The sequence below is a fragment of the Plectropomus leopardus genome, chromosome 10, assembly GCF_008729295.1.
Source record: "Plectropomus leopardus isolate mb chromosome 10, YSFRI_Pleo_2.0, whole genome shotgun sequence".
Taxonomy (NCBI): domain Eukaryota; kingdom Metazoa; phylum Chordata; class Actinopteri; order Perciformes; family Serranidae; genus Plectropomus; species Plectropomus leopardus.
In genome coordinates this window covers 12,500,735-12,644,913 of record NC_056472.1, presented here as the reverse complement: position 1 = coordinate 12,644,913, position 144,179 = coordinate 12,500,735, and the positions used below count along the sequence as shown (strand labels likewise).

The 144,179-nt window shown below is 39.7% G+C and overlaps 1 protein-coding gene across 1 annotated transcript; it reads left to right on the top strand.

The window, feature by feature from the left end:
• The first annotated feature begins 26,984 nt into the window (after positions 1–26,984).
• epha3 (eph receptor A3) lies at positions 26,985–142,521 on the top strand. Its single transcript, XM_042495261.1, is given in 17 exon segments — positions 26,985–27,148; positions 35,909–35,973; positions 46,925–47,585; positions 89,238–89,393; positions 94,492–94,851; positions 100,458–100,582; positions 107,922–108,084; positions 108,395–108,567; positions 110,354–110,386; positions 110,389–110,467; positions 115,638–115,823; positions 119,792–119,853; positions 122,801–123,010; positions 125,940–126,089; positions 127,292–127,485; positions 134,189–134,344; positions 141,090–142,521. Coding segments are annotated over 17 exon segments (2,973 nt in total). The 5' UTR covers positions 26,985–27,054; the 3' UTR covers positions 141,196–142,521.
• The last annotated feature ends 1,658 nt before the right edge of the window (positions 142,522–144,179 follow it).

Genomic DNA, 144,179 nt, shown 5'->3' with positions numbered 1-144,179 from the left:
AAATCTAATGTTAATGTATTCAGTAAAAATAAAACACTTTTACTCATTTATAAAGTCTGATGTAAAAGGAAACACATTTACTCATTTATATATTATGTTTTTGAGATTTCTCTTTGGTTTGACCTACTCCAGATTCCTGATGTGATACATAATTTATGTACTGAAAAGTGAGATAAATGTATGTTATGTCCATAGTGGTGGACAGTGAGGGAAATGGGATAGTCATGTTTCTATTAGGAAGTCAAGTTTGATAAATACAGTGCATTTTTATTAATGAATGACTGTAAATACACAGTTTCATTTTGTCAGGTTGGAGAGCCTCACTCTGTTGTTCCCTATTAGTGTCGATGCATAGATAGCACACATTGCTGTATTATTTTTTAAGAAACATACATTCAGTACCTATTTTTTTTAAATGTCCCATTTAAAGAAAAAAACAAAAAGGCAATACAAAGGCAAGCTAATTTTTCAAGAATTATATTTTTATTTTTCCCCCATTAAACTAAGTTAAATGTGTTTTTTCGGTACAGTAAGATCGGTAGTACAAAGTAAATCAATTCACACCTAAAATGTATAATTATAATGATGTTTATTTATTTATTTTTTATTTCATGTGCATATGTTTTCCTCCGCTCTTCAGATGCTAGTGAGCCCAGGAAGATGTTTACTGCAACAGCTGCAGAAGTAGGCCAAATTCTAAGGATGTAATTGTCTCAGAAGTCTTCAGGTTGCTTATGAAACACAGAGGAAAGACCGGGCCTGGAGCTCAAGCTCCTCTCAGGTCTGCAGGGCTCACAGTTGGCCTCATGACCTAGAACGTCTTTTGTCTTTACTGCACTGTAGTTGGACAGAAGGGAAACCTAGAGTCATGACATTCCATGTCTCTAGTGTTCTGTCTCTAGTGTTCAAGTTTGCACTTTGACAAATTGTGCACACTTGTAATAATACTGTGTGTTAACCCACAACACAAAGTGCCTAATACAGCAATACCATTACACAGTGGAAAGCTCAAAAATGCTCTCCCTACCCAGTGGCTTATTAAGCGGTGCAATTAGAAATTTAGTCCCAGTTATATTCCAAACACATATAAAAAATATATATTGTAATTATGTATTTCTACTCTAAATGCACTCATAAATCATTAGCATTTTTTTTCATGATACCTTTTTGTGTGTGTTTTTTTTTTCTTCTGTCCATTCCAATTGTTGAAGAATCTTCATGCAGAAATTGCCCAAAAGTGAAAATGACAAAAGTCTTAACCGGGGTTGCAAATTGTAAGTGCTTTCCTTAATCAATTATTTGTGAAATTAATGATTGATTAATCAATTGATCTGTTGGAAAAACCCACAAAAAATTTGCCAATTTCAGAAATAATAAATGTATTTTTCTTCTTTTCTTCTTTTCTTCAATCAAAGCTCATAGCAACATATTACATATACTTTGACAGCATTGCATATCGTTCAATATCTGTCAATCGATCAATTAAATCTCATGTTTAATTAAATTCTTAAGGACCGATTAATCAATTGTAGATTAATTTTTATCACTGAGCAAAAAATGTGAGAATATTTATTATTCGTGAATAAGTAACTCATATCAATGAGTAAAGTGATGCTTTAACAAACATTACACACACACACACACACACACACACACACACATAAATATATAAATTTATCTTTGTCATTTTTATCATTGTGACTCAAAATATCCCTAACTATTGAAATATCTCCATAAAATAGTATATGTAAAACCTCCAGAGATTAAAATTCTGTGAGCATAATCAATAAAATGCATCATAAGATAATTGTACCAAAAGAAAATCAAATCAGGGAAGTATTTCCCTATTTAAACAGTATTTTCCCTATTCATTAATTTGTGATATTCAGATACACCATTCATTCCAAAGGGCAGATAGTAAAAAAAAAAAAATCAATCTTGAATAAAAGCTGTAAGTCTTTTATATTATTTTTGACCTGTATAAGTAAGATAGCATCCAAGGCTTAATCTAAAGCCTGTTTTAACACAAATCATGTACTTTGGCAATATGACTGAAACATGCCTCGCACCTCCTCCTTTCATAACAGTCGGCATTTTTTGTTGAAAAAGGAAGTGAAGCTCTGATGAAGTCCACTTCAGATGATGTGGGACATTGTGATTGGCTTATAGACGTCCTATCGCATAGGTTTGTGCACTTGGGTGGAGTCAGATGAGAGTTATCATAGATCTAGAAATCCCAGAAAAGTTGTGTATATTTGCTGCTTGTAATATTGGCATGAAATCACAGAATTATGTCTAATTTCAACAGTATTTATATATTGTAAAATATCTTAAATGAGAGCAGAAGCTGACAGAAATTTTTAAGTGGCAGAAGTTTGTCACAGGATTTTATTTTTGTCTGCTTACCACTTGCTTCTCAAAAACAGATACACATAGAGGCACAAATGCTGGACTAATGTTGTAATTGCAGCACTGGAGCCCTGAATCATCCCTTAGACTGTTTTTTTTTTTCTTCAAAAAACTTAATCGTGTGGACAGGCAGAGTGAACTAATTATCTGCACGCTGTTTTCCCAGCCAAAGCTGGTAATTTAGCAGCAATTGACCTCCTGCAGTTTGCCAGCAAATGAAAACATGTAGGCCAGTCTGCTAACAAGGGGCCTGAAGACCCCAGGGTTCGTCTGGGCCCTGCTCTGCACAGTGGACACAGAGCCCCTCACTTCAGCTCCAATTTACCTCTTGACCATCTCCAGGGGAGACATCATCGTCCTCACACTGTGTAATGACTTAAGCTAGCTGCAGTAGAGGAAAGGCCTGTTGGGAGAACAACTCAATACTGTGATTGTCTGGAAAACAGGATGTACTCCTTTCCAAGGTGGTTCACTGACGGTATGTGGCCTCAATGACTCCGGCTGCGCTGTGCCTTTAAAACCTAAGGGTATAGCTCTACCATTCATTATATTTCATGTAACATTTTTCTGGTTTGGATTTTTCAGTTATACAAATACGGATTTTTTAAAAATAATTTTCACTGTCTTTGAGAATTATACTCTTGGCAGGCTGAGAAAACCTCTGACAGCATTTATAACATCATGGGACACAACCTCTCATGTGAAACCCAGAGGGATAATTTTTCTTTGTTTTTTTTCTGTAGCTCAGGATGTAACTATGGAATTCTTTAGTCCTATATTTTGAAAGTTGACCTCCGACCTTCTATTTGCAGCTATCTGATTTTATGCTTACCAGCCAGTAATTTATATTGCACAGTAGTAGTAAAGTAAAGTAGTTAAGTAGTATGTATATCATTATTATTGCTTTTAAAATATCCCTGTGTTTGTAAAGTTTTGGACACAATAATGAAGACATGAACCTGAAACATCATTAGAATTTCATACATCAATTGTGTGTAGAGATAGACCACATGTCACTTTATTCCACTGTACAAAAATAAAGCCAAAATATCCCGGATATGGTCACTGCTACCTTGCTCTGGTGACGCTATTTGGAGACAGTCTGCGCAGCAGTGATTTCCGCTGTATGGTGTTCCTGCTGTCTGACCAATTGGGAGCAGCGCCACTTAACACGAGCACACCGATGTCAGCACACAGCTGTCAAAACCCCTTATAGCGTTAAATAACTGATTAAAACCAAACTTGTAAGAAAGGAACACTTTAAAAAAAACTACTAAAAATAACAGAAACAATCTTTGGGAAAAAGTGCATTTGATCTGTAGATTGAGTTTTTAGTTTGATCCAGATTCCACTCATTACCATGGAGGGTGCAGGGTTTATGATCTGCACTGCAGCCAGGGGGCGTTCAAGATGTTATGGCTTCACTTTTGGGGAGCTTTCATGTTGCCCATCTTTATACAGAGTCTATGATGTGACCACATAACACCTCATTGTCCAACTTGTTAAAAAGCATGCCCAATATTATTCTAGAAAATAGCCCTTTGGTGTTATGTCCCTGTCAGCCCAGATGACATTTGATTGTTTTTGGGAGCTTCCAGATCCTAGTGGGTGTCATTTTTGGCTTGCCTGCTCTTGCAATAACTTCACAAGTAATGTTGTAGAAAGCAATAATAATAATGCCAGGCAGTAAATATTTAACTGAATCAGTTTGCCCATGGTGGAGCTCTGGATTTGATCTTGTGCATTTTAAACTGTAGCATTATGCTAGTTCTGTTTTCTTTGCCAGAGCTGGGGTTTGTAGTTCGTGTTCTTCTGAGATGTGTATCAACATGGCCATACCAACACAGGTGTTGCATTTTATTGAGACAGTGCAATGTTAGTTGAAACATGTCCAAGATAGTTATCAGGTTAGACAAATTGTACCATTGCCACTGTAGCCTGTTGTTTCCACAATGTTTCCATGTTGTCGTCACATTGCAGCCACATATCACTTTGTTGTTAATCTGTTTTTGCCACATTGTCAGCACGTTGTTGCCATGACATCGCAATATTGTCATCACATTGTGGGCATGTTTTTGTCAAATTTGTTTTACCAAATTGTAACCATGTTGTTGTCACTTTATTGCCACGTTTTCTAATGATAAAATGCCAAAATACCTGGAGTGGAACACAAGCACAACACACTTCTGCTGTAAAGTCGTCACACCTTCACTCACATATTTGATCATGATGCAAAGTCTTAAATGAAAATAGCTACTTCATCATTCCACAATACTAACTTGTATTATAAAATCCACAGTAAAAAAATCCTGCACTAGCTAGTAATGTTGTAAAGGTGTACGTTTAATACTTGTTCTGTCTGGTTGTTAGAATCTAAAAAATTCTCGCTGTCCGAACTCCATAAGTGAACTGAACATTTGTGGTAATAAGTGTCTTTTAGCCTCATTTAAACCTGCTGACCATGAGATATCGTCTCCCTAAATCTTGTTTTTATTAGTTCTCTTTAGGATGCTTATTTAAATTTTAGAAAACAAAACAAGACGTCTCTCTCTGACAATATTCCCAGAATAATTCTTGTTTTTTTGCATTATGTGCATGTATGTGAATGTGTGTGAAACACACAAAGACTTACAGTCAATTTCCCTTGTGCGGTTGCTTAAGAAAACATTGCTGCTTTATGACGAGTGAGTAACTGGGACACCATGATGTGTTAATGTGTTGTATGCGTGTGTGTGTGTGTGTGTGTGTGTGTTGCGTGGGGTGAGTAAGTTCACCGCAGAGATATGGTTAATTGTACAGTTACTGTGACTTTATTTTATTACCGACAGTTTGTGATGCCAGTAACTGGCTGAGACATCTGTTGTCAACATGTTTGGAGCACACTAACAATGAAAAAGGCTTAATGAATGACCTTCAGATTGGAGAAAGTTATTCATACTGCTGCAATTAACTGTTTAACCAACGCCCCATGCTCAGCATGATACAGCAGGCCGCAGCGTATCTGGGATCATCAGAAGACAGTGTACACCAATACTGTAATTTAGCCAACACTTAATTACTATATTGTGCTAAATACTTTCAAACCATTTATACATTCCCACACTGTTTTATTTCTAACTTCCTAAACCTCTGAACTTTAAGGCCAATACTGTTTTAGAAGTGTTCGGACAGACTTTATCTGCTTTTAAATTTTCAGAAACAGACAGCCACATCTGCTTTATAAAAATGAAAAAAGAGAGAAAAAGAAGAAAAAAAAACTTACTTCTACAGTAAAGTCTGTTGTTGCTCTTTGCCAGGCGTATTTCGTCTGACCACATAAAGTCATTGCAACATTATTTTAATCAATTCACCTGCAAGTAATTAGGAAAAGTCACCTATAAATGTGATGACTGCCAGGCGAGTTTTCAAACTGAGAAATGCTGCTAAAGTAATTGACCTTTTGCTAAATTCTCTTTCCTGAAGTGTTGTTTTGTCAATCCCTGTACAATTATAACTCACAGCTCAACGCAACAAACTCACGCCTGTTTTCTGGGAAGCCTGCTTTTTTCCAACAAAAGTTTTATCGTTCTGTCGTGCAATCTTTGTGCGTGTGTGTGTTATTAGAAAGCTTTTTTTTTTTGTCCAAAAATTCCTTGGAGCCCGAGAAAAAAATGTCATCCCACAAATAACTGACCAATAAATCTTTGTTCGATACTGTTATTTTCTTCACTCATGCATAGAAGTTACAGTAGGCTAAATTACAGAAACACCTTTCGTTATCATACAAAACAGTTACAGCAAAACAAACGGCATCCTTCAAAATGTTTATAACATTGATCAAATCAGTACCTCTCTATAAGAGTTTTAACAAAAATGGAACATTAAAACTGTCATGAAGGGAAGACTTTATTGCAGATCTGTTATATTAGACTGCATATCACTGCGAAAACAAATTAATATCTAAAATTTAAGATTATCTAAATTTAACAGCTATGATACACTGAAAACTATAACCATGACTAATTAACCAGGTAAGCTAATTTAATTAGCTGAAATTAACTAAAAAAATTTCTTACACAGGAGACAAAACCTGACCTGACTTCATTAATTTTCTGTTGCCGCTTATCCTGATATAGGGTTGCGCAGGGTGCTGGAGTCTATTCCAGCTCACATTTTGTGAGAGGTGGGGTACACCCTGGCAACCACAGGGTAGACACATACTGTAGATACAAGCATGCTAACATGGGTTGGGCCCACCTGTGGGTTCGAACTCTGTACCCTCTTTGTGTGAGGCAAAAGTGCTACCCACTGCATCACCTTGCTACTCAGAGACAGTACTGATCATGCCATTTTGTTTTAATTGACCACAGCATGCTCAACTGATCAGATTGTGTGTTCTGACAAATAGCGATCCAAGAGAAGTATGCATTGTTTGAATGTAGCTCAACACTCTCCAGTTCCAGAAATTAAACTGACTTTAGCCCTACTCCATCAACACTGACACATGCACACGATGCAGTGCAAGGATTACCTAATATCTCAGAGTATATTTCATTATATTTTTATTGTCGCAGTTGATACTTTTAACAAATAGGTAGAATTGGTATATATAATCCATTATCATTGATTTATTTTGCTGACTAATAATAGGGATACTGGATATTTTATTTTTTTTGGCCGATGTCCAATATGCTGATATATAACAACTCATTTGACCAATGACTGATACTAACACCAGTATATCCCCTTTTTTTCCCCACCTAATTTTAATGATCATCAAGTCTTTTCTGTAGTGAAATTAACATCATATTATGAATTCTCTTATTGTGATCGCCAACCAGCAGATGGAGACCTAAAATACAATGCTTTTCAGTGGATGTAATATTCATTCAATGTACAAAATTAAAAGAAAAGTATGTCAACTTAGGGATGGTGCGTTTTGTCAATTAAATAAATAAATAGATAGATAGATAGATAGATAGATAGATAGATAGATAGATAGAAATAGTGGTTTGTGATATCAGCAGAAATCACCATGTTGGCCGATATCGATATTTCATTTTAAAGCCAATTTGTGCTGATATAATCATACATCCCTAATATACTTAATTGAAATAAAAAACGATATGCATTGGTTTTATTTACCCCTCAGGATCGTGTATACCTAATAAACTGGCAACTGAGTGAATGCTTTTGGCCAGTGACTGAAATGCATAAACATGTTGCTCTTACAATGAAATCATCTTCAGAGCTTCTAAACCGTTGATATCCACATTTTTCAGTTTGGGCATGCTTGATGTACTTTACACTGTGAGGGAAAAATGATGAGAAGCTGGATGCTTCTGCTGTATCTCCAGCCAAAACACTGTGTAAATGTTCCCGGTGAATGTTTTCAATGTCAGTAAACCATTGTTCATCTATTTCCCATGAAAGTCATTGTTCATCATCCTGCTGCTCAAGGTAAACATTTGTACACTGAACTGAGACTAACAGCGAAACAGATTGTATACAGTATGGCAGGCCGCTATTGTAATCAGAGGATGTAGCCGCATCCTTGTCAACCCGCGGACATATTCCTTATGTTTGCCCAGCCTCCGTTGTATTGAGCTGCCATCCCTGATTAGTTTTGATTGGTTTCATTTGTTCCTCTGTCTGTTTAGACATCAATCATAACATCTTTTAACTGGATCTGTTCTGGTTGCCAGCTGGTTGTATTTCATGTGTGTCTGCGCTTGGTTTGCAAGTCTCGCAGGTGGTCTGCAGTAAATCTTTAGGTGATCAGAGAGACAAGTAAACAGAACATAAATGGTCATGAGGTGTGAAGGTGGGAGTCTGGAGGTATCTTGCAGAAAGCTGTCTAACTTTTGGCTCACTGTTCTGGCAGTCTGCCTGCATTTTTGTTTGCCAAAGCATTTTAAGCAAACATATCATTTTTCCAATACATCAAGCATCAATACATATCTGGGAGTTTTTAACTGATAGATTTCACTGTGGCTTTCAGACAAGCCTGTCCTGAACTGATTTTAATCAGATTCAATGTGCATACGCCTGTTGTACCTTGACTTTCAAATTCAGATGTTTCTCTCCTGCAAAATAACAACAATGACATCAGTATCACCTTCGAAAAAGCCCCCCCTAAACTTCAGTATGTAAGCGTGTTTGTGCACAGAAATGCACGTGATTGTTTACTCAGGACTGATTGACCCTGTATTTGTTTGAGGCCAATTGAGGATAGCAAAGTAAATCAGTATCCTCTGAATCCTTGAGCAGCATCCCAGCTGTCAAACTGCCCTGATTGCTGTTACTTATAACACTCAAATGAACTGTGCTGTCGCACCCTGGATGGTCCAACGTATGATGTATTGCTTTAGTAAAGAGTAAAATAATCCATCTTGAATACCTCTGCTGCCTCTGTTTGGTATGATTGAGAGCAAGAGGGATGGAGGAGTGTTGAGATGCAGCTTCTGGCACAACAAAAGAGGGCAACTTTCCATGAAAGCCTATGGGAGGATGAGATTGGGGGGTGGGGTTGGCAGAGAAGGAAGAAAAGGAGGGATAGTGTGTCAGAGTGAGATGTCTGACATGCGGCTGAGTTCTCCGACCTGGCAGGGCCTGGGATGGCCTTGGCTCTGAAGTGTAGACAGCAGTGAGGGAGGGATGGAAAGGCAGACAGAATAGATCATGTGTGGAAAAAAAGAAGGCGGTATTGCCCTTTTTCATTTAACCAGACAGGTCAATTGAGCACATTTTTTTATTCAGTCAATGCAATTACAATTCTGTTCTCTCTGGAATGGCCCATGTGGTTCTGCTCCAGGCAAATACTCCTCTATGGTTGGATAGATGGATGAAGAAGAGTAGAGGAGAGATGAGAGGATGGTGGAAGTGTACGCCGGGTAGGTTGGCAAAGTGAGCAGAATCTAAGTGGTGCCGGAGTACCCTGGCAGACAGTATGGCACCTCTAATCACATTCAATCAATCCTGTGTAGAAGACCCAAGCCAACCTCACTGCTGAACTCCACCAGTCTCTCACCTTCCATCCGTTTCTCCAGTTCATTGGATCATTAGTTGTACCATACGATGGGCTGTACCAGTTCTTCTTAAATCCAAACTTAGCCTTGTTGTAACATAAAGGTTTGAGCATTGGGGTGCCTGGTGGCTCAGTGGAAAGACCAGTGCCCCTTATACAGAGATTGTGCCCTCGCCGCAGCAGTGGGTTCAATTCCGGCCTTGGCCCTTTGCTGCATGTTGCCCCCTCTCTCTCTCCCCCTTTCATGCTCAGACTGTCCTATCCATTAAAGGAAATAAAAAAGCCCCCAAAAATAATCTTTAAAAAAAAGGTTTGAGCATGATTAACGCCACCTTACGAGGAAGCTAGCATGACATGGTTGGTACCTCTGGATTTCTTAGGTCTTATTTCATCTGATAGCATCACTCAAGCTTAAAAACTCAGTTTGGTAGAGCCTCTTAAAGACAGGAATGTCAGCTAGATTAATGCAATAACATTTAAAAAAAAATGTATATACATTGTATAGATTACATGCATCGTGATTAATATGTTAATCCTGAAAGCTCTATTCTGAACCAATTGGCTGTTTGACTTCAATTTAGCTTTTTTGTCATTTTCTGATTTTTCTGCATTCATTTGCAGATACCAGTTTATGGAGATTCAGAATGGTTCGGCTGACCCATCTCAAGTTGCTAATCAAACTGTAAACAATGACTGGAGGAAGTCTTGGCAAGCAGATATATGCCTAACAAACCAAATCTCTTGAAATACTGGCCGTTGACCCCAGAGGCTATAGATAGATAGATAGATAGATAGATAGATAGATAGATAGATAGATAGATAGATATACTTTATTGATCTCAAAACTGAGAAATTGGGGTGTAGCAGCGCCATGCAGTAAGAACAAGAGAATAAAGAGCAAACAATATTAATAGAATATAAAGGAATATGCTTAAAAAAACTAAAAACTAAGAGACTGTACATATATACATGTGTAAAGTGCGGAACAGTATCTGAATAAATAAAAATAAAGTCAGCAGTGTAGAGTGACATGGAGCTAAGACCAGAGTTTAAAGGGCAGACAGAGGTGAGTTATTGTACAGGTGGATGGCTTGAGGCAGGCTATATTGTCTGTTATATCATATTGGGGTAGTCAATGGGTTCTGACATTGGCTTGCTTATATATAACTGAATTGGACTAAAAATTAAAACAGGAATTGTCTGACATATCTGACCTGATACTTAATCATAATGCTGTTTAATTATCATGCAAACGCAAAACCAAAAAACACAATATACCTCAAATTAGTATCAAATGAAAAAAAAGATGATCCAAGGGTAAAATTCTCAGCACCCACAAATGAAACGGGACGATATATCCACCACAACCTCCATCACTCACCCAGAACAGACAAGCAATATTTACTTTTTAAATGTTTCTTAAATGTTTTCAATTTTCGTAGAATATTTACAATTTCTTAAATGCAACTCTAGGAGCTCAGTTTGTCGGCTTGTAATTGCTTTTTCTCATTTAATTTTCTACATTTAAAACAAGTATCATTTCCTCCTGAAAAGCATGTGACTAGAAATACTTAACTAGGTCTGCTTTGGTGTTTTGCATTGGTGTCTGAAGCCTCTTCTCAAGATGGATCCTCAAAGAGAAGGCATTCACAACAAAATATTAGTTGCAGACAAACTTTTGTAAGCATGTCTCAGAAATGACAGGACCATGAAAGCAGGTATTCTACACTCTATTTGTCAGTCTAGGTCAGAGGAAAAATGGATGAGGAGACTTATCCCGTGCTAAAAAACTGCTGTGGCAACTTTGTAACACAGCATCTTTTTCTGCTGTGACAGATATGCTGAAACGAGCGAAACTGAGTGTCTTTATGTGTGAATGCCATCCCTGGTTAGACACTCCACTGACCTGAGATAATCACTAGAGAAAGGCAGTAGATATGTGCATTGTTATACAGACTGTGAAAAAGAATGAACATGCTCAAGGCCGGCCTCAATTGGTGAAAGCAGGACTTAAAATAAATGTGTTTTTTTTTCCCAAGTTGTGAATCACACTGTGCCTCTGAAAGCAAAGGCGACATGAGGTTTCTCTGCTGCACAGTATACTGCTGTCTGCAGTAACAGTAAGGTTTGAAGAAGAATGGTCATTTGAAGGTAAGAGATGGCGTGATGCTAAGTGTGTGTGTCAGTGAAATTGTGCCACCGGGCCTGTGTCACAACGCTTTAGACTGTCAAACAAGCATGCGTGTGTATGTTGGTAGGATTCCGCACGCAAGCCAAGTAACCCCAGGTCAAATTATCGTAGTGGGTGCTTACATATGCATAATAATTGCACAGCGTTATGTGTGCTTCTATGTTTGTACTTGCTTTTCTTTTCTATTACCCTCTTTGTCAACAATGATTTAATGTCGCTCTTTGAGATTGCAGTAGGATTCATAATGCATGTGGACTAATGTGAACAATATACGAAGGCAAGGTTTTTCTGCCATTGTGGTTTTCCTATCCTTGTTCTTCTCCAAACAATAATGAGAGAACTGGACAAAAGAAAGCATGCTACTAACTGTAAGCAGACAGTATTTTATAAAACTCTTACAAAGGGTTATCGTCAGCTTTCACTTAAAGGTATACCATGCAGGAATTTACAGTATTTAAACTTGGCCCCTCTTTCCTACAAAGCATGTACTGTACATACAATGCAAGCTGCTGTTCTAATGTAGGAATGTTATATTTGTTGTTATCAAAAAGCCCATTCTTTAGCAAGCTAATTATCCAGCACCTGTCCAACCGAAAACAGGCCACCCCTCATTGCTCTTCATCCTGTCCTTCAGTGTTCGGCAGTGTAAGTGAAAGCCAACCCCAGATTCACTCTCTGTTTGGAATGAGCTTTGTCTGCTTGGCATCTTGCCTTGCTACAATTGCATCTAGTGTCCTCGATTTTGTAGCCTCCTCTTGGATGGTGCTACTATGTGTTTGCTACTTTTTTAATTAAGTCCTGACCTCACCTGTTTTTGGCTGAATGTCTTGACAGTAGCAAAAAAGAAAAAATAAGATAATACAGGTGGCAGGCAGGGTCTCCACAGATAAATACACGCCACAAATTTCTAGTGGGTCATAAGTCATGATTGAGAGGGATTACTTTAGTATGATTCTCCCCAGGTAGCCTAAATCAGCCGAACTCGTAATGCAGGAAGATATCAGTCAGGCTGCGTTTTGTTGCCCGACTTGGTTGAGACTCAGCATAATTGATGCCCCAGAATCAGGCCAAATAAGCTAGCCCTATTCTGGCTGCAGACACTGCAATCACTGTCCCTTCATCAAAAAATGACCTGGCCCAGCATCGGCTCAAACTTGGCACACCAGAAAAAATAAGTCCGCCCAGTTCGGATTGCCCAACTTGGCTGAGACTCAGCTTGAATGATGATCAAGAATTAAGCCAAACAAGCAAGCCTGATCCTGGCAGCTGATTCTGTTATCACTGGCCATTTATCAAAAATGATCTGGCCCAGCCTTAGCCCAAACTTCGTGCACCAAAAGAATTAAGTTGGTCCATGTCTTGTTGCCTTACCTGTCTAAGACTATATGGATAAATGATCGCCCAGAATCTGGCTTAACTCCTGGTCTGACTCCGGCTGCAGACACTGCCATCACTTAGCCCTAAACCAATAAATAACCTGGCCCAGCATTGACCCGAACCTGGCACAGTGGAAGAAATAAGTTGGTTATGTCTGGTTGCACAGCTTGGCTGAGAGATAAATGATGCCCTAGAATCAGGCCAGATTTGCTGGCCCTATTCTGGCTACATACATTGTCAACATTTGATACAGTTTTTTTTTTTTTTTTTTTTTTTTAGAAAGTCCTGCGTAGTATACCTGAAGCTATCGAATTCATATAATCAACACACACAAGGCAACATGTGTATATTTATACAACTCTTAGACACAAATCCCATTTAGTTCACAGCACATTTTGGAACCACACTATTGATCTGAACTCTGCGAACTTTAGATGTACTCAATGATAACTGCTTACCTGAACAGGCAGCTAATCAACCATAGAACCAGAGAAAGCAATGCAAAAATATCCCCTAATTGGGCACAGTTGCTGTAATTTTCGTGTTTGTTTGTGCCTTGCAATTAGGAGCATTTCAGCTGCCAGTTGGACTGTATGGGGTGTTTTTTGAGGATGAGTGCACGCTTCATAATTTGAATCACAGTGTATTGCAATCATCCATATATTAGAATGGATCAAACAACCTCTCCTCCCTAGTAGTTCACATATGCAAGGGTAATTCATTTCTGCATTCATTCGAATGAATTGGAAACTCAAAAATACCCCTCATAAGCAGCTAGCTCTCATAAGTGAGGATGGGAAAGTCGTGTGATGATTCTTTTCATGGAAACGTTCGCATCGCCATAGGAGGCTGGTGCCAGAATTATGCTTGTTGATAAATTCCTATGATGAGATTCAGAAACAGCTGGCTGCTCGGAGTAATTTTCTGGGCTGTTGTTTTCCTTGCAGCTTTTCCGTGCTCGCTCACATACAGTGTGCACATGCAGAGATATTCGACAGAAGAGAGGAACATGAGAGTCAAGGTGAAGTTCATCTCTGAAATCCCTCCATTACTGGAGTGTGTGCACACACAGCTCTACAGATTCCTTCAGTGGTTTAGTCTACAGCTATCTTAGCAATTACAGCAATTTCCCACGGGCTCCGGCAAAGGGCCTGTTCGCTAATATGCTAATGAAGACAAATGGAGGTAATCTCTCTGTTCTCAGGATGAGTCTTGGTAGCAGAGAAAGAGACTTTGAGAGACAGAAAGAAAGATAGCGAGAATAAAAGACAGACGGATGATGATATAAGTTTACTCAAATGTCTCTACTTTTTTTAGACATGTCCCCACCTTCCCCATCTACCCGAATAGATAAAAGCTCAACACAAAAGCACCAAGGCTTGCAGTGTTCAGACCATGTGCCTACTTGTCGGTAAAAGCCTGTTAAGCCCCCTTCCAGAATGCTTTTAAAACATCTAAAACAAGACAGGAAGAGTATCAGACACTATTCATATGAAAGACAGCCGCTGTGACGGCTGATGAGGGTTTTGCCATTCAGTATTACAGTGTTTCAGGGTTGGATGCGGTACAAACACACACTCATCGCTGTGCCGATTTGAGGGCCGTGTGTGTCATAAAGCGAAGCAACATAATGACACGGGGGCCATTATACACGGTATTTAGAGATTAGACTAACACTGTGGTTTTGTGGTGAGAGTTGTGCTGATGGTAACCATGTGTGCTGAGGGATGTACATACTTAGACTGCACTGACAAATAATGGGATAATGAATGCCAACATACCTGATCCATGATGAAGTGCCGGTTAGTTTTTTTTTTTACGGGAACAAGGTTGGTTATGATGAGTAATGATAGAGTCATTGGCTTGTTTTGACCTTTACCGTTCATTAATTTATAAACAGTGAAGTAGAACACCATTTATCTACATGGATGGATCACTGAACAGGCCTACCAGTCACAAGCCCAGGGCCCCCTCTGGCCTTAACCTGCAAAATGTCACTTTAAGAGAAATATACCGAACAAGAGGAAACTCAAAATGACCACAAGGAGACATAAAACAACTTAAACGAGACACAAAAAGGCCAGAAAGAGGCACAAAATGACTACAGATAGATGACAATTATCTACAGACACAAAAAGAGTTTCACAATGACTACAAGAAGGGGATAAACAATCACAAAGACACACAAAATGACTAAAAAGAGACACAAAGGAACTCCAAAAGACACAAAGCAACTATAAAGACATGCAAAACAACCAGAAAGAGAAACAAAATAACTACAAAGACATGCAAAACAGCTGCAAAGACACAAAAAGAGACTCACAATGACTATGAGAGGGGGATAAAAAACCACAGAGGCACACAAAATGACTACAAATAGACACAAAATTACAACAAAAAAACACATATCATTACAAAGAGATGCGAAACAACCACAAAGACAAACAAAATGTCTACAACGAGAAGCAGAACAACCACAAAGAGAAACAAAACAACTACAAAGAGATGCAAAACAGCAGCAAAAAGACAAAAGGAGACTTATGAAGAGTACGAGAAGGGGATAAGCAATCACAAAGCCACACAAAATGACCACAAAGAAACACATAATGAGTCAAAAGAGACACAAAGCAACTACAAAGAGATGTAAAACACACAAATTAACTACAAAAATGGTCAAAACAACAACAGAGAGAGAGAGATACAAAAAAAAACAGGAGACACTAAACAATTACAAAGCAATACAAAACAATCACAAAGAGACATAAAATGACTACAAAGAACTGCAAAACAGCTGCAAAGAGATGCAAAGAGACTGACACAATTACCAAAGAATTTTAAAAACATGTTCTCACTCATCACAAGGTGCCGCTGTGTCAGGACCTTCTGCATTTACCTATGACATTTTAGGTATCCTTCTGTGTAAGCTGTTAACGCTCAGGGATGCGTTACGGTGGTGTCAACAAATGCACATGGTGGGATGACGCAGCCGTTACCGTGATGTCAAAGCATGCAGAAAGCAGCATGGTCCTAATGTTTACACGACAGCATGGACTGGTTAGGATAAGCAAAAAAGTCATGGATGGCTAGGTTTAGGCAAAAGAGGCACATGGCAAGGTTTAGAAGAACACACACACACACACACACATAGGAAGCAAACTTCAAACTCCGTTATTACCTGACAGTGTCCTCAGTGTTTCATGCGCACATGACTGGCTCTGTCTGGCCACGTTTTTTAGCGTTGCGTGGGGACGTGCCCGGTTCCATCCGGCTGTCCACCAGCATTCGGTAACATGCCACCGGTTCTGTCCGACCGCATTCTCATTTGATGACATCCAGCTACATTCAGGTTGGACCCAGAAGGTGGGTTTTGGCATCACACCCCTATGCCAGGTGCTTTTCGATGAATTTGGACTAAGAAGGGGCTGAAAATAACCACAAAGACACATAAAATGACTACAAAGACACACAAAGCACCTACAAAAAGATGAAAAAAAAACAAAAGATTCAACTATAAGGAGAGACAGTATGACTTTGAAAAGGGGAAAAACAATAACAGGCACAGAACAACTATAAAGATTCAGAACAACCATAAAGAGAACCAAATCAGGGAGAGATGTGTAGCAACTACAAAGAGACACAAAACAGCAACAACAAAGGCTAAACAACTATAAAGTCTGTCTGTCTTACTCTTTTGTTGGAGAGGTAGCTTTGGGCAAATTCTATCAGGTGTTACTGCATAGTGCAGCTGGAAAAAAAAGAAACACAGCCAACAGACTTACTTTAAGTGATAAAAAGTTGAAACACCGTCTTAGTTGTCATACATGGTGGTTTTTGTCTAAGTGTGGAAATTTGAAGAGCAAGCAATTTGAGCATCGTCAGCAATGTATAATCACTAATGTGACAACCTCTTATTATGAGTGGATGCGATTATTTTCAACTGAGCAAATATAATGATTCCCAGTCCAAGAAGCACATAATTGTTCGCTTGCTCACATCAGCAACTCAGCTTCACTTTCCTGTGACATTTTACTTGAGTTCTTTGACAGAGTGTAGTTTGCTTATCCAGTAACAGTCAGTTTCTATAAAGCTTTTTAATGATCTATAAGCTCCTTGTAAATGCGCGTTTATTCCTGCACTCAAAACAGCACCCAGCATATAAAAAGTATAGAGTTAATACTTTTTTGGCAGACTGTGAAGATGATAATAAATGAAAAGTGTAGTTCTTTGATGATTATAAAAATGCTTCTAATGGGATTCTTCTTTTGAACGCATTACACATGAAGGAAAGCATTTCTTGGCGCTGCTTTCATTTCACAGTAGTTAAAATGCCTTGCGGTCGAAAGGTTTGTCTCGTGATGTTTGACTAATGAATGGCAATATTGTAAGAAATGTTTAGCTATTTTTCCAGTGGGATTGTAATCTGCATATTATGCATCATAGCACGGCTGAGAGCATTGCCACAAACATATCTCAGTGAGGCTTCCAGGGAGGACTTAGCCAGGACACTCTGATGTTTCAACACGAGGTCGTACTAAGGCATTTGGGATTACATGTGTAGATGTGCACCACACCCATAACCTTGGTTTTCACCATGCTTGCCAACTGTTCATAGCTCCACAGGCGAGACTAGGAGCAGATGACAGAAACACAGAAATTCACATAAGGGTGGTAACAAAGACATTACTATTAAGACATTTGCATTACACCCAGTTCTGTTTTACATTTAGATTACGGTTAAACGTGACCACTCTCAAAGCTTGTTTTACATCTATGAAACACATTAATCCTTGTATTTCAGTGCCTACAGAACATGCTTCTGTGTCAAAGTCCTATACCTTCACAAATAAATAAAACATGCCCTTAATAAAAATGCTCTGTGGAGGCTGAGAGAGTGTAATTTAATGAGTAGGTGTTGAAATAATCACATTAATGTAATATAATTAGTGTGTATGAGGCTGTTCAGTGTCACTCAGTGCTCCTGCTGCCTTTTTTTCACCCTAACTGCTTGACTGTGTGTCGCTCAGGTAACCTGAACAACAGCCATGATTAATGAAAGAGGAACACCTCATTTAGTTGCCTAGCTTTGGCAGGAAGCAGGCAACAAGTGTGTGTGTGTGTGTGTGTGTGTGTGTGTGTGTGTGTGTGTGTGTGTGTGTGTGTGTGTGTGTGTGCTTCCTGACTCCACAGTGTCTTCCATTTTGTCTCGTCTTCCTCTCCCGCTGCACCAGAGGTAAACACTAAAGTCTGTCACAATAAACCACACTTCGTGTTTACGTGCATAGTTTGTGCACACTTGTTTGTGTGTGTTTGCGTGTGTACATGTTGCATATGTATAACACAGACATAAATATATATGTATATGTGCATCTGCACATATAAATATGTCTCTTCAAGAAAAAAAAAATAAGTAGAACAGTCTCGACAACACAGATGCACCCAATGAGAGTGAGAGATCTGCGGAGCCATAGGCCAATTAGACGCTATTATGGAAAATGTGTGATACTGACACACACACACACACACACACACACACACACACACATACACACAAACACACACGACTTCAGGGCCTGCACTCCATCATCTGTATAATTAAGGTGCTTTTCTCCTGAATATTTTAGTTAAATGTCTTTGCAACAACGTAGCAACAGACCTGACTGTCTTCCCGATGATGACTGCAGCTCCAAAGCCTTTAGAAAGCAGACAGGCAGGCACACACACATTATCAAAGCCACTGACATCAGCTTAATGACATTTGATTGATGTGAAGAACTTCTTGTTCTCACGTTTTGAACTATTATTATAGATGCTGTCTTTTAGGGTTTAATAGTACATAAAAAACGTTATGTTCTAATCCCAGCTCGTCAAAGACCGCCACATCGTCAGGGGATCTGCACATCTAAATAAGATGATCTATGTACCCTTTTGCATTTGTTTTGGATGTTTCAGGGTTTGGACATTGCTGTTTTTGATTTTTGCCCATTGCTGCTAAAACTGAAATGCCTCTTGCATAGCATTCTGCTGCAAAAGGTGCCTTGTGCATCCGTGTCTGAAACCGATGTCAACAGACAAAGAGGTGGTATGTGATGAGCTGATGTCCTTGGTGCCTATTATACCACTGCAAAGGGTGCTTCGTTGCTTCCATCTCTGCTGCCAGCTCTCATTCCGAAGTTGTCAAATAACAATGCTTTGACAATGCTTTCGGCGTACGGTCCCGACAGCAAAAGCCACCTTTAGTGTCACCTTCATGTTATGCCCCTGGACAGGATCATCTGAGAACATTGCTAGATAGTAGTGGTTGTGGTGTTATTATATGCTGCTAGATGGCTGTGCCTTGGCACGGTGGATGGACAGCATCACTTGTGAATGCGTGTGTCCAGATGGAACCTGTCATCTCCACATGATACACCACAAGAACAGCGTAATGTTGAAACACTGCCATGCCGGTAACAACGAAATATAAGGAGTGCAAAGGTGTCTATACTGCAGGCAGGAGGGGCAGCGGATGGGTCCAACAAACCCCAGACTTTAATGCAGAAGTCCGGTGTTCACTTTCCGTCTGAATCTGTATTTTTTTTTTTTTTTTAAACCTTGTCACGTGCCTTCTTCCCCTAATCCATACCATCTGTGCCAGCATGTCCATTTGTTGATGCCTCAGCATTGGTTGTCATGTGCTTTTGTTGCCTAAACATAACCACATGCAGCATAATCGTACCATGTGCTTGTGTGACATCACAGTAACAGCAGCCCGGAATATAAACAGAAGACGCAGAAGGATACCTGGAGCGTAATATGTAGACGCAGAAGTCCACTGACACCTTAAGATGAGAACGTGATAAGCTGGATGTTTAACCACAGCTGAATGAACTTCAAACAAAATCATCTATTAAATATGAACTTAAACTGTGAGCTTTTTAGCATTGATTACTTACATATATGTTGTGTTAACTGAATAGTTGAGATGTCGCATTCCCCCCTCTTTGTTTTTGAGCTGAATTTTGTGACTAAAAGTGCAAAACTGCATTTGTGTCACTTTGGAGTTCGTGTAGAAGTCAAGTGCATTGCTGCCAAGGTCTTATTTGGCAGACATTGTTCTAAAACCTGACTTACTGTATGTGTGTGTGTGTGTGTGTGTGTGTGTGTGAATCTAATCCTATGGCAGATGGAGGAGGAATAATATCCAAGACAATACTGGCAGAGGGAGCAGCAGAGGGAGTGAGATGGGGGTTAAGACACTGTCCTTCAAAGATTGATGAGAGCTGATTCTATGACGAATGTATTCTTGTATTAGAACACAACTACTTCCCAGAAAACACAATACTTCCATTCACTTTAGCTAATTATCTCAGGCAGTACTTGTCGGTGACTGTTATGTTGCAATACCATGAAATGAGTTTATTATCACAGTCAGATTAGTGATGAAGTATTCTCCTTCTAACAATTGTTCTTTTTACTCAATTAAAATGATTCATTTTTTCACATTTTATGATCAGAACTGCCATCGGTTTAGCTGATTTGGGGGACAACACACAGTTTTGTATATTAACAATAAGGAATCAAAGTTATATATTTAGAAAACTTAAGTTGATTTGATCATTAGGTGGGTCTTTATGATTTACAATTAACCAAATCTCCAAGTTTTACTCTACAGAGGACCAGTTGTATTATGTGTGTTGGACAGAGAGAGAAAGAGAGCTCCTGTCTGCTTGTTTGCATTTTTTTGTGTCTCCCTGCGACAAAACCTCAATGCCATCAAGGAGACCAAATGTTGTTTCCTCCCTCTCTAATTACCAGCTCTTATGGTTTAGCCTTGTTTAGCTGTCCTCTAGTAAATAAACCCTCATGTCAGACTGTTTTGTTTCAGGGCAGTTCTCATTCGCATCTAGTTAAACGTCTGTTAGGCTGCTCTCTATCTCTAGCATAAACAGTAGATATAAGTAAGAAGTGACAAACCTTATGGCTGGTTTGTGAAAGCTTTGCTTCTCTGGTCAGTCTTTCCCAGGGGAAAAAAAAATCCTCTGGAATGTGTGGAGTTAAACGTGTCCAACGTTTCACTGGTTAATCAGTTTGAAGTGGTTAGTTTGCATGAGCAACAATATCCACCCTGAGCATGCAAAGAAAACAGCACCATCAACAGAAATCCCAACAAAAAAGTCAGTGTTCTCCGCACTGTTTATTGTAGCACAAAAACAATACATCAATAGATGCACTGCACTGAGATGCAGGAGGTTTGCCACTTTCTGGCAAATATGTATAATCTAAGCAAAACAAGGAATCCTTTTTGTTGGACGTTTTTGTTGGCAGATATTTTGGTTGTGGAAATGTATTAAGAGAGATCAATAAAGTGAGACAGCACAAAAATGTTTTTGGATTTTATTAAGCAGGCTTTTGCGAGAGAACGTGTTGGATCATTGGAGGCAAAGAGGGAGCAAATACACAGAGTATTTATACAGTTTGTACAACGTGCGGTTGGAGAAAGGTTGAACAAAGGGTTAGGAAAGTTGAAACAAAGGGTGTGTCCTGCCTAACTTAGCAGACAGTTGCCAACTAGCCACCTTACACTTTAACATTTCCAAGTTATCATATCTATGTCTGACGCATCTCATAAAAGTGGATGTGTCTGGCATGCGAAGTCACATGCAAAGTTCAAAAGGTTAAGAGATTCAATTTTACATTTTTTTTGTCTCAGATCCTCTGCATTTTCTAGGATCTCTAGAGCTGTGATTATTGTCATCTGACTCCACCCAAATACACTGACTCATTTGATGGGGTGTCTATAAGCCAATCACAGCGTTCCACTTCATCTAAAGTTGACTGCAGTAGAGCCACACCCCCATCCTTTCCGACCATGAGGAAAGGAGGAAGTGCAAGGCACATTTTAGTCTATAATTTATATTGTTACAAGTGCATAATAAACTACATAATTTGTTTTTAAACGGTTGTTTGTGTAAAGTGAGATATTATATTACCCATACAGTGCAAATTATCCTCTGAAAGATTTATAGCTTTTACTCAGGATTTTTTTCAAAATCGTCAATCCATTGTAAAGGGCGGTGGATCTGAGTGTCACCGAAAAATGAATAGAAAAAAAAAACACGGTTTTAACAGGGAAATACTGCTGTGATTTGATTTTCTAATCATACAATCAGAACAGAATATTAATCTCTGGAGGTTTTCATCATGCTGCTTTTAGATTTTTAAATATAATTGAGTTCTGAATGGGTTCAAATGCTTTGGTACTTTGCCAGTTCATCAGAGCATAATGAAAGCAGCTGGAAAGTAACTGAACAATTGCTCAGTTAGTACGTATGACCCGTTTTGGGGTTTTGTACTTGAGAATTTCCTATTTTGAAGATTTTTTACCTTTTCAATCTTGTCTTGTGTTTTTTTTCCTTCATTACTTTTTTCTGGTAGCTGTAATTTAGTTTCACATTTAGTTTTTATTTCAGCTATCACATCTTTATTTCTATCCTTCATTCTTTCTTTCATCAGTTTCTAGCTGACCCTTTGTTTCTGTTTTTCTTTCTATGCTACTCCTGAGCTGATTTGAAACACAGACAAAAAAAAACATATTTGTCAGCAAAAACAAACTCTATTCTTCTTTTCATTAATACTTTTATACACTGATATCTGCAAGACAATTAAAGACATAATGTAGTTTAATATTTTACAGTGATATTACTACTTTTACTGAAGTTAAAAAAACAACAAAAAATCCAACTTTAGTAGGCTATGTTTACCATTCTGTAGTTTGTTTTAGGGAACAACGCAGCTGCTTATACTGCTGTCACTCACACACTCACTGTTCTTACCCTTAGAGGTGTGAGCCTGTGAAAAAAACATTTCAGACCATAAATCATGAAAAATTAGACTTCACAGAAGGGCCTGCTTAAACTTTTTCCCCCAGATTTTACAAAATGATGTTTCTTATTAAGAAAATGATTTTAAAAAAGGTCCAAATAGCATATCTTCTTTTATTTGAAAAACAAACACATAAATCTACCTCCATCATGCTTTATACTCTCCCCTCCCTGTCAGCCTCGGCTCACTGCACTGTAGCAGTCTGAGTGGACGTTATTGTGGCTGGATGTGGAGAGAGAGTTGTTGGTAGTGGGAAGGAGGCCCAGCTGTGTCTCACAGCAGCCTGTTATGGCAGGTCGGTCAGTCCTCTCAGAGCCGTCTCTCTGAGGGTGACGAGGAGAATTTGCCACATGAACCATGACCCAATTAATCATGGGTGCAAATGCAGGAAATAGGAGGGGGCACTTGATTGCTTTGTGTAAACATGCAGACACACTCAACTAGACACATTCATCATATGATAAGACTGCGATGCTGATAGTAACATGATTTCAGTCAAAATGCCTGAAAATGAAATCAGAGGCACCGATTTTCACTGTTTTTTAGCTACATCACTGAATTCCCGAAGGGAGAGAAATAGTATTGTCTCTACTAAATGCTATGAAGTACATGTTGCCTGGAAGTTTTTTTGTAATCTTTCGAATAACATGGTTCATTTTGTTGACATGCAAATCAAATGGTGTTGTCTGACAAAAATATTGTTGTTTATTGTTATTATAATTCCTGTTGAATGGGCACATGAATAATGTTATAGTTGTATTGTTAGAATGCACATGGGGATAATACACATAACAAAAGCTATAATTGTGTTTTATTTAGAACAATAACCAGGCTGTTGCAGTTTTCTTCACTTTGAGAATCCCCTGTAGGGCTGCAACAAAATAAAAGGATGAGGGAAAAGGGTGAGGAGTGGTGGTGCTGGCACTGGTAAGAAAGCGTCCCTGGTATGATGTTTGGTGTTGGGGGATAGTGTTACATGCCAGCAGCCCGCTGGCTTCTCCTCCTTCTCTACGCTGTAAGTATGGAGGAATGTGCCGCCTGAGAACTGCAGGGAGGAAGAGGGTACTGACAGCGAGCAGTAAACACAGTCAGCCTATCTGTTGTGTTTGTTTGTATGTTACTGTGCAAGGAGGCCAGGCCTTGGCAGCAAAAAAGCTACGCCTAAACAACATCTGTTCTGTGAGTTTGGAGCCCTATACAGCCATGTCAGGACACATCATGACTTACAATTGCGGCCTCTAAATCAATATTTTCCTCCATCTCATACCGGATTGTTCCACTGGCAAAGGTTCAAGAATGGACAAGCGCTCATTGAGAGGAGGGAAAAATACTGGAGTGGATAGACGGGAGGGACCCATCGCATTTTTCCAATTCACCACAATCAGAAACAGATTTTCAACAATTAGTCTGAACTAAGTTGCAGGTTTATTGACTAAAAACACAGTGACAGCGCCCTCCAGACAACCAAGTGAAAACGACTGATTAAGTTTGACTGTCACATGAAGTTTTTTGATATGCCGTTAATATCCATTTTTACTGCATCATCGAGAATTATCACTTTTTTTCATTTTCTTTTTTTTCTGCATCAGTGCAAATATTTCAATTTTCATCTGTTTTGTTATCAGCATTCATTTTATGCTAATTTGCTACTTTTTTGAGTACTTTGTTATAGGAAAATTCCATGTAAAATGTAGTATTATTTAAATTAGGAATTAATCCAGACCATAATTCCTGTTTGCTTTATTTTCCAACTTTGAGTATATTAATAATCCTGCCAGTTTTCCATGAATATGTAGTATTTGAAAAGAAGTTATCTCAGAAAGTTCCCCATTGAAACTACCTCCTCATACCTACAAACTACGAGCCTGGAACGACCAGCCTTTGAATTGATTGTGAGCTGTAAGGCCCCGCGTATTAATCTCTTTCAGTGTGTAATAAGTGAATTAGTGGGATGTAGAAGATGATGTATGACGAAGGCTGGCACGTCTAAAACCTGCTGTAAATCCACATGCCACTGCCTCTTGATAATGCGGCCAGAGACCTACTGGCATCATTCCTCACTGTATCCATCGACAACCTAAGACTATAAATCTTTCCCAGGAAAAAGGTGCTTTGAGTTTGCTGTTAAGTCATTTGTTCTAAAATATCTACATACATTGTAAAATGCCCCGGTTAATTTTACAGGGCTTTTGATCACATTGCCAGCCACCTAATACTGAGCAAGACAAACAATACAATACAAAAGGTTTTCCTGCTGAAAATGCAGCTGCGTGTGAATGCTACACATGTGCTTCCATTTTTCAAAATGCTGTGTGTCATTTGCATACGTTTTAACACATTTCCACAAATTTAGCAATGTGTGTGGCAATGATTTATACAATAATTCCTTCGAAATAAAAGTTCATTAAATTAATTCATAACATTAGCATTAGTTAAATTGTGACATTTGGCATTTTTTTCAGCTTTGGAAAAAAACCCAACCATTGAAATGTGCTCAATAAATTAGGTCTTCATCACGGAAAATATGTTGAGGAACTTCTTTAGACTTTTTTTTTTTTTTGAGTGAGACCTCCTGCTGCAGCCCACAGTGCTATAAATTACGCTCAGGAAATTATGAAGTAATCAGAATTTTGCAACAGCTTCTACAAATCCAAGTGGAGCAGTGTCGATGGTGTGTGCATGTGCTGCGTCCTTTAACTTTTCCCATACGTCAGATGCCTCCCCAACCTCCAGCCTCCAACCCCCCACCACAACAGCTGGCGTCTCAGCGAGGGCCCTGACGTTACACCACCACCCCAGCCTTTCAGTGCAGATCAAGTATTGTGGTGTCAGGGGCCCCTAATGGCCCTCACAGAAAAATGCACACAGCAGACCCAATTAAGCACATAATAAACAATGATAAATAAAACTCTGGAAACATAGGGACAGTAGATAAACATTATTTTTTGTTTCATATGTAGGTTATTAGCTATATGTTAAAATTATACATACACTGAAAAATAAATTATTTCTTTTAACTCAAAAAAGTTAGTGTCCACGCTGCCTTGGATTTTTAAGCATTTTGAATTTGAGAAGATAATTGGAATCATAACAAATTTACCTAAACTTGTCACTTCAAATTCAGTCAAACTACATTTTGAAGGCAGCCGAGACACAAGCTTTTTTTAAATTTAAAATATTTTTAAACAGATATCACAGATATCGGTTGTCATAAAAACTGTATTTAAACACAAAACAAGTTAATTATGGCGAGAATTTCTGATTTTTGTAAGGCATAACAGCCTCAATAATATGAACAAAAATCTTACATGCACACACTTTGCCTTTCAAAAAACTCGCTGTTCGTATAATCTGCAACACTTTCCTTGTGACAGAATAAAACAAACATCTGGGTTCTATTTGTCCCCAAATAAGGTTAAAGAACATGTCCCTCTTGGCCATGTCAGAGTCTGGAATGATTAAAAATGACAGGATTCTGTTGGCTGCTCCAAAATCTTGATATAAAACAAGTGTTCAATATTGGTTTGCTCTCCAGTTTAAATTAAAACCAATACATTCCTTGTGTAAAATTCAAAATCACGGGCCACCTTTGGCTGTTTTATTAAAAACATCAGGTTCCCATTGACTGTCCCACAGTCTTGTTTAAAAAAGAAATTCTTATTGGCTGTTAAGTGCATTTCATTCACACTCACTTGTTCTAATAAAGGCTTGTGGCTCCTGAATTGAGCAGATGTAATTGTAATTGGCCCAATAAAGTCTAAATGATACTCTGATGTGATAATAGGTGGCATATTTTCTCCTGGTCTAAGTGAAAATGTATTTGTATTTTCTTTGGAAAACAAACTCTGCTTGAATAAGGTAATACATGTGATTGAATTATATGTCTCAGCACCATATGGTGTTTCCCTTTTGTTCCCAGATAGATTTTTCTTATTTCTCGTCACAGTTTTAGTGTGTGAAATTACAGCTTTGCACCGACTCCGGCTGTAAAATATGCTGAATTTGTCATTCACGTCAAGTAACGGATCTAAAGTGACCTGTAGTGAACTTGGTGTTTTTCTGCTGTCTGTCAGACTCTGTAGGACCCAGCGGAAAACTGCTCCCAACCGGAGGGAGACGGAGCGAAGAGAGGAGAGAAAGCTGAGTGGAGAGAAGACGCTCTCAGATCAGTCAGTGGCTTCATGGAGTTATGTACCTCTGATCCGCCGCCATGGATTGCAATCCGCGATCACTCCTTTCCATTTTACCTCTTTTGTTGTCCTGCGTTGTTCCTGCGTTTTCCATCATCTACCCCCCTAATGAAGGTAAGTCAACTCTCAGTCTGCGGACGTGTGTGTGTGCGTGTGTTCATGCGTGTGTGTTTGTGTGCGCGCGCGTGAGAATGGTGCGCTATACGGCACAGTGCTGTGCGCACACCGCGGACTTGCCACTGTCCAAATTATGGTGATAACAATAACAAGATGATCTAAAGCGCGCGGAGGTGACACCGAGGATCACGAGGAGCCGGGATATGAACATTTACAGACAATAATCAGGCAGTCAACTTGAAAGTAAAGCCAAACAAGGGAGACTGTGTAGCCTAATTTCGGATAATCACGCGAACGGGGGGTTAATAGTTGATTAAATGGGGATGAATGGAGTGAGCGATCGCGAGACAGCTCCCAAAGCGCCCTGTGCGGAGTTAGCACGGGGCGAGGAGAAACTCCGGTGCCTGGGTTGCCATGAGAGGTTCGGGTTGATCTTTTTTTTTCAAGAATCCGTTTGGGGTGGACGCCCCAGTTAGGCAAACAGTCACGCTGATTTAAAGGCAATAAGTAGAAGATGAGCACAATCGCATTGTGCGTAAAGACGCGGATGTCTGGTTTTATGGCTCTGACCTGAATAAATCCGAAACAGTTGACTTGTATGCTACCATAGAGATCGTTTAGCTATATCTCTCCGAGATCTTACGGAGTCATGTAAGGTTAATAACTGTTTAAAATTTGTTTTTTTTCTCCCCCGACGTGTCGTTAAACCAGTGGAATATAATGAAGGTGCAGTAATTTCACTTATTTACATTGCGAGTTTGAGCCACTTCTTTTGCGACTGTGAGCATGTGGCATTATTTTGAAAGCCGGCAGAACGAGACAGCCCCGTTCACTTTCAGCAGTCGCTTCTTCAAACCAGTGGAACTGCGGTGGAAACACGCGAATCAGTCTGCTTTTTCATTTTCACATTTGCTCAACTTAAAAAATAAATAAATAAAAATATATATAAAGCATCGTCACTTTTACGCCCTGAGCTTGTCATGGTTAAAGTGTTTAGCGGCGGGGTTAAAGTTAAAAGGAAAGGCGCACGCGTACTGAAGGTGCTTTGACTTCTTTGAAGGTTAAAACTGCCCACAGGGAGGAAAACAACACATTTGGGTGAAGATTTGGGTCAATAGTCTAAAGGGACTGAGCTCAAATTAAGTTAATTGCCGTAAAATAAATATAACAAGTAAATGAAATATAGCCCCTTATTCTGAAACTGTGCTACTCGTGAATTAGTGAGGGACATATTTACATTGGAGTGATTTAAACCTGAAGACCAATAAAGTGATTAAATGCATCCGAAAGAGCCTCAATAGGTGTAATCTACTCTGCAGTAATTAAATGTTCAGACAGACAAGTGAAGTGATAAAGGCATCGAGACATGGTTCTGATCCCTCTGCCGCCCGTGTCAGAAATTAAACAAGAAAGAAACAAACTCTTCCTGATGTTGTGGGATGAGTTTGGGAAGTTTTGGTCTATGGGTCAAAAGAGCAGTCATTATCCAATAGAAACATCCTAAAGGAAAAGTTGTCCAGGATATGCACACAGCCCAAATAAACCATCGATTGTGTTGTTTCCGTTGAGTTTATGTAGCCCATAATTCACACTGATGAGAACTCCAGTTGAGACTAAAGTTTAAATTTTCATCTAGGTTGTGATTTACTCCTAAATTTATATATGTTTCTTTGTCAAACACTTCATTAAGAAATATACGCATGATTTTTGTCCACTGAACGATTTAAAAATGTTTTATTTATTTATTTTTCTGAGTGTGTGTATGTGTGTGTGTCCAATATCAAAATTGTTTACAATTAGTCGTTCTAAGCCCCTTTATGTCAGGCAAAGATCGCAGTCCAAGCTCTGCTTATAGTTGGTAAAGCAGGGGCCTTAATGAGTTTCATTTATGATTATTGACAGAGGAGCATGAGTGTAAAAAAAAAAAAAAAAAAAAAAAGTCAGGTCAGCTAGGCCTACAGCACATGTGCTCTGTGAATCTGAAACTTTAGGATAATTTTAACAGTTATTTTATAATAGACAAGATTTAAGTAGTTTAATGGGGTATAAAGCTGATGGATATTATAGGAGCAGCGACCTCAGCAGTAAAAAAAGAAACAAAACCACTTAAAATACACAGCACCCCTGAAAAAATATACAGCAGTCTGCTGGGAAGAGAGACTGTGTGAGTGTGTGTGTGTGTGTGTGTGTGTGTGTGTGAGAGAGAGAGAGAGAGAGAGAGAGAGAGAGTGAGTGAGTGAGAGAGAGAAAGAGAGAGAGAGAGAGAGAGAGAGACGTTATAAGTATCAGGAAGGAGGGAGATAAATACTCTAAAAAGTTAGAACAGAAAAAGTGCGATGTTTCAACATGAAAAATAAATCGGCCAATTAAACTCACCTTTCCAAGACATAAATCTGCCAGAGAGTGTCAGTATCGAGCCGCTGCGTTTACATATTGTAGCCTATAGAAATTCATATAGAAGCTATACCGCAAACATGACCCGACACTAACAGGACAAAACACACTTTCGATCAGGAGCTTCTCTCGGCCGTCTGACAGGCGTTGGTGCAAATGGACCGTCCTGCTTTATGAATCTGACGATGCTCCAGCTTACAGCTTTGATCACAGGTCATATCACCAGTAGATATCTTATACAGCGTCGCGAGCAGATGAAACCAACATGAACTAAAACTCACTGACCTGAGCCACTTTTTCCCTCATGGAATAAAGTAAAGAGGACACTAACTTTCACCAGACTATCGGACAGAACCAGATTTGACACTGGTTTACTGTCTGCTGCGTAAAAGTCACCTCAAAAGTCACCAAATGCGCTGTCTTCATTTTAATCATTTGCATTTTTTAATTAGACAAAATGACAAACCTAACAAGTCACAAAACTTAGGTCAGAGTGAAGAATAAAGTTACGTTGGCTTTTAATTTTTTATTTTTTTCCGTTGACAGGCTGCAGCTGATTAAAGGCTGTGAATGCGCAGCAGATTGTGAAAGAGCTCTCGGAGTAAACAAAGGATGCCTGTTTGTAAACTTGAAAATCGATAGTCATAGAAAAGCTCTGCTGTAAATTCGTTGACAGAGTTCTCACGCATATATGAAAGCTCTAATAGTAAATTAGTAAATTCATTATTAGTCCTTATTTTTCCAATTTGGATATCCAACTTTTATAGACATACTGTAATAAATAAATTATTTACATAATACTGAAAGAAATATATTTTCATTGAAAACAAATATCAACTTTGAACAGGATGATGGAAAACTTGCGTAATATTAATTTATTTTTCTAAGGAACCCAGAGTTAGCTTTTTCTTGTAATCTTTACCCCATCTCAGCACCGTGCTTCCATTTAAAAAAATATATATATTTTATTTATTTATTACATTAAAAAAATATAATTTACTGCGTGACTTTCATTTGGTTGGAAATATCTTGAAAAACAAACAAAACAAGTTGGGGAAACAGGACGAAATCCTTCAGAATATCATTTGGTGGCGCGAACACTTGAACTTTGGGCGGACGTGACATATAATACTTTGCTTGAAAATATATATTTCTCCCCATATTTAATTTAATAAATAAAATAAAGTCGTTGGTTATTTTTGCTGGGGTGCACAGTGTCCCCTTTGCGTGGCTGCGTGGTGTGATGTTGGCCCGCTGCGGGGCGTCGGGAGGCCTCTGGTATTTTTAGCCGGCGGTGGGGAGGCTTGGCCCGGAGAGCCAGGCGCAGCAGTCCCGCTGGGACGGATGGGCGTTTGTGAGCGATGGTACCTTTCAGAGGTGCTGGAAATGTGCTTACATATGCCCCTCCTTTAAAAATAAACCCTCTTTTTCGACATATACTATGGGCCTATATTTATATGTGTTGGCCAAGCGGTGAGCTGAAGATGGACAGAGCCATCTTCAATTTAACAACATGTGTTTTAGTCTTCAGAGTGAGATAAAATCACAAGGTTTGTGTGTGTGTGTTTCTCTGTGTGTAGGTTTATGTGTAGAGATATAAGATTATACAGTAAGTGTGCAAGAGTGCTGTATGCCTTTATGTGGGAGTCTTAATGTGTATGTAAGGCATATAAGTGTAAGGGAGAAGGTGTAAGAATAGAAGAAAGAAGAGAAAGAAAGAAAGAAAGAAAGAAAGAAAGAAGAAAAGAAAGAAAAAGAAAGAAAGAGGAATGGGGGCAGAGGGGTTGGGCAAGCAGCAGCAACATCAGACAGAGCGACTCTGCACTTGAATAATTCATAATGGGAGGTGAACACTTCACCCTTTAACACAGACACAAGTCGCCTCGCTTTGCCTGCACTGCGGCCTGCCAACCTTCACATGCACAGAGCCAGGCTGCACAGACAAAGCCCCTCTCCACCTTGTTCGCAACGAGATGGGAGATATTACACGAACACGCAACTTTTCTATCCTGTTCTCCTCTGAGTCCAGATGGAGGGGTCTCTGCTTTACTGATGGAGCCATGTGTTGATTCTGGAGCAGCGTCTTTGAATGACAGCTCCTTCGTCCAACATTTTAATTGTGCCTGTGCAGGCTGAGGATTACATTTCCATGTGCATCTGCTGTTTTCATATGATCATATTTTACTGGAAGTGAGAGGGCTATTGAATTCGAGTTTGTTCCAGGCATTAATGGTTAACTTAGCTGTTAAATTATGAGAACGTAGACATCAAAATAGGCCCCCTGTAGATCTTTGCTCCAATGTTTCATGTTAATATTTCAGCATATGCTATGCCAAGCGATAGTAGGTCACTAGCATGTAAAAAAAAAAAAAAAAAAGACATTGCTACATGAAGTGGTTTCAAGTTGTATTTGCAAGGAGCTCATTGGGTTCAGTGGTTGGATGATACAGTATATACCCCCCGGACACCCCCACACTCCAATCATGCATTCCCAACAGTTTCAGCAGGGTTCTGCTTGCCTGTGGCGTGTATAGAGTCTCCTCATACCTCCAATTTGTCAGAGTCAGTTTATGTGTGTTTGATGGTGGCCTATAGGTATGTGTTTATATATTGATTCACCTGTTCCTACCTCTGTGATGTTTTGCTCCCTCCCAGACAGGCTGGCTCAGTTTGCTATTAATACTCTGAGTTCCCGTTCAGAGGCACTCCCTGATGGGGCAGGGGCTATATGCTTGGCTGACGCTAGCTTGCTAACCGACTGTGTGTGTGTATGTGTATGTGTGTGTGTGTGCGAGGGAGCGAGGAAGACTGTCAGCAAATGTTTGCTCTTATTTTGTGCCCGCTTTGAGTACGCATGCGCGGGGGTATGTGGTGAGAAGGAGTGTATGCATACAGTACATGCAAGTGTGTGTGTTTGTAAATGCTTTTATTTTGAGAGTGTTTATGTATTTGTTGCCTTTTCGTACAAATACATGTGTTTTCCTGTGTGTTTTAGCTTCTTGGATGGGGCGCATCTTTTGGTGTGATCTTGTTTTTTTTTGGGGGGGGTAACACAGTGTGTTTATGCATGCATTTGTGTGTGTGTGTATGTGGGTGTGGGTGCTGATTTCCCCAGCCAAGTGCAGCTGGAGGGGGCTTTTTTCCTCCTGCGATATGAGAGCCGTCTAATTTTCTGCTCTCAAATTCCCCCGCTCGGCTCAATTTGAGTGGTGGGCTCGGCTCGTTGAGAAATGTAAATTGGAAGCAATGGCCCTGGATGCTGAGCTGCTATTATCTGACATGAACAGATAGCTTCATTAGACTCTAATAGGAATGTGTCTACTGCCACTCAACTGGCTGAGTGGCTAAGCACGGCTACAGCTCAGGTGAGCCTCAATTCAGTAGCTTTTTGAGCCTGGATTTTGATAATAAGTCTCCTTGTGTGTCTCTTTCCTTCTTCGCTTTTCCCTTTCAGGCTCTTTTTTTTGCCACACTGGCTGATAGTTATCAGACTTGCCTGAAGAAAATGATGATTTCCAAATCAACCTTTATTCCAGTGTGAAACAACAATTAATTCTTGGAGCGGCAAAATTACTTTTCTCTGCAAATTTACTTTTTGCTACTTGTGAGAGAACAGTCCGTCATGACCAACGAATACTCTTTTTTGGCTGTCTTTGGAGATGTGTACACTGTTGCTTACTGAAGCTTTGAATGGGAGAGTACAGGGAGATTGTATTGCTCATATTTTCACAGTGAATAGAGTTACAGCTGCAGGGCCTGACTGCACTGCTGCTTCACTTTGTTGTGTATGTGTGTGTAAGAGTACACTTGTTTGTGTGTGTTGAGCTGCGGACTGACTTGCTCTGTGGATGAGGAAGAGGCTGAGTCAGTTTCAGGTTCAAATTTAAAAGAGGAGACTGTTTTAACAATGCTCCTTTATTGTTTTACCATCTGTTTACATTAGCTGATTATTTATGCTTCATTTTTCAGGCTGTTCAGTTGCAACAGCATGTAAATTCATGTGTATTTTTTGGATGGTTATTAAGTCATAGTAAAGGCATAGTAAAATGTAAATAACTACTTAAGTATAGTTTTTAATGTTACAGGCTTGAAAAAAGACAATTTTAAAAAGTGAAGCCAGTTTGAACACCTTCCTCAAAATGTGCATAGATAAGAGTCTTGTTAACCATGGCTGTATCACCGTTTGTCACACTTCAGCCCACTATCGGTTTGTTTCTTCTTCACACTAAAATGAGGCACCATATTCATTTTCTCTGGTCTCTGTTTGTGAGAAAGAGTGAAAAGGAATAAAAACTCAAAATGCAATTAATCAAAATAAGTAGTGCCAACTTATTTACACTAGTTTTATTGTAGCTTCAGTAAACAGTGCTTCCTGTTATTTATTTTGAAGTGGAAGTACTCACAAGCTGTATTTAGCTGTTATTTCTTGACTTGACTGTAAACACAATCGGGTGCCAAAACACAGTGACAGTTCGCCTTCTGAAGTGGTGAATCCAAAGAGCATAAGGCTGACTTCACATTCCCCACTTCATATGTCACGGTCCATTCTGACAGTTGTATTCACTGACAATAATTCACACCATAGACGTGTACATACTAAGAATAGAAAATGTTGTAGCTTATTTGTCATGTGCTTGAGAAAGATACTGTATTTTAGAGTCAGTTTGGCCAAAATATAAAAGATTACTACGCAGAATTTGTTTATGTGTGCACAAAAGTCATCCCTCCATCCACCTTAATTGGAAAGTTCGAATCTTTTGAAATTCGGTTGTACGTGATACTTACCCATAGTCAGTGTATTACCAACAGTGGATGTCAGTCACCAAGTCCCTAGTTTGGAGAAGCAGACAGAAGTACTGACATGGACATTAAGCAATGCACTGCTGTGGACAGGGATCAGGGTCAAAACATACTCTAGCCACCTAAAAAATCTGTATCAGTTAAAGTGTATGCTATATTTAGAATATTTTTTGCACTTTACATTGCAGCCCGACAATGATTTTTGTTGGGTAGCTGAAGCCGTTATATTGCTCTCTTCAAAGTCGGACTGCTTTTAGCAAAACAGTAATTTAACACTGCGGAACACAGGAGTTGCTTGTCTACTGCTGCCTTGATCAGTGAGTTTGTGTCATTGAGTGATCTTGGCATAGAAAAGGATTAGTTTTGACTGACCAAAGTCACACAATAATACAAACTGCCCAATGAAGGCAGTGGTAGACCAGAAGCTCCCATGTTCCATGCAAGCTAAAATTAGAGTTTTTCTCAATGGAGTCTGGTGGCTTTGACGAGGGGCACTGATGGAAAACTGACGCCATTAACAGCTTTCCTGTTGAAAAAGGCAAAGGTAAAGCAGTGAAAATATTCAAAATATAGTGTGCATTTAAACTGTGATTATTATTCTATTTTGACACACACACACACACACACGTTTTTTTTGTTAGCTTTTTTGTAGCTAAAATATGTTTTGCTGCTGCCCCCTGTCAACAACAGTATATTGCTTAGCTTCCATGGTGGAACGTCTGTGTGCTTCTCCAAACTGGGGGCTAATCGACCGCCATCTACTGAATGTAAGATCCGAACTATTCCTTTAAGTACTGACATGGCAGCTAATTTGGCACATATCGACCAATGAAACCCACATGTAAACTCAAAGTCTGAACTTGCACCATCACGCTAACAGAGCTCCTTGTCTGATTTGTCCTCTGTCATATTCCATCCATTAGACACGGATTTCCCTCTCTGCATCTTTGTTTCTGTTTGATATGAATGAATATGTTGGCAGGACACATGCATAAAATTGTATTTCCATTCATTATAAATGGATTTATATTTTGTTTTCAGTGTGGCCAATCGGATTTCTGACCACCTTTGAAAATGGTGATTGCATCTGAATTTAGATTTGATGCAGTTTTGCCTCACCTGATGACAGTCCAATCACCGTAGGGGAGTGTGTGGCTAAGTAGAACCAGGGGTTACATGGGTCAAAAGCATGAGACTTGGAAAATAAATATGTCTTTTGAAATGTTGGCTCTACTTTAGTTCAATATCTCTTCAGGATATTTGTGTTGTAGCCAGTTTGTCCGGCCAACTTCTGCTTTGATGCTTTACACAGTGAGACAAAAAAGCCTGCTCTCACATAGGATACGTGTAAGCGTGTGTGTGTGTGTGTGTGTGTGTGTGTGTGTGTGTGTGTGTGTGTGTGTGTGTGTGTGGCAGCTGAGTAAATAAAGTCATGATCGGTGCATGAGGTTGGTGATCTCTCTTGCAGGATTAGATGAAGGCTAATTGGGGCTAACAAGGACTAGACACTCATATGTTCTCTTTGTTTTCTCTCTCTCTTCCTCTTCCTCTTCCTCGCTACAGTCAACCTGTTAGACTCTAAAGCAAGCCAAGGGGAGTTAGGATGGATTTCCTACCCATCGCATGGGGTGAGTATCCTTTATCTCTGCATTATCCACATCATGTTTGAATATGCTTACATTTTGGGGGAGGGGGGTGCACATCCACCAACATGAACTGGGTGTTGGATTCAACCCCACACCACACGAAATCAGGATTTTCCAAACTCCTGTGGTTCTCACTATGTCATGCTGACCCACGAGCCAAGTGCAGATTAACCCACTTTTTCTATAGACTTTTTTTTTTGTCTATTCTCCGTCTCGCAGGTTAGAGGTTAAGCGTTCGGAGCTTGCCATATGGTCAAGATACTTAAGGGAAAATAATGTACTGTGTGGGGTGTTTGGGTACTTGAGTGTGCATGTGTTTAAAGAAAGATTAAGGCATTAAAGGATTTTAGGTTGTAGACACTAAAGCATCCACGCAAGAATGTTGATAGGCTTACCCCTTTTTAGTAAACACACATCAACAACAGAGATAACAATTTCCTGCTGTTGCATGTAAACATTGTAATTCCATTGCTGAGACTTCCATTGTTGTTAATCCATTTGTTCTTAACTGAAAATACACATCACCTCATTCTGTCTGTCACGCGTGCTTTAATACCATATTTTAACACACATTTTCAGGTTTGTGCGCGATATGCATTAAAGGTCTAGTGAGTAGGATTTAGTGGCATCTAGCGGTGAGGTTTCAAAAGTTAAACTTCTTCAGTGTGCAAAGCATGCGAGAGAAATATGGTGGCCAATGCAAGAAATGCGTCATAAGGAATGGCTTTATATAGAACCGGTGTTAGATTTGTTTGTGCTTGGCTACTGACAACATGGCGGACTCTCTGTTTAGGACCCACTCCGTATGTAAATAAAAATGGCTCATTCCAAGGTAACACATCACAACAATCCTTATTTTCAGGTGATTATACACTAATGAAAATATTTAGGAATATTATATTCCAGATATGGAATATATCATCTTTACGTATATAGACATATGCCCCCAGATCCTAAACACTGCACCTTTAGAAAAAGAAAAAAAAAAGAAATAGAAAAAAGTCCTTTTTTATTTACTATAAAAAACAGTAAATTATGAAACTGGTGCTTCTGGATTTGGTTTCTGTTTTGTTACTTTTATCCAAGACCCACTGTGTAATAGGGCTGCAACTAAGATTATTTTATGTTGATCAGTCTGTCAATTATTTTCTCAATTAATCCATTATTTGTTTGGCTTATTAAATGCCAGAAAAAGGGTGGCATCAAAAGCCTAATATGATATCATGAAATGTCTTGTTATGTCGACAGTCAGCAGATACTCACTGAGTGTCATGAAAATATTCACATTTAAGAATCTGGAAGCAGGTGTTGTTTTCAACCTTTTTTTTAATTACTCAGACTGATTTATCAATTATCAAATTAATTTGCAAGTAATTTAACAACTGACAACCAACCAATCAATTAATTGATTGCTTTTTTCATCAAAATTCTATAACTCTTTAGTATAAAAATAGCAAAACAATACTATTACATGTGAGACATATACAGCGTTCATTAAAAAAAAAAAAAAAAAACAGGAATGTTGCAGCAACATAGTTTCATTCTTATGGAGAAAAAAGAAATCCCTGCAGCCTCATCTATCAGCTTCTCTCTGCTACCAAAGTCCCTCCAGTGCGGCTCTCGCTCAGTGTTTATTTGTCTAGCTAGTTAGACTACCGTGCCTCGGGGCAAGCCCACTGACACACACACACACACCCACACACACCGCTTCCTCGTTTTTCCTTTATTAAGTGTTAGAATTACTCCTTGGCAGTGGCTTAAGGTAATCCAGTCATTTGTTCCGTGGAGCTGCCAAACCTTGTTTCCTTCGGCCATATACAGCGCTGGCACCGTCAAAAACGCTCCGAGTTTCTTCATGAGGTTCAACCACAATGAAAAAATGATCCAAAGGAAAAACTGCACAAGTCTGGTTAAAATGCATTTAGTCCAAAGACAATTGCAGGCTACAGGACAATTGCGTGACCAATTCAAGGGAGAGATTGATTTTGTGCTGATAGAAGTTATTCACGTGTAGGAAAATGCATTCCGATATCGGGGGCTTGATCCAGCACTGGACATTGGAATGTGTGGCGGAGGTTATGCAGTGTGCAGCAGCGAGCTCTGCTTTATTTCAAGTTATTTGCTTTGAACGAGTTCTGAAGAAAAGCGCGTGGTTATACAGTTCATAAAAATGCTGCAGGAATGGAAGCCAATGTCATTCTTAAATGAGAATGACTCCAGAGAGAGAAAGAGAGGGGATAGGGGAGGATCAAAAAGAGGAAGAGAGGAGGGGAGAGAGGCAAAAAGAGATGAAGAGACAGGAAGAAAGGGGGAGAAGAGAGGAGAGGGAAGGACAGGAAAGGATGAGAGAGAGAGACAGAGAGAGAGAGAGAGATATTGCTGATGATCAGGTCCTCAAGGTGAATCATCTGTAATTACTCACGTCATCCACTGACTGCGCTCCGATAAGCAGCCTGCCCTGGGAGACTGCTGCTCACAAATGATTTCTCATAATGTGGCAGTGGCACTGAGCCCTCACACACACACACAAACACACACAAACACTCATTCACATTGATGGAGAGGCCGTGGCTATTGGCCTACCGAGACACACCGTGCTCCGGTCAGAACAAATTAAGAGCTTAGCCTCCCCAGGATGTTCACTCCGGAGCCACCGACTAGACTGACAACTGTGTGTGTGTGTGTGTGTGTGTGTGTGATCCAGATATACTGTTATCTGTCTGGGAGGCAGGCTGATTGCTGAGCAGTGTCCAGGGGGCTTAGCCCTTCACAAGACTAAAGAGTGTTAAAGATTACATTCTTGCGTGCTTTGAAAGCATTCTTCAGCAACAAACCAACACCCCAGACACTGGCTGTGCATACAAAATAGAATTAATGGGCACATACAAAGTGAAGTCCATTTTTCATAGGAACCAACAGGGGGATACAAATGTATCACTTTTTTTTCTTTCTTTCTTCCTTTTAAGCCAGGACTGTTGTATTGACTTGTTGCCAAGCCAGTTAATATATACAGTGTGCAATTTGATATGTTCATCTCAAATGGTGAAATATTAAAAATATTTTGAGTAATGGAAGTTTTTAAAAAAGTAACTGAACCCACATATGGGCTTCAGTTTGAGTCTCATCTTAGTTTATTTTGCAACATTTTTAACAATAATATATTTTTTTATGCTTGAAGTTATGTGAGGTTTACTAGATTCCTCACAGGAAAATCAGCATCCCTGTAAAATTACAGATGGGATTAGTATAGTATGTGCAGTGAAATATCCTGCTAATCAGTGTTTTTACATGTCTAAGCTCCACGACTGTGTAACTAACAATGGCATTGGCTGAGACTGTTGCAGTGAAAACGCTTGACATCTTTAGAAAAACGCCAGCAGTCACAGTGAGTGAACTCCGCATATACTGTCAAGAATAATGAGAAATATTTAACACACATGGACTCAGACTCATTCTCATCTCACATTCCAATTATCAGGTCTGGAAGAGGAGGGTGGGGGTGGTGGGGCAGGCACAGAATAATAGCACAGCTTTTTATATTTTGGACTTGGTCCACCTCTTCAGTCTGCCAGTTTTCTTTTTTTTCTTCTTTTTTGCTGTCAGAGACTGCTGTTTCAACTTCTTTAGTCACCCAAAGGCTCTTAAACCCCCCCATGCACTGCTGCCACCCCATCTGCGAAATCAGCCTGACCAGCATGAAACACTCCCCCTGCCCTCGAGAAAGAGAGAGAGTACAGAGAAAAGCCCGTCCATAAACAAGGATTAGCAGAGAGGGCAAGGAACCAGTGAGGAGGAGGAAGAGGAGGAAGTATAAAGTGTGGTAGTTACTTTCTTCCTGGTAAAACCAGCTGACACAAAACATCTCACTGACAGCAAGAATACAGCATCAAACATGTTCAAAAGTATATCGAATACACCCATCACCCAGTGCAAGACATGCATAGTATTCCCTTAAACCAAGGAAAAGAAATAGACCTCAGTTTAATTAAAAAATAAACAAAACATAACAAAAAATAAAACATGAATAACAAATTAATAAGCAAAACAAATTAGCAGGTGACCTTTGACCTTTCCTAAGTCTGGCGTCTTTTTGCTCCGTGCAGTAACAGTGAGCAAGCTTGAAACCCGACAGAACCTCGACCAGTTTTCTCTTTTCCTGTTATAGCCTACTCTGTTTATTATGATATGATATGATATGATTATGATTACGATACTATGCTATGAAAGATACGGTTGGGGGTCCTGTAAAAGCAACATTAGATTGGTAAAATGTACACACATAAAGTGTGTATAGTCACAGGTGAGTATCGTCACATCTAGAGTTAGCTAGTGTCACCACAACGCAACATATAGCTACATCAAGAGGATATAGCCTTATGTCAGAATAGCAACATCAGACAGATTTACTTTGTCCTTATTTCTGTGGCAACACGAAACAGATTTGTAAAAGGACAGATAGGTTGGCGGCTGACATATTTTTAGATGACAGGAATAAATGCTAGCCCGAAAAGATCATGCTCTTTTGTTTTTATTATCTTTGTAAGGCTATGTGCCACCCAAAAGTAACGTTTGGGGTTAATTATCTGGATATGCACAAAATCTAGCATGCCATGTGAATGTAGGCTATCCTTCCATCACATGTGTAGTAGTCCGTGTAGACAGCTTCTTGAATGACCAGCTAAATATCTAATTAGAGTCGTACACCCGGGGCGCCATGTTTGTTTTTGTCAACCTTGCCCAGCCAAAGAACAGTAACTAAGGGGGGCGGGGCTATATATGGGTCAATTGCATCCCAAAGTATTATGAATATGCTGCAGAGTGGCTCTTTGGAATCGACTGAAAATGTATAGTTTCCAGCCTGATTCGGGAATTGCTGCTGATGTGTCCTTAAGCAAGGCATAAACATGGATTAGCATGACTATTCAAAAACAGGAGGGGAGGAGGAAGACGAGAAGGTATGAAGGCTTTCCTCTGGAAAGTCCAACTGATGAAATGTCCCCTGACTGATATGTCGCAGTTGTCGTGTCTGTGACCCCTCTGACCTCCACGAAGCCCAAGAGCTCCGCACTTGTTGCGGACGCTCTGGTTTTTAGAATGAACCCTCTCCAGCTGTACCCGTATAATGGACAGTTGTAAATACACTATTTATAAACTCAACTTTTTACAAGATTTTTATTATAAAATCCCATTTAATAATTCCATGCCCAGAAAAATGCAACTATTTTATGTCATACAACACACTATGTAGTACAACTCAATTAAATTAAATTAAATTAAATTAAATTAAATTAAATTAAATTACCTCTAATAAATTATATCCTTTATTTTCATCTGCACTTAATTACTGTAATAATTGCTGTTTCATTGTTTATTTGGCCATGATTCCTATCTAAAAGTAATGACCAACAGAGCGACCTTGCTAAAAATCAAATCAAATCAATAGAATAAAAGAAAAGAAAATAATAAAGAAATAAAAAAGGATTATCAGATTGTTATGAAAAACTCATCAGTGACAATGTCTACTAGAATAAAATAAAATAAAATAAATAAAGGCATTATTGTTAAAGCTTGGCATAGATTATGCTCATTCTCAGTCTTATTTCCGTAAACACAAATAGTATAAACACATTGTTACCCTACACTGATCCATATGCTGCTCCATTAACTCCCACTGACCTGCGTATCTTTGATGTCGGTGAACTGGTGTGCTGACTCAGTGACTCTGAGACGTGCCTGTTGCCGTAGTTGTAATGTCAAGACCGGGTCAAGTTACCGGGTCAAGTTACCACACTTCATTTTACTGTCCCTTTAGCTGCTTTACCTACCTACAGCAAAGATCAGAGAAACCAGGGACGCGATCACACCAAACTGTGCCCCAACTGTGACCATCAGGGGTCGGAGTCAGAGGTCACAAGGACTGGTGTCAGGTCTCAGTGTTGTTATATATCAATTAGAGGGCAGGGAGAGAGAAGTCATGCCCCCCTGGAGAGAAACAAGGGGGTGGCTGCTCACTTTAGACCTTTATTTATCCTGGTTGACATACAAACAGTACACATTCACAGTGGGAGCTGCCTCTGGTGGTGCCAGAGCTTCCTGCTGGCGAGAAGTGGTAGTTGTATAATTATTGGATGAAAAACAAGGGATTTTTATTAAATATAATATTAATTTTTGTCAAATCATCCAACAAGTTTTGCTGAATTTCCCAACATTTTTTTCTGGCAATAGCTCATTAAATAACTTGTTCAGAACATAGTGCAACTCCGATCTTTTTGGTTATTTCGTCATACTGGGTGCAATGAACCAGGGATGCCTCCACTAGTCCATAGAGCCCTCTACTCTCTGAATTTTGGATAATAATGTTGAGACATTCCTTATTTATTTCCTCACTCCCTCTCCCTCCTTGTCAAGTGAAGGACAGGAAACAAGCCTCAGCTAACAAACCCCAATAGTGATTCAAGGTTCTTCAATCTTATGATGTAATGTTTGGGGATGGGGAAGGGGATAGCTCCATGTAATAGATGCTATCCTCCAGAGTGGGATCCTCACATCGTAGCGGAGGTCTCATTTACTTTGGCAGAGACTTGCTCACATCAAGTCATCTTCTCTGGAATAGGATATAGCACGCCTAACACACATACATATTCAGATGCATACCCACACCTGGGTTTGATTTTGAGCCCCTGTGAGTGTGTTTGTGTTCGGACCTTTCCCAAAGACGGCTTAAAAGCGGAGAGCAATCACTCACAGTCGCTTTAGATCTATCCCCGTTTGCATCATATTGGTGGACATGAAAGTACATAAAGGGATAAGACATAAATCCTGCAGCTCTCACAGACATCTGCTTACAAAGACTGAGTATTAGTCACATTCGTGCAGAAACACATATGCACAGACACACACAACATGCACAGGGCAGCAAGTGGAAAATTGTTCATGTTCATACAAACACGTTCATGTTTTTGCTCAGTTTATGTGGGGTTACGTGCAGCAATGCACACACACTGTGCCATCCACCCTCAGGCCAGTTGTTCTGTTAGAAGCCAATTTTGCCAGAGCAGCATACTTTTCAGGTTTATGGAAAATCAAACGTGGCACAGTGAAATGCAACAATAATTTTCCCAATAAGTGAGCTCTTGAAGAAATGAGAAAGGGTAGGTGCAATCCAGAGTATGTACTTGAGTCTGCTCAGTTTACATTTGCTTGAGTCTTAGATGGCAGATCAAGAAGTGGTAGGAAGAAAGGCACAGCTGTCCAATATATGTGCGCTTTATATTTGATTAAACAAATATATTTCCAGCTCCCAATTTTACGTTCTTACATGGCAACAAAGCTGTTTGTTACTATTGTGTTAGAGCTATAACTTGTAATCTTATTGTACAGTTTCTCAAAGAGGGAAGACAAACAACTCCGTCTTCTAGAAATTGCATTTCAATTTGTTTGGCCAAATGCATTTTGGAGGAAATTTAATTATTGCCTAGATTATGTTCACTTAAGATGTTTTTTTTCCTCTTTAAAGTACTATGGTCTGGTACAAAGTGCAGAACTTTGGCACCGGAGCCCAGGGTTTGCATCCTGACTTCCACATTTAGTTTAGAGTACTAAAACACTTTGGTTATGGTTAGGAAAAGATTGTGGCTTGGGGCAAACATAGACAGAAATAAACAAATCCACTGCTTCAAGTCAGTATTAAGTTTTTAAACCAAGACCAAAATCTTTCTCTAGTCATAGCCAAGTGCTTTGATTACCTAAATATAACCATAAGATGTCAATCATGCTTTATGCTACGATGCCACAAACAGATGAATAAGGAAAACAATTATTTTGTGACTTTACAGACACTTAAAATGTTACCAAACATTTCTCTTCAAACTTATTACACGTAAATCAAAAATACATATTTTTTCCTCTTGCCTGTAACGCCATTTACCAGTCTAGATTGTTTTGGTGTGAGTTGCAGAATGTTAGAGATGTTGGCTAAAATATATTAAAAGTAATGGTACTAGATGGCACTCAGCTTGTGGTGCACAGTGCACTAAAAAGTACATTCGAGAAAATCAGCATCAGTGTCTTTCTCCAGACATCATGACCTTGTTACTCAAGATAATCCACAGACCTTGCTGTGAGCAGTTAAATATAGGAACTGTTTTCTTTCCACCAAACTACACCCACCAACCATATCACCGCACAGACAAAGAAAGCATAAATTAAAAGTGATCTCCTCTGCTGAGCTGTAATGTTCGCTAGCTCAGTGGTGCTAGGTGAGCTAGCAGTAGATGCACTCTTCCTTCAGCACAGTGATATGGTTGGCGGGCATAGTTTGGTAGCACAAAATGGAGCTTCTGTAGATTATCCTTAGTGACTGGGCCATAATTTCTGGAAAGAAACATTGCTGTAAAGTTTTTCAATTTTTCAATTTATTTATTTATTTATTTGCGCTTTGAGCACCACAAATCAAGTGCCATCCTGTTCCAATTTATTCAAGAGAAGGCAGACATCTTTACGGCCGATGTATCCAAAACTCAGCAACTCAGGTCAAAAGCCATGATAAATAGCACAACAGAGAAAAGGAAAAGAAATGTGGTTTTAATTTTTGTAGGGAACTGCCCCTTTAATTATTACTGTATAAATGACATTTCTAGGAGGAAAAAGTTGTACCAACATATAGTGTATTCTGTTATATACTGACATCATGGTCCTGTATATACAGAACAAGGTTGGAGTATCAACAACTTTCATTGACACATGGCCTTTTTGCATGTATTTTCATACCAAATGCAAATCTGTATATTTTTGTACTGAGTATTTTTAACCAGCAGCAGAGCAATTTACATCTGCACAAACCTGGCAGAAACACACTGCTTAATATGACAGACAGAATATATAAAGCTCAAACAGCTTCCTTTTCATTACGCCCATGTAAGTACATTGTCTTATCAAACATGATGTCAACAGGATCACTAATCACAGTGGCAGCTTTTGTCTTCTCTCTGCTTTCTGTTGTGTCAAGGTCTATCATCAAATCCTCCTTGCATGTCATCACATCATTACTTCTGCATCACGTTTACGTCAAACTGTTAAACTCAAGAGTAAAGCGAGGTGAAATGTTAAGTTTAGCTTCACCTCTTTATATTTAGTCCCACTCAATTCTGACTACTTTCCCCTGTTATTGTTAGACCTATAGAGAGCTGGGACTACACTCTGATGAATGAGGTGACGCCAAGGAAAGCATGACGGGAGAGACTAAACACCAATGGAATCTCTCCTTTCAATTTCCCTCTTTGTCTCTCCCCCTTTCTTCCTGTTGCTTTTTATCAGCTCTATCTCTTTTACTTTCTCTACCTCCCCTCCTCTCTCCTCTCTCTCTCTCTCTCTCAGGGGTGTTTCATTAACTTTACTGTGAGATGAAAAGCAAGTGGCTATACTTCAGCCCTGAGAGCTCCTTGAACACTACACACTCATAGATATGCTTTACACTCCCACACGGGCACACACGGGCGCGCACACACACACACACACACACACACATACACACACGCACACACAAAAACATGTAATAGAGAACCTAGACTTTCTTAGCTCGTCATTAATTTCTGTGTTGAGCCTGAAAGCACCTGCTGTGTCCGCCTGCTTTGGGGCTTTAAACACTTCACATGAGCCTTATGTGAATGCATATGTGTGTGTGGGTTTATGTTTCCATTAATGCTTGTGTGAAAGGAGCGATAATTCAGTTTCCACTTACCCAGAAAAGCGTTTTCTCTTTTTCTGTCTCTCTCTCTCTGAAGAAAGCTCACTCAGGCATCCATTCTGAATTTTCACAGAATTAAAAAAAAAAAAAAAGGAAAGAAAGAAAAAGAAAAAGCATCCATTTACGCACTTAGGCCCATTCGTTCTAATGACTGTCATTTTAACCACAATGAGCCCAGTGTTTCAGGTGTTTGCCCATTCATCATCGCTCCGATTCAGTGTTGATTTGCCTGGACAGCGAAGCTAAAGCGCATGATCAATGAGTCTTCCCGCTGTTTTGAATTCAAAAGGAATGACGCCGCTTTCTTTTTTCTCCTCTCCTCTCATTGCTTTCTCCCAGTGGAGGGAAAATGTAAGATAGACACGAACGTTCCTGGTATACACTCACATCTGTCTATACTTCGTAGCTTTCTTTTGTTTCATAGTGGATTCAGCACGTTTCCTTTAGTAGCAGTAGTACTGTGATGCAAATAACCAAGACTTGCAGCTTGAAAGTCCTCACTTGTAGAGAAAAAATAAACATGTTAGTAAAAGGGTGGAAAAAAACACTATAAGATTTTTGCTAATATTTAACAGTAATTAAGCATCTTCACGCAATTTTAGTGGGATTGAGAACGGAAATCACACTTTGTGTTTTTTTTCTCTGAGATATTTTTACAGAGCTCTAATCGAGAAAATTTGGCTAAGGCAGCAAGTTTGCTTTTAATTAATTTGAGTAATTTACAAGAGATCTGGTAGTGTGATTTTTTTCACCCTTAAGTGTTTATTAGATGCTTAGTATTCAGCAAGAGTGTATCTGAATCTAAATAATTCATCTGTAAATGCTTACAGGGTGGAGATAACTTTATTTTTTTCTCTGCTATCTACCCCTCCTTTTCTCTTTCTTCCTCCTTCCCTGATTCCAAATTCCCTCGTTCCTACCCCTGCTTCAACTTTCCTCCTGTCTTTACTCCTTTTTTCTTCTCTTTTGACCCCTGTTTTCCCTCAATCCCCTTGCTCTCCCTTCTTTTTCCTCCTCACATCTTCTTACCCAAAAATCACTTCATTTTACCCCACTCTCTCCCTCTCTTTTTTACCTTAAATTTGCCCTATTTTTTCTCTTTGCATGTGGTTCTCTCTCTCGTTTGTTGCTCCTTCTTGTCTCCCTCTGTTTCTCTCCTCCACCTTTCCTTCTCTCCATCTCTTTCAGTGGGAGGAGATCAGCGGGGTGGATGAGCACTACACTCCCATTCGCACCTTCCAGGTCTGCAACGTGATGGAGTACAGCCAGAACAACTGGCTCCGCACCAACTGGATCCCACGCCAGTCGGCCCAGAAAATCTACGTGGAGCTGAAGTTCACCCTGAGGGACTGCAACTCCATCCCGCTGGTGTTGGGCACCTGCAAGGAAACCTTCAACCTCCTCTACCTGGAGACGGACGACGACCAGGGCAGCCACTTCAGAGAACACCAGTTCACAAAGATCGACACCATCGCCGCTGATGAGAGTTTCACCCAAATGGACCTTGGAGATCGCATCCTCAAGCTTAACACTGAGGTGCGTGAGGTGGGTCCCATGACCAAGAAGGGCTTCTACCTGGCGTTCCAGGACGTGGGCGCCTGCGTAGCTTTAGTTTCAGTGAGGGTTTACTTCAAGAAGTGCCCGCACATTGTGAGGAATCTGGCCTCCTTCCCTGATACGGTGCCCATGGACTCCCAGTCGCTGGTGGAGGTCAAAGGCTCGTGTGTCAATCACTCCAAAGAGGAGGAGCCGCCGCGAATGTACTGCAGCACAGAGGGGGAGTGGCTCGTGCCTATTGGGAAGTGTCTATGTAACCCGGGGTACGAGGAGAGAAGCAACACCTGCCAAAGTAAGACAGCTCTTTTTTTCCCAGTCTTTCATTTCATTTCTCCAATCCTTTCTTTGTCATGTTTGCAAAAGCTACAAAACGTGTTTGATCAGAAGACTGTCACACTTCATATCTGTCAGCCCGGAGCCTTTCATGCCTGATGCCCAACCTTTGTGTATACATGTGCATGTGTGAATTACCTTCAAAAGAACCCCAGGACTACCACAGTGTTGCTGGATAGTTGTGTGTTTTCATGCATGTGTGTGATGTGTTCTCCAGGTCTTTGAGCTCCATGCTGCAGTAGCTCAATAGTAATCTTCCGTGTGACACATCATTAGCTATGGGAAGATCTTATCCAGAGAAGCAGGGAAGGGACTGATAACCTAGAAGAAAGGAGTGGGCTGGAGTGGATGGTGAATAATGGAAGAGTTGCGGTGATGGTTGCGGGTGTTGGTGGAGTCATGAGTGGGTAGACACTGGAGTCTGGAGATACTCAATCTCACCCCAAAGTCTGTTGTCTCCTTGGAGGTGGTTGCAAAAAGCCAAAAAGTACATGTCTGGTTGCTTGGATTTGCCTTGCATTTTCATACTGTCTGCAACATCATCATAACACATGCTTTGCAAGGGGACTTATTTAAGTTGTTGCCAGCTGCTTATTGGAAAGAAATGCCAAAAGTGAAAAGCCGTTTTTACACAAACTCTGCACTGTTGGGGCACTAGGAGGTCCCCTCTTGATGTCTCCTTTGCACTTTTACACATAATTAAACAACATCATGTTGCCCTATTATAGACTGCATCGTGTTATTGCAGAATCAAAAGAGGCATGACGGGCGTGACATGTAACAGCTGGGGACTTTAGCGTGACATAAAACATATGTGTAGGCAGCACTTTATATATAACAGCAATGGCATGATGTGTAAATAATCATTTATCATCCCTGTTAAATGGCGACTGATCTCATCCTCTGCTCTGAAGGTAAGGAGCTTCTGAATCTCATTTTTTTCCTAATTCGTGGACAATTACAGCGTCTTTGTCTTTGAGTTAGCTGCTATCTGCTTACAGCTACTTTTTAAGTCTTCTGTGGTGGATCTCACGTATAACATGTCATCAAAACATCACACAGGACCATCCTGTCCTGCCAGATGTTTTGTTTAATGCCGTAAATCTGTAATCATACCTTTTATACAGAGCAGTGACGTGGCAACAGCACAATACTCTCATCCTGAACGGCAGTGTAAAAGGGTCTAAAATGTATCAATGCCAAAAGTTAGTTATTTTTTTCTTTTTAAAGGAACTGGACTGACACATTTCTATATGAAAAACCCATTACTCAAGGGTTTTACTTGCAGACACAGCTGTTTTCTAACTTGCTTATTGATTAATTGTCCTTTGACTGTCCTTTCCTCTCTTCATTTGACTTTACTCCACCTCATCTACTTAAACATTAAGTAAATGATCCCCCGTGGAACCTTTTACACTCCCTTTGGGATCAAGCAACCAGTAGGTTCAAAGGTTAAGTGTCTCAATGAGCCTTTCATCTCGGCACATAACAAAATTCAAAGTTTAATGAAGTCTGAACTTACCAAAAGCGCATTTAGTTTTGCATTTTCTTTATAAAGGGCTGCATGTATCCCCACAGACATAACATAGCTAGATAATTTTGCAAAATTTAATTTCCTGTATGTGGCTTCTGTGGCCAGTGTAACAGCTTTCATCAATTACAGATGCAGTACTTCATCAGTGTTTCTCTGCAGCAAGATGCTTTGCATCTGGACAGTAACTCATCCACTGCAGCAGCTCCAAAAAAAAAGTGTTTTGGTGAATGTAATGCTTCATATAATGCTTTTATATGCGAGAGGACATGATATATTTGAATACTATGTTATATAATTAGTCCCCTCTGGATTTTGCGGGCAGTTTTGTGATTGTTTCGGCCTGAAATGCTGGATTTTAAGGCAGCTTTAAAAACAGAAAAACGTGCATATTGTAATATTTTTAGGCATTTTTTGCAATAAAATTGAGGGGGTAAGTGAAAATTGCATAAAAAACAGTTGACATGCTGTTTCAGATACGGACCTCGTTATTATGAACATTCTGTGTTTCCCACAGAGTTAAAATCTGTTGTCATTCATCATTATGAAGCAGTGTTGAAGGAGCGCCTCCGTGAGCTTCTCTTTTCCTGCTCTCTCTGCCCGGCATGAGCTAACACAACAGCAATGGTGAGCATTGGACAGTGAGCTGTTAAACGTTCCCAAAAATCTCACACTGACAGCAAATACGTCTGTCATTAAACCCAAAGATAAATGTTGGGTAATGTTAGCAGTATGATGCTAACGGTTATTACTGTCTGTGTATTTGAAAATGTCCCAAGTGCAGCTGTAGTCTACTGATAAACAGAGAAAGAACGGAGCAAAGGGGGGCTGAGTGAATCAATACGCTGCATGCAGCTCTACAATGACATTAGGTTAAACCCATTTTAAACTGCTAAATTTGCCATGATTGAACTAACTTGCATAGTCGCACAGAATTCACAGAGATTGGCTGAATGTGCATTAATTGCAGGGAATGTTTAATGCGAAATAACAGTAGAACTGGTCTTTGCTTACTTCATGCTCCACTGGCTTATGTGTCTGTATATTATGGTTGACCATGCCAAAGAAAAAAAACACTGCTGAGACAGAGGCTCCAGCTGCATGTGCCATCCTAACACCCCGCCTTGCCTTTGTTGTGTCTGGTTTCTGTTGTCCATATCACACTAGACGTGCTCCTCTTTTCTCAGTTTCAGCGAGCTCCTCACTCTGCTTAAGAAGCCAGACACAGATCATCTATTTGAAAGCAGCCACCTCTGCACTGCGGCTGTTCCACAATGGCTTTAAAGTTTTACAAAAGAAAAAAAAGTGTTAGAAGTTGGAAGAAAACATAGTTTGTCTTTAGCTCTCTTAGTTCTATTGTTATTGTGGTTGGCCCTAAATGCTCCCATGTTCATCAGCTCACTCCTCCCCAGGGCCATGCCCAGTGTTAATTAAAGATCAAAGGCAGTCTCCCAGGTCAAGCCCCTGCTGTCAGGGCCAAGGGAAGCTCTTTTTCTGGGAGCTGTACTGCAGACGAGCATGTCTCACTGTCCAGATGCGAGGAGAAAGTTTGTTGCAGCTGTCAGATGAAAACCTTGTACAAGCCAAATGTAAACAGACAGGGGGAATTGTAAAATTGCAGGCAAAAGTATGACAACAAAAACAAGGGTTAACATGAGCCAGAGGGAATGAAAATTCAATCTATTTAACCTAGACATAACTGAGCTCAATTTAACATCAATATGAGGTTTTGACCATTTTCTCGTATTACTTGAATTCAGCTCCTGAGAAATAGCCTTTCCTTCGTCTCAGCCTGGTCTTAATTTAAGATCTTAAAGTGCTCTTTTTTCTCTCTTTCACTGCACTGATCTTTATTTGCCTGAAAAAACTCAGCTCTTAAGATAACTGTATGATCCAAAAGAAAACCAGATTGGCTTATAATAAGCTGCATACTTTTAAAGATTTGTCTCAGCAATCAAATTCAATTCTCAACTCTGTGTATTTTATCTGTTCTCAGAGCTGAGAAACATTTGACATCCCTATAAGCATAGAAAAAGAAGTGTTGATTATTTGGCTCCTTATTTCAATTTCTGGTCTTTAGAAAAAAGACGAAGAATAAGAATAAGCTTTAACGTGGAAGTTTCCCGTGTCTAAATACCATTAAATCTAACTGATATGAATAAATTAAAAAATAATCTTGTTATAATATTCTGAACAAAATATTTGCAGCTTCCATCCACAAAGTCTGGTCTTCCTTGTCAATTTGAATGGAAAAAAAAAGATACACGAATGGAACATTATGTCAACAAATGGCAGACCCCTGTCCCCCTCCGTACTACCTTCCTTCAACTTCCTGTCACTCTGTGAATTGTGTGAATGTTTGGATGTATTTGACAATCTCTTATTAGTTTCAGAGAGGTCTAATGGACTCTAATAAGGTCTTATGTTACTCTGGAGTGGGACAGCTGCACCAACAGGGCCCCACAGCCCCTGCGTGCAGCCGTCGGGGGCCTCCAGCGCAAAGCTCGCTCTTCAGGCCCTCTGTGTTAACAGATAGATGAGCGCGTGGTGTTAGGTCACAGTACAGACAGATAGCGAACAACATGAAAACATATTTACAGTGCTACAGATAAAACAGAATGAAACAGATGTCAAAAGCACTTGGTCATATTTTACCGCATGACTCTATGGAGGTGGTTGTTGATTTTTATGAAATTGGCCGTAAATGGGAAGAAAACACACTTTCTATAATTAGATACCCTTCCTTACGTGGTTGTTTGTCTAAAACAACAAACAAAATTCAGGACCACAGATGAATAATCTTGTAATTAAACACACAGGCTGTCCGACAGTAGCAGTGAGATCGATTCAAAGTGTTTGGATTGTTGACTTTGACTGTTAGCTCTGAGTCAGACGTGGATGGAGCACCTTCACTGAATATTTCATGCTTTGTTTTCTTTGACCGAACACCTTGAAGCAGCATCTTCCGTTTACCCAAGTCTCTGTTCCAGGAGTGTGTGTGTGTGTGTGTGTGTGTGTGTGTGTGTGTGTGTGTGTGTGCGCGTGTGTGTGTGTGTGAGAGAGAGAGAGAGAGAGAGAGAGGAAGCCAGAGAGAGTGTGAGAGCAGTTGCCTTTGTTTACACTGACTCCAAAGTGTGTTTAAGGGCTTTAATAGAATACACTCGAGTATTAGACTGTCATTATCTTGCTTGGCTGTGTGTGCGTGTTTGTGTTTGTGTGTAGAGCCAGAAATGTTTGTGAAAGCGAGGATGTTTTTTCAGTGGCGCCTTCAAAAGAACACATGGATTCTGTCTGGCCTTGGCATTGGGACGCCGTGTGCGAGCCGCTGTTATCAGAGTGCGTGTGTGTGGCTGCATTACACATTTCACAGGGTGCTGTGTATATTGCTGTGAGCATATTTTGATATTTCATCATCCCTATCAGAGCAGATGTCATCGGATCTTTTGTCAGAGAGTGACGCGGTGAGTGGATGTGGCGTTCTTCAGACTGTACGAGGTGGAATGGACGCGTCAGTCATCGTGTGGATTACTGTATGTTTTTGTGAGCCGGCTTCGGCCTTTCCGCGGAGAATGTGAGGCCAGATCTAATCTTGCTAAGTCGGTCTTTCATCTGTCATTAGAACAGACTGGAGCAGGTGAACTAACTCCTATCTACCATCAGTGCGAAATTCCTGCAACCCCTAATTTGATCCTAAAACAGCAAACGGATGTCTGTCTGTCGAGTTTCAGTCTGGTGTGTGTGTGTGTATGTGCAAGCTGCAAATGCAAGCAGCTGTTCTGCTGTACGTTGTGGGGAGACCCAGGTTTACATTCTTAGTGGATTTATCAAGACACACAATCCTCAAACTTGCCAGTACCGTAATGCTTATTATAAATACACATATACGGTAAATCCATATACACAGACACAACGACACATATACTCAAGCCTACTTGAGCCTGAGTTTCTGGTTTTGCCTGGATTGGTTACTATATCTTATTATAAGTGGAGGAAGTGAGAAAAGTTTTAGGGCACTATAATGCGAAGATTTCTAGCATTACTGATTTATAATTTTGCGGCGATTATTCGAATATGATTCGATTCTGATGACTGTAATGAATGATCTCAACATTCCCTGATGACGAGGCTTTTCACTCCTTGTTTACTTCCTCTCCTTCTTCCCTCCCTCTCTCTCTCCGCTCACCCTTTGTGGCTGATGGTCTTGGCTGCTGGTTCAAAGCCCGCCGTCCATCTGATGTCAAATGTTTTATATCACTCTCCACTCTCGCGCTTAAGTGATTTAGCTGCTGCCGTCATGCGTAGACATGCTTGGCTTTCAAACAGACACATTATACATCTTTTGTTGGCTTTGTCACGCAAACCTGCATCAACCTGACCAAAGAAATGCTCACACTCATGTCTCCGAAGTGATTCAGCGTCCATTCTATCATTTGATATGAAGAAAAAAAACTGTATTCCGCGTCAACGATGAATCAAATGACTTTGTGTAATGTTGTTGGGGTTGCTGGAACTGCCAATGAGTCTATCTCTATTTCATCTTATTATTTTGGTTTGTGGGTCGCGAGGGTTGATGTGAGATGATGGAGATTCAGTGCGGCTGGTGAAAAAACTAATTTTGCATTTAGCTTGCACAAAGGAACCCACAGACTTTCAGCAGTGGTTAGACCACACCAGAGCTACAATACCAGTAAATATTAAACCTAAAAGTCATCAAGACCCCAATGAGAAGCCAGTGTTTCTCTGTTTCGGCTGTAGGAGTGTTTTGGAGTCTCCCTGCCCCCTATTGATCAGAAATCCTTTAATGCAACCTACCATATGTCATGAAAGACACTGCTGCTATCCAAACAAACCTTTGATTCTGGAAATTCAGCAATGGTGTTTTTACCCAACTCTTCTTTCTTGAGAAGAAAAAAAAACTCCATGCAAAACATGTTACATTTTAGTTTCTGCTTCAAATAGTTATCGATCAAACGCCCATTCAGGCCAATTAATAAAAGACGAGGAGATCCAGCAGCATAGTAGAAGTCCCACGGTTATGCTTGCATTTCCTTTCTTATTTTTCTCATCACCCATACTGTGTTATTTTGTATATTTTTCTGCCAGACTGTTGAGGCTGAGTGCTGTGAATTCATGGAGCTATTGGCTCTACTCGGGTCCCTTGGAAGGGCTCTGTTTGTTTGTGTTGGCCATTATATAACTGCCCGGCTCTCCACAAGACCATGTTAGTTCTGCACACACACACACACACACACACACACACACACACACACACACACACAAACACACACACACACACACACACACACACCACCACCACCACCACCAACACATACCCTAAATAACAATTATCGTATTCCTACTTCAGCAACAGGCTAATATGTTTTTACATTATTACATTTTTTTCTCAGTGTTTTAGCCTTTATTTATCCACTTCACTGAGTCCTCTGGGCCATTGTTCCTGATCCCAGCAACCCCCGCTACACATCATATACCAAAGCTGCACACATTCACAATGGTAGCTGCACAGTCTAGCAGAGTATAACAATAGCCTGTTACTGTTGGGCGTTCAGTTCCTTGTTGTGGGGCACCTCCATTGTTATCGTTAAGAGCGGGTGTTACTCATATACTTCCGCCACACACATTTTCAAAGCCATTCCAGGCAATCACATCATGCAGTCCTGTGTGTGTGTTTGTCTTTGGGTGAATGAAGTGTTATACTGTACATGGCTGTGCTCTAACACTAGTGTTCCATTGCATCAGTCTCCTCCTCTCTTGTCAGTTTAGCTTAGTGTGGAGGCTTTCTCTGCTGCAGCCTTTTTGGCTGTGCGCTGCCTGGCACTTGGCCTTTTTGGAGCTGAAAAGGAGAGGAGAGGCTGGAAGAAAAGACAAGGCCTGGATTGAGTGCTCCAGTGAGAAAGGTCTTGAATCATGATGTTAACACTACACCATACAACATTTGCTGAATGTAAAAGTACAGCCATCTTTTTTTTTAATATTCCCAAAATCACAGTGTGCCCTCCCAAATAGTACTGATACTTTTGCAGTTGCATTTGAGTGCTCTCTACGGAGAGAGTTGATGGCTAAAACTTTTCGGAAATATATTTGGGATTTTGTGAAAGTCCAATCTTATGACATTGACGTTATAATCTCACATACATATGTATCAAGTTGATCAGATCTTGCTCTGTTTACTCTCTTTAATTCACTTGTAAGTAAGCGTGTGGTGTCTGAACACAGGGCAAAATGTGCTAATGTGTGACAGTTTAGAAGTGCATCCTCAGTTCAAGATGATCTATTTATGTTCATTTTTTATTTCCATCGCTGCCCAAATTTTCAGTCCCTCCAGTACTGTTTGACTTTTTGAGGATCTTCCATAACCTTGATGATGTGCAAAAAAAAAAAAAAAAAAAGACCTGAGCTAATTAAAGCATGCAGAGAAGCCTGCAGCAATCACACTGACTCCCACTCCACAACACAGCAGCCGGGAGGGGAATCTGACTGGAGGGAGGGAAAGAGAGGAAGAGAGGAAGAGAGGGAGAGAGAGAGAGAGAGAGAGAGAGAGACAGAGAGAGACAGAGAGAGAGATAATGAGCATAGCGTTAATTAGAGACGCCATTCAGCTGGCAAGAAAACGCAGGAATTACTCGCTAAGCAAGGAAACTCAGCAATAATGTTGTATATGCTCATATACTGTATGGTAGATACACATCTGTGTGTGAGAGAGAGTGCCCTCATGCACGAGAGAGATAGAGATAGATAGATAGAGAGAGAGAGAGAGAGAGCACACACATCCATATGCCCATTCATTGCTGTATACAGATTGAACAACTGCAGGAGCATCTCAGTCCTAAATCAGTGTCTTTATCTCTGTGTGCACATATATAAATAAAGTTGATATAAATTAAGTTATTATTACCATGTATAGCATGCTGATGCAATGTCAGTGTGTGTGTTTGTGTGTGCCTATGCAAGTGTGTCTCTAGCACACAGGGCCAAGGAGGAAGCTGTAGCCAAAGATGCAGGAAAGGTTTGTTCATTCAGGGTATTATTGCCTGTTTGCTTTTCTCTTTATGGGCCTTCCAGCGCAGGCTGGGGGTTGGCGGGTGAGCCCGTCACCCCGGGGCCCTGGTGCTGTTAGGACTTCAAAGCTGTTGGTAACCACAGGCTCAGGAATTCAACTTAACACACACGGACAAATACACTAGCATGCACACACACACAGATGCACAACCGGGCCTGAAACAAAAATGGAGGGGATGGATAGATGGGGTGTTTATTTGTCAGAGAGGCCCCTGCCAGTTGACAAGACCACTTCACAGTGGTCAGTCTTTGTGTGTGTGTGTGTGTGTATGCATGTGTGGGTTTGTGTATGTACTGTACACAAAGACATGGTGTACATGCAAAAAATAAGAAAAAGAAAACATATATCTGTATGTGGATATGTGCACATTGGTGCTTCTGTGCATTTCCACACATGCAGCAGCGGGGCGTGGCTTAACTCTGATGGATTACCACTATGGGACTCCCAACTTCACTAGTGTGTGCGTACATGTATCAGCTCGTTTATGTCAGTGGACAGGCAAGGACAGAGAGATGGACACCACAGGAAACATCCTGTCTGACGGACATGGTGGATGTTTAGATACACATGTAATGTAACAGGGGAGGGAAATGGGGGTAGGGGGGAAGGACAGGGGTGTCACTCCATCATTCCTGATAGATGAGAGGGAGCAAGCTGGAGAGGGAGGAGAGGGGAGGTGAAGGCAAGAAAGAAAGAAAGCGAGCTGTCTGTGGGATATAGACCCCCGCTGTGACTTTACTGCTATCAATTCAACTTCCACAGAGGCTGACATGTCTGTTTTTTTTATTTTATAATTTTTGGCATTGCTCTATTATTCCTTTTCCTGAGTGCATTGCTCTCAAATGTTTCAGTAAGTTGGCTGATGAAAAAAGTTCTTCCACCACAACTTCAACAGGTCTCAAGATAAAATAGCCACCGGTGACATTTACAAAAGTCAACAAATAGTTAGCTTTTCTTTGCCACTGTTAAATGCAATAGTGATTTAAGTCAGCACAAGGGACTATTTCCCCCAGTTTTTTTTTTTTTATTTTGCATAAAAAACATTAAACATTACAAATCTGCTTTTGAATAATTGATTATAAAAACATTATTTGTAGGGCGAACATCATTTATTTTTTCTAATTACTTGTATGGAGTCTGGGTGATTTGCAGCATAATCATGCAGCTCATTTGCATTTAACCTTTTTTTCTCCTTACTGTCTTTTACCACTTTCTGCTGCTATCAGTGTGTCACTTCACAACTCTCTATTATGTGCATGGCTTTGATGTCCACCTTCAGCAGGGGATGGAGTTTAAATGACTAATTAGAGGACCATACAAATCAGCCAGAACCTGGTAAAGAGCCTAATCATAGTACTACTACTCTCTTGTTGTAGTCAAGACCACCTAAATGGAGACCAATACATGACCAGTAACAGAGTGTACCGAGACTAAGATTAAAAGAAAAAAAAAAAAGACTTTGATGGCCTGAGACTCGGGAAGTCGATTTTGGTTAATGTTGCTTTTTATAGGTCGCCACCCAGTAGCCATTAATTAATTGATTACTTTTTTTTAGAAAAAAAAAAACAAACTTGAAACACATGAGGCCCTTTTCTTTTAGTGTGGTGCTCTGTTGCAGTGAGATCCACATTCCCATAAAAACACCCAAAGAAAACAAATAAATAGACCTCTTCAGTTAGAAACACTGAAGAGCATAAATTGACTTAACCATCTTCATTCAACTTTATAGGCAATTCATTGATATCCCAAGTCTTATTTGTCTGAAACTGAGATAAGTCTGAGAAAAAACGTAGCAGAGTCCCAAATGAGACCTTAAAAAGTGTTTTTGAGAGACCAAGACCGATCTCGAGTACTACAACACTGATTACTACCACTTTAAGCAATAGATATTTAATGTACGCTTATATGACATTCTGTGCCTAACTTGTAAATAAAATGGGCCTTTTACTGGAAACTGAGCGTATGTGATGCCTGCTGTCCTTGGTGCTGAAAATGCCCTCAGCCATAACCCCAGACACATCTTGGGGCTGCGGCTGTCAAGTGTCTCACTTATCTAAACACGTCCTTGTATAGTGACACTGCGAATACTTGTCAGAGGCGTCATCTCATTGTACAGCTGCGATGCGTTCAGTGAAGGGAGTGTACTCTCAGTGTCATTTCAGTTTGAAAAACCCAAGCGTCGCCACATAAATGTCTGTCTTCCAGCAGCTGTGTGATCTCGCTCGGCATCACAGATGTCAGTGTAACAACCTTTCCGTTTCAACAAACACTGCACTCTTTAATGACAAGCCAAGCAAAGGCAGCAATGTCTGCTGTAACACTTTAGAGAGGAAGGGCACAGCATGGAATTCTAGTGGTAATTCTGCAGTGAGGCCTCAGCCTGTTAGCACATAGACAGTAGCCATTGATGTAGTGACACGTTAGAACTGCTGCACTCATCTGTTCAAGAACTCAGAAATCTCACTCACTGTGTTTTTGGAGATTTTTGATCTATTCACTTTCTGCATTGACAGCACCAACATTTAACATGCTGGGGTATTGACTTGGTGCTGGGAGGAGCGTAGGGGGATTTCTCATGCACATATTATACTCTATTTGAGGTATTTTATTCTTTTAGTTTTAAAATGATCAATGTAATGTTTCTGATACCACAAAACACATGGTTTTGACCATCCTGCAGCTCATTAATGCAGCCCAGATTGAAAATTGAGTCATTAATACCATTGGTAAAGTTCCATAGACTGTATGAAAATAATGGACGTAGCCATCATGGAGTTACACATTGGTTTGTTGACTTGGAGACATAGATGTATAATAATAAATAAATAGCGGATGCCAAGATGGCGCCTATTCGTTGCAGTGGAGTTGCTTGCCTGGTGCATACACAAAAAACTGTTTCTAGCTTCCATGTTTAGTTCAGTGATATGCAGCCCTCTGAATGTGCCCAGCAGTGTTTCTCCTGCTGGCCCTGCCTGCAAGTTCCTAAGTGGCCATGGATATTTGTATGTTTAACTTTGGCTTTTATGTATTTTCAATTAATGTGCTAATACACAAAATATCAGTCTTTATAGTCATAGGTCTCAGCAAGCTTCCTCAAAAGAAAAAGGCTGAAAACTAATCTTACACAACTGATCCATGGTTTACCCTCAGCTGCTTTCTATTTTTCAAGTATGTTTATTCCCTCGTACCTTTGTCTGCTTATGTGTTGTTGACCTTGCTATGGTAACCTTGGTGTTTTTATTGTTTGTGTATTCCATCTTAATCAGGTCTGCAGGAAGTGAGGCTTCAGAGGTCCTCTGAGATCTGCGTGTGCTTGTGTGTGTGAGAGAGCGAGGAAAGAGAGAATAAGTGCACAACGTAAGCGTGAGAGACATGTCTGTCAATATATACAGGTCATTAGTAAAGCAGAAGTGAGCAGAGGTGAGGAAAGGAAGACAAAGTGCTTACTGCAGCAGGAACGGCTTCTCATTGATACACACACACACACACACACACAGATGTTTTGATGCTGAATAGTGCTTTAACTTGTTCTGTGCATTCATTTACGCTTGTCAAGCCAATCTTTCTTCAACCACTCATACATTCAAATGTCACCCTGTCCACATGTATCCATTAAGACATCAATTTCCAGAGTTTCCAAACTGTATGTACATTTTTCTCTGGCACAGCCTTGGGGTGTACTGGTTGAATGTCAATAGTGTTCCCCCATTTTGACCCAGAGCAGGCTGGAGTGGATCAAAGGAACCTGGTCAGAGGCAAGTTTTAAAAAATCCTGCATTTTTAAGGATGGGAATGAAAGGCTGTGAAAAAGCTGCACTTGAGTTTTCAGGTCCAGTTACATGTCCTAAGATTGTCAAATTTCTATTGCACTCTTTTCATGCACACTATGACTGAGCTTCTCAAGGCATCCTGTAGGGAGACACTCTGGCGGTGTGGGGCACAAGGGTTGTTCCAGTCTATATAGACTTTAAGCCATCCATTAAGGCATTAAGTCGGCTTTATTTATTGTGGGAGTCAGACTGTAGCCAAGATGCACCGTGTAACCTTCTGTTAGTAATATTCTTTTAACAGATTTAGGATTTCAGAAGGTAAACATCTATGAGACTGAAGGCCATGGCTCTCAACAGGAAAGTCGTCAGACTGCTCCACCTGCTACCCTAGACATTGTAGGTTAAGTGGACATGTGAGCACCCCTTTGTTGCTATATTGGGCAGTGATAAAGAGACAGTTTAGCCACAAAAAGGTCTTTGAGTAACAGGTCACTTTTTTGTTTTGACCATCAAATACGACCTCAGCTTGAGCTTCTGCCCGGAAAAATGACGCTGTGGAGACAAGTAGCTGGCGTGACCTTTCTTTTTATGGTTGCTGGCTTCACTCTAAGTGACGGAGCTCAATGAGGAGAACTCTGGAGTAAAGATGGCTAATGGGTACAAGGCACAACTTATTAGAGACACCTACATCCACTGCAGAGACAGGAAGCATACTTTCCATAAACTATGCAGAATTGTGCCTCATTTAACTGGACAGAAGTTTAAGCAGTGTTAGAAGACTCCATTCACTCATTGCAAACACACACACACACACACACACACACACACACACGTACGTGAGCAGGCACAAAATAAAGTAACCTATCTCAAGAGAACTTATATGTCTCAGCTTGTGCCCCTGTTGAAGAGTCACTGATGTCCCAGAAAGTCCTGTCTCTCTGAAATGATCCATAGACTCAGACTACATGCATCCTTGACTCTACCCACTACCGTACTTCATAGAGATAAAGGAAAAGGTCCCTGCACTCATTTATTGCATACTCTAGCCATCCCTATCCACCCCGCAAGAAGCAGAGTGGTGACATTTTACCTCCAGCCCTGGCAGTTGACTTAGAAATGGTGTCAGATGGAATGACATGCCCTCTGGTGTGTGTAAGTGTACTTGTGTGAATGCGTGCATCTGTGGGAAAGAAGGGAGTCATTTGTGTGTGAGATATGTACCACTTTTGTGTATGCATATGAGTGCGTGTCAGTTTGTGTGTGCTGATTAAAAGCGGTCAGGCCTCAGAGATCAGGCCTTTAGCTGTCCCTGCACTCTGAATGCCAAACACAACAGAGCATGCCCAGAGCAGCCAAGCATGGCGACTGCAACGCCAGCCCACACTGGACAACCTTAACGGTCTGCAGCTGTGTGTATGTGTGTGTGTGTGTGTGTCTTTTCCCACTTCTGTGTTTGCTTTTCTGTCCCTCTTTGACCATATTATCAAGATAAGAACCATTCATATTGAATAGACTCGTTTTTTCTCCCAAACCAATTTCAATGATCTATAGAAAACACGATATTCAAACTCTTCTCATTGATTGTTTGTACTTATGTCTGCAAAGTTAATGCTCTATGATTTGTATAAAACCCATGTAATCGTGAGCCAGGAGGCCGTGATCATATAATCATATGTGCTGCTAGCTGTCCCCTCCCAGATGACGGGAACAAAGGAGGAAGTCAGGCAACGCAGTATGAAGAGCAACAAAGTCCATGTAAGGGGAAAGACTGGGTTGTTGGATGAATCAAACAAACAGGACTTAGACCCATCAGATCAGGGTTTGTGTCCCATGTGAAACCAAACTATTATTTTAAGTTATGTAAATGCTTAACGTGACATTGTCACGTCATGTAATGCTGTCAAGCTATCATGTCGTCATGTCACAGGCCTAACCATGAATCTATTCCAAAATTTAGACTATCCACAAGGGAAGCTCTTTTGTAAAAGTTCATGCTATATTGACTGTTTGTATGGATTTTTATACACTGCTTCAAGTGCTTTCTCCATCATTTGTCAGCCAAACTTCTTGAAGTCATTCACATTGTTCAGCCACAGTTTCTACAACTCAAATAATGCTATTCCCTTGCATTTGAAAAAAAAATGCAATTTATATGGGATTTACAAGATTAGAAATCATGTGTCAGGAAATCAGAAAAAAATGGGCAAAAGTTTCTGATAACAAACATCAACATCAAGCTTCAACTGCACTACACTGTCCCCAAGATATCCGTTGTTGCTGCTCTATATATGTACATTCAAAAGCTTTTAGGAAAAATGCACAAATATGGACAAACTTATCATAGACTATAGCATGGACAGAAGACTCAGTCCTTGTCTGTATACCTATCTAACACTGAGCATAAATGAGCACTACTGAAAAGTAAATGTGCAAAGAGAGACTTTTCCTTCCTTTATTTGTTGCCACTTGCTTAACAGTTTTTCAAATTTGATATCTGTCCCAGAGCTGAATGCTCACGTAAATGCGGTTTGTTTTTCTTGGGGACTGTTGGGTCTCAATGGTTAAGTTAAAGCTTATGTCTATGGAATAAAGTTATCATGTTAGTAGGGTTGAGCTGTGTTTATGATATCAATGAGCTGTTGCTGGTACAGAGACAAGCCACACAGCTCATTATTCTAAGTTAGCCCCACAATCTTAATCCCTTTGCACTGGTTTTCCCAATGCCACCACTGTGTGTCAACAAGTGTTTGCAATGCCCAAAAAGTTTAATGCCACTGCCCTTAAACTAGAGGCGTCTCTCTCTCCGTCTTTGTCTAAGTCCCTCCTCTTGAAGAAGCTGGAATAAAGTGTCACTTATACCAGGACAAAGGGTCCAACCTTTAAAGGTTGAGGGATACTGTGGAGATGAGCACTGACCTTTCTCACAAATTACTCACACTCACTCACACATTCCCTCTCTCTCTCTTTCTCTCACACACACACACACAAATATGCATGGAAGGTTAGAAGTGGCTTGAAGACGAGCAGAGAAAAATGGCAGACAGCGGTGTCCAACAAGATTACTGTACTCATCATCCACAGATTTCCCACCTCCTTCGATTCATTTCCCTTCATCTCCCCCTGTTCAAATGGATGGCACCAGGCATTTGTCAAGGTGAAGGTAGCATGGCCCACGCCTAGCGATACAACCGACCAATTTTTCCATTTCTTCCGCTCTGCTAGTCTTTTGCTATTAAGTGTTCAATTTCAGCACCTGGAGGCGATGCCAAAGTGCAGAGCCTCAAGGAATGTTTAAGAAATCTCACTGATTAATGCAAAGGCCTCTGCACTGACTCCTGCGTGATTTGCTGATTTCCTGACAGGCTTTGTGATGCTGTTACTGCAAACAGCTCTATTGATGGTGGGGGCTGATTCTGGCCTTTTATAAAGTAAGGTTTTCCACCTCTGATATATAATCTTTTATCCAATCACTACATAAATGTACACAGAAAAAGCAGTACCATGTGTTTTGAATTGTGATAAATAAATACAAAATTGTATGATGAAATAATTGAAAAAATAAGCTAATGGGCTGTCATTCCTGATCAAGAGGCCTCCTAACTGGTTCTTGTGTGGGTCGGTGTTGGCGGGTGGGCTGGGGATGACAGCTCAGTGCCATGGGGTAATTGAGGTGTGTGGTATTGATGAGACCCCAACTCTAATGAGCTTTAGCCAATTAATCCATCGATTTACATGTAAATGGCTCCTGAAAGGTTACTGGCTGTGGCTGCCATCTGCATGTACTTACCATGCTAATGTCGTGCTGAGTGACACATACACTTTCAACACACATGCAGAAATTTAGGGTTTGAGAGACGTGTGGGAGAGAGAGAGCGACATGACTGCTTGATCGCTGATAAATTGCTCTGAATCCCATTAACAGCAAAATAAGGTGTTAATTACAGTGCCATACATCGACGACGGGAGGGCACACCTTTTAATTATGAAGCAAACATCTTTCATCTAGTGTGTCAATCTTCCCCCAAAACCCGCGTCTCTGCACTTCAGTGCTCCTGGATTGCTTATTTTTCTGTATATTTTATTTTTGAACTGTTTTATTTATTATTTTAGGAAAAGCCTATTTCAATGTCATTCAATTTTGATATTAAGAAATATGATACTCACCCTCTCTTGCTTGCATTTCCTCATTGACAATAGTATATTCGTTTGGTAAATAACAAATTGTAGGATGGCAAATGTGTGCAATTTTCATCCCTAATAATTATTTTGTATGTGTGCTTATTGGCCAGTATTAGGTCTAAGAAACTAAAACTTATGAAATTATGCATTTTCACAGGTGTTTTCCTGTGTTAATTTCTCATTTTAACTCTTATTACATGCAAGACATACTTAAAAAAAATCTGTATTTTTACATCAAAATCCCTGTCTTTACTCTTCGTGTAAAAGCAGGAAAACCATTTCAAATCTCTGATGACTAATTCTGTACTCAGAGGTGTGTACAAAAGTTCATCCAATCAAAGGAGACCTTGGGCGACTAGCTAGCCACACTGGTCATATGAAAAAACTGTGTCTGTGGGTTGTAGCAGCCAGCTAACAGAGCAATAGGTAGACAGGGATGTATGTTTGGATATTAGTGAGCAAGAGTGAATGCTTTCATTACCAAAAAGATGTTGCTGAGATATAATTCATTCATCTCACCCTCCTGGCGAGGGAGGTGCGTGTGTTGAACCAACACTCGGCTGTAGCTCTGTACCTCAGTAAACTTTAAGCCCGCTGTGAGTGTGACTGATTTGTTTTAAATCTCTCTTTTTACTGCACACAGCTCAAATATTTGATTTCAGTGGGAAATACACCATAGTGCAGAAGTTAAAGAAGCCCTTACCTCCATTTCACTGGGACAGTCAGTCAGTTTCCACATATCAAATCAACAATAAACTCCTTTTAAAGCAGCATTGGAGACTTGAGGAAGAGATTGACTGACAGGTGTGATGTCTTTGAGTTTAATGGCGAGCTGGAGGGTTACTCAGTGTAGTAATCTTGACGTGCATTTTACTTTTACAGTAATAAGTTATTCTATCCATATGAATTTTAAGTTCTTCTTCTGGTGCAAAGATGCCGCAGAGAAAAATGGCTCATTGTGGTTTGCAGAAAATGGGCTCTGTAAAGTATTTCACCTAAAACAATGCAGTAATGCAGAGTTCTGTTATCATCCAGCTAACTGACTGGGGTTCAGTGTTAATTACCAGTGTGCTCAGCTTAACTGAGATACTCAGTAAATTGTCCCCAGGTGGGGAAAGAATAGGCTATCTTCATTTCATATAGCTGCAGTTGTTGAGCTAATTATGGTGGTATGTGTGTGTGTGTGTGTGTGTGTGTCTGTGTCTGTGTCTGTGTGTGTGTGTGAATTGAAAGGTTTTCTTGCTGGACACACAGTATGTGGCTTGAGCTCATTGTTCCGGCTTCCATATAGCACAGTATGTTTGTGTGTGTATACATTCATGCATATCTGTGTGTGCGTGTGAATGTGGCACATCAAAGAGCTGTGTTTGCCTTCTCTACTTTGTGTGTATGTTTGTACACTCAAGCAAGGCGAAACAAAAACTGGCACATGCTAAAACATGCAACTTCCAAAGCCAACAGTTCTGTTAAGTGAGATGTGCTGCGTTATAATGATGCCATCTATCACTCCCTTCATCTCTCCATTCCTTCATCCCCACACTCCTCCATCACCGTCTCTGTGGCCTCATTAATTTAGCCTGGACTATTTATGGGCCTATAAAAACAATAAGGAAAGAGAAGAAGGGTTTCGCTGGCACGACAGACGCTTTCAGTGCATGGGAAAGATGAAGACGCCTGTTGAGTTAGATGGAGCATACCACATCACTTTCAGTTAATTGCACTGGATTTTTAACATCTGGTGAGATGTTTTCATATATGCAGCATGTTCTTTGACATATCACAGCCAGGCTGTCAGAACAGAAGTGAACAGAAATTAAGCATATCTATCTGGACCGGATTTTAGAAATTAGAGGGACCAAATTGTGTCTGTATACCCAAATACAATGCAATGATTTGACATTAAAATTTATTGACATACAAATTAAGTAATGCTGGGAACAATCATATAGTGATGTAAATAGGTAATAAATCTGAGTCTTTTCTTTTTTTGTTAATGTGGTCATTTTTTAAAGGACAGTCATTTAAAAAAATAATCCAGGTAAAATATAGCATAGTATACAGCTGAGATCTCAGGATGTTGTCTCTACCTTTACTGTTACTTCAGACCCAATTATCGCTACCCCTGGTTACTGTTTGTAAATACGCACACCAGTGAAGGCAAAATTGAAAGTAAAAGCCAATCCCAGATTTATTTTCTTTTTGTAACGAGTTTTGCATTGCTCTTCACTATGTTTGCATTTTTCGGGGCTGTGTCCACTTTTTCTGTTTTCTCTTGGAAGTCTGCTGCTTATAGTCTGTCACTTGGTCTCTAAGTTTTTATGAAGTATCGACCTCAACTGTGTGCATGTGCCCAGAAAGCAAATTTTGTGAAATGATAGCAAAGCTATTACCCACCTCTAATTGGCTAGTACTTCTTGCCTTGGCTGGATTGGTAAGATTAAGACAAGAGTTGGATTGATTATGGTTAAGGTTATCAGAGTTAAACAATCAAAGGCAGACAAAGTTAGGTCATTCCTTCGCTATCCTGTGAACCGCAAATTTGCACCCAGGAATGTCCAGAATATTGATCAGAATATCTATCAAAAGAGTCTCTCCATACCAATACATCCCCACACACTCCTAGTTGGTCCTAAGTGATGATTGAGAGAAATTGCTTTTGTACGAGGAAAGGAAAGGAAAACCATCTGTAATACACTTTAAAATAATTCAAAAATCAAATTCAAAACATGGTTCTAACAACAAAAATAGTTAAAGGGTTATGTTGTGTATATTCCTTTGTATAGTATCTAAAAGTAAGAAAACTTTTTTCTCAATGGTTGATATTGGGGAGTGCTAGGAGAGATGAATTGAGTGAATGTACCTTTCCATCTTCTCACCTAACAAGTTGAGATCCCAAATAGCGTCTGCTGTCTCATCAGACAGGGTACGTACATGAAGTGTGTTTTTCATTTCATCTATCAGCAACCAGCATGTATCACATTTTCAGAAAAGCACTTTGAGTGTCACAAGTTGGACAAAATTCAGCTCTGAGCAGACAAACAAAGGTTATACTCGGTTATCCAATTGGAAAAGCAAAGGCATTGGTCTGCCAAACAAAACTGTTAACAACAAAAGTAAACACAAGGGTGGTGCTGTAGTATTTGTCATTGACAACCCAGAAGTGTTCGATCTAATGGACAGAATTTACAACAGCATAAGCATGAAAATATTAGTAGGTAATTTTGAGCGTTGTGTGTTTTTTATTGTAGGGCTGTAGCTTCAGTGGATAGTTATGAATTGTTGCCTACACAAGTGATTAACTACCCGTGGCCTAAGAATAGCAAGACGCCTCTCGCTAGAAAAAACGTAGTGTGATCGGAACCAGAGCTGCAGGGAGAAAACAATGTTATGGTTCACCTCACTTTTACTTTATTATCTTAATATGAGTGATATTTTTTTTGTCCTTGTCAGCTAGCTATGTTTGATCAAATGTTTCTGCACGGCTACTCATCTATTGGTCTGCATAACCTGTTATGTTTTGGCCAGTCCTTCATTTCCTACACAGTGTTTGAGGCTCAAGGACTTCAGACGGCAGGATTCTTCTCAGCCGGTGAACTATGCTAACCTGTGGCTGCTGTCAGTTAAGAGTATGTAACAGACACTATAGACGAGTCTATATGGGGTTGTAACATGCTCCTATTGGCTCCTTTGAGGCTTAAAACATGGGGCCGCATCAGGCTGCATGGAGCTCAATGGGAGGCCATTCACACTTGCTGTTGTCATATGCAGTGACGGCTGGCCAGTCTGTGATCAAGCAAAGGGTGATAGCTGCCAGTGTGTGTTTGAGCAGTCAATCTTTTCTTTTTTTCAAAATTTTCAAGGTAGACAGCATCATCATGACAAAAAAAAAGTTTATGAAATGCACATATAACAAGTCAGCCATCTAGAAAGACAGCAAAGTCAAGTGTGCACATTCATGTTTGATGGGCTCCACAGAGTCTGTAAAGATCTTGAGTTCTGTGCAGCTTTCACGTAACCATGCTGCGTTCTGCATCTGCCTGCAATGAGAACCCTTCACCAGGTTTTTTTTTAATGATGGACTGCTCTGGGTGGCTGTTATTGGGGCGAGTGGGGGTTATCACCATGCAGAGTGAAATACCATGTGTGCGCCCAGCGGGAGAACATTCCTTCTGGCCCCATGATTTCCTTAGGTCATTCATGCAGTCCTCATCCCCACTGTAATGGCATTGTCCTGGGGCTCAGCCGCCATGCCAGGCCCCCCACGCTTCAGCCTTTGGCCTCCCTGACAGCATTGCCCTTCAGCTGCCTGTCAACCAGCCCCAAGTCTGGGGTGGTTGATGGGAGAGTGGGAGGGGTCAAGCGGCTGGGGCTGGGGCTAAATCTATATTCAGGTCATTTGGAAAAGATGGCAAGAATGAAAAAAAAGCTCTATTTATACAGTAAAATATTACTTTCATCAGCATCTGATGAGGCTGAATTCCTCATGTGTGCAGTGTAATTCATTAACCTGAGCCTTATTTTCAATAGATGCTAAAGATGAAAAATGTACCCACGACCTGGTGGCAGAAAAAAGACACACTCTTTTGCATTCGACCGTGAAATGGTTATTAACTGTTGTGTTTAACAGGAACTTCACTTTTGAGTGCCATCATGCTTTTCACACCTGGAGAGCTGAGAGCTCGCTCTCGCATTCACAGTGCCTGGCACTTAGAGTCGCAGTATATTTCCATCTCAGCTTTCTGCTGGATTTCTATAGTGAGTCGCATAACAAAACAACACCTCCTTTGAGCATTTGCTGAACTAAATGAGGACATCGTCTGTTTATTTTGTTATACATAGAGATGCATGCATGTGCCAAGCAGAGGAACACAGTAGCTAGTAGCCTTTTAGAGAGTGAATCTGCTGCATTGACTGAACGGATGTATGGAATGAAAGCAGAGGAGGAGGGACGGCATCTGCCACTACTTATGAATTCAACAAAGAGTATGCATCTTTTCTCAAAGCTTCTCTCGCTCCCTTTTTCCCTCTTTCTCTCTGCATTCTGTGCGCGTAAAAGGGGCTGTTCATCATTATTCAAGGACAGAGCTGATTAAAGGTGATTAAGCCCTGCCCATCCATCACTCTCGCCTTTCAGCCTGTCACTGGCCCCAGAATTAAGGGGGACACTGGTACATGTGTGTGTGTTAGTGTGTGCGTGTGTGTGTGTGTGTGTGTGTGTGTGTGTGTGTGTGTGTGTGTGTGTGTGTGTGTGTGTGTGTGTGAGAGAGAGAAAAGAGACTGTCCATCCAATTTTGTGTTTTTCCAAAAATTAGCCATTACACTAATTGCAAATAATTCCTCAGATGGAAAGAAATAATATACTTGGCTCCTTAATAATGCTCCTTAATGCTAAAATAATACACAAAAAGCATTCGCATTGTGGTCTGAGCTTAAATGGGCCGTGGCAGTCCATTCTTTACAGGACTCTTTAGCAACCCTATGATGAATGTCCACTCCCTCCCCTGATTAATGGCGGCAGTGAGAGCCTTTCTTGCTCTCACCATTCCTCATACCATTAACCTACAGTAACGCTAACCAATGATGCTAAACAGAAAGGATAATTTTCCTAAACAAGAGTTAATTGATTGGTTGTGTTTGTGTCCTATTCTTGTTGACAGTTAGCCAAATAGACTGTTAGCCTTTCAACGAACTGCATAGACTGCAGCATAATGGGTTTAACAAGGGATGGAAAGTGTTTCTGGACATTGTGAATCTTCTGGGAGCAGGTAGTTTTCAAAGTAGCCTCCAGACAGTCATGGGACACTATAACTCTCCTGCTTTTTAAGAGGGAGTGAGGCAGGTTTCACTGCAGGTTTTACAGAGTGTTGAGTTGAGTTTCACTAGCTGTGGTTGGTGAGGAAGCTCTGGATGATAGAGACTGGCCAGTATCTAATTTCTGTTAAAAGGCCAATATCATCTGGACAATTTTATTCAGCGTTGGCTTCTGCTGTCCCAAAAAAGTGCCTCTTTAAATGAAGGTTAGATGTGTATGTTTGTGCATGAATGTGTGTTTATTTGTGTATACTTTAAGGATGCTGGTGTGACAGACAGGCACTCTGAAAACTTTTTATTGAACTCAGTTTGAAACTCCTCAAGAAAGCTCTTTCAGTATGACTAACACATAGTCTGTTTTACAAGATCCAATAATGATAATAATAGAACAAAGCAAAGTATGCAGCGAACAGTTCTCAGTGCTTGAGCTTGAGCGTGTCATTTTAGGCACTGTATGTGTATGTGTGAACAAGAATATTTGAGCATACAGTATTTGCACGTAACAGCAACTCCGGTGGTAGGAGGAGGATGACGACTACAATCTGGTTATTTAACTTTTGTTTCCCACTGCGATGAGCTGGGGTTCCACAGACTCCCACTAACGTTAGCTCTGCAGGGTGCCACACAGGAAATACACTTCTGCTGAACCTGCACTTCTCAGAATGTCTCACCTCCATCTCCACCACAAGCTCCAAACACCCTCACCACCCCACCTGCTGGGCACGAAATCGCAAAAAATGAAAGTTTAGAAAGTCATGACTAAGTCACTCATGAGCAAAGGCAGTAAATCAGTGTCATTTTTATGCCTCCACACTGGTGATGGCCATAGCCAGAGGCATTATGTTTCAGGTTGTCCGCTGTCCATGCGTTCCAAAACTCGTCCGGAACGCGATATTGCAAGAACACCTGGAGGGATTTTTTTTTTTCAAATTTGGCATGTTCACTTTGACTTAAGGTTGCACTAATTAGAATTTGGTGGTCAAATGTCACTGTGACCCCACAAAACATGTTTTTGGTCTTAACTCAAGGATTCCTTTGTTAATTGTGACACAATTTCACACAAAGGTCTAATAGGATAAATTGATGATATTTTATATCTAACAGGTCAAAAGTGAACTAAATTGTGGCATCATAATGTTCTGCAAAAACACTTTTTCAGCCAGTTTCAGGAATAGAAGAGATGACATTGTATCAGATATTGAATTGGTGAAAATAGTCTTTAAACTGTGCTGATTGTATAGATCCCTTGTGCTGCCGGAGGGATGATGTGTGTGAAGCATCCATGCTTACACAGACATGACTGTAAACTTAAACTTGACAGGTTCATGGTGGCATACAACCTCAATGCAATGTTTCTCGCTACTTTTATAGTATTTTGATGTACTGATGCCAATTTATTTTTCATGTATTTGTATCATACATTTGTATTATTATCTCAGTTTGTTCAACTTTCATTTTACACACCCTCATATGCTGTTACATTTTTTTGTGTGTTTGTTTCTGATTATCCCAGTCTCTCCTCTCGGTAAGGTGATCAGGTCCTTATAATAATTGAATTCTTAATCCTGCATTTTAAGTATACTTGTAAAGATGAAACACAACACATGGCCACTCTATGACACTACACTGGTGAATTGATGCACAGCTCCCATGGAGCTTTGATCCTGCCAATTGCTGCAACTATATTTACATTGTAGCTTTTCAGTATCTATAAGAATCCCGCAAGAGACTCTCTTATGAGAAATGGTCTTCATATATTTAATATCCCTTGTTGTAGTTATTTTTGTTATTCCTAATTGGCCTCTAGTGTGTTGTTTCACAGAGCCCTAATGGATCTCCACAGCATCTTTGGTGGTGTCTGTGTGTGTGCGTGCGCGCGTGTGTGTATGTGTGTTCTAAGATTAGTACAGAAAGTTTGCTTTGAATGGACCCATGTGAATACTATCCATACTTGTGTCATCAGTGATGACTCATCTCTGCACACACACTATGCACACAACGTGTTGTTTACACGCTCAGCGGGATTCTGTGTCCGTGGTTATGCACACTGTTTGTGTTTTTGATGTGATTGGGGCAGGTGAGCATTTCTGAGAACGTGTGGATGGTATGTAACATACAGCAACACATGCTTAGTTTGAAACAGAAAAGACTAAATATATTTTAAACTAAGTGACAACAATACCAAATATTATTTGGTTGTTTGCACCCTTCCATGTGTGTGTTCGGCATACGCTGCAGCAGCTGAGGATGATGGGAGAGGGAGAGGAGGAGCCAGAGGAGAGTTGGGGAGGGGGTAAGGCGAGAGTCTTGATGTGTACTTGGATCGTGCCAGGATGTCTGGCCCTGTCTGTGGTTCACCTGCGCTGGTCTGTCACTCACACACATTTACACAGGCAGAAACGGGTACACACATGCATGCAGAAACACACACACCTCCAAGGTCATAGCATAAATTCGTTCTCAGTTTTTCTTTGTCTTTTGTTCTGTCACACACAGACATGCAGAACTTCTACTTAAATCAAAAGATGCTGATTTATAGAGAGGCTGATCTCTCTCTCTGTGACCCAGTAACCGCTACCCCTGGGTCTCTCCCTCTCTCCCTCTCTCCCTCTCAGCAGTAACACATGGCGGGACACCCCGTGGAGAGGTGTGTCAGTTGAGGAGTGATTTAGCGCTGCTCTCCCCCAACCACTGCTGAGACACCTGCCCCAGGAATCCTGCTGCAGACACACACACATATTTCTGTGGATACACACAGATGCATGCATGTGTACATGTGCACAAAGTGGACGCACATTCACATAGCAGTTCAGCTTACGAATACATAGATAGCCCCTATTGCCTGAGGAGACCCCATTTTTGCTATTTCCGCAAAGCATTGCATGCCAGCTCTCGGTGGATCATGAACTAAGGAGTTCAGTTATGAATTCCTGAATTTTCTCTAGCCACTTAATCCTTTCCAGAGGGACCCAATGCATGCTGGGGCTGGACACTATCCCAACATGCACTGGGTTCAGGGGAGGAAAACACCCCTGAGCGTTCACCACTGTCAGCACCACATGATCACATTCTCACTAGAGTCCAACCAAAACATAGAACTCATATTATTAGCTATTATAGACCCAATAGGTATCACATTGTAGCCAAAGCAAATCCCATAGACCCTCACAGCTATGTAAGACTTTGTAACAGGCCAGACCATGTTGTGGGTGTGTGATTTAATGCTTTTTGATATATAGAGTCATGGTATAATTGCTAAGTGAGCCACCATGACATCTTCTCAAAGTTGATTGAAGTAGAAATCTCTTACTACTGTAAGACAACAGCTCAATCCATCACCCTGAAAGATATACTTTGCCAATTTTCCACCAGCTTTTGACAATGTGGGTAGTATTTGTAAATGAACTGTAGTAAACTTCCTACCAGTGCCCAGATCTCCCTGCTCATCTCTCAGCGCAAATCAACCGGATGAGACGTTTTGCTGGCTCTAAGGCTATTGCTCAAACTACAGATTGTATGAATGTCTTTCCAGCAATGTAATACTTCTTTAGAAGTTATGTGACGGGGGCACAACTATATGATTTCAACATAATATTATAGAAAAGGCACTTTCTTATTCTATTTGATATGCAGTCAAATGAAGTCCCTTCCATGGTAACATGCTTAAATTATTTCTATCCACCAGATGTGCTTTTCCATGACAACAGTGTAAAACAATTAGTGGCCGCTGTTTCAAATCGGAGTCCAAAGAAAGTAACAAATAATTATTCACAAATGCTCATTTGGATGAATGTGTCATTCGAGCTCTTAGTCATGGATGATCTTTTTTTTTCCCAATCCTTTTTTTAGTTGTAGCTTCCAGGTTTACGGCCATTGGGTTGCTTGATTAAAAAAAGAAATATTCAGTTTTAAACAAAAAAAACAAGAAGAAATCCAAAGAAAAATTGCAAGATCATATTTGGACATACCCAGACTAAGTCTAACATCCACATCTCTGACTTTCTGTGTCTCGTTCTCGTTTCAAATTTTTCTCTTGTGTTTGCTCTCACAAAAGAATGTCACAGGTTGGGTGCGTCACCGGGGAACATAACAAGGCATCAAATAATTTGAATGCTCAACACTGCAAGTGGAGGGGGCTGCGACATTGGCATGAAGCTGTGAATGTGATTATTATTTTGTTATATGAAGCCTTTATCAAATTGCCTCTCATTTTATCCCCCACGGCATGCAGGAGAATCCTATTAGCCACCTTGGGCAGGGGCTACGCAGAGGAATTCTTAGTCCTTAACAAAATAGATTGTGACCTTCCTGCTTTTGTCAGAGATTCATAGGGTGATGCTCACTTTCAAGGTGAGAATTAATGAAATACATGTGAAATATTTGGTTTGGTGTGAGGTAATGAGATCAGGTGAGGTGTGCTATTTTTGAACACGGAATAATATGGTACTGAAATGAAGTGGTTTGAGATGAATATTTCCCTTTGTATTATATAATTCCACCTGTGCCCTTCTGATCACTGCTGCCCACAACACTATTTTCTATTGAAATTCAAATTCTGTGTGGAAATAAAATACACACACATGAGCTTTAACATGCTTTTTGGAATCGAAGAAAAGGGACCTTTAAAATGCATGGACTGAAAAGAAGTCTTTACTAAGAGTCTTTCAAAGGGAAAGTGTTTTAGCCTCAGTGGAACAGTGGAAACTAAAAATGGATAAAATTGTTATAGATCATATCCCTGTTTTTACGAAAGTTTATGTTGTCTCCCATAGCAACAGATGCAAACCACATGTTAGGATTTCAGACTGCTTAGTGCCTGTGTTTCCATTGTTTGTTTCAGTATGAAACCATCTATAGTTCACACAATATTTAGCACGAAAATCAATAATTAGGTGTGTTGATCAGAGTGAGAGTGAAAACATGAGACAAAACTGGCATTAATTATGAACGAAATTTCATCCTGAGATAATGATGATGCTCTGTAAGATCTATAAAACAACAGCCAGGTAGTTTCAGATTGAACTAAATGTGTCTATTTCCCTTTAGTTGTCAGTTTATCCCAGCATCCCTTCTCAAGTGCGGGTAGTGCAGATCCCAGTGAGAGTAACATGGTGGGCAATATAAAAACCTGAATGTCATGTTGTCTGAGGTGAGAGCAGCCTGGGGGCTCTTTAGCATATGGCAGCAGCCACGTACAGAGGCTCATGTGTAGGTGTATGCATATATACGTGTGTGTGTGTGTGTGTGTGTGTGTGCCTGGGCATGTTAATATGTATGTGTGCGTCCTTCAGCTGTCCTCAGGTGTTCCAGCAGTGAAAGTGGTCTTCCCAAGTGGGCTTTACAACAGTTCTCCACCTCAAACCTCAGCAGGCAGAGTATCTTCTCCCTGACGGGGGGCTCAGTGTCAGCAACCATATGGAGGCCATTTCATCTGAATTACAATCGAGAGGGCTGGAGTTAGAACACAGAAGTGATGTTTATGTGAGTTTATTCACAAAAGATGGAAAATAAAGATTTACTGTTTGTTAAACAGTACAATTTTTAAACGTTTTTATATTTGAAGTTAACACCCAAACAAATACACCCATCCAGTCATGTGCCAGTTTTACCGCCCCTCTCACTCCCTCTGCGTTTTCTTTTTGTACTTTCGTGGCCCTTCTTCTGTGCAGTGCACAAGCAGGAACACCCCCTTTTGCTGACTGGCTGCAATAGCGCTGTGTGGCCACTTTGTTTGTTTCCCATTTACTAAGCTAGGGATGTGTATGAACGCCAGAACTTTTTCTGCGTGCACATAGAACATAGACAGCTAGCGGGCTGTGAGGAGATTTTCACTGAAAATGACAAGAACTGTATTGTATTACAATCAGTGAATGCACCTTTAAGTGAAAATTTGTTTATGCATACAATATCTTTAAAAAACCTTTAAAAAAACAAGGTAATACATTAAAATATATAAATAAATAAAAATAAATAAATAATAATTATATATATATATATATATATATATATATATATATATATATATAGATAGATAGATAGTAGATAGATAGATAAACATCATAGTGCAAAGGCTTCTGAAACAGCATTTACATCATCACTAAAACTCACTAAAATAGTTCAAATCAATTTGCATCTCATCAAAATGTTGCTTCATACTCAGTTGCAGTGAATAGTCACCAATAGACTACCACTGTAATATTTGTCAGTTTTACAATAAAGTCTGTATGTGTTAAAACATATTTAATATTATCAGAGGTTTGCGTGTGTGCTGTCTTGCATTAGTGTGATTATAAAAGTGCCCAACATCAATTTCTTTGTTTAAGTCTTGCCGACTGAGCACATTGAGTGAAGTGGGTCACCATCATTGTGTGTGTGTGTGTGTGTGTGTGTGTGTGTCCAGCAGCATTGTTGATGGCCTATTTTCCCTTAAAGTGGAGAGCGTGTCCTCTCTGGCACAGGTCAATAAAACTGTCCTGGGGCACAAAAAAGGACCTGGCATTCACACGCACACAAGCACACACATAAATAGACACATATTTACTTGGCGTTGAAAGATGCATATGGAATTGGAATAACTATTTACGGTTCATCTACTTGTTTACTGTCTTCTCTCCATTTTTATATCCCTCTCTCTTTCCTCAACCTGGCTGTTTTTTCTTGTACTTTTTCACTCTAGCTTCACTATCTATTCATCTATACAAGCTATTCATATATTTATCTATGTATCTGTCCTTTCCTCAGCCAGATCTTCATAGATTTTGATTTAACTATAAAGAGATGATGTTATTGGGCTTGCAACAGAAATGCTGTAATTGCATTGCCGATTTACTACAAATATTGTACTTTAGAATTTCATTTCAGTAGCAGTGCTTGTGTACATAAATCCCCTGCTTGCCAATGGAAAACGGAGCAAAGGATGGAAATCTGTTTGAGTTCCACATCAGCTTTCCCATATCAGCATGGAAATGGTGACATGGTTGCCACCGGCTACTTTTGTCACACATGGGATTATGCTACAATGGTCCATCCAGCTTTAAATCACCAAGATGACGACAGCTAGTGTGTGTGTGTGCTTGGTGTACATGGCTGGTTATCAGTTGCATTCAAAGCAGCACAATAGTGCTGTAAAGGATGAGTGGAGGCAAATGGGTTTAAGGCCCGTTAGGTTGTGCGGGGTGTGTGTGTTTCCACGGTGTGTAACAGTGGAATGTGTTTGTGTGTGTCTGTGTATGTTTGGGTAAGTGAGAGGGCATTAAGAGGTCAGTGCCATCTCCAAACACAACACAGTGAATGCACATACACACACAGACACACATACATACCAGTGTGTTTGCTTTGTGTAAAAGTTGACAGTGGTAGTGGTAGTGTGTGTAATGGCTCCACACAAATAGGTTTATTGTTGTTGTGAGTGTGTGTGTGTGTGTGTGTGTGTGTGTGTGTGGTGAGTGTGGGAATGTACAAGTATGTTCTTGTTTTTTGAGTGGGATTTCCCCATTCTTTCTTACCTTCTCTGTCTTCCTGCATCTATAACGGTAGAATAACAATCACTGCAGTGTGTGTGTGCAGGTGTGTGTGCCTGGAGAGTGTGTTTGTCCTAGTGCGCTGGTTTGTCCTGGATTTTCTTACTGACCTTGCTGATCTCCGGAGTGTGGAGGGTGTAGCAAACAGTTATTACATCCTTGATGGATACAGCAGGGAGTTGATCCATGCCTCAGCGTGTGTGGGGTTTGTACAGTACTTGCCCTGTTTTGCCCCAGTTTATTGTCCTTGACACAACAGCAGCAAGGAACACACACACACACACACACATGTGCACACACATAAACATGCTATTTTAATAAAATAACATGCTCCATTTTCATGTTCCATTCATTTATTTTCATAGAGAGGTATCGTAAGTGACATCCTCCCATACTGTAATGATGAAAATTATGTATTAAAGGTCCAGTGTGTAGGGTTTAGGGGCAACCACTGGCAGAAATGCTATATTTAAGAATTGCTCACAACAGACTGTATATGTTGTGACTATATTACAGCTAAGAGGCGTTGTACAGCTTGATGCAAAGCAGACTTTTATGAGACTTTTACCCTGAATGGGAATTTCAAAGTTATAAACACATTCCAATTTAAACAGTTTTTAATAAAAGCATTCTTACCAAGTAACAGACCCTCCTGGCTACCTGCACATTGATTTCACCATTTACCTATTTATTTATATAGATTTCTATGTTGCCATTTATTGTGAAACCACTGAAAAAATGTCCAATCTGATTTAAATACTTTTGGATGACTTTTAAAACTGCTTATGAGCTTTCACTTGTTTGTTAGGTGTCGTTCTTCATTGCAAGGATGTTGGTCTGCCTCTGAGTTTTGGTCGTCTATAGCATTTTTGGGTTTTTTTGCCGTTATACACGGTTTATATATCATGGTTAACAGCCAATCAGATTGCTTAAATTGATCTGTCCATTTGATAAACTATTCCTAACTGTGTTTTCATGCGTTTATAATCAAATGAAAATAAGAATCATTGTGTTCCGTTACTTTAAAATGAGCCATTTGTATCGCATGTAGAGCGGGTCCTCTCCCATGGAGCCATGTTTTTGGCCGTAGTTCTCCTACATGCTTGCCACACATGACAAATTTTAGGTCTGCGACCTCAGTGCTAGATGACACTAAATTCTTCACACTGGACCTTTTGATAGAGACATAGTAGTCCTTTTTTTAAAAAAAATGAGTGTTGCAAGTTATTGTTTTTGTCATTTCTGAATGTTTATCTGAAATTTAAAGTATCTCGAGACATTAATAAAATGTATAGGGTGTCAGGCTAACACCACAGTGCAGCAGCTCAGAAAACAAGTTCATTCTAATAGACATCTGTTGTGTTGATTCTGCAAAGTTCTTCTTGAAGTGACCAGGGCCTTTGTGAATATAAAAGAGAGAGAGAGTGAGGAAAACAAAAGGAGTTCAGCCTTTTTAATTTTTTTTTTTAACATAAAGGTTAGACTGAAATACAATAGCCAATCTTTGTTACTATTAAAAGCTAAATAGGTTCAGGCAGCATACTGCTTGTTGGACGATTACATAATATTATATACTAGTATACTTCTAATCCACTGGAAATAATTGTGTTTGTAATGTCGAACAACAATTATGGTAAATCACTGTGTTTTTGGATAGTTAATTAGTAAAGACATATCATTTCACACACAAACACAATATCACAGGTTGCTTTAATTATAAAACTTTGATGAACACAAACTCACTTACTAACACGCACACACACACACACACACAGGCACACAGTGTTTAGTCTGTCAGTACTATAATGTGTTTATGTGGCTAGGAGTGTTTTAACTTACAAGCATGTGTTTCCTTAGTGTTTTCCTGTCTGCCACAATACATGTAATGTAGAGCCTTCCTCATGTTACTCTTCTTCCTCATCCTCCACCTCTATTTCACCTCCTCGCATCCTCTTCCTCTACTTCCCTTCATCTCCCTTTACTTCCTTTCGTCCTCCTCTTATCATCCTCATCAGGCTGCTTTATTATGCAAATCAGTGTTGGATCAGATCACTTAATTAAGCTTTACTGTGCCAGTTTGCGCGTGCGCTTGCACACGCACACTAACACACAATCACATACACATGGTAACTTTCTTTCACACAGACAGAAACTGCTGTTGGTTGTGTGCTATGATTAGTATTCTAGACTCTGAGTCTCACACACACACACACAATGCATCTAGGCAGCAGAAGCGTCTCTTTGAGTGTGTATAGATAAACAGACTTGAATAGAAGGGTCTCTCCAGGCCATTAGCCTGCAGTTAGCACCACAAACTCCAATCTGGCCCTCCACATCACTGCAGCTGATGAAGCCAACTGCTTCATTTCTATGGCTGCTGAAAACGCAGCTTATGAGGTCAATGAGGCGACGATAAACCTGAGCATCGGGTTCAGATTTTGATCTGGTGGCCCATTTTTAGATGCTCTAGGAAAGCTAGATGAGAAATGTTGCTATTTTTTTTCCTCACAGAGCTGGTTTGTTGCTAATTTTGGTGAGAAATTTGAACTGAGATTGAACTTAAAATGGGGAGCTTTAAACATCCCAGAATCGATCAGTAACAAAATATTTTGCCACATTTTGAGCCATGTCGTTATACAGATTTGGCTTTCTGGGATGGAAACAAACATTAAAAACCTCCACAGTATAAAAAGTAAACAATTTGTTTGACATTTAAAAAGTTGGTGTCTAGGCTCCCTCAAATGTTCAGACAAATTGAAAGATCACAAAATTACCTAACTTATCTTCCCAAATTTAGTCAACTTAAAATTTTAAAGCCTCCCCCGACACTAACATTAAGTCAAAACAGAGTTTCTTTCTGCAGTGCGTATACTATGTTTTATTCCCTAAAAGCATGCAAGACACTTTCTAGTCAGTTCCATTTTCAAATGTGTCTATAATGAGCTCATTCTGTGAAACACTGCAAGATTCTCTGATATTACACCTTTTTTAAATAGATTACCCCTGATCCATAGAGTGTGCCCATTTCATAATTTTCCAGCTAAGAATGATGAATTCAAGCAGTTACAGAACTGTCAACAAATCAACAATGACACCACTAAATACTGCACATTGCTGCTATTATCCCACCTGATCCTTCCTCTAACTCTGCTGTGCCAGCACAAAACTACAATGACCACAATATAAAATCATCAGCAATTACGACCTTAAGAGCTGAGAGGCCATTACAGGCCTTTGTTAAATTCTGATTAGCTTCGGTAGCTCTAATCAAAATTCCTTAAAAGGTTTAGTTTGCATAGTTGTTGTGTCCCTGGAAACTTACAGATGTACAGAATCACTTCTCTGCCCAGACAGGCAAGCAGCAGCACATCGGTTCACCATACTGACATATGAATAAACTACAATGTGTTCCCAATGTGATCATGATGGCAAATGAGACAGTAATTGAACATAAGGGAGACAGAATGCATAGCAATTTGCCTCAAGACAAAACGTATCATTTTTGATGACTGCTTTCATTTATATCTCTGACAAAAATGAGTTCATTTTTATCGGGTTAGGGACATATTAGCTTTAACAAATTGATTGTAATTCAGCGTAATGGATGTCACTTTGTCTGTTAGAGAGAACTGGAGCCTTCAGTTTATTAATGTGTCTTCTTTTTCCGTGACATATGCACGTGCTATGGCTATCTCAGGTTATTTATGTATTGCAGCTGCTTGTGTCTGATATTTTGTGCCAAAATTCAGTCTTTAAAATTCGAAAAAATAGGCCATAAATCCTTGAAACAGAATTTAACACGTAACACTTTCCACTGATATCCAGATGGATTGTAATAAGATCATTATCGCATTGTTGACAATGTAGCTTTGCTTGCAATTTTATGTACTTCCTCATTAGTCAACAATGCGTCTGTGTCATACCATGATGCACTATTTTGAAACAATGACATAATTATCTGGCAGTGAAAATTCCCCACCAAAATGCACCACAGTTTCATAAAAAGACTTTGACCTTTTCCAGATTTCTGTAGCTTGTTACTGGTTTGCCCAAAGGGGGATTTCATGGCAGGGGGTGAGATGTTTACTGTTGCCATGTTTCCAGTTACATTACAAGTGGCTCCGGATAAGACCGCCAGCCAAATGCCTAAACTGTCAAAGTAAATAACTTTTCCATTTCAAAGAGAGCTATTCCAATTAAGGGAAGAAGGATGGAGCGAAAGAAAGAGAGGGGAAAGCCACAGAAAAGAACTGGAGGAGGTTGGGCAGGATGAAGGGGGAGGTGGAGATGGAGGAAGATGGAAGAGGAGGAGAGAGGGAGTAAAAGTCATTGGAATCTTGTCAGATTAAGAAAGAAAAGAGGCGGAGGTGGTATGGAAACAGGAAATCAGTTGTTGGGTCAGCGTTCTGCTGTGAGTGAGAGAGAAAGACTGAGAGTAAGGCTTTGGGTTAGGCTGACATAAAGACACAGGTCAAGGGAAGAGGCGCTTTCCCACTTTCCCTGTGAAACACCAATCAATTTCCAAGGAATCAGTAAGGTCAAGTTCAAGAGGACAGGAGTCATGTGAGAATTAACATGTGGGGTATAATCTAGGGTCACATTTTTCTGATGATACGGTATATTCTATTAAAGAAGTATTTCTCTGCTGGAAAGACAGTCTTTTTATAAACTGATCTGTCCATGCAGTCGAAATACAAAAACTCTTCAGATAGTGGTGCAACATGGCTGTCTGGAAACAAATTATCTTGAATTACAGGCAAACAGTACACTCAAATATGTTTCTGAAAACATTTTAGGTGACAAAAAGGCAATGCAGTAATAGAAACTTGGTTCATATTTGATCAGCAGTTTACTTTTACTGTTTTGCTTTTTTTTTCTCTCTGGTTTTACAATACAGGAACAATATATAGCAACATCCTGTTCAGAAATTCTCATTTTACAGCCGGACAGTGCACTAAAGTATGTTTTAGGCAAGAAAAAGGCAACGCAGTAAAATGATTTTGGTTTATATTTTATCAGTTTGTCTTAGTTGTACTGTGAGATCCCAGTATTTTCAGCTTCTGTTTTTACGATACAGGGGAGCTGTCACTCTCTCAATCTGCTTCTATGCTCTCTGTGTCCTCAGTGGAGTGCATACAAAAATGTGAAAATCCAATATTTAGCTTGGGCAACAGACCCAGAGAAGGGAGCATCCGAGCATTGGTAAAGTATTATTTTTAAGGCTTATCTATGTTTCTAATGAGATTCGTAATTATTTGTGATTACAGAGTTGCTGTTATTTCTTCACAGAGTGACTGCAGATGAAAAACTGATTTTGTGAGACTGAGCTAAAAAGCTCTTAAAATTGTTAAATTGTATTTGCTTCATACTCAGCAGGGTAGACAATAAATTATTGTTAGTTGTCTCCAGAATGTGTCCCATTCAAAAGATGCAATGTAAAAGAAAATCGGGTCTCACCAAGGTCAGGTCAGGTTTTCAACTCACATGTAGTAAAAAAGAGAGATGTGCATGTGACCACTAGACCATCCAGCAGTCACGTTAATTATTGATGAGGGTGTCCCATGACCTAGACTATTGATTGAGCAAATTGCAGCCCCAGTTATTTCACAACCACCATATCATGTGGCTTCTGTAGCTGTATGTGTGCACATGTGTGTGTAAATGCAGTGTTCTGCTCTTTAAAAGTGAATGAAGATATTGTGTTTCAGCTGTCATTATGCAGAGAAGACATTGTGTTATACCCCTGTGAGTGTGTGAGTATTAGCAAGAATTTCAACTTGAATGCATGTTTGTGTGTGTGAGAGAGATGTCTGTGTATCACAAAGGACTACTTACAGGGATACAGTGATACAGGCCTTACATGTTGTTCCTGCTGCTGTTATTGATTTGAAAATAAATAAAAGATGATTCAGGGGGATAACCTTCATATTCCTCTCTTCGGCAAATATTTCATTTTCTCTTTATTTGTTAAGGCTGTGATGCTCCTGTGACGTGTGTCTCTGTATGTGTGCTACTTCCACATGTGCGCGCGCGCACACACACACACACACAATGTATCTAGGGATCTTTTAATTTATCACACATATTCTGTCATCTGAAGAGTTGCTGTGTTTCCTCTCCTGGCGCACATACACACACGTTACCACACATGGCATCGTACTATATCCACTCATGTCCCTGCATACACTGCTGGTGAATGTCAGTGTAACACAACTCGCTTCTCCTCTAGATGAGTAGTTAACCTCCTGCGAGCCGAATCTGATTTTACCATCAGCCTCTGTCAGAGCTGCTTTTTATCCTGGCAGACACACAGGGAAGAAACTGGGCCTTTATTATCCTTTTCCAACTGTTATAAAAATATTTTTAGGGTTTGCGGTCAAGAAAATACAACATATCACTATACTGTCATATGAAAACCTCATACCGTAAGTGCAGCCTCGGTTATTGATTTTTACATTGAAAGTTTATGGGATCCTCTCTGTGCCTAATAAGTTTCACGGCTGTGTTACGCACTGAAAAGTCCCCGTATATTTTTAACTTTCAAGTGGAAATGAGGCTGTTTTTCTTACGTTTGTGGAGTGTTGACTTGCCAGAGTCATTCGTTCAAGTCTAGTGAGATGTTAAGCTCCTCCAGCAGTTGCAGAGAGGCATGCTTAAAGGATGAATGTGGTCATATTCTATTTTTCCCTTAATATTAACAAATTGATCCTACTAGAAAGTATTTTTAGCATGGCTAAAGAATTATACAGCACATTCCTCTGTGCTATATGCCTCCATTTGTCCAGAAACTATTAAAATCAAATTTGTGAACCACATTATTGCGCAGGGTGACTTGTTCTTTCATTACAACGAGCCTGGGCTATTTAGTAGTGTTGTCACTATACTTCATTTTATACTAGAAATTTATAACTTCCATACAATACCTTGTGAAATATCAATATTCAATACAATGTTTGATACCACAAGTAAAAATTGGCATTGAGGGATGAAACTATACCTTTTTAGGGGAAAAACAAAAACAAAGGAAAACATGACAACAATGATTTTTCTTTTTTTGTTTTTCAGGAGAGAACGGCAGATGACTATAATAAACCAAGCGGCAACCTCCAATTAAAACTAAAATGATACTGAAAGTGCCAAAAACTCTAGTTCATCTCTCTACTGTTCAGGAGGCTGCCTCCAGAACAGTAGATCCTAGGGGTGTGAATCTTTCAGTATCTCACAATTCAATTCGATTTCAATTCTTGGGGTCGTGATTCGATTCAGAATTGATTCTCGATTCAAAATGATTTCCGATTCAAAATTGATTCCAGATTCAAAATATAGGAGGTGTAATTTCAGGATATGCTCAGGTCTGTTTTGCCAGTGGCATATTATGTTATGAAAGCAAAGTGTGTATGAAATTATGGAGGTTTTATTATGTACAAGCTTTTTTGTTGTAGAAAACCTTTCTGTTGGGAATCAGAAAGTGAAAAAATAAACATTGTAATTATTATAGGGGCAACCAGAGTTTATCCTAATGCACTAGGCGCTGCCAATAACACAGAGCGATAGATACAACAGGATTAGGCCAATCACAGTGCAGTTTGCTCCAGATGACATGCAGCATACGTAAGCGGGTACAAAGCGTCGGATCGTCATCCGATTGGTGGACAAGACCAAAACAAACCTCTGACCGCTCCAAAGGGACTATGGGAAATCAATATGGCATTTAGCATCCAAGCTAATGTACTTTTATCATCGAAATATGGATAAAATATGGATGGAAGACACCCAATATCAGATTTATCATTATGGATTTATTGAACAAGGTCCCGTAAAAACACCCAAATTCCCAGGCTGGATACTGAGGCTTTTAAAAGAGCTACGATGCATTGGAGTCATCCCTCTGCACAGGACAGCCAGCAGCTTTCACTGGCGAAAAAAGTAACATGATCCGACAAATGGTGTCAAAACTATTAAGACTTTTCAAAAATATAAACATTTTAGAGGGTTAAGAATATAATAATTGATGTTTAGGATTTTGGAATTGATTCTGAATCGTTAAAAACGAGAATTGAGATTCTTTTGTGAATTGATATTTTCCTCCACTCCTAATAGATCCCCAGAGACATCCATGTTAAAATACCTAACTTTAGAGCAGAAATAATATTTACAGCCTGGTGCGCATATTTAGGGGCAGCACCGATTTTCATTTGGATCCATCCCTCACTTAGCCACAACACCAGCCTCTCGCCCAAATATGGTCACTTCTGGCTAAAAAAAAAAAAATCAAGACCATGACATCCAAAATGCGGAGTTTGAGTCTTCAAAATAGCAGTCCACAAACCACTGGGTGACAACATGGTAGCTACATCCACTGTTTATTCAGTCTGTGAAATAAACATTAACAATAAAAGAGAGCGAGATTGCTGCTACTACTGATGTGCTCCTTCAGCAACAGACTGAGACATCCACCCTGCAAGAAGGAGCGCTACCGCAGGTCATTCATCCCATCTGCAATAAGACTCTATAACATCAGCATCACTGGCTGATGGGAACAAAACTGGCTTCATCCAAAATTCATCCCAGAGTAATTTGCACAACAAATTTTTTGTACTATTCTCTAATCCATCTTTTGTGTACATACTATTCTATTACTTAATTATTATTATGTGTACATACCCTATTTCCTCTATGTACATACTTATTTTATTACTTATTTATTGTTATTGTTATTGTTATTTTCTTTGTTACATTTCACTTTTCTTTTTTCATGCTGCTGTAACATTTGGAATTTCCCCCAATGGGGGATCAATAAAGGAATATTCTATTCTATTCTATTCTATTCTATACTGCAGAAAATGGTTGTTGACACAGTTTCAAATATGCAGAATCCCTAAATATCCCTATATACATATATATACAAGTATATATAAATTGATATTCATGACAACACTACTATGTCGTTTGAAATGTAACGAACTCCTATTTACATGAGTAGTCACTAAAGTCACTAATATATGTGGCCAAGAGACACAGACAGATTTGGAAAGTCTAGACACACCAAAAAAACACTCTCCACAATGATATCATGAATATGACTTGGGACATCTGAATATGAAAACTGAAAGTAATACCTTTCCCAGTGAATATGAATATTTCCAAAATTGATTAGTTAATCCGCAGTGAGGCCAGTGCCAGGATTTAGTGCGTACGGTGACTAAATGGAAACAGATCCACTTGGACTGGAGCCCAGTGGTTAAACTGTCCATGGAACACAGTGAAGGGATCTTTGTTTGGTGTTATCCAGGGGTGAACCGTTAGGGGCATGTGTGCTCTGTCAAAGGTTGTTTATGGATTGAGGGATCAAATCTCGGTCTGCCACTGTTCTGAGATGAATTCATTTCAACTTTTGTCTGTTTATCCACACTTCTGTTTTATGTTCCTCATGCATTTCTGCTGACCCAGCGGCTATCTTGCTGCTTCTGTTACCTGATTGGCTGGGGCCGCTGGCTGTCAGGTCTAATTTCCTGGTGTGTCCTCCAATCAGGGTGGTCTGTTTTGTGTGTGTCAGCAAGTGTTGTGGTTGTCATTCCATCAGTAGGATTATATTGGTCTGTTTAAACCCGCTTCACATTCTATTACTCTCTCTCCCACACACGCACACATGCACACTGTAAAGGGGAGGTAGAGGAGTGTTTGGTGCAGCATGGGACCTTGGCGTGCCAGTGTCAGTGATGGATATGGCAGTAGTATCAGCAGTGTTGGCTTTTGCAGAAGTGTGTTGTCCACCCCTGGGATCTGTCAGACCTGTTCTGCTGAGCCCACACATTCTGCTGGCTCGCTGCTATTGGTGCTAGCCATTTTTTTAATCTAGCGAGCGTGTGTATGTCTGTGTGTGTGTGTGTGTGTGTGTGTGTGTGTGTGTGTGTGTGTGTGTGAGAGAGAGAGAGAGAGAGAGAGCAGGCTTGTTTGTTTCCGTATGCTTGCAACAGTATCAGATTACTGTAAAAGTTTCATGTATGCATTTGAATAAAAATTAGATGATTGTTGAATTATTTATTGCATAATTAATCAATACAGGCTTGGTTGTCTGTGGGAAGCCTTTTGCTTTTTAAAGTACCATGCTGTTCACCAAACTAGATTTAAATGTTGTTTCAGATGATCTTTTGCAAAACACAGTCACATTTAAAGACATTGAATTCTGTCATTTTTCTAAAATAACAGATGGATGTTGTTTTAATCCTGTAACTGTTATTTAGATTTTCAGTTACTGTGTCCTAGCTGCAGAAATACCTGTAGTGTTTGGGAGTACAGCACTGTTGGCGTCAAGCCCTGCTGTCTATGGACAATATAATGGACTTTTCCTTCATGGATACAGACTTTTTTAGGGAAGGGGAGAGAATAGATTTACTCAAGTGTCGTAATTTTTCATTTGAAGTTTTTTCAAATAACTTTATATAACTTTATACTTTAATGCCTAAAATGACAAATGCAGATGCATACACATTTTTCTTGTATCCAGTTATCTTGTAGGAGATAGTTCTGTGGAAAGGAAGTCAGAGCACTTTAGGTAACACACTACTTTTAAAAAAGGTTGAACTAGTTCTGTACCGAATGCCACTTTTTAATGCTTAAAAGAGCAAGAAGGGCACTCAAAAAAGTAAGGATTAGGCAATTCCACTTTAAAATTAGGCAAGGACTTTGCAATCCTAGCTCCACATGGCTCTATGTGCAGTTTATTTAAAATCACTATTTTCACAGAACAAGATCAAAATGTGCTTCACTGAAATAAAACTGGTTTAAAAAAGATCATAAAAACATTAGTTTATTTATCATTTTTCTATGCAGCAGTGCTGCTGAAATAACAGTGGAAAGACTGACTGGGCTTAGACTGAAATGTGCATTGTTTTTGGAAATATGTCTCATGAAATCTCTAGAAGTGTATGATTTAACTTTTTCACCATGACCTCGTGTTAGAAAGTAAACAAAAATAAAAAAGAATATGATGTAGAATCACAATACTTGTAGAATTACACTTACTACTACTGTGAGCTTGAAAATAGTGTCAAATTGGGAGATAAGCATACTGTCCTAGCCCAAGCTTTTTGTAGGTTTCAGTACTTTGTATGTCATCATCAAGTTGAGAAAAGATGACAGTGGGATCAACCTGTGATAGAAGAGAAGAAAAGAGAAGAGAACACAAGAGTGTGATGGAGTTAAATTGGTAGAGAATGGAGATAAAAAACACGAGGGAAAGTTGCGTTTCATCTTTCTTCCTACACAGACTCACAAACACACTTACACATGCAGTATGCAGTACTTTGCACAGGTGGAGTGTCACCCTACTTGCACAGATTGCAACAGATTTGTGGTGAGTAGGAGTTAAAAGAGCTGCTGAGTGCACATTTAACACCACAGATATTTAAAGAGAATAGTCCTTTTATCTGAGGGGACAATTTGCATTATTCATGTTGTGCCTTCTGAGAGATGAAGAGAGCGAGAAATAGAGACAAAGACATTTCCGAGAATTATTGTTTTTTTTTCATACACAGCAGATTTACATGCAGTCCTCTTCTCACAGTTTGTTAATGTGTGTGTGTGTGTGAGTGCGTCCCTCATATTTCAGTTTTTGTTTGTTGTAGGTGCTCCGATGAAGAATGCAGCGATTAGACAGCGATTGATGTGCTGGTTCAGCTTGACACTCATGCGTCTGTCTGTGTTCTTTTGTCTCCAGTGTGCAGGGCCGGCTTCTACAAATCCACACTTGGGAATATGGAGTGTTCAAAGTGTCCCCCTCATAGTTTCTCTCACCATGAGGGGTCGCTGCACTGTGGCTGTGAGAAAAACTACTTCCGTGCTGAAGGGGACCCTGCCTCCATGGCCTGTACCCGTAAGTGTGCTTTCATACCACAGTTAGCTCAACATTTGGGGCTCTTTGATATGTTATATGAGGAGTCAGTGGCATCCTTCCTCCCTTTCCACAGCATCAGATAACTGACTGAAAACACCCTCCAATGTGGTGTGGGAGGATTTTTCTCATTAGCCCGTAAAACATGCAATGAAACCTGTCTTAACCTTGCCTTGAAGAAATGCTGAAAGCCATTAATTTGGCTGTCACCGAGTTATAACATGCTGTAAATGCTTTCAGATGCTTTACACATTAAATAATTTTTTGCAGAGTACCATGTTTGTCTATGCTTCATACTGTTGTACATGTACTTATGTGAAACACAAAAAGCTATTTGAAAAAAGAGCTTTTGTGTATACATAATGAGTATGTTTACATGCACAAAATACTCCAGTTTTTGCCTTTAATCCAAAAAAGACAATATTCCTACTAAGCTGTCATCTAATGAAAATAAATACTCCAATAATATTACTGTTTACATGCAGCCGTGCATACTCTGATTAACATGCCTTAACATGTCATTTATCGAGTCAAAATATGGAAAAGTAGAATATGGAGCCATTTGTTATTTGCTTCTTTGCAACCAAATAAGATTTTTTCACAGTTTTCACAGTTGCTTGTAACAGACTTGTTGGACTCACACCTTTATTTTTTCACCTTCATGTACATGTTGGTGTTGCAATATGTGCACATATCCAAAAACCTAACTCTCTTATAAAGTTTAGGTGTGTTTCTCCTTCTGACCAGAAATGCATCTCTACCTTACAGCCTTGCAAACTGTTGGCGAGTTGGTTTGTTTATAATGTATTCATGACAGTGTACAGAGCTGACTGTAAATGGACAACAGGAGATGTGTCACAAATGACAGTGAAAAATCAATTTGTGATGCATTTTCCAAATTGGCTATATAGATGCCCAAATAATTCTCCTAAAACTTGAATAATACCGGCATATCCCACGTCTTAATTGCAAAATATTAAATTTGGAAAACTGCGTTAATAGTAAACGGAATATGCTGTTTATATGTCCCATCTTAAATTCAATAATAGGGTAATATTGGTATGCATGTAACTGTAGCCATTGAGTAAATGCAAATTTAATCTAAAAACTTCTCATGTCAACAGTCTTAACAGTGTTTACAGTGTGTTTTTTCTGCTTAGCAGGATCTCATTTATAGGTGAATTTGTACGCATAATGCAGATGAAGATTGTTTCCCAATTCACCAGTAAAAATAGCTTGCTATAAGAGCATTAACATTCCTTATTTATTTAAAGGTCACCAAAGCCACAGTTGCCCAAGAACCCTTTATCACCTTTCCAAACATGATTCTCTTTTGTCTCCCTCTGATGCAAATGGATTGCAGATGCAGATGCAGATGCCTCCTGCGAGCTTTCCAAAATGCATCCCCCATAAAACTATAAATCACTGCATTCCCTGATGTCAGGTTATGGATACATCCGTTACTAAATGGACTAGGAAGGGGGAAAAAAAAATAATGAAAAATTCCTGCACCGTGAGGAGAACAGTAGAAAATTCATATCAACGCCCACAGCCATAGAAAGAATCCTAATTAGAAAGACAGTCACGGCAGGTCCCTGTCGTGATTATCTCAGCGCCATCTTGTCAACTAGGCAGATTTCACCTCATTGGGACAGATTGAGCGACGCAAGGGCTGCAAATGAATAGATAAGTTGTTGGATGATAATGATCATGATTATACTGTTAGCGGTGGGATAGAGGTTGTTAGAATTGGATCTGGAAATTTGAAAATGTTGGCAGGAAAATGAGAATATTAAACTCTAAAAAAAAGGAAGTACTTAAAAAAAAAGCTTTCAACAGTATGGTATTTCCTGCTGTATTCAGCATGGGACATTTATATAACAGCTGTCTTAACAGTCTATCAAGTATGTCTAGAATCAGCTCCACTAATGAAAAATGCATCAATACATACCCCTTCATCCCAAAGTGTTGCCTCCAAATTAGCACAAAAGTGCACAAAAAGTGCTGGTCTGCCCTGCTAATCACCACTATCGCTGTAACTTGCTGAAAGACACTTTGTTTCCCAAACTCTAGTAATCTCCAGTGATAAGCAGAAGGCTGAAAAGAGCCCAGAGAGAATTGCCTAAACATAAGTCTCTTTGTGAGGAATTGGAGATTACACACTCATCCTCTGTTCTTACGCACCATAATTCATGTCACATTTTAATCTTGATGTCAATGTATTATTTTGACATTTTGAATTAGTGCTTGATTGCCTGCACGTGTGCATGTGCATGTCTGTGCAGGTACTGTAATATCTTGTATGAATTACAGGTCCAAGATGTGGTCAGAGGAGTGCACTATATCAGTGAGGTAGAGGACTCAGATTTATATCAAAGAAAATACAGCCTCACTATAAAAAATTAAATAAATAAAAAAACAGAGTGGGGTGATATAAGTTCTAGAGAAGTGATAGAAGTTCTTAATAATGGATATAGTTGATGATAAGCTGTTTTCTCTGAGGGGGGTTTTGTCTCTGTTTCTGAAATGAGTTCTGAAACAGTTTTGACAGTAGATCCTGATAAATTATTTGGTGTTTATTACTAACTAGGATTGTCTGAGAGCTTCTTGAATGTTAGAGCTGATGTCAATGGTTGAGAAAGATATCAGTTTTGTTGTGAGGTATGCTGCCTGATCAAAGCAACCTAATCAAATTTAATTCTGATGATACTAGCACGATGTCTTCTCGTGGCATTATTTCTCTTAAGACTCTGACATAAAATCATACAAAACCATAAATTGAGCTTTTTTTTTTTTTTTTTTTCTTTTTTTTACCACAAGTTTGAATGGTATTGGTGATTGTAATAACCTAACGTAGTAGGCTATTGCAGGGGTCTTTAATGATTTTCAGACCAAGGACCCCTTGTGCAGGGACCCCCTATGACATACATTGTCTAAAATTGACTATCACATAAAATTGGTTCTATAATAATGTGTAGGGTGACTTACCATGTCCTGTACTAACACATCCTTGTATGTTTGGTATTTGTTATTTAAAAGGGAACATATACAGTTTAAAACATATATGTTACCATTTGATGCACCGTATCATATTACAGCTTAGAGCTAAATCGTATCTGCGTATCGTCCTTCGGCAGGTCAGAGCAAAGACACAGCACAATAACATGACAATATGAAGTTATACAAGAAGAAGACAAGAAGAAGAGACACAAACAATTAAAAAAACATACAATAGCACATGATATAAAGTGATACAAAGAAGAAGACACAAGACAGACAATACACCATAAAACTACCAAAAAAAGCTCATCGCATACAGTAACACAGTTAAAATCACAAGTCAATGCTTGTCAAGTTAAAACCAAGATATAAAGTCCAGAGTTCAAGGTCAGTGAGTACAGAGCTGAGTGGCTTTTAATGACTTTTGAAGGTGGTAAGTTTTATGGTGCATACAATAGTAATCTATTGAAATACTTATTGACAGGTTCATATATATTTATACATGTTTTTGGTTTTTTTTTCTGAGGCGGAAAGTCTCTATCTCAAAAAGTTACAAAATTATCTATTGTGGCTTACAACAGTGTTGGAAAACTTGGAACAATGATACAGCTTATTGGCCAATATATTTCAATAGTATGTGAGTGTTAGCTAACTAGTTTTCTTTGCTGTGGTGCCGCACAGTGATTTAGTGTCGGCTAGCTAACATTATTGCACAAGAATTCATTGGTAACATTCAGCCTTTAATATTATTTTTTATTTGATTTTTAATGATAGATTCATGTTTATGAGTATTTTCAAATATATTTCAGTTTTTGAAAAATCAAAAAAAAAAAAACAAATAAACTTTAATTACCAAACAATATTTTGGATGCCCCCCTGCAGTAGCTCTAAAGGGCCCCTGAGGGATCACTGACCCCCTGCTGAAATCCCAGGGTCTAATGTAATAGCCTTTTGAGTATTGCCCATTAATGTGTCCTTATAGCATATTAAATTAATTTCATTATATGCTTTCAATTAAAAATTGCTTGTGACAGATTATTCAGTCTTGGAGCTGCAAAACTCTCTAACTTCAGAGGCATGTTAGAAGCACCAAACACGTCTTGAGAAATCTTCAATCTAGCTTTGTGAGACTTGCAGATACCCTGATGTCATTTTCTGATTTTCCCTGCAGCAAAACATTTGGTGTATTTTGCTTCTCGCACAAACACAGTCAAAGATACTGATAACCAAGACGGGAGCTGTGCATAACTTGGAAGTGAAGTAAATTCTTGTCAAGTCAAACAAACCAAACAAAGCATTTTATCTTGAGACACAACCCACTAAGCCCATTTCTGTCCTCCTCCTGCAACTTCTCAACAGAGTTATTTGGCAGTTTTGTTTTGTTCTCCATGTAATTACAGTCATAGCTTTGATATAAAAATCTGGAAATATTCAGAGAAATCTGTTTGTAATAAGACGTTTTTGCTTTTACACGTCAGTCTGAGTTTGACAGTCTTTTTTTTTATTGTGAAAGAGGCTGTGTCATGCCCTTTTCTTTTTCTCCTGATCTAAAAAGAGAGGAAAACAGCTACATTTTGAAGTACATTCTCCGACCCATATTAACTCAACCCTGATTTTTACCATAATTCAAATACAATTAGGTTGTATATACATTGTGTAGCATTCATTGCAATTTTCTTGAGTGAAAATATCCATGTAGGTATTTGGCACTTCAAAGACCTCAATAAATGGCTAGTTTCTGTCTGGAAAACTCATGTCCTGGAAAATCAGCAAACTTTTAATGCACACAAACTCCAGCCAATAAACCTTGTCCTTTTTTTAATAATCGTGTTAAATTCTTTAAGTTCATCTTAGATGCTGTGTGTATAGCACTTGTTGGATGACTTTACTGCTAAATCTAATTCCTTCTAATGTCATTGTGCGGCTTGAAGTCTTTTTATCTCTTTCTCCCTTTTCCATCACTTTCTATTAATTACCTTTCTTCCCACCTTTTTTATTCCTAATACAAACATTCATTTCATCTTTTTTATCTAATGACCTCCTTTCTCCTCCTCTTCTCCTCCTTTTCCCTGTCTACCAGGACCCCCTTCAGCTCCTCGAAATGTGATCTCTTCCATCAATGAGACTTCCGTAATCCTAGATTGGAGCTGGCCAGAGGACACCGGGGGGCGCAGGGACATCACCTTCACTGTCCTCTGCAAACGGTGCCGCGGCAGTGCCGCTAATGGCAGTAATGGTGGCAACCTACGATGCGAGCCCTGCCGGAGCAATGTTCACTTTCTGCCTAGAGCCACGGGCCTCCACAACACCACGGTGACAGTGGGAGACTTGCTTGCCCACACTAACTACACCTTTGAGATTGAAGCGCTGAATGGTGTGTCATCGCTGGCACCCAAGATGAGGCAGTATGCCGCTGTCACCATCACCACCAACCAAGCTGGTGAGATATCACGGCAGATGGATAGATGACTAAGAGCATGTACTCAGATAATCACACTGATACTAAAGCCATCCCTTTTCAACCACATATTATTGTTATAAAAAGTCAAACGTTTTTTTTTTTCTTCAGACAAGCATGACACAGGGTGATTTTTATGAGTAGCTGCGCTTGTGCTGAAGGTATGGAAATGAGCTGACTCACTGAAGTATAATGCATTTTAGATGAAAGTCTCAAACTTGCAAACTTGAGACTGGCTTAAATTGTAACCGTTTCTAAGAATATGAGGGTACTACACACCCCAAGAGTCCTGACACTGTATGTCAGAGTTGGGACCAGGTCATTGTTTTCCAAGTCACAAACAAGTCTCAAGTCTTTACTCCCAACTCAAGACAGTCCATCACTTTAAGTTTTGAGTCCTAAACATATCATAATGGACTCTTCGCTAGATGTAATGACATTGTAAAGAAGGAGAAATAATATATCATATTTACAGAAATTATTAATGCTTTTAAAAATGTATATTAATTTGTTGGAACATGTTGATAAAACAACTACAGCTGAACTTCATCAAAATCATCATTTAATCTTTGGGCCTGGAGGAAGGCATCAAGTATTTTCAAGTCAAAAGGTTCAAGTCTATGTGAAGTCACAGGTCATTGATGTTAAAATCCAAGTGAAGTTGCAAGACTTTATTGATTTTGTCAATTCTGGTCTAAAAAATACAGCAGCCTCCTGAGCTGAAAAGTAAAAACAAACACAGAAGCAACAAAAATTGCAGTTCTTTAAATGACCACTTGAGGCTGGCTCCAGGTGCAAGTCAATCACCATAGATAATTATGCATAACTTAAAGTTATGCATAATTAAAGAAGGGCCAATTTCAGTGACTGGCTATCTGCTGATAGTGTCCTCGTCTTCTCAGTCAGACCCCGAATACAATCACTTCTGGCTCCAAAAAACTAATTGGCCATAATGCCAAAATGGGAGTCTACAAACTGATGTGTAAATTCACGCTGGCTATGACCATTATTTATACAGTCTATACTCTAAAGGCATTAAATTTGTTTCTCCAAGTCATGTGACTTGAGTTAGCAGTTTTGGCATATATAGATATATTTATCAGTATTTGGTAACAATGCATGAAGTGCAAAGTGTATTTAAAATTTTACTGTGGGAAGAACCGCAAGTTTATGAAGGAAAAAAAAAAGAATTGTGACTATATAACACATGGATAATATGCAAGTACCTCTCTCCAAACTGCACCCCCTTTCTCTTTCTCCCTCCAAATATCGTTATCATATAATACACTAGCCTAAAGTTTATGTGCTCCAAACATATGCACACCAACCATCAGCTCTGGACATTTACAAGGCGATCCCAGGCCACTATTCTCTTGTTTAACGACTGGTATCGAATGTCTTCCTCCTTCACAAAAAAAAAAAGAAAAATTTCATCTTTTTAACAGACACTCTTAACATGAGGATGGGCACCTAACACTTCCATCAATCTTTTATACAAATATCTCTCCACACATCAACTCCTGAGATGAATAACAAGGCAAATGGAAGTGGTGTTGTGAAATTCCAAGAGTAAAATAAATCTAGCTGCTGTAGAAAGCGCCAAACCTCAGAAATCCCTGACTTGAGTGAGGAATGCGCTAACGTCTGGCTGTAGTACATCAACTTATTCTTTTCCTTTTCTGCTCCCTTCCTCTGTTCTCTGGCACAGTTTGCCTTCCTGTTTGGTAATGTTTTGTGTCTGCAGTTTAATGTTTTTTTTAATGTTTTCTCTCTCTTCATCTAAACACAGGATCCTTTATTCCTACCTATCACTCTTAAACCCCAACTCATGCCCTGTGATTCTCTTCATTATGTGTTTTCTCATTTCTCTTTTGGGCTTTTTTTTGGTTCCAAACCTTGGGAGGTGAATAAGCACTTGGGAGGTGGTTTTTGAGCAGAGTGAACAGATGGGAGTTTCACTCATAAGTTGTCACACAGCGAGGTCAGACACTCCATCACATGGTTGATGATAGGCAGATGGCAAAAGCTGTGAATTTAAACAAGAGTGGTACATTGAGAAGCATTGTGCTTGGAGCCCTAGTTTGTTTGGATTTGAATTCAGCCATGGCACCTCCTTGTACCTGCTTTATTTCAGCAATATAAAAATTAAAACATAAAAGTTTCTTTGCAGATGCTATGACTATATGCATTTAGAATGAATCAGTGAGGCAGGACAGCACAGTCATTATCTTTGGGAGAAAGACTCAAACATACACATGCATGCACACACACTGTAAGGGTAGATAAACTCCATCATACATATAACTTTGAGAAAAAACATGTTGGTGTGATTAATATGCAGATGTGAAAGGTTGTGTGCACTCACAATACACATTCAGACAGATGTCATCTGTGTTTTCTCTGCGTTGTCACTGCTTGGCTGTATTAAAAGTGACAAGGTCCAGACATGACCTCTTTAAAGTGACAGGGCAGGGATGAGAGGTAAATATAGATTTTGTGTTTATGTGTGTTTGGTCACATACAGTACGTGCACACGTGTCTAGCCTGGAGATAAGGCAAGACTCATGTCATTCCTGTCATGTTGTTATGAGGGGAAAGGGCAATGGGGATTATAAGCTACACATATGAAGTAAAGAAATGAAAAAAAATGGTTTAGCAAAGTTTGGCTAGATTTTTTTATCGTAATCATTTTAATCTGTTAGTCACAAGAGTTTTCTCTTCGATCGGAATATGTATTGGATTTGAAGAAGACTTATTAACACTAAGAGGGGCTGTGTGTGCTCTGAATATTGAAAACCATCTTTAATGTATGCGTGATCATCAGAAGAGATGGATCTCCGTCCCTCCATACGATAAATCAAGCAGACACATAGAAGCACGAAAACACTCACCACCATACCCACCGTCCGTATACCGCACAGTCCTCTCCCTCTCTAAGAAATATCTCTGCCTGCAGCTGCACACTCTCCATCAGCTCTAAGAGTTTACAAGGATTAGGTATGTCAGTGCACTAGCCCCACCCGTCCATACACTTTCTCTCACGTAAACACACACACGCACGTACAGATGCCAAAGCTGTTAAAAGCTGGATTAAGTGTTTCCCTGGGAAGGAGGCTGAGTGTCCTGGCTGTGCTGTCAAGGTGCTGTCAGATAGCTCTCCTCCTTCCAACCTCCTTCGCCCCGACACTCATTGTCATAACTATGCAAACAACAGGGTAACTGTGAGCCACATTTAAAGTAGTCTAATATCAACAGTCTGAACTGCAGCTGAACTCAGTAGAATGTGACAAGAAGGAAACACAAGCACATACAGTATTATATATATATATATATGTGTGTGTGTGTGTGTGTGTGTATGTGTGTGTGTGTGTGTGTGTTATTTATATATATATATATATATATATATATATATATATATATATATATATACCTGGATGAATCAATTCTTCACTTCCTTTTTGTTAACATGATGTGGTTGTTGGTGACCCAATTAAGTCCATATTTCACCCTAGTGTGTGTTAACATATCGATAATGTGAAGGTGGTATGGATCAATTGCTGTGCAGTCCAGGAGACTTTAAACAAAATGGTGTGATAAGAAGCCTAGGATGCAGACAAAAAGAGATGACAAGTAAACAAATGTTTGGATCATGTTCCCGCTAGAACATGTCTGGTTGTTGTTGTTAAGATTTTGGTTAAAAAGCTTTTATTGATGATTTCTCTGGTAGAAAGTGTCCCTCTCCTCTATATTAGTCATCCCCAGGATGCAAGTACACTGCTACATGTAGCTACATGCTAACATCAGGGAAATATGTAATCTTGGCAGCCAGTCTTATTGGGCATAATTTCTTCCTGATTTTTGATTATATTTCTGCTGGAATATTTTTTGGTTTGTTAAGAACCACAGTACAGAAGTCCCAGAAAAGCTGACCAGTCAGGGCAGACTGGGCCTTTTTTGGGAGGGTGCCTTAAAGGTATAGCTTTGTGTCAGACAGATGATAAACACAGCTTTTACAGCACAAACTTTATGAGGAAAAGAAAATGCTTTTTGACCATTACATAAACACTGAAAACCTAAATACAAGTATGAACCTGGAAATGGCCACAATAGGTCCTCTTTAAGACATATGGACAGCATCTCTTTTTGTTAAATTCCCTAGCACTACTTCCAATAACCTACCATCACCTCCAATAGTCCACCAGTGTTGTACTGAATAAATAGATGTGTTTCAACAGCTGCATCATGTCTCCTGCATCCCAGGTGAATGACACTGAAGGCCAGTTTTTAAGGCCATCATGGGCCTGGCATGCTGTATCAGTTTTACAGTTACACCACAGACAGAAACAGAGAGTGACAGCAAATTAAGTGCTTGGCAATAGACATGCAGGGAGAGAGCGAGGGAAGCGAGGAGAAGGAAAAGAAGGAGGAGAGGAACTTGAAGCTGCCTCCAAGCGGCCCAGACACAGTAAATCATTACCACCATAAACCACAGAGCCAATAAAAAGCACAGCCTCACCCCGCTATCAGAACCAGAGGGAGAGGAGGAGAGGAGGAGCAGGGGGTATAGAAACAGATTCTCCCCATCTGGATTCATTACAGGAGAAAAAATAACTTCCCGCGGAAATACACGCGAGTATATGCACAGAAAGATACACACAGCCAGACGCACACTAGGCAGCTATATAATCACAATCAAGAAAGGCTCGAACATTTCAAAGACAAACATGTTTTTTCCTGTGGTCTAATAAAATTAAAAGTCGATGCCTCAGATGCCGGGCTGGCCCCGGAGCTGCCTGGCAATTAGAGAGCAGTAAAAAAGGGAAATGAGAAAGGGAGTGAAGAGAGAGAAAGAGAGCGAAGGAGGGGAGCAGGGCTCCATAGAAGGAGGGATGTGCTGAATTACTAGATTGGGACCATGTGAACTCCCCGAGGCAAGGCGATGCATGGGTGAAGGACTGGCAAGGAAGATTGGTGAGGGAGAAAGTGCCACACCAAACAGGGAGGGGACAGCAGTGAGAGAAAGGGTGAGAGATGGTTTATCAAGGGTCCCAAAATTAAAACATGTTTCTGAGGAATGCAGAGAAACAATAGATGCTGCTATAAAGGACAAACCATTGAACTGCATTATGTATGCAATATAAATAGAAACTAATGTGAAGCTTAATAAATGATTGAATGGGAGTTTAATATTCACACCAACTTCAGAGACACTTAACTTCGGTAAGCACACATAGCCATGTTTTTCTTCATTTTGATGAAATTAGCCTGTGATTCCTCTAAGAATCTTACATTTCAAAGCATGTACTCTTTACGCGTTTAGTCAGTTGATACTTTTTTTGAGCTATAACACAAAAATCTACTTCTTTTTTGCACAAGCCAGTCTTTGCATTAGTGTACATTGTCTCGTTCCACCTGTCAATCCCGGGCTGCAGCCTTTAATGCGGCCCCACTGGGCAGCAAACTGAATTAGGCTAACAGGAACCATAGACAATTGCCAGGATGCGACACCGAGGGACTGAACTTCCACTGAACCTCGCTATGAAGAAGCTCACTCTCTCTCTTTCACTCTCTCTGTGTCTCCCACCCAGCTCCCTCCCCTGTAACGGTGATCAGAAAAGAGAAGACGTCTCGAAACAGCGTGTCCCTGTCCTGGCAGCAGCCAGAAAGACCCAACGGCATTATCCTGGACTATGAGATCAAATACTATGAAAAGGTTGGTGCAGAATAAACCACTGTTAATGCTTTAACTCATGTGCGTTTGAGCCAAGCAAAACTGAAAACTGAACTTCTAAATGGTATAGGCCAATATCTGGGGAAATATGCTTATTTACATTTTTGCTGAGAATTTGATGATTGATACCACTGTGATATCTGTCGAGAAACTTAAAAGCAAAATCTGGCATATGACATATAATGTGTTTATTAGTGAGCTTTAGAGTTGGTATGGGTACATATTGCAGGATTTTACTGACTATCTGGCTTATACAGACGTAATCTCTCTTAACCATCACTTATAGCCCACTAGAAGTATGTGGTGGTGTATATTTCTGAGACTGTGCTTTGTCTGTATTTGCCTCTCCTGGGCACAGTGTGCAGGTGAGGTCAGGACTTAATAAAAAGGCAGTGACCAGGTTGCAGACCACAAGCAGTGTGCATCACTTTCACTAATGATACTACACAAATTGCATAAACAATTCCTACATAAATTTGGACAGAGCACGCTGTTTCGCTCACGGATGTACTAAGAAGAACCTTTTCAAAGGTGGCAAACCTTTCATTCCCTTAAAATTTGCTCACAGGGTGCATGTGTTTAAAAAGTTTTCGCAGACTTCCTTATTTCTCCTTGTTTTTTGGCCCAAGGAGCATGCTCACTGGAGTCCTTTAGGCATGCCTGCCGAGGGCATGCACGTTTCAGACTTCCTCTGGCTTTGCAGGCTGACTTCATGTTGACCCCCTGCACACATAAATTGAATCAAATGATTTAATCATACAAATTGTCTAGACTTTCCAAATTCCATTGGATGAACTCCTTTTGTTTCATTTCGGTGTTTGAGACCCTCAGAAAAATGTATCTCACATTTTTCACACACTCTTTTTCCAATGATTGTGTATGGGAAAGGTGTTTTTTTTGGGCCAACATGGGTCCCATGATGCCTCAGAAGTTACAATATCAGGTGTGGTCACCAAGCCAAAATGGTTTAATATAGCCCAGCACTGTGTTTCCAGTCTTTGTGCTAAGCTAACGGACTACTAATGTACTGCATGAGGATAGCAGCACCCTCTACATCTAAGTCATAGAAAGAAAGCAAATAGGTGAATCTTCAAAATGACGACCTTTTCTTTTAAAGGTATGCTATGCAGGAATTGACGGTTGGCGTTTTTAAACCGTATCACCAGCGAAAATGAAAATAAAAGCCAACCCAGATTCACTATATTATATTTTTTGGTGCTATGTCTAGAATTTTTCATAGTTTCCTCTTGGGTGTGTTCTGCATGCTTTCTTCACCTGGCCACTACCTTTTAAAAGTCAATCTTCACCTTTGAACTATACCCAAGAACAACCTGACCATGAATTTGTGTTTCCTAGGAAAGCAAAGGAATGAACCACCTAATCTACTTCATTCTGCCTCTGATTGGCTTACCCTGACATTCTTACTCTAACCCTTACTAATCCCACTCCTCTTGCCTAAACCTAACCAGTTTAACCATTCCTTCACTATCCAAGGAAACACAAATCGGATTCCTGAACATAGCAAAAAATAGAAGAAAATAAGAAATTACAGGCAGAGGACAGGCTCTCTGTAGGAAAATACACTGCCAAATAATTTTAGTGGGTCATAGGTGATCATTTAAAGGGATTACTTTTGTATGAGTCTATACATTCTCTTTTTAGGAAAATCCTGCATTGTATACCATTAATTACAGCGTTTGTTGGATGTTTGGAGCCAAAAGTCACACTACAAAAATAAATTAAAAAATCACACTAAAAGATCATTTAATGCTTTAAAACCTGAGCAAATTGGCTTGATTTCTTTCAAAAACATGGGGTGGGGGGGTGCAATGAGCAACGTAAGAAGCAATGACCCAAAAGTTAGGAAAAACAAACCCAAAATGTAAAAAGAAAACAAAAAAATACCTAAAAATTAGGAGAAAAAAAAAGAACAGCGTAAAAAACAATTTAACCCAAGGAAATGACACCAATTGCTTTAAACATTAATATTTATGTCTAATATTTTTAAACACATAACTATGATGATAAAGATAGCTTTAGTTTTTAAAGACATTTTTCCCTAGCATATTTTTTTTTTAGAAAAAATCCAAATCTAATTTCCTGCACTTTTTGGAACACTTCTTGCCAACTTGCTCTTTGCCCTTTTTCACATGTTTTCAAAAGAAAGCAAACCACTTTACTCAGGGATTTAAAAGTTTAAATATTTGTCAAGGCAGCACAAGAAAGCAATGATGATCTAGGTTTCAAAGGGTTAAACCAGTTTTGACATTTAAATCCTGTTTCCCTTGTATTTGAGAAAAGTTAAATGTTGGGGTTAAAATCTTTGGCATGAAACCATTGTTGCCTCTTACTGTGACAAGCTAAATACATTCTCATCATTTACTCGTCCTGCATCCTTTTCTCCGCTCTTTCATCTCCACTCTTCCTTTCAACACTCCACCTTTCTCTTCTACTTCTTTACCTTTATCATCTCTTCTTCTTTGTCTTGCCTCTGCTTCAAATGCCTCCCGTCCTCCCCTTATGTTTACTTCTCATCCCCTTTTTTCATCTCTCTCTCTCTATTTCTCATCCTGTCCTCCTCTCCTCTCCTCTCCTTAATGGAGACAAGTTTTATGGCAGACAGTAAATGCGTCTGTGGGGTCGCTCATTCCTCTGTGAGGGAAATTAGTGCAGAACGAATTACACTGGCTTTCAGCACCAGTGCTGTGCTATGGCTGACATTTGATGGTGAAATTAGCCGTGGATGCAAGTTTAATCACTCTGGCAGATTCAGCGTGTATGTGTGTGTATGTGTGTGTCCCAGATCACAGTTTGCATGAATGCCAACGGTGGCCCCTAATCTCTTGATTAGTAGGCCGACAGAAGCTGTTTCCTCTCTAAACTCTGTTCCCTGCTCAGCCATCCTTACCTAAGATGTTAAAACAAGGCCTGAAAACAGTGAGAGGAAAAGTTAATGACTGATACTGGGTCAGAGCTCACTGCAGGACTAATTCTCAGCTGTTAATTGCACACACATGCTGTAACATTACAACTGTATATTCATTAAAAGCAGGTAGGGAAAAAACTGAATGGGCAGTGTCTAAGAAGAGTCTGTGTGACGACGTTTTGGAATGACAAATCTCTTGGCCTTCAGGCTGATCCCCGTTAATCACATCGTCTCTCAGGAATTGCTGGAGACATTCAGGGACAGACACACAAACACAGACACACACAAGTTCCCAGAGGATTCTCCACAGCAGCCATACATACCCAGGGATTTCAAACCACAGACAAAAGGCTCCTCCATGCAGAAGAGTGAACTGGGACAACCAGGGGAGACCCCCCATAACAACCCAGGATAGAGGCCTCTTCGTGTGGCAGGCAGAGGGACGCTGAGGGCCTCTAGCATGCCAAGGATCAAGGCCATAGGAGGACAGGAGTTGGAGTGCAAATTCCCCACACCAAGACCACACCATGACTCACTTATGAGACAGAAAGAGGCTTTTAGAGACTCATACTTAGACACAAGCAGATATAATTGCATGTACGCATAAACAGGATGGTGGAACAGAACACAAAAACAGACCAAGAAAGATTAAAAGAGAGCTTTTAGCAATAAGATGTTCTGATTTGCAGCATCAGCCAGACTTTTAGCTTCTCTGTTTGTGGTTTTTTCTGTCTTTATTTACACAAGTTTAAAACAGACCTACACAGTGTACATTATCATGTAATCCAATAGCAATTTACCGATGACTCCAGCATCTCTTAATGTAGAAAAGTCAACAGTTCGCCAACAACCACACAACAGCCTTCAAAGCAAAGTATGTCTGGAAAGTGGATGAATTACACAGCAGAGAACAGATTTTTGGCAAATAAATGATATTTATGCTTTCTTTGTGGGGTTTCAAAGTTTTTTGTAAGAAACATGACACCAAAAAGTGTTACAGGGGCATTGTGAAAGTTGAGGTTTTTCATTTGATAGTTTACGGCTTTTACTGAGTAAGGCAGAACACAAATATTAATCGTCCAAAGTAATTTAGTCTCATATACACTGTAAATCCCAAATGCTGATTGGACTTCTCATGCTTAAAATAATGTGCCAGTTTTGTGCAACATTTCCTGCAAACTACAAAAGACGGGTACTTTTTGGCTGTACCAAAACACAGAAATGGATTTCAGTTTAACACAACTACAAGGAGGGAGTTTTTAACCATTTATAAAACAGTCACAAATTAATAGTGAAGCCTCCATATGAGATGGCAGTGCAGCCTACAGTGGATTTGTTCACAGTAACGGCATCTCGGAGCGTAAACAGCTGACGCAGAGGGATACCTAAAATGTCCTAAATAGACACGGAAGGTCACTGAGAGAGTGACACCATGTGACGAGCTGGCATGAGAACGTGCTGGATAGACCCAGATCTGGCCTTTCACCTGCAGTCGGAGCTCAAACAAATATGTCTTGTAGATGATGACACACGTTTACTCGGGTACGGAACAGTGTTAAAGTTGGGGCAGCGGGGGAGTGGAGGGGGCATCCAATAGATCCTTTACTTTAGCACATAAATTATGTTGTGTCTTTAGAGGCTCCATGAGTTCAAGTGAAGCATTAGCAGGTCAACAGCTTGAATAACCTCCAAAGTGTATGTATCTTGTTTCTAAAAAAAAAAAAAAAAAAAGTGACACTACATAAATAACAAAAAGTACAGTGAGTGTTAAATTTTTGAAAACCCTTTAAAGTTTACGTAGAAAGTTTGGTGTTGGTTATTTTACCACAGAACTTTAGCCAAATGAAATAAATACTTATTTCAGAATATATTTATTTCAGAATAGCTGGAATGATGAAATTTCCACTGCTAGATCTTTAACCCAGAGAGAACCGAGGCTCTGACAGACCCTACAACAAACTGAATCCAAGTGAGAAGACTCACTATTAAGTAGTAAAATTTATGTTATTACTGGTATGATAAATTTTAGCTAAAGCAATGCGGATAAAGCCAAGATATCAATGCAGTACCGATGACAGATATGATGATATGAGTTACTGTAGAAATAATATTTAAGTAAAACAGTGAAGTTAGACATGATGTAAAAGAAAAAAAAAACAAGAATCTAGTACTACAGTGGTGATCTACTACTCTGAATCTTTGGTCAATTTTTTAAATGATTTAATATGTGATAGCCCTGCTTCCCCCCATACTATAATTTCCATGCAGTTCGGCTGAGTATTGCCTTTTTACTGATTTTATGACATATGAATAGTAATAAATAACACATTTACACTAAGTCTAGTTGATATTTATACCATTTAAGAAAGGTGAAGATGTGAAGAGTGTCATGATATTAGTAACTCATATGGCTTATACCAAAAAACCCCACTTGCAGCTCAATATTTTGCATTGGTCTCACCTCTCCACCGACACATACCACTGTGTCACACGGTCGTGAAACCAGAGGCCCAAGTTTCCAAAGTGAGAGGGCTGCTTTCCCAAACTATGTATCCTATATATGGGAATTCTCAGTGAATGTTTGGTGATATTCTTGGGAATTCCCAACGAGAAAACTCCCAGAAGAAGAGAGGTGTTTCATCTTTGGAAATCCCAGGCTAACTGCGTGATCTTCACGTCGCTTTGACCGGCTAAAGGGTGCTCTATAGTCGATAAGGCATTTCCAAGTGCACTTTGTGAAAATACAATTTGTGGGAATACACTTTGCTGATTGTTTTTGCATGTTTTATCACTGTAATCTAAAGAGCAGAGAGAGCTTCAGATCCACTTTAATTTGGGCTGTTTATTTAGTCTTAGATGGAAGGAATGCTGGCTGAAATGCAGTATTTACAAGACTTCTGCTGTACATCTCCTGTTTTGGGGTCTGAATGAGTTTGCATCTATGTGTGTGTGTGTGTGTGTGTGTGTGTGTGTGTGTGTGAGTGTTATACAAGCTATAATTTGCCACAGCTTTGTTTAGATTGTCAAAGCAGTGCGCAGCACAGAGGCCATATTAAATTCTAGCAGTGTTCTGGTGAGACACACACAAGTTCACAAGCACAAAGCTTGTCGAGCTGCAGTATGCATAAAAGGGAGGTGTCAGACCTGAGTTTCTCTCTGTCTTTTTGCATCTCTCTTTCTCGCACACACATATACATACTAACATACAAAGGTGCTTGTGCCACACCTGTGTGTGATTTTCAGGGGATCACATGCTGTCCTGAATGCGGAACAGTGACAAGCTGTGAGAAGATTTATAGTTGTGATGAAGAGTTGTCCCGGTGCAGGTCTGGTGTATCAGTTACCTCCTCACACATAGAGCAGTTTAAAAAGCTTTGTGCGCCATAAAACTCTGATCCACTCCATCAATGGACCTGAAGTTTCTTTTGGAAGCTGTTTTTTTTGTGTGCATGTGTGTGTGTGTGTGTGTGTGTGTGTGTGTGTGTGTGTGTGTGTGTGTGTGTGTGTTAATGCCATTGCCTGTACCAGCGAGTGCCTCTTTATAACTGGGTCTATAAAATGAGGATTTGACTATGCCTGAACTCGATTCAGCCTTGGATGATTTTTATGAGCTTGGCTATGTTGCAAAACATGTAGCTCATTTTTTAGGATTGTTGAAGTCATCCCTAATAGGTTGTTATTAAGATTTAAGGCCTTGTCCTATTTTCCAACTAGTTAGCAGTTTATTTCATAGCATGGAATTGGTTTTATAATCATGTCATTGTAAGCATTTCTATAACGTCAACCGTGGACAATTTATACCCGATATTAGATACAGACAGAGAAATTCAACAGTTGGTGTAAAATATATTGTTGTTCATGACATAATTTAGCATTTCCTTGGTTGTATATATATATACAACCAAAAATAATACTATTCAAATGGGCCTTCTTACTATCCTAACTGTTGGAATGACACCCCAAATAAAGAAAAAAAAAGTATTTTCTCGCCGTTTCTCTTCTTCATATACCTCCTGTTCTCGCATCTTCTCTGCACTGTTTTTCTTACTTCCACATCTGGAAACAATGTGCGGAGCGCAGCCCTGGTGTGTAAATCCTCCTGTTGTTTTATCAGTGGAGATCAGTAGGAGAGAAGTCATAAAATAAGAAGGACATAATTCTTCAGATTGGGAAGAAAGCTGCCAAACTGTCTGGGATGTTTGTGTGTGGATGTGTATGAAAATACACATGCGCATAATGCATTCTGTGTTGCATATGTGTAAATTGTGTTCATAAATAGTTCTAACCCAGACTAAATCATAGTTTTTTTCTTAACAAAAAACCCCCCAAATCAGTCTCACAAATGTTTAATTCCATTCTCCGTCCCTCTCTTTCTTTGTCCATCTTGTCCTACAGGAGGAGCAGGAGACCAGCTACACCATCCTTAGGGCTCGGGGTTGTAATGTGACTCTGAACGGTCTGAAGCCCAACACCGCCTACCTGCTGCAGATCAGAGCTCGCACTGCTGCCGGATATGGAGCCAGCAGCCCCAGTTTCCAGTTCGAGACCAGCCCCGACTGTAAGTTCATCTCAGAATAGGAGTTTTATAGTAATTCTTTTACTGCTCTTGTTGGTCAGACTGGTATGTAAGGGGGTATGAAGGTCAAGCACAGGGCCAATAATATCCTTTCATAAAGTAAGAACTGATCATGAAAAGTGAGATTTTGGAACTATTCCTGTTTGAAACCAAAATATTTGTTTTTTATTTTTTATGTTTTTTTAAAATCGTGAATTTACTTTTCTAATATCTGTTTCAGAAGCTGTAGCTTGAAGTTGCAGCTGGATGGTTAACACTGCAACATTACCTGTTGCTCTCTGTCTTTCAGCAGCCTTCTCCATCTCCAGTGAGAGCAGCCAGGTTGTTCTGATCGCCATTTCCTCCGCCGTGGCCATCATCCTGCTCACTGTGCTGCTCTACGTCCTGATTGGCAGGTCAGCTCACCAGTCACGAGTGTTTTTTTTCCTCCAATCACAGCAATCCTTTTGCTCTCTCCCTTCGTTGGTACCTAAAAGTTAATTGCATACTGTTCACCTTTTTCACCACATTCTATGAATTTTGATATTTCACCATTTCCCTCTATCCCTGTAGCATATACTGTAACAACTGTATGTACATGTGTGTGTGTTTGTGTGTGTGTGTGGCTGAAGTTGGCAGTCAGTACTGTTCAGAGAGAGTATAAATCCATGGCTCATTATAAGACTTACTGATCCTCTCTTGGTTTATAAGAACTGGGATTATACACACACACACACACACACACACACACACACACACACACACACACACACACACACATACACACAGCTCTTGCTAGCCTCTAGGCTTGGCCAATGGGTGAAGTCTTATTGGGAGATGTGGGGCACTACTTATGACCTTTCTCTGTTTTGGATTTGGCAGGTTTTGTTGCCACAGCAAAATCCAAACATCATGATGAGAATAGAGACTGCACTTGTGGCAAACGGCCACTGTACGTATTACACACGGTTTCATGAGGCCTGCTTTCCACATCTATACTTCTCTGCACTTTTACCATCAAGCAAGTACAAATACAACTAGGCAGTTTGCCATTATAGATGAGTTTGAAAATAGTCACAATCATTAGAGATGTTTTTTCTCGCAACTCTTTATAAAACAGTGGTTTGTTTTTAGAGCAGGCTGTTTCGAGCTTGAAGTGGTTTCCCCCTTTACTATGGTTCGTTTTTGGTCATATGAGAAGACAGTAATCGGACGGAGTCCATGATGAGAAAGTACGGTTTCTGCTCCATTTGCCGAAACCAATCCTAGGAGGCTTCATTTGGATAGGGAACAAGATCAGAACTTATGCTCTTTGCCAGCTGCAGTGGCACGTACCGAGACTCAATGGTTTTAAAACTCTAATTATAGGGTTTACTCCTAGAGGAAAGTCATTTTCCATCGATACAGTTTTTTGGACCAATGACAAAAAAAAAGTCCTTACTCACGTGTCGTTTTGCACGGTTTGAAAGTAAAAAACCTCTGATGTGGACCACCACAAAGCGGACAAAAAGCTTTTAAAATTAACTCACATTATCTTACTACCCTTTTGTTGTTTGATCTCTTTTTATTCGCAAATGGTTGTTAATTTTATTAGGAAGACTCCTTAATTTGAACCTTAGACCCAAATTTTGGCCCCATACTCCCCAGGCATTGAAATGTCCACTGCTTCATAAAAATAGTTTGTATGGGGTCAAATGTAGAGCATTAAATTTACCGGCAGGGACTAATAAAATACAAATTTATTACTCTAGAGGATCCGTTCACCTTTTTTAAGTCTTTTTTTTTTTTTTTAGGTTGCTGTGATTTTTCCTTCGTAAAGTTAATTTGTGTGTGTTTGTATCACAAATCAAGCTGCAGGTTTATGACTGTGTGTGCATCATGGCTTGGAGATATGCCATCCTTGTTCAGCTTAGCAGCATCTGTAGTGTTATTCTAACAGATGATTTGCTGTGGTTAACTGCTTCGTGTTTGCTTGAAGGAAATTCTTCACCCACAACGCAATTACTGAAACAACAGACGATTCACCATTTTTCAGAGTTTAACGCTCGTTACCCAGCTTGTTCAGTGTGGACGTACTCATCACTTATCAAAATGCAAAAGTGGCTGTTTCTGAATTTGAAGCAGAGCACTAGCAATAGGTTGATGTGTCCGTACAAAGTCATATGTGATATGAAGGGACACATGAAGAGGCAGAGGGATTTTAAATGGTCATTACTTTGATGACAACCATGCTCTCTTCTGCCTTTTGCCTGTGCGTTCTGCCAGGTATCAGGGACCATACGTGGACCCCCACACGTATGAGGACCACGAGCCAAGCTGTGCTATGAGTTCGCAAAGAGGAGCAGGATGCCTCACGTGCATCGCCATTGACAAGTGGTGGGAGCAGGTGAGAATGAACAAAGGAAACTGCTGGGTCAGACGTTTCTGCTTATGCATGACACCACACAGGTTTATTTCATGCAAGAAAAAATCTAAGTACTTAAGATGAAAGCTACATTGAAAAATTGTCCTTTTCTGTTTATTGTGAATTCTACTGTTGAAATTCTAAAAAAAAAAAAATGTTTTTGGAAACAGGATGTGAATTTCTCTCAGTGCCGTTAGAAAAGTGCGTTCCCAGCTGTTAGGGTCGTCATGGTCCAAACAGTGGGTCACGGAGTATTTTCTGAATAGATGACCCCTAGAAGAGTGACTTGTGAACATGTCAAATTTGGTAGGAAAAAAACACACACACTTTATTTTTGACATACAGTTAATTTCTGCCACAGAGCTCTTATATTGAAGTGCTGATTGTATTTATATCTAGCAATATTTATATATATATATATATATATATATATGTGTGTGTGTGTGTGTGTGTATGCTATATATATATATAAATATATATATATAATACTATACATATATTTATTTGTGTTCTAAGCCAAAACATATATACATTTTGTGAAATAAAATTGAATATGTGGTAATTTATCTAATGTGTGGACCTCGAACTAATGACTCAGGAGAAATCTGGACCCCATGCCTGGACCAGTTTGGAACCTCTATGAGTGTAATGTATTAGGAACTTCCTAAGAAACTATGGCAGATTACCAGTACATGATGTGAAACTAATTGGCGATTTCTAATTCTCACTGAATTCTCCAAAGTATTAGCAATTCATTATTGCCTCACTGGACAAAGAGGGAACATAAATTATGATAAATGGGCTAGGATCAAGTTCAGATCACCAATTTCCCCGAGTCATCAAAATACATGTTTATCAGTAAAGAAAACAGGTACCAAAGGGTCATTCCAGATGAAAGTATAAAGTAGAGAAAGAAATGGTTACTTCCTCTCCCCTACCTCTTCTTTCCCACTCTCACCTCACAGTAACTTGCTTTCTTGTTACTCTTTCATGCTATATCTAAATGACAAAGACACACCAAGTGCTCAACTACATATAGAAAAAAAGAGTTGCATGTAGAGCTTCCATGTATCTACATTTTGTAGCGGCAGGCTAGTTTAACTGTATGCCATATCCTGCACAGCTGGGAATAAGAAAGCATTTAATGCCCCAGCCTGAGGTCCCTTCTGTTCAGCCCTCCTCTGTGATGGAGGGAGAGATGGTGACATTCGAAGTCGTTCTGCTCACCTCCAGTTGGTTTACTTCTACATTTCCAGCCTATATTTTCCCCCTTCATTCTCTTCTTTTTTTTTACATTTCCTACAGGCAATTGCCTGATGCTCTAATTCCGAAGTCGACTGATCGCAACAGTTAAACAAGCCTCCTCCCCTCTCCTCTCTTCTCCTCTCATCATGTACTCCCTGATAACTTGAGCAGGAGTGCAGACGGGAGGGTAATGCATTGTGATTCATGTCGAGTGCAGGCTGAGTAGATGGAGAGTAAAGCACACAGCCGATGCACAGAGGTCGGTCTCCAGAGTCCCACCAGCCCTCCACACTGTAAAGCTGTCAGGACAGCCTGAGAATCTAATACCTGACTCCACACTGGGCTACGCTACACTCCACAATGCATTTTTTATAGTATATAGCAGACAAAAAGCATAGGAATATCTATAGGACTTCATTGATACACAGGTAGATATTGGCTTATTTGTTATAAATAAGACAGGACCGTCAGCTTCTACTTCTGATATGAAGTACTCTTTTTTTTTATAGTGGAATCTAGCAGTACTACACAGATTCTCTGTTGGAATCCTTTTTTTGTGGTTTTACACATTTAAGCATTTATTACAGGCCAGTTTGGAGTCCTTTAGTAGGTGTTTATAGGTCCGTGGACAGATTTTGTCAACGCTGTAACATTCGCAACTGTGCAAGACACTGCCATAAGACTTTACAGGTGTGTATGTGAGATCACATTGAAGGGCAAATTTGAAGATGGCTGTGGTCTGGACAAGGGTGCTGGAAAAATAAGAATAGGGAGCAGGTAAGGGACCACTGACCCCCTTGCAAATTTTAGAATCCAAGGATAGCCAAGGAATGATCCACCCTACTCCCTCTATGATTGGCTAGCAAGCGAAAAAAAGCAATAAATGGAAAGCATGTGGGAAAACACTGTATTAATAATATAAAGTATGATTAACACCACTATCTATATCATCTCTCCAAACTTGAACCCTACTACCTTACACTCAGTGAAGAAGGCTACACTACAGTACACTATCCATTTTTAATGCGCACAGTGCATAGCCGAGACAAAGTATATTTATTTTAGTGTGTCTCAGTACTTAGATAAAGTTTATCTTTCCATTGTGCAGCTTGTCTATTTTGTCCATGCTGGAGAGCAACTGTGAAATCATGTTCAGGAGGTATTCAATCACACTTAGTGTCCAATAATTGCCTTGCTTTCACTCCACAGCTACAACTTTAGGTGTTAGATGACTGGAGCCACTTGGGGCGAACTTTCTTTGGATGGTCCAACGCTGCCCTTAGCTTAAGAACCACATTCATTTACACCTTCATTACAAAATGATGATTGTTTGTTTGTCTACAGCAACTATAGCTCCCTTGAGGCTTTGATAATAATTGCTTCTGGGATATAACATTGTGTTGCTACATGTGAGTGCTAATGAAATTATAGTTTTACAGTGATTTATTATTAGTAACCAATAACTACAGTAGTAAACACAACAAAATGTAGGATATGGATAAAAGACCCTGAAATCAGTTGATGTTTTTAAAAAAAGGCATGAAACCAATTATCATGATGCCGTGCTATCTTCAATAATTACTTCTTGGTAGACAACTGGCAATTGCGGGGAAATGTGAAATTTATTTCTGTTGTTATTTTATATATTTAGTTAAACGATGCTCTGACTTATTTGACGTTTCCACTGTGCTTATTTTAATTACTGTGTCGCTTTGATAGTGTCCTTGATTAACTAAATCTAAGAGCATGGAAGCTAAGCAGTCTACTGCTGGGAACTGAAACTGCAGCAAAATGTATAATAGACACTTTTTGGAATATTTTAACCACTTTGCACACTAACTGATAGAGGGAGTGGTAAACTTGTTAAGTAAAATGACTGTTTTTGTCTATGGAGTCTGGTGGCCTTGAGGCTTTGTCCCCCATCAGAAAGGGGTGTCTGATGGCGAGGTAAAGTGGTGAAAATATTCTAAATATAGCGTACACTTTAAGTGATTTTGATTCTTTTTTTATTTTAAAAAAAATGTTTAAGGTAGCTATAAACTAACCAGCCAAGGCAGTGTTTTCCCAGTGCCCTTTCATTTTATGTTTGTGACGCTGGGGTTTTTGCGAGTTATTGTAAACACACGTGATTTCGTCTATTGGATCAGGTTAGTGAGGAAAGGAAGTGGGACTTCAGCTTTCTTCCCTAAACATTGTAAAACAAGTACATGCAAATTAAACACCAGAGGTGAACATTAAAGCTAGGCTATGATATAAACAGTTTTATCCGTCAGCTTGAATACAACCACCCACCAGTGTGATTTTTACAAAACCATACAAGCACTCTGAACCATCCACAACAAACGTCCTCTTTCTCCTCCACCCCCATCTGTCTTCATTAAACATGTTAACAAGACTTTGATCTGCTTGCCAATCAGTGATTGTGTGTTAAAAGACAGAACACATGCTCCGCTCTGCTTACATGGTTCAGACTTTAATATCAATGGGATACCTATAGCTCTACTCAGAGCAGGAAAGGAGCGAGTGTCCCTAATCAAGGCTTATTAGACCGAGATCTTCTTTCTCAGAGTGACCACATAAAAAAAAGGTGCCTTGGCCTGGCTCGTCTGTCCACCGCCGAGGGCCAGAAGAACAGGCATGCACTTGGTATTTAGACAGGTTGTAATTATTCTGGCTTAAGTTCTTCCAGACTCTATTGCTTCAAGTCCAAGGTTTGACCCATGTTCTCTGATCCAGAGCTGCTTTGGGAAATGATTGTACAGGACTGAGAGAGATCTGCACATGTCTTAGCTCTGAGATCACCTTGCATGAGCACGCTTGATATGCATATACATTATAGGGGAAAAACACACAAAAATACATGCACACAGATATACACATTCTGCTCATCCTCTACAGTCCGGCCAAATCCCCGTCACCAGCTGTAACATGGCTGGCTGCCTTTGAAGTGGCCAGCCTGCCTACAGAGCTTACAGTACCTGGTGAAACTCACAAAACACACATACACAGGCATGGGCTGAGGTAAACACACACATCCCCTCACCAGCACGGAATGCTAATTGATCTCTCCCAGAGTGGATGTTGAGTCACGCTGTGTTTTAATACGACACTGAAACAAAGATCATTTTGCTCTCTGAGTTTTTATTTGGACTGTGGATTTGGGTGGATCAGTTTCAAAGTTTATTACTTCACATGGTGTCATTACTATAATTAGTGGTCATAAAACGTAATTATACAGTGATGTCTCTCCAAAATCAATAAATACTTTTCCTGATTAATGGGAGTTAAGTAATGGCAGACGCAATCATCAAACTCCTCTTTGATCTGGAGCTTCATCTTTGACTCTAAGTGGTCATTCCATATGTAAATATTGTATATTATGACACCTCAAACAACAGTTGGAACACTATTCTAATTCAGTGCACAAGAACTGCATGGACAGCACCTCTGCCTCTTACTAAGCTTGTTAGCAATGCTCTCAGTGATGAAACTGACCTAGCCAGGGGTTAAGTTGTGACTTCAAACATCCTTCAAAATGAATTTGAACACAGACTCTCTTTTTTGGTGTTGCAGTGGCTCAGTATAAAAAATACACTCAGAGGTTTCCAGATAAGTTACCATGACATAGATCCCTGTGTAGTTAGCTGCGACAGCTAATCCAATCATCTTTTACTTTTGGCTGGGCTCAAAGACAAGTGTTAATAATTTTATTCATTAATTTATTTTTCTTATTTTAGTTATTATAATAGTCAGAACTAAAATTCTGACTTTTCCAAAAATAAATAAATAAAATTAAAACATAATAAAAATAATAATAATAAAAGAAAACCCTATAAAAATATAATAATAATAATAGTAATAAAGGCTCCTAATTTTCATTTGTTGTATCTTTCCTGATTGTCTGTAGGTGAGTTTGGTGAGGTGTGCAGTGGTCGCCTGAAGCTACCCAGCAAGAAGGAGATCTGTGTGGCCATCAAAACTCTTAAAGGAGGATACACAGACAAGCAGAGGCGGGACTTCCTCGCTGAGGCGTCAATCATGGGACAGTTTGACCACCCCAACATCATCAGGCTGGAGGGGGTGGTAACACGCAGTAAGTGCATCCATGACTCATGACTTATAGGTGCATTGAAGGTAATTAACTTAATTGTAAAATTGAATTCAACACAATACAACTTTTTTCAATATTTCATATTTGGGAATTTTCCAGATAAAAATAGAACATTATTTTTTCAAATATAAATTCTGATTGCTAATTCAAATTCATTAAAATACAGATATTTAGCGACAATTGGTATAATGCTTAACAAAGTTAAGTTTAAGCACAAGAATCAAACAGAACTGAATAGAGCAATGTAGACTCAAAGAGAACAGACCAAAAAAGAAAACAATAGAATAGAACAGAAGAGAATAGAGTAACGTCGCAATGAAAAAGGATAAAGAAAAAAGAAGGAACAGAGATACAATTTGCATTCACATTCCGTCACAGATTTGGCATCTCCAGAGAGTCTTTTTACCGATTCCGGATTTGCAATTGTCTTTGACAAATGGCTCTAAAGTGGCCGACACTTCTGTGAAAGAGCGCAGGAGTTTTATTGAGTTGCCGTGGTGTAAATCTCTGCAGATCAATGTGCTCTGATCAAAGCCTGTGTCCAAAGCGGGCATAAATCCATAAATCCATATCTCCGACTCGCTCCCCTCTGGGCCTCTTTATAAGACTATCATTAGCACACAGAAGGCCTCTTTAAAAAGGAATGACTGCAGAAAAAGGGAAATAATGAGTCTGAACTTTGTCGCTGAGAAACGGGCCTGGCCTCTATCGCTCCCTGCGGCACCGGGCTTGTTAAGTAGTTCTTCTAGTGTGGTTATTCTAAAGAGTTGAATAAAATACACAGAGAACTTCCCTTACTTTATTCTCCCCAATTTTGGGTTCCTCTTATTCTTTTGTATTTATCTCCCCTTCCTTTGTGTCATTGCAACGCCTTAATTGCTCCCTGCCTCTTAAATTTTGGTAATTTGAATCCAGTGACTTACTAGCATGGCCTCTGCTAATCAAAAGCACCATTGCTGAGGAACCACAGTGTAATGTGCAAACAGCAACAGGCGGGGCATTCGAACCATATTGTGCTAATTAACTTCCTTGCACTTGCACTTATAGTTTTTGCAGAAATATCAGACAACTCCAGGAAAAGAAAAGAGAGGCAGAAATCCCTCAGCAGATAAAAAAGACAAATTGATATTTCAGACATACTTATGATTCATCATTTTGAGTCACCACTGACAAGAAAAAAAGCTGCAAAATTGTAATTCACACGTGTCCTCTCAGGAGGAAAGACAAAACAGTCCACTGCGGGACTTTATTTTGCAAAAAAAAAAAAGAAAAGAAAATGGAACTATGATTTTTTTTTTTTTTTTAGTTTACCATAATCTTTTTATCTGAGAGTTCTGGGAGTAAGATTATAAATGGAAAAAAAGGCTATTCTTTTTTTATTTTTTATTTCTTTCATCTTCTATGGTGAAACAATGCATTAAAGGGATGTTTTATAAAAAAAAAAAAAAAGAAGAAGAAAGGAACAACAAAGAAATGTCTTCGATTCTTTTGAGTTTACTGTATTCTTTTCATCCAGAAGTTCAGGGAATCAGATTAAAATGGTCAGAAGTGGATTCAGTGAAAATGTTTGGTAATAGGACATGGTGAGGTTTTGGATCCTGTATACATTGTTTTTCACACACACACATTTATATTTAGATATTTATATTTTAATTAGCAACAAAAAGACTTTGCTAATAAATCAAAAACTTTAATGGACGCAGTAGTTGTAGCTGTGTAAACATCTGTAAAAAAAAACACATTCTCTCACAGTTCCAGCTTTGTTCCTCCCTGCGTGTTATTCAGCCTTGAACACAGGACGACCTGAAAGTGAAAGAGTTTTTATGTGTGTGATCCCTCATCAGTGTGACTGTTTGTGTAATACATCTTACAGTGCACCACTCTTCCTATTAATGTCCAGCCGGTGAAAAATGCTGCAATAACACAAGACTGCGGTTTCATTTGCTGCTTCTAGACTAATAGGGGAAGCCCGATATTCAGCACTATGAGCTGAGAGTGTGTGTGTGCATGACATTTGGAGGGATACCTTGAACACATGTGCGTGAGCTGGAGCAGCATGAGTGCAGGACATAGTTTTAGGAGGTCCATTTGATATGCTCTCACACACAAACAGACACACCTACACACACATACACACACACACACACTGCTGTAGGGTGATTTATTAAGCTGCTCCTGTTAATTCTTAATAATCCTGAGACTTTCACACCCCATTTACCTTGCTGCTGCTTTTGGCTGATCCACAGGCTGCATATTTGCAGGCGCGCACACAGACACACACACACACACACACACACACACACACACACATGCATGTACTCTTTTCTCTCACACACATCCACATTTGCTCACACTCACGCTTGTGTTCACAGAATAAAGGGGCTTGGGGGCCTTTATCTTTGCTGCCAATGTTGAGAATAGAGAAAAAGAGGGAAGGGAAGAGGGCGGAGGACAGGAGGGAGGACCGGGTGTGTGTGTTCCCGTTTGAGACTATAAAAGCCGTCCGCTGGTAAACGGAGCGATCCATCACAGCCTTTTAGGGAATGGGGGGTGGGGTGGGGGAAGGGTAGAGGGTATTTATCTGTATCTCTGACTGTGTTTAAATGATGAGAGATTTTTTACTGTAAATGTCAAAGTGTTGCAACTATATTGAGACAAACTGTTGGGAGAGCTGAATCCATTTTTGGGAGGTTAAAGTTCTGCAGGACTTTGCAAAAAAGCCACAAAGAGCAAGTCATAAGGAAAAACGCATATCAGGGGAAAACTGAGTAGCATACTTTTTTTGTTTTTGTTAAAAGGGTATGTACTGCATGCTTCATTACTATCACAAACTGGAAGTCAGAGTTATTTTTTTTAATCTCTACAACCCTAATGTAACTCAAGCACACCTTCTGTCTTGGCTCATTTATGTTAAGCTGTTTGTTGCGCCAATTTTTCTATTTATTTTTTCATCAGTGTCTGATTGACTCATAGGGGGATTCTGAATTGTAATTCACACCAGATCTACTTTGATTAAATTAAAGATACTGAGTCAGCCAACTTCCAACATTACTAATGGACTTTTTATTTTTTTCCAATGAGAGTAATAGATTTGTTTCTTTAGACAACTGATTCCATCACCCTCTCCACTCAGCCCATGTCATTCCTGAAAATAACTATGTCTCGCCAGATGTGGGGAGGGTTTGCATTAATACATGCAGGAGGTATGGGAGGAAAAGGGAAAGATGGGGTGATGGGGAAAGAGAGACAGGGATGAAGGAGGAAAAGGTAGGTCGGGAATGAAAGAGGGCAGGGGGCGGAGGGAGGAGGGCACATTAATCAGAATAAAATGGAGAAGCATACGGCTGGTGGTAAGTCTAGATGGAAGCAGGGAAAACATCTGGAACACAAACAAGTCCTGACACCGATGCTGTTCATTTAACAATAACTGATTTAAAGGTTTTTTTTTCTTTTTTCTTTTTCCGCCCTGTAATAAACCTGGTGTTGGCTGTAGTCTGATCAGGTACAGATGATAGCAGGCGGCGTGGATTTACAGCCAGATCTTCCACAGAAATAAAGATGTCACACTTTGACAGCTGACCTGCTGGGACCCTAAAACTATGACTAGGATAATTTTATTCTGCCGGGTGTGTGTGTGTGTGGGGGGTGTGTGTGTGTGTGTGTGTGTGCATGCATGCGTCTGTGTGTGTGTGTGATAGAAAAGAGTTCAACCTGGCCCCTATCAGGGCTCTTGTACGTCTGCTTTAAGTCAAGTCGCAGCCTTCCCTGTTAACTCCCTGTGCCATTTTCAGGGAATAAATCTGAAGTTAATATGATGTTGGGTTATGAGTATCTTTTGTGTGGTTGAGTGTTTGGTGGTTAGTTCTGTTGTACAGCGAACAGAAGTTGTTGTTCTCACTTTGTAAGTGATAAAAACTGACCAAAGACTAAAATCTTCTCTTCTGTTGCAGGTAAACCCGTCATGATTGTCACGGAATACATGGAGAACGGATCCCTGGACAGTTTCTTGAGAGTAAGTAATGGACAAACACAAACACGAACACACACACACACACACACACACACACACACACACACACACATACTTTTGGAAAATGGATCATGGTGCATCTTGTGGTACACACCCTGAGGTAGTTGGGGAAACAGATATCTGGTGGCAAGCTGAGGATTAACAGCACACACCAGGGAACACCTTAAAGTGGTGGAAAAAAATATGTCTTGCACCTGTACAACACACCGTCTACATCACACATCAGATCACTCTGTCAAGAAATATAGTAAATGTTTGCTTTTACATTTTTGAGGATTTTTGCTTAAAATGTTGTGGCAGAGACCCCCTAACTCCCTGTTTCATGTTCTCAAAATATTGGAGCAAAACTTTCACCCTTTTATTTGAGCATAGATTAAATCTTTCTTTCTGGGGGCTTTTAAATGCCAGATATTGTATGAAATGCTTCTAAAAGAAATAATAAGATAAGGTTCAAACAGCAGAGTTATTATATATTGTATTATGTATTCATTCAGTCTTTTTTTTATTAAAAAAATTCTTGGAAATATTTGCGAGTACCACAAAGACTAAGTTCAGATCAGTTATAAGACCTGATTGTTTTATTTTATTTTATTTTAAAGTACTAGAATTATAAGTGATGTTATTATTCTAATTATAAAAAGAACCAATTTGGTCCCCCAATTTGGCAAATTTGCTCACTTATTTTAAGAAAAAGTTTTCAGACTACTTGAAAGATTCCAATAAATACTGTACCAGAGAATGGCCGATTAGCAGTTCTGACTGCGTTAGTTCAACTTTCCATACAGGGCTTATCAAATGTCAGGGTTTTATGAACTGTATCCGCACTGCCTGTCTGGCCAGGAGTGAGTCTGATTCGTGCCATACCTCTGTCTCTTAGAGAGGAATTGACCTGCCTCACTGAAATTAGCCAAAGCAAAACAGCCAAGCCACAACACTGGCATGAAAGCATGTGTACTGATGCCTGTTTTAGCCCTTTTTCCACATGTGTCTGCACAGTATCCAGACACATGCAAGAGGAGTAGCTGTTGTTTCCTGACATTTTCCCAGAGGCCTGCACTTAATCATTGAGAATGTGTCATATGGGCAAACACACAGATGCAGATTCATAGCTTATGCATCGTAGCTTATGTCCGTGTTCGGAATCTGCAAAGCTTTGAAGTGACTAAGCCAGGTGGTCTGGCCACTAATTGCTCCAGACGAAATGGGAAGCGAGGTGGGCCCAAAGGAAAACACACTCATCTTACACTCATCTTGCAGATGACGTGGTTTTTGACAAACACGGAGCGAACCAGTGCATGTGAAAAGCAATGGATGGAAATGCAAGTGGACACAAGCAGAGCCCAGTGCAAACCCCAAGAAAAAAACTACCATAGATATTTAGAAGACAGCAAGATAGACTGATAGATATAAAAATAGACAGGAACAAATACTATGTTGCTCAACAATGTCTGCTTTCTAGCAGTACTGTATTTCATCATCTGTCTTTTTAGTTTATATAGCTTTCCTATCCAGATATAAAGACTAACTCATAAACACTTTCCAGTGTAAACCAGTTTAAACACTCTCAAGTGCCAATACGAACAGAATGAAATATTTTGTGTTTATGTCTTATCTAGTTTGTGTTTGAATGCTACGTCTAACTACTTTGGAAACATTTAGTTGAGCTCAAACAATGGGGTGCTTATCCATAGTCAGCGCATTTCATACAGTACTGGTCAGTCAACATGCCAACAGAAGCAGGCTGGAGTCTGACACGCAAAGCTAAACATGTAAGACTGTGGATTTCGGTCAGCAACGAAAAACATTTTAACCACCTAAAAAAATTAGTATCAGTTTAAGTGTATGCTATATTGAGAGTATATTCACCACTTTATCTTTTCGTCAGGTAGCTCGTTCTCATGAAAAAGCAGTTAAGGGCTTCACTGTCCCATCTCTCCTCAAAGCCACCAGGCTTCATTGACAAAAACGAGAAATGCTGGGCTACTGCTGCAGTCAGTTAGTTAGTGTTATTGTGTGACTATGAGGAAGATCAGACCAACCATTTTAAACAACAAAGTCAAACAATAACACAAAGTAAACTAACTTCTCCTGCGTTCAGCAATGTTAAATCACTGTTTTTCTCAGTGGAGTCTGGTTTTGAAGAGAGCAATATAATGTCTTCTATAGGAAACTACTGTCAGACATTAAGGTGAAGCAATGAAAATATTTTATATAAAGTCCACACTGATCTTTTTTTAGGTGGCTATAATTAGCATATTCTTAGCTTCAATGTCAGACTCCAGCCTGCTTCTCCAAACTGGGGACATGCTGACTGAAATCTACTGTTTGTAATTTTACTGTCTTTGGATAAGCACTCCATACAACCCCACTTCAAAAACTCTAAACTACCCCTTTAAGAATTTGCCCAATATTTATTTTAAGCATTAAGTGTTTCCCCTAAAATCAACAGAGAGGAGTCATCCTGTAATACTATTTTTAGACTTTTGGACATTTTTGCGGATACTTGTGACGGATCCAAACAAAATGTCACAGAGATCAGGTCAGTAAACTTAAGATAAAGGGCTATCATTGGTCATTATATAACAATAAATAGCATCACATAGAGTAGTGAATAACAGTAAGTGGACTGACTGGAACAAAAAGAAAGAGCGTTTCTGGTATATATTGGTCTGATCCCAATTTCCATGCATTACTATGTCTCTGGCTTTGGTATTTCGTAGTTAAAATGAAGATGAGGTACAGAATGTCAAAGGTGGTTTTTAAAGGTTAATGAAAATACTGTGGATACTAATGTAGAGAGGTTTCATTTCATGGAAATAGTCAGAAAGGTCAGATTCCCTTTGTGTTCTATATCATATACATTAAAAGTATGGAATTAATAGTGTATGCCTGGTCTTTTCTTCTTTCCTTTCTTCTGTCTTTCTCTTAGAAACATGATGCCCAGTTTACAGGCATCCAGCTGGTTGGCATGCTGCGTGGCATCGCCTCCGGCATGAAGTATCTGTCAGATATGGGCTACGTTCACCGAGACCTGGCGGCTCGAAACATCCTGGTCAACAGCAACCTGGTGTGTAAAGTGTCAGACTTCGGCTTGTCCCGAGTCCTGGAGGACGACCCAGAGGCTGCTTACACCACCAGGGTAAGCTGGAACACTAACACAATCAAATGACATCAATGACAGCATGATCAAATAGATTGGGCACTGTACTAGGCACACCATTTTAACCAGGAATGTGTTGTAAAATGCAGTGTTACATAAAACTCCCTGAACACAACAGTGGAATATGCTACTTAATAAATTAGCGCTAAAAGTAGTTTTAGCAGCCCTTTCAAAACCCAAACAATATTATTTCTTCTTGATGTTATTTTGCATAACAACTTCATGATAGTGATTTTTATGCAATGGGCTCCACATTTATACCATCCTTTCTCTCTGTCTCTGTTTCTCTCTCTCTCTCACACACACACACACACACACACACACACGCACACACACACGCTGTATACTCAAGTAATCTCAGCAAACAGATACACACACTTCCATTCTCTTACAATGGCAAGGGAGAAGAACACATAAATAAGAGCAGTGTTGTGATAAGACGGCAGAAATGGCAAACATACAGCAATTGCGGAGGTCATGGAGAGGACCACTCCAAGCACCATGGGCCCTGAAGGGACGCATTACATCGATAAGAATTTGTCTGAGTGTGTGTGTGTGGTCTAATGTTTAGTTGACCCATTCACCATGCCACCGTTCACTGCAATACTTTGTTTTGATCCCAAATGCCAAGTGCATTTTGTTTTTTGTTTTTTTCATTATTGTTGTTTTTTGCTTTCAATAGCAACATAGCTCACTTTTAGAGGTTTGTTGTAATTGAAAATTGGGATGAGCCAAGGACACAGTTTGAGACATGGAAAATGTTTTTATCTTTTCTTGCACATTATTTCCTACTATATTTATTGCCTCAATCCATGTGATGCTCAGATCACATCTACTTTGTAAGTCTCATAAACCTTTTTGCTGATGACACTGAAAAACCTGATCACCCTTTACTGAAGTGGGGAAAATCTCTTAAAATTAGCCATTAGCATCTGTATTTCTGTCTTTCCCTTACGTATAAAGCTCAGGCAGGAAAAGTTAACATTTTAAAGGGGAGCTACAGACAATTTCAAAATGTATGCCTATGCTCTAAGAAAGTCACAAAATAACAGTAAACATGAACAACACTCTGCCAAATAAAATTTAGAGTGCTAAAACTCAAATTTGTTATGTCATAGAGTATAAAGTCTGGAGCTGCTCCAGACTTTATGCCCTATGATATCAAAAGTGTTAAACTTAGATATTGTTTTTGGGGTTGTGTTTTTTTTCTGGTGGTGTTCCCCATTTAGAGAAACCTCAAAAGTTACCTGTGCAGGATTGTCAGCTACTGCTTGTAAACATGCTCAGTAAAAGGCTAACCCTAGATTCACTTTCGTTTCGCCCTACCATATTTGCATTTTTTTCACCAAAGGATCTGAGGCACTGCAATTTTTTTAATCATTTCATCTGATTTAAACCTTTTTTCTCAAAGCACATGTCACAAAAACAACAAAAACCAACAACAAAAAGCATTATCAGCATGCACACCTCACTTTAGGCACTTTAGGTACTTTTCACAGTGTGTGTGTATGTGTGTGGTCATTTTCATCACAGGAACCTGTGGTCTAGACCATGCGTGCAGCCCTTTTAAACACAGTATAATTTACTGCCTGAGAATTGCTTGTCAAATAAACAGTCAGTGTGCCGTTTGCCTTTCTCCCAGAAATTCATAATCTAAAATAATAAGACAGAATAATAAACTCTTCCATGTTACAGTAACTGACAATGCTCCACACATGCAAGCACGTTTCCATTCAGCTCTCACTGGAGCTTTTTTCTTTTTCCTTTTTTTTTTTAACTTCTCCAGCACTGCTTTTAAGGCAAAATCTAGAGCTGTTTATGTGTGTTTCTGTGCATGTAAGTCAAGTGTGTGCAGTGTTCACACATCTTGGATTCTTGGGGGAGCAGGTGGGAGCAGTACGAGTGGAAGAGCAGTCTAAGTACTGTTCTGCTTGTGGTCCTGTGTGTACCTGTGTTCATTTATGCACCGGTGTGTGTGATTATGTGTTTTTCAGCTTCTTATACCTTCCCGCAGTGTTTCCTTTTAGATAATGCAGTATAAGAGTGTTCTTTTGAAAGGGCAGTGCATGTGTGTGTGTCTGTGTGTGTGTGACAGTGTACAGCACCGGGCAGGAGCTGAACGACTTGGCCAATGTCTCTGTTAGCTTTGGCTGCCACTGGCCTCCTTTCCTCAGCTCTGTTTTCTTCACTTGTCTTACTTCTCAGCTAGAATGACAAATGCAGCAGACACTACATTGAGAGGTCATGCAGGAAACGTTGGTTTATGCTTTGATTAATATGTTTTCTTTCTTTCTTTAAGGTTGATACTTTTTAATTAAAACTGAATACCATACATTTTTTGGTTGCAAGAAGTTTCAATGGTTACTTTCAAATTCTTTTAAAAAATATTTCTGTTTCTCTTTTTTTTTTTTCCCTTATTGTTCATACGCACAAGTGTGGAAAAACAAATTAATCAATATGACATAAACAGTCTGCTTTTACTGCAGGTCCTTCAGACCTAATAATACTAATAACATTTTAGATAATTGTCATGGATCTGAGGTAGAGATTGCCATGCTCAGTCCAAACCACTAAGCCCACTGGAGTTGAAATGTTTCAGAACAGCACATAAAATTGTCTGAATGTTCCATGACATGTAAGCCTTTTCATGTGACATAAACCATTTACAACCAGTATTACATATAATACAGACGGAACATTTATACCATTAAATTCATACCATAAAAACTTACATTAACACATTGTTGCAATCCAATCTCCCAACAATCCATCTCTTTTTTTGTGAATTAAATGCACGCAAGTTAACTGGAAGTACAACCTGATCAGCCAAAGTAATATCAGGTAGTGAGCTTGTGCCACTGACTAACTGACAGACTGATCAATCTCTCTCTTACTCTCTGTTTCGCAGGGAGGAAAGATCCCTATCCGGTGGACTGCTCCAGAGGCTATCGCCTACAGGAAGTTTACATCAGCCAGTGACGCTTGGAGTTACGGCATTGTACTCTGGGAAGTGATGTCATATGGTGAACGGCCATACTGGGAGATGTCCAATCAGGATGTGAGTACTGCCATGTTGCCAACTTCCTCTAACAGGGGCGTCTTTGTGGCGCAACCACCACTGCAGCATTTCTGCCAACTCCCACTGATTTACATGAGATGTTTAGTTACTGTTCAGGGCAACTTTCAAACTAAGAATTAACCACATTTTGGTGCCTGGGTCTAGGTGCTCAAACATCACACAGAGTCCAATTATTTCTTTCTTTTGTCATATTTGTTTTCATTTCTTATTCAGACTTCCTTTTTTCTTTTCCACAAACAAATCATTTTCCACGAGCAAATGAACTGGTCTTACCAGATGACGTACAAGAGTTGGTATCAATGACAACAAACAATGGCGGAATCATGCCCGTCAAGTGTGTGGTTTAGACACCCTGCAGGCATCGCAGAAGCAAAAAAGACGTGATGAGTAACGTTAAACACTACAACATCGGCCTATATATAACATATGCATCGGCAATGCTTTATAAACATTGACACTGACATAAGATGTCAATAACAGCCATTTACCGTCTCTGTTATATGGTGTCTGCTCGGAAGGGTGAGGTGCTGAACCTCATTGTATTCCCAAGTTGCAGGCACTTTTGGCCACTAATCATCTTCTTTGCAGCTAATTGATGCTAGCTGCTTTTTAAATCACCTGTGGTGGGTTGCATGCATAACACATCATGAAAACTTTCTGATTCCAGCCTATGATCTCATCCTGGCTGAATCGGCCCTGTTACTTCCTCCGCTGCCAGGGTAACGGCAGGACAACTCTGTCCTCCCATTCCACAGTCTTTTTATACTGAATGGCAAGGCAGCAAGGTGCAATAATGGCGTGCTATTTTGACCCTGAACATGCAGTGTAAAAAGGGCTAATGACCAACATTTTATACCAACCAATTTAGCTCAGATGAAATCAGTTGCAGCAATCTGCTGATTAATGAGAGTGTCTATACTTTACGTTCTAACAAAAGTTAAATCAACTCAAAGAGTTTAAGGCTATTTCCGACTCCCTTATCCCATTATATCCGTGCACAATTCATAAAAATAAAGGTAGTATCAAAATCAAATTTTTGGTTCCAACAGATAAGAGGGTAATAAGGCAATGTAGTCTCACTGATTCAGTCAGGCACTTAAGATCATGTTAGATGTCGTTTTGATGTTGAACATAGCTCGTCTGTCATTTCTCAAATCTTATCTCCTGCTTCCTACGTGTAGGTAATAAAGGCTGTAGATGAAGGATACCGCCTCCCCCCACCCATGGACTGCCCGGCTACCCTCTACCAGCTGATGTTAGACTGCTGGCAGAAAGAGAGGAACAACCGGCCTAAGTTTGAACAGATTGTCAGCATCCTGGATAAACTCATCCGCAACCCCGGGAGCCTCAAAATCACGGCCAACACCACATCCAGGTATCAGAAAGATATTGCACCTTTTATTTGTGTTCATTTCAGAAAGTGAAGCCAAGAATATGGCTATTGTTTTCCTAGCTGCGTTTTTCTCCTGCTTTGTTTCCTGTGTACCTGACTAGCAGACACCTGGCTCCAGGCAGTCCAACACTGGAAGTAGTTCCCATTATACCTTGCATGTACAGCATTATAGATTATTGCAGGTCAATGCACTTCCTGCCCTGGGATCACAAGCATTGGGACAGTAATGGCTGTTTTATTTTCCATGTATGAAGCACAATTCACCATGATTAATGTACTGTACAACAAAAAGACCAAGGGATGGGTTTGGTAAAAAGGGAGTGCTGTATTATATTTCAGTTTCTTTCTCCCCTGGTGCACGCCTGTTTGTTTTTGGAACTTAGCAGTACATGAGCTGGACATGAACATTGCCTTCCTGCTTCCTGTATCCCCGGGGTTTTACATGAAAATTAGCTTGACTCATCACACATTACCCATCACATATCATTCATCTTTTCCTTTTCCATGCAGTCTAATGTCATATTCCTGTTTACCTTTCTCTTGCTTTTATGTTACATTCCCCCCTCTTTTTTGTCCTCCTTTGTGCTTTGCTTCTTAGTTGGGACCACCATTCTCTCCCAGGGGGCCGCGGGCGAACCTGGGCAGCGCGTGCACAGTTGTCAGTTCTGAGTAGGGAGGGGGACAGGCAGTGGGTCTGCAGCAGACAGCCGCAGTATTATGGAGACGTCAAAGCTCATAACATTGACTAATGATTTCTTAAGAAAGTGAAAATAGGTCCCTTGGAGTTTGCATGTAATTTCCCTGATTGGCTTTTAACACCGGGCGAGCACAGACTGGCCGACAGAGGCGGCTGTGGTGATTTATGAGAACTGTGTGTGAATATGTGTGTATCTGCCTGTGTGTGTGTGGTGGTGGCAGTTGCACAGCGGGAGCAGCTGCACTCAGCTTCACATACCTCGTTTGTCTCAGGGCTGTCCTGACTGGCTAATGGAGCACCCCCTCCTCCTCAAAGCCCAGACCAAAGCCTGGGACTGGAGCAAAGCATCTGGAGGCTTCAGGGGTGGGACCTGGTCAGAGTTTACTGTCCCTGCATGTGGATGGAGAGAGACTGGGGTCAGTGGGCCAAGGTTGGCTGTCAGAGACTAATTGTGGGCTAACAGAAGTCCGTTCAGGGTTAGAGGCCACTGTCTATCTGATAGGCTTTACAGGGTGTTTAAAATATAGACAATCGCAGGTTGTCCTGTTTTCAAACTGAAAAATGTGTTTTCTTGTGTTGAACAAAAAAAAAAGACAATGGCTGCAACCAAAGTAATATAATACAACTACTCCTTCTAAAAACATGTCAGTCAGTGTTAATGTGCAGTGGTAAGTGATGCACCGCTACAGATTTAGTTAGTTTGGCCTTTTATATAATAAACTTTTTCCCCAAAGTAAAATGAATAATGACAAGCCTCTGTGAACCTGTAACAACAAATCAAATCTTTTACATTACTCCTCTCTGTAATACATTTTCAAATAAACTCTGTCTGAAGAATAAGGATCATTGGTTCACTTTCAGTAGTTAGGGCTGTGCTGGAAATGGGGCTGGATTTGAAACAAGAGCAAACCCATTTCCTGGCAAAAGGCTTGGGAGAAAGTATCAGGGACTGGAGCTGGGGGCCATGGCTGCAGATGGAAATGAGCTGAGTTCTGTGCTGGTGTGGATTTTGGCCTGTAGGGTGCGGTTGTGATGGAGGATGGAAACGGAAGAAAGGTTTGAAGGAAACCAGTTTAGGGCACTAAAGAAAGCAGGTGTTTATACAAAGATGTAAGAACATGAAAAGGCAGATTATAGAGTAATCAGTTGGGCAAATAACAAAAAAAAAATTAAAAAAATATTTAACTGCAAATGTTTAATTTTGGGGGGCACTATAAAACAAGGGGAAGATATTTGTAATTTGGATCCCATTTCCTGCATTTCTAAATACATTTTGAGACTAAAATGATAAAACAAAAATTGTGAAATACTAAATACTCAATACTTAATATGATATTATATGTAAATGTTTGGCCAGCTAGAATGTAAATTGAGCTGCTGATTTTACTTCAATATACTCAAAAATACCACAGACGAGTATTGTGTTTAACATATTAGTGCTATTTTGACAGAATTTAGTATGACTACCAATTTAACTCATTTAAGCCTTAAAATTAAAACTTAATGAACCTGAACAGACACAAAACTATAGACCTTGGGCATTCAGAGGATGTTTGGCTTTCCCGATAATGTCCTCTGTGGAAAATACATCGTCCATCTTTGCCCAAGTGAGGACAGAAACTTTTGGTTTTTGGCCCATTGCAATGCACTAAAAAAGTTGTGAAAGGGTACTGTTTGGGGAAAAAAATACAAAAACAGTTGAAGTGTTCCAATTTTTTAAAAAAGTTTTTGTGACCAATTAATTGCCACAAATGCCTGATGTATCAAATATGTGACAAAATGATTTGCATATATGCAAATTATTTAAAAAAAAAAAGTCTTTTCTATCTATCCATTCATGGTTCAGGCTTTACAGGGTTAAGACTTCTGTGGTTAAAAAAAATAAATAAATACACAAATGGTATTTTGAAAAGAATAAGGGACTGCACACTGAATCCCCAGTGGAAATTACACCTCAGTAAAATATTTAAGTGAAAATTAATAGAAAACTGGGTTGGAGTTGGAGATTTGTACGAAGAATTGCAGATATATTGAAGGCCAATACCTTTCGATGAGATTTACATTTAATATACTCAAATGTAAGCTTAATTACAAACTAAAACTCTATACTTACACACTGATTAGTAATACAAATTAAGAGCTCAGAGAAAGAGCCTTGCATGCTTGACTGGAATCAAATCAAAATGTCACACTTGAATCAATTTGGGTTAATAGCTTTCCTCAGACCACCTTAGTAGTATTGATTGTATTGAAACTACATCATATCCATCATATTCAACAGAGGCAGAGGATACCAAATGGCCACAAATCAAAATTTCAATTTGAAGGCCATATATTAGGCTAAGAGCAGTCTAACCCCTCCCAGAGGCATCCTTGGAATTGTCCCAGAAACACAATGAGAGGTGAATTCCTCCCACTCTGTCCTGCCCACATGTATCTGTTCAAGCTTTTCTCCTCATCCACCTCGTTCCTCCCTTGAGAGTTCTAAAAACAAGAGACTATGCAGCCCTGGTTATTTAGAGGTCAAAAGAATGAAGGATAGAGCAGAAGAGGGGAAGGGAAATGAAAACGAGAAGGGGGGGCAGACTTTATTCTCTCTCCGGTGTATTTATACCTCCTTCTGTTCAAGCGGGTGTTTTCTGCGTTCTTATAAGGTGTTAAGTCCAGAAGGGGCTTTAAACACCCCCTCTGCCGTCAGACAGATGCTTTTCTCTTCATTTTCCCCTTCATAGCATCCCTCTGTTTCTCTGTTTCCTCTCCAATCATCTTGTCTCTTGAGTTGCTGTGAGATGTTGCTGAAAGTGTAACAACAAAGGAAACAAAGAAAATGATAAGGCAGGGGAAACAAGGTCATTTGCAGTTTATCTCTCGGAGGAGACAGGAGAGGGGGAAAGAAAGCTAAGGATGAAGGCGAGGATGAGATCAGAGGAGAAAAAGAAGAAAAGTGGTACAGGAAAGGAGAGTAGAGGATCAATAATCCTGCAAAAAACGATGAAAATTCTTACCCTGACAGCCCCAAAAGTTATAGTCTTTTAACACTTTTTGGCTGTAACTACATTTTTGTCCCCTACTTTTTTTCCCCAGCAAATGTATAAAAAGAGTTAGTCATGACCATCTTGGCTACATAAAAAAATAAAATAAGATAAAAAATAGTAGACCATGTGAAGTAAATGCGATTTTGCATTTCTTTTTCTCTCAAAAACAGAAAACCTACTGTCTACTGAGATTCATACACTTCCTTCTTTTCCCCTCATGCAAACCACCCCCACTTTCTAGCCCTCAATTCCCTCTTTTTCGTACAAACCAGTCTCTCCAGGGGGTCCTGGGGGGCCCTCAGCATTTTGACAGGCCTCTGATCTGGCAGGAAAAGACTCAATCATTGTAACAACACCCACTCCACTGCCTCAAATACATCTTTTTTTCTTCCTTTTTCCCCCCTGTCTCTGTTTGAGTTGTCATCTTGCTTTTCTTCTCTCTACATACGGCTTATTATAGTGTTTTTTGTCTATGTTGCTTGATGGCAGCATGATGATTTTCCATTGAAACATTCTTTTGATTGTATTTTGCCTCTTTAAATCAAAACATATTGCATCAGTATGAATGGTACAGAGAAGATGTCTGGTTTGTCAGTATAATAAGATACCTCTCATCTCCAACAGGCGGGAAAACAACAGAAAAACTAGTTACCCATGTCAGAATAATTACAACTAAACTGAAAAAACTTTTTTTTTTTCCCCCATAGTTCACAACAAGGTCATTCATACATGTTGAGTTTAACAAAGGAAAGCACGTGTGGCTATGCAAGTGTCTCACTCCACCTTAATATTTATATATTTATATATCTTATTCTGAAAGGACAATACAATCAAATAAATACAAAAAAAAGACAAAAGTTCGGTGGACACAAGATGCATCCTCTGCCACAATTTGAAGCAAAACATATTCTTTAATTGAGCTAACACGTAGCTAATAAATGACACATTTAGTCCCAAGACAGTTGAGGAGGCCCATGTTTGTGTTTTATTAAATTTTATAATTTTACACACATGCCTTTCAATTCCCCCAATGACCCTTTAACAAAGAATGCTACTTTTTCTCAGAGAATTGTTTTATTTTATGTATTTATTTTTTTTACGTTCCCTTATTCATTTAACACCCTCCTAATTCCCTGAAGGTAGCCTAACCTTGGGTAATTTTTCCCAGATTCTCACACACAGCAGCTTCAAACCTCCCTGCCAATCCAAATCAGTCAGGCAGAGGTTGACTTCCTGGTATTCTAATGAGTTTATTTACAAGGCTATGAATAGTATTCCCTGTGGGAGAACTGCCTTTTTTTCTGTCCCGTCCTGTCCTGCCTTGTTCGCAAGACTCTATTCCCTTGTGTGCATGTGTGAGTGTGAGTGTGAGTGCGAGTGCGAGTGTGTGTGTGTGTGTGTGTGTGTGTGTGTGTGTGTGTGTGTGCGCCTGTCTTGACGCAGGTGCCTTTGTCTGCTCTGCAAGACAGGTGCAGCCTGTCTTTCAAAAAAAAAAGAGTGCCTTTGCAACCCAGTTTTAAATGCCACTCACAAATTCAGCAATAACCACCTAATGTGCTCTATCAAATCCATTATTTGGATATTGATCATTGTATTTTCTGTCCCAGTTTGACCTAATGTGGTTTGACCTGGATTCCAGTTTCCTGCCTAAATGTCATCAGGTTTCACAGCAGCAGCAAAGTTAACCACAGTTGTATAAGGCACAGCATCAGTTGTGGCATCAGAGATTGGACACTGATAAAGAAAATAGCTCTCTTTGCCATCGTCAGCTTCCTCTCCGCTCTCTTCTCTTTCTCTCTGGATGTCTTTTCTTCCCTCTCGTCATTCCTCTTCCCCCGTCTTCAGCAACCATCAATCAGAGTGAGTCAGAATAGCGCCTGCAGCCTTTCCTTCACCCTCTACTGTTGACTGAGCACTCTAAAGCCCAACGCGGTGCATTTAATTTGATTTGATCCAATTGAAACCATCAAGTCTAATCAAATTTAATGTTGCATTTTGCAGCATGGTACATGTACTGCAGAAAACGGTAATGACATTAGACAGAAACTGATGCCGCTTTTGTTAGTAATCTTGTTCTTGAATATGTTAAATACATTATGGAAATATTTTGTGTGACGGTTTGATTTCCCCTATGTTTTCAAAGCCCAAAGGCACTGTGCAGGTTTACCATATGCAACAGACACATACAGCCAGTAGTGTGTGTGTGTGTGTGTGTGTGTGTGTGTGTGTTGTGTGTGTGTGTGTGTGTGTGTGTGTGTGTGTGTGTGTGTGTGTGCGTGCGCGCGTGTGCATGTGTGTGTGTTGTGTGTGTGTGCATGTATGGATAGTTCCCTGATAAGTGCCGCTCAATCAGATCAAGAGGACTGGTTTACATTTAGTTCTGTGTAGGTATGAAAGCACAGAATGGGTAGAATAGTATAGGTTCAAATGTTCACATTTAATTATATCAAAGTAAGCACAAAATATTCCTAAAAAAGTTTATAAATTAATTATTAGATATCTTAAAAAGACTATGATATAGACTTTTTAAAAGATTTAATAATTTAATTCTTATTCTTTATTCAGTTTCAGCCTCAGTGTGTGTCAATAAAATCATAACCTCCTCGCAACAGACTTTCTATAGTTGTGCACAGCTATGCACTCTACATTTAACACATTTTGCCATTTTAGTAAAAACTACCCATTCCAGTCTGTGCTGACTTGTATGTTTTGGGGAAGTGACAAGGTCAGAGTTATATGCCAAATGCCAGCTCTGTAAGTACGTAGTTTTCACTTGATAATAAATCCCTTCCACAATAGCTGATGATCTGGATGACCCTAATGTATTTGCGTTTCTGAAATAACATTAACTCCGCTTTGTTAATCAGAATATGTGACAAGTCATTACCTAAGGAAATGTGTGTATTCTTTGTTCATTAATATTTTTTTTTTTCCTTCTCCTGTGTCTCCTCAGGCCGGCCAACTTGTTGTTGGACAGGAGCAGTTCAGAGGTCCCCTCGATGGGGACACTGGGTGACTGGATGGATGGAATGAGGACCTTGCCCTGCAAAGAGGCCTTCTCCGGGGTCAGCTACAGCTCCTGTGACACCCTGGCCAAGACCTCCACAGAGTAAGACAACCACACACACAGACACACACACACACACACACACTAAGCTATGCTGCCCATTCATGTCAGCAGTGTTTACAGGGCCCTAGTACCCATGGTAAGGCCCAGGAATTTGAAGAGGCTCTTGGGGAAGAACACACACACACAAATACTCTTGTTCACAGTTAGTAAAGAAAGCTATGAAGCCCTTACTAAAGGTGTCCAGATGACTCATGGTAATTCATAATGACAGGCCTTTAGCCACACTCTCGATGCTGCGAGTATGACCACAGAGGGAGAAGCTAAGAGCATTACAAGAAAGAGAGATAAGAGGAGAAACAGAGAAAGAGAGGAGAGGAGTTCCATAAGGGCGAGAGGATAAAAGAGAAACTATTGAGGGAGGGAATGAGAGGAGAGATTTGACAAGATAAAAGGGTAGAGAGAGGGGCCTTTGAAAGAGCAAATAAAGGCATAGCTGTCAAATAGGTATGCATGGCACTCTCTATACTGTGAAGCATTAAAATGCAGAGCAAAGATCAAGCAAAGGTTGTCAAAAAACTATTTGGGAGCCAAATCAAGAGAAATCAAAAGTGTGGAGAGCACACACTGCAGGATTTACACTGTGTTGAGTATACGATGGCCTGTGTCACACCAGCCCATTTTTATTTTGAAGTCGTCAAATGCCACCGCTTTGTCAGTGATTTTGCTAAAGATACCAGCACCAAAAGCCACTTTTTGTGCTAGCATGACATGTTGCAAGGTGGAATCAGTTTGCAACATGGACAGACATAACCTTTGGTGTTGTTAATAAATGCCGCTGGTTGGCCAGACAGCACCTGGTGTGGCAGTGTGAAATGTGGACAGGCTTTAGATGATAATGTGCCTGGACCAAACCAGTCATGGCCTTATCGTATGCCACTGGACGCTATCAGGTTGAAACCCTGCAGGTAATTATATACAGACGTAGTATAAGGAGCTGGAGGGTCGGGAAGTGTGGTGGATGGGTCCAATAAACCCCGGACTTTCACCCAAGAGCCCAGTGTTCACTTCCCTCAAGAACGTAGTGCCACACCATTATGTTCTATTTCTTAACATAACCATGTGCTTTTGTTGCCTAAACCTAACTACCTCTACCTTTGTTGACCAATCCTAAATACATTTTGTTGACATCATAAGCGTTGGTCAGAATGTCAAAAGCAGACGCAGGAGGAAACTTCGAGAATAATGTGTAGATGCGAAAGTCCACTGACAAAGCGGGGGTATGTGATGACTTGGGATGAAAACGTGTTGGTCACACTGACCATGTGACAAAACGTGGTCAGTCAAGTCCATATACAATTTATTTGCAACAGCATAACACGTTTATGTGGGTAATGAGTCAGGGTCTGTGTCACAGTACAGGGTGTAATAAGTCAATGTTCCTGGAGAGTTAGTACCAGACAGTTTGACTCTGCTTATAGGATCTTCAGGCTGACAAAAGGTTCTGAGATAGTGGATCAGTTCTAGCAAGAGTCCTGTGTTGGCACACCAAAAGGAATTATAAATCCTAAACACTGTGATTATAGACTGAGAGATTACACTGATGAACAAGCCACCTTTAGACTTATAGGTCAGAGTGCAGCTACTTGGGGAAATCAAGCACAACTGACTAGTTTTATATCTTTTTGTTGCTTTCTTTTTTGTCAAGGTCAGAGTGCAGACCTTTTCTGTCACTTCATTCTCAGTCTTTCTCTCTTTCTCTCTCGCTCTGTTGGCCTGCTGTGGGTTTAATTGATGTGGAATGTGACCTGGTAAATAATTGGACATTTCTAATCATTGTGATCAAAGCAGCCACTCCCTGCAGTGATGGCAGCAGCGGGGCGAGCGAGGGCAGCCAGGGAGTGATGGTCAGTTGGTAACTTACCAAACCAGACAGTCATTAACAGGCTTAAATGTCTAGTGTGTAGAATTTAGTGACATCTAGTGGTGAAGCTGCAGATTGAAACCAACTGAAACTTGTCCAGTGTGCCAAGCATGTAAGAGAGCTACAGTGACCAATGTCAAATATGCAAATTATGTCCTTTCCTGTAAGTAATATGAATATAATAGAAATTTAAAACTTGCCACATTTGCTGCTTTGAATTGTAATATATTTACCTTAAATATATTACAACTAAGTTTCTTACAAATATTATGAGGCTCAAGTGCAAAGTGATGCTTTATGTAGAGATCCCAAATTCAAAATTGGCACAAATGTCCACTGTCACTCAAGGATTAGATGATTAGATGAAAATGATTAAAATCTAGTGGTTGAAGGTCAAAGTTCAAGGTCACTATGACCTTCAAATCATATTATTGGCCATAAATCAGGAATTCATGTGTCAGTTATGCCTGAATTTTGCACAAATGGGACAACAAAATAATAAAGTGATGACATTATATTTCCAAAAGGTTAAAGGTCAACTTCACTTCATAGTATTTTAGAAAAAAACTGTTTTCTCAACTGTCAATTCTCGCCATTATGTCATAGATTACATTTGGTGAGAGAATCGAATGAATTGACCTTGAAACTCTGCTGTTTGTCTAAATCTTTGCTTCCAGGGTAAGATGTGTATGAAACATCCACATTTTCACAGAGATGGATGTAAGCGTAAGCATCTTTGAGTACCTAGAAAAGTACTATATGTCCTATCTATCTCTATCTATCTATCTATCTATCTATCTATCTATCTATCTATATCTATCTATTATTATTTATTGTTATTATTATTATTATTATTACTACTATTACTATTATTGTTGTTGTTATTATTATTATTATAACTGTAACTGCAACTTGACTGGTGAGTGGAGCCAGTTGTAATTGTAGCCTCTGTTGTAGCTGCGTACTATTTCTTTATCTCTTTTTCTCAGGGGTAGCCTCCTACACAAAAGAGGTATTTTGCTCTTGACATTTCTCATGCCATTTCTTCAGTAAATATGTTTAATCAATTGAAAGTTATCTCCAGTCAACATGTTACAAAACAAAAAAGCTTACACTGCAGACTGGGTGGAAATCCACATTAGGTGTTGGCAAAACACATCTCAGATAAACTGCACTGTAGTAAGCTACCACTCAAGAAATCATATTGGTCTGTTATGCTTTTTTTCTGTAGCTTGATGCTAAATTGGATCACTGCAGTATTAATCCACTGAAGGCTGCAGCTAAGGCTCTCAAGGCTAACTCAGCTACAAGGCTAGCAGCCTTGGCTGAGACTGTGCATTGCTCAATATAGATTGCTCTATTGATTTGTACAGTCTTAATCTAGTCCTTGATATTCAGCACAAGGCTTGGCAATGCTCTGACCTCTGAGGAACAGTAATCATACTTGGCTGCAGTGTGCTGACTCATCTGCTGGAGTAATTGAAGTCTTTTTTCAAGACGGGATGGAATGGATTGACTAGGAAATACTGCATCATTTGGACTATTTTCTTCATCTAGACAGAGTGCACGCAAAGTTCATTTCAGGTATTTGATTGGGAAGGTGATGAACTTGACCTGAAGTGCCAGACAAAGGAAAGCAACCTGAAGTGATAAAACACTGACATTTTCTTGTACAGCCACATTTGGCACAGTGAAGTCTATACACAGGGTGTGCACACCACTGTCAATCAGGGCGTACCCATCAGGCCTGCCTGGCATTCAAACTTAACCCATCCACTTTCCTTCAGCAGCTCAAATTATGATACAACAAATTAGACATTGACTTGAGTCCATTATTAAGTGATACAGTTATGATTCATGCCTTTTCACAACAAAAACACCAGAATTCCCATTTACTACTCGAATTAAGAAAAGTTCCCTGCAAAGGTTTTGCTCTGGGATTATGGGAATTGCTGAGTTAACACTGTGACGCGCTGAAAGAAACCTTCAACTGTTGGTGTTATGTTAAGCCAGAGCACTGCATTGCTTAGTTTTTGCCAAGTTAAACAACTTTATTACACGACTTTAAGTTAATCTTACAATGACAATGCTTCGAAAATATTTTGTTGTGATATAATGCCTTGCTGTGTCTTTTTATGTCTACTTTCCAAATGCCATTGCACTCCTGGACAGCCTAAAGTTAGAATCCATGTGGTCTGACGCCATAGTTTAATAAAATAGGATTAACCATCCTTGAGTCATTTATAGTTGATGATTACTAGTTAGATTCTAAAACCTTATGGTCATTATAATATTAACCATCTGAAACTTATATCAACATCAGTTTTGTTGTGGTGCATTCAGAGCAAATTGGTTAGATATCTGTTGAAATGTGGGGGTAAAAAAAAAGGCAGCGAGCAATTTCATGAGAAATGTCCAACACATTGCAAGAAATTCAGAAAAGGTGATGAGAAAATAAACAGATAGAGAAAGAGAGGGAGAGAAATGTATTAAAAATTATCAAAAAGAGGGACTTAAAAACACTTTTTACTTTAACTTATCTTGTTAAGTTAAAGTTAAGCTTTTTTCCCATGTTTTTGAAAGAAATCAAGCCAGGTTTCAAGTGGTTAAATCAAATAAATAGAATTATGACTTTCGCATTGCTAATCAGATAACCACCATTCTAGCCAATATCAACCATATCTGTAATTCACTTATTATTTTATTTTTTTCAGCTTTATATTTGGAATTTATTTGTCAGTTTTTAGCTGAGATTTATTCTTTTTGATAAAATGTCCACTAGTGACCACTAGATATTTGGCTTTAGGCAAGCAACTTTGACAACCTGCCTCTGGGTGGCACCCTTGGTGGCTGCCTATGTTGCATATAGGACGATTCACCTCTGATTTCGAGGTTATAAAATGTTTGCCACCATGTTCCCAAAACATGGGAGTTATTGTCAATTCTTCTTCAGCTTCAGAGGATCCTCTTTTCCAGACTATAACAGTTACATTTGATTTACATTCTAAAGGTAAAACTACATGACCTAGCCTGATTCACTGATGATCTCTAGTTTAATGTATTAATGCTGCTGGGCCTGACTGTGTCTCAGTAGAGTGGTTCTGACGGAGGTCCACGTCACACCCGCCACTTGCCCAGAATGGGAGCCGTCCATGGGAATCACCACTCTCTAACGCCCAGCTCCTTCCCGCCTCCTCAGGCTCTGGATGGTGGGTGGAGGACAAAAACCAGGCCCTTGCCTGGGAGCAGTAACCTGCCTCCAGAATCACTGATAGGCTTTCACTTGTCCGACTTTTAAAGGGATAGTTAGTCAATTTTTAGAGACAAATAGCTGTGTTTCAGTCCAACTGTAATCTGGATTATAAGTGTATAGATGGAAACTGAGCCATTGTCTCTTTAAGGCATATTGGTGCTTTTTTTTACTGCACCAAAAGACAAAAACTTCTTTGTTTTGTTTATTTTAAGTTTTATGGAAAAAGACTTGAACTGCACAGTTTATGTTTAAAGCAAAATTTGAGTGAACTATCCCTTTACATTGTAGGACAGAGTGAAGCAATATTGTGTTTTTGTCACTTTCAGTGTCTGCCTTGCCCCAAAGTTTCTTAATGCTATTTTGGCTGAACTAAAGTCTCCGCTTGCATCTGAATAATACAAAACATTAATGGAACTATCTTCGAATAGCACTAAAATGTCTTAATGGCCGAAAGTGTTTGCTGTAGTTATGCCACCACTCAGACTGCAACTCTGCTTCTACTAATATAATAACATTATTGTTACTCCTAGATGGGCAACAGAGATGCGTCTTAACATCCACTGTGGCTTCTTGTGATATCAACAACGCTTAGTGTGCAACACTTCGTTTAGATTAAGGTTGTTGTTGCTTTATGTTTCAAAAAGGGTTTGATGCTTTAATTGAGCTGACTAACTACCGTGTGTGTTTGATGTGTATGATGCCTTAACTAAAAAAAAAAAAAAAAAAAAAAAAAAAAAAAAAAAAAAAAAAAAAAAAAAAAAATAAAAAAACAAAAAAAAACCAAAAAAAAAAAAAAAAAAAAAAAAAAAAAAAAAAAAAAAACCAAAAAAAAAAAAAAAAAAAAAAAAAAAAAAAAATAAAAAAAAAAAAAAAAAAAAATAAAAAATTTAAAAGTTCTTCCTACACAAATTGTTGTAACTAGAAAAAAAAAAAAAAAAAAAAAAAAAAAAAAAAAAAAAAAAAAAAAAAAATAACAAAAAAAAAAAAAAAAAAAAAATAAAAAAAATAAAAAAAAAAAAAAATAAAAAAAAAATAATTCAAAAACAAAAAAAACAAAAAAAAAAAAAAAAAATTGTATTCTCTTTACACTTGAATGCAAAAATGCATGTAACTAATCTTTAAGAGCTTAATTGATATATCTGAATTATGTTGTAATATATTGCATATGAACCAGTGCCGCTCCTCTCCACATATTTATATCTACTCTGTCAATGAAATCCAGTTCAATGCAATGCAGGAAACTGGGTCTTATATGCCACCAAGCCCTCCCATATTTCCTCCACTGACAGGGTCATAAAAGCAGCTGTCAGTGTAGCCCCATAGGCCCACCTCCCTGTTTGTTCGTAATGGAGAGCAGAGGCAACAGCCTCCTCCACCCCCAAACCCCTTCAGGGTGTTTGGTAGCCCAGTGGCCTTCTGGGAAATGCAGTCTGTTGTGAATGACAGATGCATGGTAAAGTGAGAGGAGCGGCCCTGGGAGCATGTCATTAAATGTCACATCCTCCATCACTAATGCACACTTTCCATGTCTTTTTGTCCCACCTTTCTCTCCATCTCGTCTCCCTTTCTGATTGTGTATGGTCGCCTCCCTCTCTGTCCACACATATCAGGGATCTGAAAAAGGTTGGAGTAACTATCGTAGGACCGCAGAAGAAGATCGTGAGCAGCCTCAAAGCCCTAGATTCCCACACCAAGAATGGCCCAGTACCTGTTTAAGAAATGAACCCAGCGAGTAAAAACAGCAGAGACTTGTCTGTCGGTGTGGTTGCTAATAGATGGAAATGGAGGAAAATATGCGATACAACTGAGGGCTTTTGTTGTTTCGTTGAAAGACGATACCAAGTCCTTACAGAGAGACAGGAAAGAGTTCAGTGCAGACCTGCCAGCTAGTGAACTGGCTGACTCTTCGACCCTCCGTCCCTCCATGCCCAAGTTGAGATGCCTTACAGACATATAGGGGGGTTAGAGAGAGCAGAGGGAAGCCAAGGAGGTCAAGGAGACCTTCGAAGGGATACAAAATAGGACTGGACCGATCACAGGGCAAGGACTGGACTAACTTATAGCCGGAGCTCTCCAATATTGGCTAAGCTGGACAGCATAGCCTTCCCCTTACGGCTAAAAGGGGACAGGCATGCTCACAGTCTCCTCCCACCACGCCTGACTGTCTGTGGAACGAGGCAGTGAAACAGTGTGTAGAAGAGCACGTCAGACAGCAGCAGCTCACCCGGATGTGGACCCCTCCTGGACTAATGAGGTCTGAGGCGTGAGATTTTGTTATAACTACCTACATATACCGTCTCTATCCATGAGAGAACTGAGCTGGTTATGGACATACCTAGGCATTAACCGAGCCATTTTACTCCGTAGCTCTAACTCTATAGCATTTGCATTCAGTAGACATGTCACATAAAAGCAATAATTATGATAATCAGTTAAATAGTCTCATTGTTTGGAAGCCATGAGTCCGTCACATGTACAATGTATTGAACGCTGTGCTTTGAAGGTACAGGGGCCATAACACACTTCACACACAGTTTTTCTTTATGGTGACATCAGTGTTCTATGTGCTTATGAACAGATATTGTACAGTTATAGTGCCGCTCCCTCAACCCAATGCCCTTTGTGTGAAATCTCAGGATGTGTACGTTATTCATTGTATTTTCTCTAACAAGGGGAAACAGACAGAGAGAATGGAGCAGTGCCAGAAACTGAGGGTGCGGGTTAAAAAAGACAGAAAAGGGAAAACTCTAAAAGAGAAATTTATAAGAGGTAAAACAGAATCTATGATGAAGTGGTGTCTTTCAGGCTCCTGCTTCAGACATTCTTGTTGTGTTGTGGAAGTGTTTTAAACTAGAGGAGAGTTTTTACTTGAGTTTCTTCTTCAGGTAAGGCAAGTTAGCATCATTCACCCTACAGAACATCAGGTATCATAATCTCTCTAAGGAGTGGAATTTGTTCTGTTATTAATCACCCATTTTGAATATTTGCAGGTCACTAAATGGCTATTATCAGTTATTATCACTAAAATTATAATGCTTCAGACGGGGGGAAACTGCACGTACCAATAGGCCTGATATCGCATTTAAATGTTGGGAATTGGTTGCAGTTGGTCAGGTTTCAGTCCTATTAGTTTTCACATTCGCCACACTTGGTTCAGAAAAAAAATTAGGGTTTGGGTTTAAAAAAAGTACTTTTGTTATGTAATCTAAACTACGTAGGTTACCTTCATTATGTACTGAATGTATGTATGTATCGTAAAATAAATCAACACAGACTTTTGGTTTTGCATGTGACATAAACAGCAGTCTCTGAAAAGTTTGCTTGAGCCATCTATCCAAACCAACCTCCTCCTTACTCAGACTTTGTTGCTCATTATACTACGCCACCTTTCGTCCCCATTTGATCCCATCATAATCCCTATGGCCACCATAGGTTGGCACCCAATAATAAACGCAAAAACAGGAGGCATTTAGGGCCCTACTTAATCAAATCTATGGTGCCAATGCTATGACGACGGCAGCACATGTAGATGCAGCAGCCTGCAGCTCCTCATATCCTTGCTTCTTTTTTTGCATTTTTTTTTTTTTTTTGACACCATGGCCCCTTCTGCTGAAGCTTGACTTTTCTACGATAGAGAAGCACTTAGCAACATTGGGAAAAGTTGTGTGAGGGTTGGACTGAATGCAGCAGACTGCGAGAGGGTCCCCACCAATGGCATATGCCAAGTGGCCAGTCAGACAAGGGAGAAACCAAACTGAAAGCATAGGATGAAGAGAGGGAGGCGAGCTGGCATCAGGGTGAGGCTGACCCAACTTGGACCGAGAGCTGTGTCTATACCAAGCCTTCTTCTGGCTAATGTCCAGTTGGCGGCGGGTGATTAGGGACTGCTCTGTGCACATCTTCGCAGAGACATGGTTAACCCCTAACAACCCAGATCAAGCTGTTGCACTGGATGGGCGGACCTTGTTGGAAGCCATAAGGACACAAGACTTCAAAAAATGCACTGCAGGAATTGAATGATGCCATCAGCAGCAATATGCGTGAGCAGCCAGATGGAATCTGAATAGTAGTTGCTGATTTTAATCAACTCATCCTTCAACTCCAAAGATGTAGCAGGATTGAGGACAAACGTAATTTCAAAATGACTAAAAAATCTACCGTCTACCTTCTACACACGACCATTTAATGGGCTAATAACGGAATAGATCAGTTTAGAAGGATGAGATCAACACTGCTGATCTGAGGATGCTGTTATATTACTTTAGTCTAAGTCCATAACTTATTAACAAAAGCCATGAGGGATCTGAGAATTGGTATTAATAAGAACTTTGTTCTTGTATAAAATTAATCCATAAATCCAGGTGAGTTTGATACAAAAAGTAATGCCTCCTCTAGTTGGGTTGGATCATGGTGGATCACTGAGCAAAAAAAAAAAAGTTTCAGTTTCTATGTATTTTCAACAAAGTCTTGGTCTTTCTTTTTTATCATCTCAAAGGGGCATGAGGTTTTCTCATCACTGCCCTTAACTAACAGGTGTGAAAATGCCTGAAAGAGATGCAACACGTCCAATAAATGATTGCTTTCTGAGATAGTTTCCAGTACAATATATGTCAAGGATGGGATTTCCTAAAGGCACCTTAGAGCTTAGATGATCTTGTACTCTGAAGTGCAGAATTCTAGATGTTAGTCTCTTGCTTTGA